This window comes from Eschrichtius robustus, chromosome 1 (genome assembly GCF_028021215.1).
Source record: "Eschrichtius robustus isolate mEscRob2 chromosome 1, mEscRob2.pri, whole genome shotgun sequence".
In the NCBI taxonomy this organism is placed as follows: Eukaryota; Metazoa; Chordata; class Mammalia; order Artiodactyla; family Eschrichtiidae; genus Eschrichtius; species Eschrichtius robustus.
In genome coordinates this window covers 43693063-43837241 of record NC_090824.1, presented here as the reverse complement: position 1 = coordinate 43837241, position 144179 = coordinate 43693063, and the positions used below count along the sequence as shown (strand labels likewise).

Below are 144179 nucleotides of genomic sequence, written 5' to 3'. Positions count from 1 at the left end.
TAAAGAGAGGGATCCACGGTATTGGGTCCATGCACAGCCTCAATCCCTTCTATCGAATACTATGATCACTATATTCATGGGTTATTAAGCAAGCATCAGGATGGCTAAGGAGAGAGTCTGGCCTACATCCACAAGATGGGTCAAACTCTTCACCTGTTTGTTAACAGCCTCTTCAGGAGGTCATTCACATGAGACTCAAACGTACACGTAATTTGTGCCACTCCCACTGGGTCTCTACATACCCCTTTCCCTGACTTCCTTGTCATCAGTCTTTCAGTTCTGTTCCTTCTAGAGCCCCTCGTTAACCAGTCAAATTATTTACCATTGACCAGGGGCCCATGTACCATACCATATACATCCATCAAGCCACTTCTCCCTCCACACAGAGTGGACAATTCATGTGTAATTAGGAGACCATAACTAATACGCCTCCTCCTTCTCCTCTACCACCCATTTTCAATTTCTGCTGGTCTAGGTGGCTTGCCTTGTGGGGTGATTCAGACTCTCATCTCTAAGGGACTTGAGTCCCTGGTTACCATGCCCTTCTCAGTCCATGGTTACTGTACTTATCCATTTATTGTTAAAATTGGACATGGAAGCACCAAGAGACACACCAGTGGGTATACTGGACACCAACCATATTCTTCCCTGTCCCCACTGTGTAGCAGCAGCCTTACCTGCTCCTGGTAATTAACCACCTCATAGCTCCCTGAGAATCAGATCTCTCCTGGTACCACTCCAACCTTGCCATTAATTGTGGTAATTGCACCTACCTTGCTTCTGATGTTTAAAGACTGATGACTACAATCCCCTTTGTTCTCAGAGAGCCCAATTCTGTAACAGCATCTCCACCACCATTCCTGACCTGAGCTCAGGAAGAAGACAGCTACCACCGAGCTTCTCAATAATGTTGGTGCCACTTACCTTCCTGCAGAAGGCTGAATACTTGGTTAGTAAGAGTTTGTAGACTTATTTAGTATATCCATTTTATCATGCCCACTTTTTTGTGCCTTTCGATCCTTTCCTGTACCATCTGCCATAGCAGTTCTGGTACTTTCTCTTCACTTAGTGTGGCCATCGTTTTTTCTAAGCTACTAGGAGCATTCCTAGCACTATATTAGCACAATCTCTGGGGTCTTTTATAGTCTATTAAATCCCATTTCATAAACTCTCCTTTATTCAATTTCATGTTCTACCCTCTTTACTCAGTATCAGTCCCAAGCATACTCCCCTGGCCATAGCTCCTTCTGTATTTAGTCTCCCCTACTTCCCCAGCCTAGCATATCCCTAGCCAGACTATGCTGAGATTTGATCTTTGTTATTGGTCTGGTTATTTGGAAGGGAGATGGAGCTCAGGGAGGGTGGCAAGAGACAGCATAGTTTTTTAAAGTACTTGCATGATTTGAGTCTTCGGCATGCTGTTCAAGGGGTTCCATTATATTCTGACAAGGAGAAGGGCCCCCTTCTGCAGGCCCAGTGGCTTCAGGAAATTTAGGAGTTCAAAGTTTTCAAGTACATATACCTAGATAGCCCCATCTCAAATCACAGGGTCCACCCTGAAGTTGGCGTGAATCTCCACTACTTTTACAATTAAGTTCTGAGTCTGGTCCTTCATCTGTCTGCACTTTGGCTGCAAGACATCAGGGAATACTTAAATGCTATGAAGCAGGTCCTCTAGCTTTCACATTTTGCCTTGAATTGGTTATTAATCACAGGAACCTAACTTTTTCTCTCTTCAAGTAATCAGTGGCACTCAACAGTGGCCACACAGTTCCATTGTCCTCATAGAATAATTCCTCTCACACCTCTTATACAATGGAGATATTGCACCAGACAGTGCATCCCCTTCCACTGGTCTCCCATCCCAGTTTACCACTGGTGAAAGTTTCAACAACCGCACTGTGACAGAATGCTAGGGGCTAACCATATTCCACCTACTCTCAGTGATAGAGTTATTGGTAGCTGGTTGGTGAGTGATCCAGCAGCAAAGTCCAATTTTAGAGTCAATCTGGTTCCTAGGACACTTGTGGGACCAACTGTGTTAGACTGGGTTCCCTGGAAACACACTCTGAGTGAAAAGTTGCCGAAGGTTTATTGGGGAGTACTATTAGAAGATACATCTGAGAGAAACAAAAAGGAAAGGATTGGGCAAAGGATGAAGCTGATCCACAATGCAATTGTCACTGAGGCCTCAGTTGATTCAACAGAGAGCTCTAGAACCAGGATGGCTCATGAGACTAGTCAAAAATTAAGGCAATGGGGCCAGACCTTTGTACCTGCACATGTTCAGTTATTATCCAGAGGCCAATGGGGAAGGGTCATATCCTTGGGTGAGGCATTTCCTGGGGATAGACACATCTGTGACCTGTTAACCACCAATATTCCCAGCAGCAGCGTGCACTGGCCTTGGAAAAGGGATCTGAGCAGAGAACCACTGTATCCACTACAGACAGTTAAGAGTTTCTACCTGATCTCTGCTATTCCCCAATCCCATTATCCCCAAAGATAGTAGGGAACTCAATTCCAAGCCTGAATCCTCCTCTCTGAATCTCAGAATACAATAGCCATACAATACAGCCACTAACAAGTTTATCAAAAATGAGAGTGCCTCCCTCACCTGTGAATCCGTTACTAAAACACAGTGTCCTCTAGACTCTCCCAGGGAATATAGTCAGCTGACAGGCAAGTACTTGGCATAATATTGAGTCCTGAGTAACAGGATGAAAATCCCCATGTCAATAACTTTAGCCTTATATTCCACCCCCTATTCTAAAACCCTCAAGATCTTTTCTACTTGTATTCTCCCCTTTTCTGCCAATACATAGTAGCGAGAACTTACTATTCCTCTGCAAAGCTTATAGAAGCTAAGCTAATGGGAAATTTATCAAGACCAGGAATCAGTCATGAGAAACTGAGGCAAGAGCATAGTCACTGGAATTGCAAACAATGTAGAGATTTGGTCACAAGAAAAAGGTAGAAGCAGAAGCTGAAGAGTGGTCAAATTTTCACCATTCAGGGGAGGGAACAACTAAAATATGTCATCACCCCAAAATAACCTTCTTTCAGTGTTTGCAAAGGCTCACTTTTACTGAATTTTAGCCCTAGTCCCCCTGACATCTTTTCAGCTCTATCACCAAGCAGAAGTTCATTCAGTGTGAATCAAGTACAAGGTAAGAGCTGGCATAGCAGCAAGAGTGACTTCAGATGCTGGGCTAAAGTTCCTTAATTTTCCTCGACTCAGAATTGGATTGGTTCAAGAATGAAAGGATGGACTGAGCCGAGAGGTGAGGGGACTTAGAGGCATTATACAGAATGGTTAAAAACCTGGAATGGGAAATAAGATACAGCCTCCATTCAAATCTCAGCTACTCTACTCAGCACTTGAGTGTCCTTGAGGAAGTTACTGAGCTTGCTAAATTTCAACTAACTACTCATGTGTAAATTGGTGATGATAACACCAACCTCAGTGGGTTGCAGTGAGGACTAAATGAAGTGTTACATTTGGAGTGCTTAGACTCATGCCCAGTGCATAACTAGTGCTCAGTAACAGCAATAGTAACAGCAGAGTAGTTGTTGTTCTTACTATTAGGGGTTAGAATGGAGGAGGTTGGGAGCAGAGAACCAAGCTGTTAATTATAAATATTGCCAAGAGAACTGTAGTCTCTGGCCGATGCAACAGGGGAATTCACAGGCCAATGCCTAGGGAACTTGGGTGAAGCTATAAATACCCCAGAGGCCTGGGCAATCTTGACAGCCCCCTAGCAGAAGACAGAGCATGGCGGCAGAGCAATGAGCACACCATACCACAAAGCAGATACCAGGAATCCTAGAAAAGCAACTTAAATGCTATGAACAGTAGTCCCTATAAATTTTAAAATATATGCAAAATTGGCAGGGGGTAGGTGAAATAGTATTTGGGAGTGTAAATTGATATAATCCATTGGAAAGCAGTTGGGTAATCTTAAATGTCTTAAATGTCGTAAAATGCTCATGACCCAACAATCAATCCACTTCTGAAAACCTAAGGAAATAATCCCAAATATGGCAAGATCTGTACATGTAAAAATTAATTCTGTCATATTCATATCAATTATTTATAAGAGCAAAGCACCAGAGGGAAACTAATGTCCAACATAAGGAAATAGTTATGAAAATAATAATACAGATTATATGAAATATTACACATTCATTTAACATATGTATCGAGTGTTTATAATAAAATTAAAATATACTTTTCATAATAAAAAATAGAACACAAAAACTGGTGCATATGTTATGATGATGACTATATAAAAAAGAAACAAAACTTTATTTTTTTAATTTTTATTTTATATTGGAGTATAGTTGATTAGCAATGTTGTGTTAATTTCAGGTGTACAGCAAAGTGATTCAGTTACACATATGCATGTATTTATTCTTTCTCAAATTCTTTTCCCGTTTAGGTTATTACAGAATATTGAGCAGAGTTCCCTGTGCTATATGGTAAGTCCTTGTTGGTTATCTATTTTAAATATAGCAGTGTGTACATGCCAATCCCAAACTCCCGATCTATCCCTCCCATCCCCCCATCCCTCCCCCCGGTAATCATAAGTTTGTTCTCTACTCTGAAAAACAAAACTTTAGTCAAAAAAATCCTGAAAGGGAAATCCACATCCTGTGAACCTTCTCTCTAGGCCCACTAGATGCATGGCGGAAAAACAGATGCAGGTGAAGGATTCATTCTGAAACCAGAATGGAAAATACGTCTCTTCTTTTCCCCCAACACCAAAGGATGGATGGTGGTTGCATAGAGAATTCTAAAGACCTGGGTCTGGTTCAGCTGGAAAGAGGATCAAGATTGATTGATAATGTCTGCCATGGGCAAATTCAGGGACAGTAGCAACAATTGCTCTAAATATTTGGCAACGTTGGATATGAAATTTGGGTAACTGAGTGAAGTTGTTGTAGAGGAGATCCCTTCATTGAGATTCCTCAGTGTCAGTTCATCACCTTCTACCTACCTACCTCTCAGGGTAGAAGATTCCTTCACAGAATTAGCGAGGGATATGTTCGGGAGGAACTGGGAGCATAAAGGAAGTTTCAGAGCCCCTCAAAAGTCACAACACAACTGCTTACTTCATAGACTTGGTCCACAGGCTACCCAAACAGAACACCATGATTACTGATTTCTCACTCAGCCCAGCATCCCAAAAGAAAAGTAGATAAAAGCCATTTCACACAACAGTTCTGAAGAAGCAATTTGCTTGTAAAGATTATACCTGGAGTCTATCAAATTGCAGGTGTATTTGTATATCAGGTTTCACTGCCTCCTGACCAGGAAGTAGTCAGCCTGTACACCTGACCCAACCTGAGAGTTTCTGAAAGTAAAACATAGAGCCCTCTAGCATCACTCAAATTATTCACATGTCAACGATATTTTCACCACTCTAGTCAGCAACAAGTTACTCAACTGAGTATAAATTTTTCCCTCTAAGTTCAGTTAAAGGTTAATTTCTTCAAAGGAAACTGTCAAACCTCATGAGAGACCTTAAGTCAGAGTCACTTAGCCTCACCCAAATTCCTGACCTACAGATACTGTGTGATAATAAATGTTCATTGTTCTAAGCGACTAAATTTTGGGGTGATATGCAGCAACAGACATCTATATTTTTAGGAAAGTTTTAATAGAGAATTAGATATTTTTAAAAGATTGATTTTGAGTTTTTAAGGGAGCATCTTTCAGTTTTAGATATCTAAATAAATCATCTCTTAAGAATTCTGTCTAGCTTATCTAACCTTTATATCAAAATTGGTCAACAGTACTATTTCAATCAAAAATATTTATTGAGGGACTTCCCTGGTGGTCCAGTAGTTAAGAATCTGCCTTCCAATGCAGGGGATTCAGGTTCGATCCCTGGTCAGGGAACTAAGATCCCACATGCCGTGGGGCAACTAAGCCCATGCGCCACGACTACTGAGCCCTCACACTCTAGAGCCCACGTGCCACAACTAGAGAACCCACATGCTGCAACTACTGAGCCCGCTCACACTAGAGCCGCGTGCCACAACTAGAGAGCTCACGTGCTGCAACTACTGAGCCTGCGTGCCCTGGAGCCCATGCTCCGTAACTAGAGAGAAGCCCGCGTGCCGCAATGAAGAGCCTGTGCACCGCAAAAAAGATCCCACGTGCCGCAACGAAGATTCTGCGTGCCGCAACTAAGACCCAACGCAGCCAAATAAATAAATAAATAAATAAAACATTTTTTTTTAAAAAAGGAAACTGTCAAAACCTGACATCATGTGTGGTTTGCAATGTGGTGGTAACATTGAACGTGGAAACGTGCTCCCCTCACTAAGTTCTCAGGTTATGGTGGTTTGAGTTCCAAGCGAAAGCTGGCCTGTGGCAACTTGCTTGGGAAGCGAGGCTCACCCCAGCAGGCAAAACACAACAAACAAATGTGGTTTAAAATAATTAGTTCCCATGCAGAGCGATCCCTGCAGTGTTTTGTTAGACGAGATGTTTGAAGCTTTCTTCTGCATAAAGAAATGGGCTGAAGGGCAGGGAGAGGAGGCTTGAGATACAGGTTGAGAAAAGAGGCTGGAATTTTTCCGACATATTATAAAGCAGAGCTAAGAAAACAAAAGTTGGTCTCAAGGTCCCAAACACACTGAAAGGCCATATGAAGCCAAAATTTCCTGTGAATAATTAAAAGTTTTCCTCCATCCAAGTGTCTTTTAGTGATCCAACCATCTTCCATTTCAGTTGAAAATTATGTTTTATTTGCTAGTGCTCTCCAATTGGGAAAGCTTGCGGTGATCTTTCTTACTAAAGTCAGTGCTTATTTTGATACTAAGGACAAATAAAGTTTTGGCAGAAGTTTCCACAGGCCAGGAGATTTGGGGGGATGTTAGCTTTTGCCCATTGAGCTTATTTGCCAGAACCACTTGGATGGGTGGAACAGCCAAAGCAGCCAAGAGTATTTTGGCCTCACAATAGATTTTAACCAAGAGCTGTCAGTCCTAAACACATTCAAAATTAGAATATGAAGTGAGGGTGTATCTAGAGAATTGTAATAATCCAAATATGTTTCAGGTTTGTAGGAGATACTTATTTTAAAGGCAATGATGTAAGTTTAATTTCAGATTCCCTAAGAAAACAAGGTCTCAAGGCATTTTTTGCTTTTACTATTTACAAAATAGGCAGCTCTGAAGGGAGGAGTGCCATTCTTTGATGCATCCCAACCTGGATCTATTTGATGATCGTGTTGAAAATTGTTAGCATTCAAACATACTTATTGTATAGAAACCAAATTAATCTAGGTCTTGCCTCATTTAATAGAGCTTGGGAGCCCTGATGCCCATTCAATTAATTAATAATGGAAGAGGAGTCTAAATATCAGCCATTCCTAAAAGCTCTTCAGCATGATGAGCTCAGGAAGATAAGCATTTCATCAGTGCAATGACCACTTGCATCTAATTCTTTGATGTGCCCTAGATAAGCAACTCTAAATGTAATTACAAGGGCATTCTTGGGAGATGGTTGCCAGCTGTCATAAAGAGAAATGATTCTCATGATTTTTTTAATTCTAATAACTTAATTCAAATAGGTCCCTATAGAACTGACTGCATTTTCACATATAAAAATATTTAGAAACCAATTAGCAGCAATTGTGCATCTGATAAATTTCTTGAACTACTCTACTGCCCAGAGGTTAAAGTATTTAGGACTTCATGTACCATCAAAACTGCTCTTGGGGGCTTCCCTGCTGGCGCAGTGGTTGAGAGTCTGCCTGCCAATGCAGGGGACACGGGCTCGAGCCCTGGTCTGGGAAGATCCCACATGCCGCGGAGCAGCTGGGCCCGTGAGCCACAATTGCTGAGCCTGCACGTCTGGAGCCTGTGCTCTGCAACAAGAGAGGCCACGATAGTGAGAGGCCCGCGCACCGCGATGAAGAGTGGCCCCCACTTGCCACAACTAGAGAAAGCCCTCTCATAGAAACGAAGTAACAACACAGCCTAAATAAATAAATAAATAAATAAATAAATAAATAAATAAATAAATAAAAACCTGCTCTTGGGGAATTCCTTCTATGATAATAGAACATTTCACCAAACTTGGAATAATGGAGAACATAAAAGCCCATTCTCCATTCCAATCCATCTGCCTCCCACAAGAGTTTCTAGCTTTAGAACACCTCCAATAGTGAGCAGCTCCTAAGATAACCTATTCTATTGTGGAGAGTTTTAGTCTTAAAAAAATTTTTTTACATATATTAAATCCAAACCTTCTTCCTTATAATTGCCACCAATTTATTTATGCACTGTCTTCTGGAATCACTTTGAAGGAGCCTATTAAAATTTGCTTTTCCCAGGATAATCATCCACAATATCTTCAACATTTTCTCATAGTTTCTCTTTTCAAGACCCCCTATTCCCATAACTCTCTTTTAGGTTCAAACCCCAGCTTCCCCACTCCCTTAGCTGGCTGACCTTTGTACCATAATGAGTGTCATTTTAAGTAACAGATTGTTCATCAATTTTTTCAAGTGGCAACCATAATAGCAACAACTTAAAAGGTTGTCCTAAGGACTAAATAAAGTATCAAATGTAGTATATGCTTAATAAATGTTTGTTTTCCCTTTCTATCTTTAAGCGAGGTTCGCATACCAAATGAGATGAAATAGATCGTTTGGGGGCACTTCTTCTATTAACGTAATATATAGGTTGGTGTTTCCTGTAGCTATGTCACCCTGATGACTAATGTTGCATGCTATGGACTGAACTGTGTCCCTCCAAAAATCATATATTGAAGGCTTCACCCCCCAGTGTGACTATATTTGAAGAGATAATGAATGTTAAATGAGGTTACAGGGGTTGGGCCCTAATGTGATAGGATTGGTGTCTTTATGAGAAGAGGAAGTCAGACCACCTCTCTCTCTCTCTTGCTCCTTCTCCATGCCACAGAGGAAAGGCAATGTGAGGATGCAATGAGAAGGTGGCCACATGCAAGCCAGGAAGAAAGGCCTCACCAGAAACTGAGTTTGCTGGCACCGTGATTATGGACTTCCAACCTTCAGAACTGTGAGAAAATAAATGTCATTTAAGCCACCCCGTCTGTGGTATTTTGATATGGCAGCCTGAACAGACTAATATATGATGCCTACCGTCAATCAAAATCTCTACATTTCTCCCTTCATATGCTGCTGTCAAGCTATGTCTAACATACCTAATGGTATGTGAGAAAGAGCAAAGTGCTCAACACTACCTTTTCAATGATTCATGAATAATTTTTTCAGCCAAAAGTAACAGATTCTTACCCAGTACCTATGCCAGCTCATCAGGTTACAGTGGTAGAATCATACAGTTATGAAAATTTGGAGCCACATTGGCTCATCTCCAGACCTCTGTAACTGCTCCATTTCTCCCACTCTTTTTTCTCAATAATCATCATAGCAGCCATTGCTAGGCACCACACTAAGTGTTTTACATTGATTAACTAACAATCTTTTTGTGCCTCAGTTTTCTCACCTATAAAATGTGGATGATAATAATAATCCCTACCTTATAAGGTTGTTGTAAAGATTAAGTAAGGTGGCCAAGGTCACCTAACTTCTAAGTGGCAGAGTCCAGATTCAAGCTAGCTATGGGACCCTGAGCAAGTGACTGGACCTCTTGTGCCTCGGTCTTCTTACCTGTAAAATGAGGACAATAACGGTACTTACCACATAGGGCTAGTTCAAGGATTAGATTACTTAATACATGTGAAATGTTTGGAGCTCGCATACTGTCCCATAAATCACCAAATTCAGGTCTGGTCCCAAGGCCTAGGATAGAGGTGTCAGCTACATGAGGTCAGGAAACCAACTGTGTCTTATTCACTGGTCTATTCCCTGCTGCTAGTGCAATACCTGACACGCAAGAGTCATTCAATGGATATTTGTGGAATGAGCCAGAGGCAGGTACCAAGTAGTTAAAAGTGACGCAAGAAAGGTCAAGAATAGGAAAACAGAAACCAGGAAGAGTCCTGGAGATGTTCCTTTTATCTCCACCCACTATGTCTCCAGTTTTTCTGATTTCTTATTTTCTGTATACAGGCAAAGGGTATTTGAGAAAACCCTCCCTTGCCTGGGAGGAGCAGCAAGTGTCCCAGCCACGTACTCCCACGCCTTCCCAAACCTTTCAAAGCACACTGCCTAGCACTTGGTCTTCCCTGTTGAACGGGTAAGTGTCTTACTCATCTTGCTCACTCACCATTGGTCTCCAGTGCCCTGCACATGGAAGTGGCTCAATAAATATCTGTGAAAGAAAGAAATGAAGGAAGGAGGGAGAGGGTTGGAGGAGAAAGGGAGCTAGAGTGAGAAGAAGAGAAGGAGGGAAACAACAAAAGGTCTCTGGGAAATTTTGTCCAGGAGGTGGGGTGCTCTGGTGGAAAAAGCAAGAAAGAGAATGACCCAGAGAGCAGAGCTATTGGTACATAATTAATCTAGGCTGGGAGACCTTCTTTACCGCAAACAGTGACCTGTTCTTTAGAGTCATCTCAATATCATAGGTTTCAGCTTATCACGGCCAATGTTTGATCTCCCTTCCAATCTGACAATGATCATGTTCCTCGATCCAGGAGAGAACAAAAAATGCACAGGACTAATGACAGAACACAGGAGATCAACTCTGGAATCCAGGAGGAAAGTCCTATCGGAGTGCAGAGGTGGGGAAGAGGTCTGTATGCTGGGGAAGTCAAGGGAGTCTCCACAAAGGAGGGTGGAAAAGCTAGCCCAAGAAGAGGTGACGACAAAGGGCAAGAAAAGATGAGGGAACAGGGACCTCGTCAGCCTCACAGAGGATGACACCTAAGGACAACTTGATAATTGTGAAAGTGAAACAATGACATTGATAATGGCTAACATGGGGCACTTACTTTGAGCCAGGAATTGTGCTAAGTGTCTGACAATATATTAACATCCATAAGTATATACTGTAACTATAAGTATGTGTACATATGTATATATACCTGTATAGAATACAACTATTATTGTCACCATTTTACAAGAAGGAGCTCTGTCAGAGGGGTGAGCTAATTTGCCTACAATGACTGTATAAATGGTAGAACCAGGATGAGGCTGTGGACCCAGGACCCAAGCAGTCTGGGAGACAAAGATTGTCCTGGAAGAGCACAGACTCTGAAGACAGCTATGTTGCAAAATACAAAACTTCAAGGCCTGAGGGATTACACTGGGAAGCCAGGAGGAGCAGGCGAAGTTGCTTCCAGAAAATAGAGATAAGAGGGGGTGGATGAAAAGGATGAGGTCAGATTTACTGAGCATCCACCTGACCTCACACCCCATGTTCCTTCCACTACATTGTGACACAGAGACAGAACTTATTAGAATCCCCCTCCTTCTCCCCAGGTTGAGGACGTTTCTCAATCATATGCCCATTTATCTAGAGAGAGAGAGTCACACAAAGAAAGTAGTGTACAACTGTGGAGCTGCCCAGAGGCACTGTCCCATCTGCTCACACAGCAGAGCCACCACTGCCTCACACGTGTGCAATGAGAAGTCTGAGGCCAAGCTTCTTTTTCCCTTGAATCCCTTTGGCTGGTCATAGCTCTGTTCTACAGCACTGGTCCTGCTCTCTTCTCCAATAACAAACTTATGAATGTAACCAGACAGAAGAATTTATGTGGATAGCACCAACCTTTCGGGTAAGATTTATCTTCAAAAAATTGTAAAGCTTGTGGGATAGCGTCATGGAGTTTGGGGATGGTGAGGCCTGAGCAAGGATCTGTAGTGGACTCCATGATGTGCCAGCCCACATCCTCCTTCTGGACTGAAGAACTGAGTCCCCCAGTTGCTGGGACACAGCGTCCTCTGGGAATATCCTGGCTGAAGAGAGCTCTACCTGGGCAGCACATACCCAGTGACTGACCGATGTGCGGTTCAAAGGCCCTGCCCCATCGAGGGGAAACTCTGAAGGACCATCCTCACTCCAGAGCTCCCTGAAGGCCAACTGAGACCTCGACTGAGTCTGTATCACAGCTCAGCTTCACCCTCTGCACAACCCTCGCCCTTCCCTTCCTCAGTTGTTAATCCCAAGAGCTCTCCTAATAAACATCCTGCATGCTAATCTCCATTTCAGATTCCGCTTCCCAGGGAACTCCACTGTGACAGGATCTGATCAGGTCACCTTTAGAGGAGAGAAGATATGCTCTAGTTGCCTCTCTACTCACTCACCACCCGTGAAAAGCAGTGCATTTCCAAAGTGTGTTTCAGAAGAAATATTTGAGCACTGGAGGAAAACCTAATTGCTAGCCTATCTCATTAGGAACTATATCTCACTTTTCTTTTTCTCCATGTCCCTGGTTCTCTTGCTTTTTCATTCTATTACACTGTGAGTTGCTCAAGGGTAGGGCTATCTCTGTACACCTTTGTGGCACCCCTGGTGCCTTGCAGAGATCATGAAGTGCTCAGTACCAGACTTAATGCCTGTCCTCTCCTCTCATGCTGATTAAGTCCTAAATGCATTCATGTCTTATTCCTGCTACTTTCCAGCAGTTCCTCATTAATAAATCACGGGCTAAGGTGATTTGGGGGTGAATCATATGTTAATCATTTATGTATATGTTTCATCGTTAAACCCAGACTTTCTACACCACTGCTTTAGAAATCTTGGGACAGGGATTAACGTGTAGTAGGTTGAATTGTGGCCCTAAACAGGTATGCCCACTTCCAAATCCCCAGAACCTATAAATGTTACCTTATTTGGAAAAAGGATCCGTGCAGATGTACTTAAGTTAAAGATGTTGAGATGAGATGATCCTGGATTACCAGGGTGGACCCTAAATCGAATGACAAGTGTCCCATAAGAGACAAAAAAAGAGAAGTCACAGAGAGACAGAAGAGGAGGCGGCAATGTAATGGGGAGGGGGAGGCAGAGACTGGAATGATACAGCTGTAAGCCAAGATGCTTGGGGCAAGCAGAAGCTGGAAAAGGCTAGGGACAGAATCTCCCTAGAGCCCTCGATTTCAGACCTCTTGCCTTCGGAACTGTGAGAGAATAAATTTCTGTGGTTTTATGCCACCAGCTTGTGGTGACTTGTTATAGCACTCCTGGAAAACTAATACTTCTGGGAACTGGAAAATCCAGAGACGGTTCTACCTCTACAGTAAGATCTATGTGTTGGGACTTGGATTTCTACTCCAGCCATTCCCAGACACCACCTTGTGTCTTCCCCTTTGCAGACGACCTCAGCAGCGTGCTCATAGGGAGGGCATTGAGGTCACCCAGTAAATTTGCAGCTGCTTCTGATGCCTGTGGCACAGTGTTGGCCAAGCCAGGGCCTAAAGAAAGGCCAGAGCACTAGACACCCCAGAGGAGGGAGACAGAGCCTCATTTGGGTGAATTTTCCAACACTTAAAGATTTTATTGAATTAATAATCCAACTGCTCAAAAAAACCAAAACAAACCTCAAGAAAAGGCAGTACTGGGACTTCTCTGGTGGTGCAGTGGTTAAGAATCCACCTGCCAATGCAGGGGACACGGGTTCAACCCCTGGTCCAGGAAGATCCCTCATGTCATGAAGCAACTAAGCCCATGTGCCACAACGACTGAGCCTGCTCTCTAGAGGCCGCGAGCCACAACTACTGAGCCCCTGCGTGCCACTACTACTGAACCCACGTGCCTAGAGCCTGTGCTCCGCAACAAAGACAAGCCACCGCTATGAGAAGCCCGCACACTGCAATGAAGAGTAGCCCCCGCTCACCGCCAACTAGAGAAAGCCAGCGAGCAGTAATGAAGACGCAACGCAACGCAACCAAAAATAAATAAATAAATAAATTTATAAATAAATAATAATGCTTTAAAAAGAAAGAAAAAGGCAGTACTATCAGATAATGAATCATAGGCCTTGCTGGAGTGGAAAGGAATTTTTAACAATCATAAACCAACCTTTATTTTTGATGAGAAAATTGAGGTGGCAATGTCTTGATGGCCTATGGCCATATACCTAGTTGGAGCAGAGCCTGAAGCAGAACCCAGAAGCAGGAATTCTAGCCCAACATTCTTCACCATACTAATGTATAATCCTGGAACCTCTTTTTTTGGTCATCTTAACGTTTCTAAATTACCACAGAGGATTACTTATCTATGTATTTCAAATGAGCTATATAAAAGTAAAATATTAGTCTTGATTTTGAAAATAGCTGTGTTTCGGATAGATATTAAGAATTCCACACCAGTTTGCATCCTGGTGACATTCAGCTAGATGGAAACAGAAGCAACAGACAAAAGGAAGGCTTAAGAACTGACCTCCCAGCTGCATGGGAAAATGGCTTTGAGACGGTTAACCCCAGCTAGGAAGAGCCCAGGGAAGCAGCATGTCTACACCCTACCCATACATATTCAGATGCTTTGTCAAAAAAGCCCAGTGCTGGAGGATTTCAATTAACAAAGTGGCATGGTTTACCTGATAAAATGCTCCCTGTGTGAGTGTAATTACATATTTATACCCCACAGAGATTTTTTAATTTCTGTTTGGTTTGTTTGCCTTGAAAGTGTTTGTCACTGGGAGTGTTCTTGATGTGCAATTTAAAAGCAGTGTTGGCCAACTGTGTGGCTTGTTTTCATTTTAGATTCATTACAGTTTGAAGATGATGCTTTTCCCCTTGTCTACACACAACAGTGATACTTCCACAAGAAGACAATGCATCAAGGAACAGGAAAAGCATTAAAGGAACACTGTCAAGTACCTGTCTTCTGGTTCTCCCCTAGTAGTTTTCTCTTTTTTTAACCCACCAGCGGCTATTAATTGAATCTAAAATGCATGACAATAGGTTTTCTTTCTTTGAAACAAGTTTGCTTGTTTCCCGTCATCTGTTCTTAAAGCTTTTCCTTCACTCCTACCCCATCAATATAGCAAATAAAGCTGAAAGAACCGCAGTCCTTTCCGTAGTTCTCCAGCCCTCCATTCCCTGATGAATACACAAACACGCAGATACAGATTGCTGATTAATTGGAGTTGCTTTCATTCCATCACTAAGCAGCAGAGCCCCTGCTATGTGCCGGGGACCACTGTTCAGCTTTGGATATTCAGAGATAAGTCTTGGTCCCTGACCTCACGGGGCTATATGCTAGCAGAGAAGCCAGGCATGGAGAGAAGCAACTATAGCCTAGCATAGCAAGTGCTGTCAACAAGGTGTGTGTGAGGCACCGTGGAGACAGAAATCAGTTCTGCCCAAGGCAGGCTTCATGGAGGAGGAGGTGGCTCTTAAAGAGATCTCCTCGCAGACATGCAAGTTCACCAATTGCTCAGACCAGAGGTAAAGCCCTGAATAAGACCAATATGGTCCCCGAATTCGTTCTGCTAGGAGGGAGCAAACACTAAGGAAGAGAACAAAAAGGATTTTTCATTGCAAATAATCGTGATCAGTGCTGTGAAGGGACTAATGATAGAGATGACATAAGGAAGGGAACTCCTTTATATGGCTGGTCAGAGAAGGCCTCTCTAAGGAGGTGACATTTGAGTTGACACATGAAGGATGACAAGGAGCTCATCATGTGCAAAGCTAAGGGGAGGGCAAGTGCCAGGCCCAGAGAAGGGCTGGAACAGGCAAGGAGCAGAGAGACAGTGTTGCCAGTACAGCAAGGCAGAGAAAATGGGGAGTTCAGCTGGACTCAGGTCCCAGAGGGCTTTCGAGGACGTAGCAAATGTTTGGATTTTACTCCCAGAAATGCAAATCAAAACCACAATGAGGTATCACATCACACCTGTTAGGAAGGCTATCACCAAAGAGATAAGAGGTAACAAAATTTGGTGAGGATGTGAAGAAAAAGGAACCCTTGTGTACTGTTGTTGGGAAGGTAAATCGGTGCAGCCACTGTGGATAATTCATGGATAATTTTTTGATATTTCTCAAACAATTAAAAATAGAACTGTCATATGATCCAGCAATTCCACTTCTGGACATATATTCAAAGGAAATGAAAATAGGATCTTGACAATACATCTGCCCTCCATTGCTCATAGCAGTACTATTTATAATAGCCAAGATATGGAAACCACCAAAGTGTTCATTAACAGATGAATGGATAAAGAAGATGTGGTGTGTGTGTGTGTGTGTGTGTGTGTGTGTAATGGAATATTACTCAGCCATGAGAAAGAAGGAAATCCTGCCATTTGCAACAACATGGGCATTATTCTAAGTGAAATAAGTCAGACAGAAGAAGATAAATACTGTGTGATTTTATACGTGGAATCTAAAAAAGCTGAACCCATAGAAACAGAAAGTAGAATGGTGGTTACCAGGGGCTGGAGGGTGAGAGATATGGGGAGATGTTGGTCAAAGGGTATACATTTCCAGGTGCAAGATGAATAAATTCTGGGGATCTTACAGCATGGTGATTGTTGCTAATAACACTGTATTATATACTTGAAAGAGAGTAGGTCTTAAATGTTCTCACCACAAAAAAGAACTGGTGATTATGTGGTGTGATGGAGGTGTTAACTACCATTATAGTGGTAATCAATTTACAATATATATGTATCAAGTCAATACCTTGTACACCTTAAACTTATACAATGTTATATGCCAATTATATGTCTAAAGTTGGAAAAAATTATTACAATAAAAAAGAAAGATTTTATTCGCAGAGAAATAAAAAGTCATTGAAGGATTTTAAGCAGGGAAATTATGTAATTTGATATAGTCTGTTAAAAAACATCAGTTTGGCTACATTTGGAGTATGGGTAAGGCAGGAAGAGTTGAAACGATGACAAAACTGAGAAGGTAACTGGGTAATTCTTTGGTTAGTGTCTATACTCTCTAATAGACTGTAATCTCCATTGGGCAAGAGCAATGTAACAACTCATATCAACAGCCAGACACATGGTAGGAATTCAAGAAATAATTACTGAATGAATGAATGAATAAATGGCATCCTGAGTCAAAACCAGCCTATGCAAAGGCAAGGGAGCTTGCTGACTTTACAGCTTATCACAGACCAGAATACTTTCCATTCTGAGAGACAGAATTTGTGCCATGGCCAGCCAAAGGCATTCCCATACATGCCCACAAGGAAGCCAACCTGCCCTATGTTTCTCTCATGCAGTTCACACCTCACTTACTCAAACATTCATCAGTAGGCTCACGGAAAGGGGTATGCATGGGGAGAAGAAGCAATCAACAGACTGAGTTGTGCTGGGCTAGAAAAGACAGTAGTTTAGTGCCATTGAATGCCTACAACTAGATGCAATATGGATCACTGAATCAAAGATGCACAGACCTTGGCATCCCACCCCACCGCTAAGCTGCCGAGTTTTATTCCAAAACACTCTGAGTGGCTCTTGGAACGCCTGTTTTGATCTGCTCGGTATTTTTTTCTGTTCCCCTTCCTTCCTCGGAAAAGCACTCCTATTTCCTTGGTGATTTCAAATGATTTTTAGTAGAGTTCTTGATCACAGTAAATCACTCTGCTTTTGGCCACAGAGCTGAACGTGTGACTCAGACTTGGCCAATTATGGTATCCTTTGGCCCTGACCAGACAGACTGGTCCAAGAGATAGTACTTGGTTGCTAATAGACTGCTTTCCCTCCACATGGTGAGAATTTCTCTGCAGCAGGAAAGAATAAGATGAATATATAATACAAAGAGAAGAAGAAATAAATGCACAAAGTCAAGAGACAGAGAGAGACAGAACAGACCTCATCCCTGAGGTCCTGGATCCAGCAATGCCTGACCTCCAGGTAACATGAGTTAATGGATTTGCATTTGTGTTTAATCTAACTGAAATTGGAGTTCTGTTGATTGCAACCAAAGAGTCCCTTTCAGTCCTCTCCCTGGCTCCATCCAGTTCTCCTGTTTTAGGAACCTAGAACAGAAGCAGTTTGCCGGAAGGCAGAGATTCTCAGTTGGAAACTACAAATCAGGTTGTCAATTCTAGCTGAGAGCCAGAGAAACAAGCTCCACATAAAATTATGCTAATTCCATTTGTAATAGGTCTCTGAATTTCCAGCATTCTATATTCATAGGATAGCCTCTTTTATCACACCCAGAAGAGTCCCATCAACAGGGCATCCAACAGAAGTCCTTAACTGGCTACTATGAATATCTGGGCCCTGAGTTGCTCACTTCTTAGGGAATTACCTTTAAGAACAAGAGTACTGACTATTTTCTAATAGTTGTGCCAGCCCATGGTGAAGGCTCACTCTCTGGGAGCCAGTATATCTAGATTATGCCACTGACTGTCATTGTGATCTTAAAGAAATTACCCTTTGCCGTGTGACCCCTGCTCCCCTAATCTTCCTAAACTGTTTTTTTTTTAACTTTTAATTTCCCTTCAAATAGAGTGAACATGGCATTGGATGTTCCAATAAGCTCATGCTGGCTACTATGGAGTCAAACTGAGGGTTTCATTACTATTCACTGTTCACTGACGTAAAACCAATCAGCAAAATAAAAACATATGTCAAAGAGTAGAGAACTTTGAGTTGGGATGTGCTGTGAACTAGACAAAGGACTCCCCTCATAATCAGATCTTTATAGGGTGGCCTCAACGTTTAGTCTGAATTTTGTGGCTGAGGACACCTGTAGCCTAAGGCATACTCATATATAAAGAACACACAGACACAATCTGATACTAACGAAAAACGATTTTGGAGCCACTTAGCCTCCTTCTAGGCATTCCTCACTGTTCTTTACCTTTAAAATTACTCTCAAAATTTCACCTAATGCTAATTTTGCCTTAATTTTTCTTAATCATAGTTTACCAGCCAACCAGTCAGTAAGTATGGACTGGGAAGGTCTTGTGTATCCATGTTCTGGTAGATGCTCAGCTAAGGGAATAAGGAACAATAGAAGTAGAAAAGGCATGGGCAGGAAGGGTGATATTTGTGGGAGTACAGATACTTCCACAGAGTGGCAGCTTTCATGCCACCCCAAGAGGCTGACATACAGATGGAATAAAAGAACCACACGGGATCAACCTTGAGGACCACCATATGGCAAGCCCAAGGCTGTGCAAGTTCTTACCCTGGAGATATGGAGTGCTACCTGGAGAATGTCTCTGGGGAGTAAGAATGGTGGGTGGGAATAATATAACTGGGCAGGCCAACCAGAATAATATAATTGGGCATGGTTACATATTAGTGGTCTCTTGAAAATGTGTCATAAAGCTAGGTTATATAATAGCAATTAATCACTAGGGTTTATTGAGCATTTACAATGTGTTCTGCACTATTCTAAACACTGTACACACGTTATTTTATCCTCACATACTATCCCTATTTTTAGATGGGGAAAATGAGGCACAGAGTTGTTAAGTGACTTGTCCAAAGACACACAGCCAGTTGATAATAGAACTGAGATTTGAAGTCCATATTGAACCATACTGATGCTCACCAACATGTTGGGATGATATAATTGTTCACATTGTCACTCATAATCCATTCCTCTCCTTCGCATTTTGCTCATTTGGGGCCTTCATTTCAGGTATGTGACTGATATTTCCCAAGGAGAAATTAAATATCTACATTTATTCTCTTTAGAGATTCTATTTCCCTTTTAAAAAGTGTGAAATTTAGAAATCCACAGACCTCCAAAAAATAAACATCCATATTCTATGCATGTGCACTTCTTTAAAATTTTCACTGACTCTAGCTGTAGGATTTGCCCCACTGACTCCAAATTGAGAACGGGTTCAGTGATCCAGTGACTATAGTGAAGGGACAGCTCAGGGTCTCTCCTGTTGGTATGCAGGTATGACACATTTTAAATGGTGGTGTGTGAAGTTCAAATGCTTGGTACATTTGCTGCATAAGTCAATAAAAATTTTAAAAAATAATAATAATTACATATTTATTCACTAGACCACCTGGAACACAGTCATGTTACTTTAGTCAGCATTCAGGGAAATGCAAGGTTTTCATTTTTCTCTTTTTTAGAAGAAAGCATACTGCTGAGACTATTAAAGAAAACACAAATCTCCTAGCTGTTTGGGAAGGCTCCGAAAGAGTGAAAGTGAGCAGTTGTTACCAGCAATGTTTGGATGAAAATGTAAAATCTTTGTCTTTAAAAATGTTTGTTTAACTGAGGAAAGTTTACACAACTTGTGGAGAATTACAGTGGAAGAAATTCCATTTTGCTTCATCCGTTTTCTCCGCCTGACAACTGTCCCCATTTCAGTCTGCTGGGGCATTAGAGATGCTTAAAATGATCAGAAAGAAATAACAACATTTCTTATTAAGAGGAGTAAGAATGCAATTAGCTCAAAATGAGAAATTTGCATCCCTCACGGTCCACACACATTTGGAATAATTTCTTCTAAAATAAGTTTGTCAATCAGATTTTTATTCTGATTTCTCCTTGTCCATTGCTAATGAACAGGGTAGAGAATATTTGGAAAGTTCCTAAAACCACTGACCCTTTGGCAAGCACAGAACTCTATACCCTATAAATGTTCAGTAAATATTTGTTGACTAAATTTTAAAAAGTGCCTATATAAATTAGTGATCAATTAGTGATTAATGATCAATGAATGTATTTATTTAAGTGCTTTTGGGGAAAAACTCCACTTGAGGCAGAGGTAAGGTAATGAATGTTTAGGTTTCTTTGTAACATTCTCTTGTCTCCTCCTCCCTAAACTCCTTCCTTACTTTCAGCCAACCCTAGATATGGGCACCACAAGTAGATGACAATTAATAATGGATGAGCCAAAGTGTGCCAGAATGGCCCCTTTGTTCCAAGTTTCTAGAGCTTAAGTCATAGTATCCCCATTAACACTTTCTTCTTCTCATATTAATATAGAAACTATAAATCCCAGGAAACCATATCTATTCCTCATCATACTGAGATGATAATGTGGCAAAAGGAAAGATATGAAAATACCACATTGGGCTGTCAAATTACAGTTCAGGAGGCCTCTGGTGTTTCCTAATCATGGGATTCATATAGGGAAGCTTTTTTAAAAAGCTCTTGATTCTTGGGGCCACCTTCCCCCCAAAATCTAATTAAGTCATCGTGACAGCTGGGGATCTAAAATTTTTTAACTTCCTTTCTTGGTGTCAGCCATGTCTACAAACAATTTCTTCACATCACAACAGTACAGTCCCTAAGATGTATTCAAGCACATGTAGTATTTAGATGACAAACATGAATACAGGAGATATGGGTGTACTAGAAAGCATATATTTGGTTTCCTGTGAAGTAGATACTTAGCTGACTAAGATATTAATGATTAGATTCTAGATTACATTCACTTTATGTTGATTGCTCCACAATGGCCTGGAAAACAACTGAGTTTTTTTGAAGTAAGCACCTTTCTACTCTATCAAGGTCAAACATTTTACTCGATGTACTTAACTAACCATGTAAAATATTATATCAGCAAGCCTACGAGATATATTCACATTTGCATAATGTCCTCTGTAAGTTAGTCTTTGGTCCTTAAGGGTGTTTAGAATAACTGCATGTAAGAATATACTTAATCCAATCTCATTTTAGCTTTTGCTCTTTTAAGATTTCAAAATTAATAAATCCTCCTGATACTCCAAATTACCATGAGCTTTTATAAGCATAACTTTGTAACTTTAACCCATTTATGAACATACCCCATAGGCAAATGTACTAATGAATAAGAAATAACATTACAAGTTTAAAAGATGGTCTCTTTATGAAATAATGTAAGAAAATCCTGTTAGCTGGATCAACTACAAAAGTGGCGATTTCTTAAAAAATAGAAAATCCGTCACAAAATTACATGTAATTACAATAACCAAAGGATAGGAAGTAAGAATAGTTGAAGTACCATGCATTATTTAACTTAGTACATGTTATCACTTGCTTGCATATGGATGAAAGCAGGAAGAAAGGAGCCGACAAACTCTATGCCTGTGGCTAAAGAAATTGTGGTATTTTGTACCTGACTTCCTGGTATATGAATTCTTGACCAAAGCTATCAACACACCTGACAGGCAGACTGTGTTTCAAGCTCCTTGTCATTATCTGCTGGTCCCCTCTCTTCTTTCACACCCTTCTCATTGCCTACCTCATTACATGGTTAACCCATAGAGTAAAGGCAGTGCCAGATATCTCCTTCAGAGCCCATAGAAATGTTAAAATCAGCTTGATCAACACACTGGACCTCGCCATTGGAAGGACAATAAAATTACGAGCTGTATGTTGTCATTATAGGCAAGTGTGCATGTGAATTTCTACCTTTCTTTGATTTTATTCACTACAAAAATGCCATAAATACCATATTACACACACCTCTAGTTTACTGATGAGGACACTGAGACACAGAGGGGATAAATCACTTCCCAATGTCACACAGCTAGTCCCTGCAGGAGCAGATAATAGAATTTAGTTTTGCTGAGATTCTAATCTTCTACGGTTCACGGAAGGGACATCCAAAAAGAGGATGAAGTGTTGCCATAAAGAATTTGAAAGAAAGATTATGAAGAGCAAGAAATGATATTAGAAAGGCCCTGAATATAGAGCAAGAGTCCAGCATATGGACCATCAGAGTCTTAATGACAGAATAGAATATCTAACATGTTATCTGTGGCTGAGATTGCCAGGCTCCATCTGGCCCTGGGAAAGGTGAAGAAGCAGTGATCCAGTGGATGCTTCCAGATTGGAAAAGTGGAGGCTGACTTCTGAAGGCCATTCCTGGAACAGGCACTCTCTTATGTTGCTGAGAACCTTCCTGGAAAGCACCTTGGCAATCAAAAGTCTATATCCTTCATGTTTTAAGTAAAACGGAAATGTGGGCAAAAACTTATGCTCAAAAGCTAACTGTAGACTTATTTATATGGTGAAAAATTAGGAATAACTTAAATATCCAACAAATAGAGAACAGTTAAGTAAATGATGGTGTATTCATGTGACAAAATATTATATATCATGGGCAAGTGCTTTCTCTATAATGTGTATTGAGTGAAAAAAACTACATACACTTATCCAATAAAAATAAAATGATTCCCAAGAAATACATTAAAATGTTAATAGTGATTTTATCTCTGAATGGTAGGGCTTTGACATTTTTGATATTTTCCAAATTCTCTGCAATGAGCATGTATTACATTTATAATCAGAAATACAACAAAAGTAAAACATACTGGGCTTCCCTGGTGGCGCAGTGGTTGAGAATCTGCCTGCCAATGCAGGGGACACGGGTTCGAGCCCTGGTTTGGGAAGATCCCACATGCCGCAGAGCAACTAGGCCCGTGAGCCACAACTACTGAGCCTGCGCGTCTGGAGCTTGTGCTCCGCAACAAAAGAGGCCGCGACAGTGAGAGGCCCACACACCGCGATGAAGAGTGGCCCCGCTCGCCACAACTAGAGAAAGCCCTCGCACAGAAATGAAGACCCAACACAGCCCAAAATAAATAAATAAATAAATAATTTAAAAAAAAAGTAAAACGTACTATTTTACCCACATTGAACTTTTATGTTGTGTGACTTTTACAATAATCAAAAAAAAAAAAAAAATTCAAGAAAAAAAACAAGAAACATTAAAAAATTGCCATACTGGATTCTTATACTCTATTGATAGAAAGATGAATTAGTATTGTTTAGTGTGCAAGGGTATATGTAAGGATGGTCATTGAAGAATTATTTGTAAAAGTAAAAAATTAGAGAAAACAAAAGTCTATTAGCAAGCTATCTTCTAGTTTGAGGAGGGGCAAGGCTGCAGATGGCTTCTTTCCTTTCCTGGGGTAGCCTTTTCTGACCTTCTGTGAGAATGAAGCCTAGGTGACCTCATTTTAAGAAGACCTATGTGAGGAGGATTGACTTCACTGCCTATGCATTGTTAAAGAGTTTTTGTTTTATTTTATTTTGTTTTCTGTGCCTCGTGGAAATTTGGGGACTACATTAAGCCATGTGGATGAAAGGCTCTTGGTGCTGCAGCCAGGCATCAGGGCTCTGAGGTGGGAGAGCCAAGTTCAGGACACTTGTCCACAAGAGACCTCCCAGTTCCACGTAATATCAAACGGCAAAAATCTCCCAGAGATCTCCATCTCAACGTCAAGACCCAGCTTCACTCAACGACCAGCAAGCTACAGTGCTGGACACCCTATGCCAAACAACTAGCAAGACAGGAACACAACCCCATCCATTAGCAGAGAGGCTGCCTAAAATCATAAGGCCACAGACACCCTAAAACACACTATCAGACATGGACCTGCCCACCAGAAAGACAAGATCCAGCCTCATCCACCAGAACACATGCACTAGTCCCCTCCACCAGGAAGCCTACACAACCCACTGAACCAACCTTAGCCACTGGGGACAGACACCAAAAACAACGGGAACTACGAACCTGCAGCCTGTGAAAAAGAGATCCCAAACACAGTAAGTTAAGCAAAATGAGAAGACAGAAAAACACACAGCAGATGAAGGAGCAAGGCAAAAACCCACCAGACCTAACAAATGAAGAAGAAATACGCAGTCTACCTGAAAAATAATTAAAAACAATGATAGTAAAGATGAACCAAAATCTTGGAAATAGAATAGAGAAAATACAAGAAACGTTTAACAAGGACCTAGAAGAACTAAAGAGCAAACAAACAGTGATGAACAAAACAATAAATGAAATTAAAAATTCTCTAGAAGGGATCAATAGCACAATAACTGAGGCAGAAGAATGGATAAGTGACCTGGAAGATAAAATAGTGGAAATAATTACTGCAGACCAGAATAAAGAAAAAAGAATGAAAAGAATTGAGGACAGTCTCAGAGACCTCTGGGACAACATTAAACACACGAACATTCAAATTATAGGGGTCCCAGAAGAAGATGAGAGAAAGAAAGGGACTGAGAAAATATTTGAAGAGATTATAGTTGAAAACTTCCCTAATATGGGGAAGGAAATAGTTAATCAAGTCCAGGAAGCACAGAGAGTCCCATACAGGATAAATCCAAGGAGAAACACGCCAAGAGACATATTAATCAAACTATCAAAAATTAAATACAAAGAAAAAATATTAAAAGCAGCAAGGGAAAAACAACAAATAACACACAAGGTAATCCCCATAAGGTTAACAGCTGATCTTTCAGCAGAAACTCTGCAAGCCAGAAGGGAGTGGCAGGACATATTTAAAGTGATGAAGGAAAAAAACCTACAACCAAGATTACTCTACCCAGCAAGGATCTCATTCAGATTTGACGGAGAAATTAAAACCTTTACAGACAAGCAAAACCTAAGAGAATTCAGCACCACCAAACCAGCTTTACAACAAATGCTAAAGGAACTTCTCTAGGCAGGAAACACAAGAGAAGGAAAAGACCTACAATAACAAACCCAAAACAATTGAGAAAATGGTCATAGGAACATACATATCGATAATTACCTTAAATGTAAATGGATTAAATGCTCCAACCAAAAGACATAGACTGGCTGAATGGATACAAAAACAATACCCGTATATATGCTGTCTACAAGAGACCCACTTCAGACCTAGGGACACATACAGACTGAAAGTGAGGGGATGGAAAAAGATATTCCATGCAAATGGAAATCAAAAGAAAGCTGGAGTAGCAATTCTCATATCAGACAAAATAGACTTTAAAATAAAATCTATTACAAGAGACAAAGAAGGACCACTACATAATGATCAAGGGATCGATCCAAGAAGATATAACAATTGTAAATATTTATGCACCCAACATAGGAGCACCTCAATACATAAGGCAAACACTAACAGCCAGAAAAGGGGAAATCGACAGTAACACAATCATAGTAGGGGACTTTAACACCCCACTTTCACCAATGGACAGATCATCCGAAATGAAAATAAATAAGGAAACACAAGCTTTAAATGATACATTAAACAAGATGGACTTAATTGATATTTATAGGACACTCCATCCAAAAACAACAGAATACACATTCTTCTCAAGTGCCCATGGAACATTCTCCAGGATAGATCATATCTTGGGTCACAAATCAAGCCATGGTAAATATAAGAAAATTGAAATCATATCAAGTATCTTTTCTGACCACAACGCTATGAAACTAGATATCAATTACAGGAAAAAATCTGGAAAAACTACAAACACGTGGAGGCTAAACAATGCACTACATAATAACCAAGAGATCACTGAAGAAATCAAAGAGGAAATCAAAAATACCTAGAAACAAATGACAATGAAAACACGACGACCCAAAACCTATGGGATGCAGCCAAAGCAGTTCTAAGAGGGAAGTTTATAGCAATACAATCCTACCTTAAGAAACAAGAAACATCTCAAACAACCTAACCTCGCACCTAAAGCAATTAGAGAAAGAAGAACGAAAAAACCCTAAAGTTAGCAGAAGGAAATAAATCATAAAGATCAGATCAGAAATAAAAAAAAAAGAAATGAAGGAAATGATAGCAAAGATCAATAAAACTAAAAGCTGGTTCTTTGAGAAGATAAACAAAATTGATAAACCATTAGCCAGACTCATCAAGAAAAAAAGGGAGAAGACTCAAATCAATAAAATTAGAAATGAAAAAGGAGAAGTAACAACTGACCCTGCAGAAATACAAAGGATCATGAGAGATTACTACAAGCAACTCTGTGCCAATAAAATGGACAACCTGCAAGAAATGGACAAATTCTTAGAAATGCACAACCTTCCGAGACTGAACCAGGAAGAAATAGAAAATATGAACAGACCAATCACAGGCACTGAAATTGAAACTGTGATTAAAAATCTTCCAACAAACAAAAGCCCAGGACCAGATGGCTTCACAGGCGAATTCTATCAAACATTTAGAGAAGAGCTAACATCTACGCTTCTCAAACTCTTCCAAAATATAGCAGAGGGAGGAACACTCCCAAACTCTTTCTACGAGGCCACCATCACCCTGATAACAAAACCAGACAAAGATGTCACAAAGAAAGAAAACTACAGGCCAATATCACTGATGAACATAGATGCAAAAATCCTCAACAAAATACTAGCAAACAGAATCCAACGGCACATTAAAAGGATCATACACCATGATCAAGTGGGGTTTATCCCAGGAATGCAAGGATTCCTCTATATACGCAAATCAATCAATGTGATACACCATATTAACAAACTGAAGGAGAAAAACCATATGATCATCTCAATAGATGCAGAAAAGCTTCTGACAAAATTCAACACCCATTTATGATAAAGACCCTCCAGAAAGTAGGCATAGAGGGAACTTTCCTCAACATAATAAAGGCCATATATGACAAACCCACAGCCAACATCGTCCTCAATGGTGAAAAACTGAAACCATTTCCACTAAGATCAGGAACAAGATAAGGTTGCCGACTTTCACCACTATTATTCAACATAGTTTTGGATACATCATAATTTAGCCACAGCAATCAGAGAAGAAAAAGAAATAAAGGGAATCCAAATCGGAAAAGAAGAAGTAAAGCTGTCACTGTTTGCAGATGACAAGATACTATACGTAGAGAATCCTAAAGACGCTACCAGAAAACTACTAGAGCTAATCAATGAATTTGGTAAAGTAGCAGGATACAAAATTAATGCACAGAAATCTCTAGTATTCCTATACACTAATGATGAAAAATCTGATAGTGAAATTAAGAAAACACTCCCATTTACCATTGCAACAAAAAGAATAAAATACCTAGGAATAAACCTACCTAAGGAGACAAAGGACCTGTATGCAGAAAATTATAAGACACTGATGAAAGAAATTAAAGATGATACAAATAGATGGAGCGATATACCATGTTCTTGGATTGGAAGAATCAACATTGTGAAAATGACTCTACTACCCAAAGCAATCTACAGATTCAATGCAATTCCTATCAAACTACCACTGGCATTTTTCACAGAACTAGAACCAAAAATTTCACAATTTGTATGGAAACACAAAAGACCCCGAATAGCCAAAGTAATCTTGAGAAAGAAAAACGGAGCTGGAGGAATCAGGCTCCCTGACTTCAGACTATACTACAAAGCTAGAGTAATCAAGACAGTATGGTACTGGCACAAAAACAGAAATGTAGATCAATGGAACAGGACAGAAAGCCCAGAGATAAACCCACTCACATATGCTCACCTTATCTTTGATAAAGGAGGCAAGAATATACAGTGGAGAAAAGACAGCCTCTTCAATAAGTGGTGCTGGGAAAACTGGACAGGTACATGTAAAAGTATGAAATTAGAACACTCCCTAACACCATACACAAAAATAAACTCAAAATGGATTAAAGACCTAAATGTAAGGCCAGACACTATCAAACTCTTAGAGGAAAACATAGGCAGAACACTCTATGACATAAATCACAGCAAGATCCTTTTTGACCCACCTCCTAGAGAAATGGAAATAAAAGCAAAAATAAACAAATGGGACCTAATGAAACTTCAAAGCTTTTGCACAGCAAAGGAAACCATAAACAAGACCAAAAGACAACCCTCAGAACGGGAGAAAATATTTGCAAATGAAGCAACTGACAAAGGATTAATCTCCAAAATTTACAAGCAGCTCATGCAGCTCAATATCAAAAAAACAAACAACACAATCCAAAAATGGGCAGAAGACCTACATAGACATTTCTCCAAAGAAGATATACAGATTGCCAACAAACACATGAAAGAATGCTCAACATCATTAATCATTAGAGAAATGCAAATCAAAACTACAATGAGATATCATCTCACACCGGTCAGAATGGCCATCATCAAAAAATCTACAAACAATAAATGCTGGAGAGGGTGTGGAGAAAAGGGAACCCTCTTGCACTGTTGGTGGGAATGTAAATTGATACAGCCACTATGGAGAACAGTATGGAGGTTCCTTAAAAAACTAAAAATAGAACTACCATACCAGCAATCCCACTACTGGGCATATACCCTTTGAAAACCATAATTCAAAAAGAGTCATGTACCAAAATGTTCATTGCAGGTCTATTTACAATAGCCAGGACATGGAAACAACCTAAGTGTCCAACAACAGATGAATGGATAAAGAAGATGTGGCACATATATACAATGGAATATTACTCAGCCCTAAAAAGAAAGGAAATTGAGTTATTTGTAGTGAGGTGGATGGACCTAGAGTCTGTCATACAGAGTGAAGTAAGTCAGAAAGAGAAAAACAAATACCGTATGCTAACACATATATATGGAATCTAAGAAAAAAAAAAAAAGGTCATGAAGAACCTAGGGGCAAGATGGGAATAAAGATACAGACCTACTAGAGAATGGACTTGAGGATATGGGGAGGGGGAAGGGTAAGCTGTGACAAAGCAAGAGAGTGGCATGGACATGTATACACTACCAAATGTAAAACAGATAGCTAGTGGGAAGCAGCCACATAGCACAGGGAGATCAGCTCGGTGCTTTGTGACAACCTGGAGGAGTGGGATAGGGAGGGTGGGAGGGCGGGAGACGCAACAGGGAAGAGATATGGGGATATATGTATATGTATAGCTGATTCACTTTGTTGTACAGCAGAAACTAACAGACCACTGTAAAGCAATTATACTCCAATAAAGATGTTAAAAAATAAAAAAAAATTTAAAAAAAATAGTATGGGTTAAAAAAAGAAAAAGAGTCTATTAGCAGAAAATAGGCAAATAAATTAATAATAACTGTATTAAATTGTTGTTTTTATTATTAAACAGGTTACATGTTATTTATCCTTACCATGTGCTAGACACAGTTCTGAGCACTTCAAATGTCTTAACATTTTTAGCCCCACCATAACTCTTTGAAATACATACTATTCTTATTCTCATTTACAGTTGGGATTTAATATTCATATAATATTCATTATATGCAGCTTTTAAAGAATGAGATAGTCTGATGGGCTGACATGGAAAGTCATCTGTGATATAGTGTTATGCAAATAAAGAAAATCATAAAAGAGAATATTTAAGATGATTACTACCTTCTTTGCTTTTACAAAAGGTGTATACAAAAATGTTTGTAAACATTTGTATACATGAAAAAGTCTGAAACAACAAACTAAATTATTGGTAGGGCTTTCTCCAGGGGAATGAGAGTGGAAGTGATGAAGAGAGTGACATTTTCCTTAATATACTTCTAAATTTTTATTTAAAACATAAATATTTATTCTCGTAATTGAAATATGATTATAGCCTTAAAAGAACAAAGAAGAATAAAATTACCCTACTTTTATACAACTAATACTTAGGAAGACAAAATATAATCCAGCTGGAAAAAATCCACAAGCCACCTAACAGAAGCTGATGTATATAAGCCAAAAGATATTTGTTATTACCTTAGTCAAGGTTATATGGATAAAAAAAGTGGGGATGCTTGTGAGCAAGGTTACTCAACAAAGAATGAGAACTACAAGTTTAGGGGGTATAAGAGAACAAAGGGTATTTATCAGTAAAGAAAGGAAATTAATTTGATTAGGTGAGATAGTCTTAATATTTAGGATTTGATTCAGTAGGCATCAGGTAACTACTGTAAGTTCTAAGGCAAGAAATGACACGGTAGGTCACAGAATTTAAGAAAAATTCATCTTACAGATGATGTAGATGATGTGGCAGGAGAAAAATGCATAGGTGTTTAGAGCTACTTCAATATCAAGATACAAGATAACTAGAACCAGGTCTAAGAAATGGAGGGGAAGAGACATATCAGGACAGTTCCATCCTTAGACCCAGGCAAGACAGCTGGGATTCCAAGCTTTAGAGGGTTCTACGTATCACAAAATTCAAAAAAATTAAATTTAGTGAAAAGCACATGGACATGTCTTTCTGGATCCAATGCTCTGCACCAGCATGGCACAACCCATAGCTCTAAACATTCATGCTGCCAACTAACACTGCTTAGGCCCCAGGGAAATACTTTTCCACCTTTCTTGCCCCATACCCTTAAAACAGAATGCAGTGGTGTTCAGGCACCTGTGTCCAGCACCATGAGGGTGGTCGGCTGTGCAGCTGAGGCCGCCCTCCTAGAGACAGACACTGCTTTGGAGCACAGGAGGGCTTCAGCAGCAGGACTGCTTAGATTCAAGAGAAGACAATAACTTACAAAGCCTTCCTCCCAGCATGAATGCCACAGATTCTTGCACAGAGAAATATCTTTTCCTAGTAGAGTTGAGCATCCATTTTCTTGCTTCTCTTTGTGTCCCAGTTTGTGGTTTCAGAGTCCTCATAAATTAGTGTATATTGAAAACAATTGCACATGGAAGCTGACGAACATTTTACTATATTCAACAATTCACTTACTCTTAAATTTGAGGATCTAAATACAACACGTTCGTAAAAAAGATCTTTCACTGCTGCTAATAGTTTCATTTTGACAAGCATAGTTAATGAAATTGAATTCATTTTTAAAAATTAAATTTAAAAGGTTAGCTTTATCTAAATAATTTTGCTTTAAAATATGGAAATTCATTACTATTTGTATTTTATCTTTTAAACTTTAATATGTAAATTTAAATATTTTAGAAGAAAATAACTTTTTGGAAGACCTATTAAAACAATTTTAATTTTTCAAACTAACTTAAATGTTTCAATGCTTATTTTTACTTTAAGTTATATTTTTGCTGAAAACGTATTCAAAATTTGTACACTTGAATGCATTTTATTTTTCAGTCCTTTAGATCATCCCTGTTAATAAAAAACCAATTATGTGAAAATCTTCATTATAACAACATAATTGGTGATTTTGCTGAAAAGAAGACAAAAATTTTAATAAATATATACATAATAATTTATGAAATATGTGTATCTTTATTTTATTACTCACCTAAACACTGCCAGCCCGTCAACAATACACCCAGATATGTGCAATTATAATTAACGCACAAAAGCAATGTCAGTTGCTTTTGACATTTTGCCAACTTTCAGTCACACATAAACCATAGCTTCACTCACACTTTTCTATTGTGTCATTAGGAAGGTATTATTTGTCCAGGCAAAAGAGAACATTTTGTTCAATAGTTTGTGAGCTCAATTTTGTATAACTTTCAAGTATTTAGACACAGGGTGTATGGGCCACTATTATTTTACTCTTGCTCTGGGTCCCTCAAATGATAGAGCCAGTCCTGGATTCCAAAGACATTGAAAAGAAAGATATGGGGGCGCATACAGGATATAGGGTACGGGGAGCAAAGGAAATAAAGACAATAAGAATAAAAAAGTTTATGAGGGGGGTGGGGGGTGGTGGCGTGATGAATTGGGAAATTGGGATTGACATGTATACACTAATATGTATAAAATAGATAACTAATAAGAACCTGCTGTATATCACAGGGAACTCCACTTCGCTGTACAGTAGAAACTAACACAACATTGTAAAACAACTATACCCCAACTAAAAAAAAAAAAAAAAATCGGAAACTTCTTTAGAGAGAGTAGCATTTTGAATATATGTATAGTGCCTTTGAATAGTATTATATAGATTTCATGTAGTTTTCTCCATATCTGTAGGTTAAGAAAATGATTAGTGGGACTTCCCTGGTGGTGCAGTGGTTAAGAATCTGCCTGCCAATGCGGGGGACACGGGTTTGATCCCTGGTCCGGGAAGATCCCACATGCCGCGGAGCAGCTAAGCCCGTGCGCCACAACTACTGAGCCTGCGCTCTAGAGCCCGTGAGCCACAGCTACTGAGCCCGCATGCCACAACTACTGAAGCCCACGTGCCTAGAGCCCATGCTCCACAACAAGAGAAGCCACCACAATGAGAAGCCTGCACACCACAACAAAGAGTAGCCCCAGCTCGCCACAATTAGAGAAAGCCCGTGCACAGCAACGAAGACCCAGCACAGCCAAAAATAATATAAATAAATTATTTTTTAAAATGATTAGTATATTTGCCATGCCTTGCTACTGTTCAATAATATTAAAAAATAAACTAATCATGTTGACCTTAAAAAAAAAAAAAAGGAAGATTATGAATCTGGTGGTCCCACTGACAAGAAGAGGGAAGTTGAAGAGAATAACCTGAATCTTATCTGTCCTGTCATAAAGCCTGGTGAGTTTGGGTAGTTGCAATCAGTCATCAACTTGAAGTCATAAACTGAGGAGCTACAAAATCAGAATCAGTACCATTAGTCAGGAATAGCAGAAGGATATCCTCGGGCATCAGCCCCATCAGGACACCACTAGTATAGCAGTCCCTGATGGGCAATGACTAGATGAACACATGCTCTGTTGGGTGGAATTAGATTTAGGTATTTCTACTATGGATAATTCCAGAGTGGTTCTTTAATAGAAATTTCAGAAACATGGGCATTATCTCAGAATTTCTGAATCACACCAGGGGGTTTTTAGAAGCAAATTTTACTACATAAAACATCTAGATCTTTCTTGTTACTGTACTCTGAAAATCATTTCTTTTTCTCTTAAGTAGCCTATGCATCTGTGCATTGTCTTACACTATGTGGGCTCTGTTGCCCTCATCTTCATGTTTCTACATTTTATATTGAAGATACATTTTTCTCTAAGGTTATCGAACCCTTTAGAAAAAGGAACTAAGCACCATCTACTTGGCCGCAGGTCTAGGACTTGACTGGTCACTTTTTGTTTCTCATCACATTGGCCCACCACCCAGGTGGTCACAGCCAATGGCTGGGTGGCCGCACACTGACCATTTTACTTTCATGGCCTCAGTCCTGCTGGTCTAATTGATCTCAGTCTCCTCCAGCTTTGCCCTACATGAGGCAGCTCTGGATATGGTCCCTGCAGATTTCAGTGGGGGAAAAAAGAAGATCTCAGCAAAGAACCATGAGGAAGACTACCCCCACCCAAGCATGTAAGTTAGCCTTTTCCTTCCTTTCACATCCATCTCTTCCCATTCCACCCCTAACTACCACCACCCAAGTCTTCAGGAATCTCCCAGGGTCAAAGCAGTGCTTTTGGCAACTCTGACCCACATCGGGCAGTCTTTCAATACTTTTAACCCTTTAATAGACTGTCCTACTCATTTTTTGAGGTTAAGATGTAGCATCCCTAACCCCTACCCACGTTCAATTTATGTTGTTTTTTAAAAAATTCAGCTCAATTAATCATTTCTGGGATAAGCCTTGTTAACATGAGTATTCCCAGTCTCCACCCACACTCTCCCACCCATGCACACACACACACACACATCACCCCTACCAGCTGAAAGAATGTAGTCCACTTCTCCCCACTCTCTCATCCTCTAAGCATATTCTGGCATTTGCCAAACCAGTTTGGGCTCTTTGAGAGACAGAATTTGAGGAATGAGTAGACAGAAAAAGGACCCAAAAGAAAGAGGAAAATGGGGAAGAATCTTGCTAGTAGGGCCACCTCCATTGCTCTCCTTTGTTGTAAAAAATCTAGGGGATGGGAAAAGCAGAAAGGAATTTTTTTGAAAAAAGAAGCATGAACAGTTTAACTGGTCTACATGATAAAGAACAGAGGAAAGGAGGAGGTACAGAGAGAGAAAATACCACAGTATGTGGGATCTAGAGATTATTTCCGGGGTAGGGTTGGTAAGTGAGAGTCTTTAGAACTGCTGTGGGGTATGGAAGAAGAGAGAAGGGGAGAAGGGATTTTTGTCACTGTGGGGATATGAAATATACCCCCTAAAATGCTCTTCAAGTGATTTAGTTAAGAATTAGAATTCTTTTAATTTCTTGTGGTTGCTGGGCTTCCCAGAATATAACGCCTCACAGAGACTAGGTTAATTGGGCCTTAGTTAATATTTAAGTTACATAATTATAAGCCTCTGGTTAGAAAGGTATTATCAACTCCTTTTTACAGTCCACAGGGTGAAGGCTCTCCACACAGAAGGAAGAGCAGGAACAAAGGCACAGAAATATGTTCAGGCAACAAGGAAAGTTCTAGTCGGCACAGCGATGAACTCAACGTTTCCCACTGACATGCTTTCCTTTTTTTTCCCCGTTAGGAATCTTTCAAAAACCAGCTTCAAATGTTTCTTACTTTTCCAGGAAGAAAGATAGAATTTCAAAATGATGACCTTTCCCTACCTGAGAAAATTTACTATAGGAAGGCTTGCCACACTCTATTCCTTGGCCTGGTGGTGGATCATTGGGCTAAACATTATTTATTTTTGCAGTTTTCTGATGTGTGTGTGTGTGTGTGTGTGTATTTCACAACAAAAAGGCTAAAAAATATTAAAAGCATTTCTTACCACTGTGTTGGTCACTAATAATTGAAACAACTCAAAATGCTGGGGAAAATGAAAGGGCACTTTTATTCTCTTTGATAATCTGAGAGTTGGGGGAACCACTCTTAAATTTGGAAACACCTAGATTTTCACTTTCACTGTTCCTCTCTCACTCAGTTGAGAACACCGGAAAAAGACTGACTCATTTTAAAACCACTCGTTACACATTTAAAATTGAAGAGGACTTCCCTGGCAGTCCGTGGTTAAGACTCTGCGCTTCCACTGCAGGGGGAACGGGTTTGATCCCTGGTCACCCTGGTTGGGGAATTAAGATCCTGCATGCCGCATGACCAAAAAAAAATTAAAAATTAAAATATAATAAAATTAAATTGAAGAAGATCCTGGAAATCCTTACCAAATGCTACCCAGCCCCATTATTGTCACTTCACTATTGAAATGCATGTATTTTTTTACCTTAATAAGGTGATCTAGATATTTGCTTATAACTCGCCCATGTTTATTATTTCAAGCAGTGTGGATTTCCATCTGTCAGAATTTGAAGTCAGATTCCAAAACAGGCCTAACTGAACAAGAACCCATGGAAATTGTTAAGACCCATTTTTCCAGAAGGATATAATCCAGCCCTAGAAGCAGCCACAGTCTAAGTATGCCAGATTTGGGGATAAAATCCCTTTTGGTCTGTGAAGGGGGTTGAAATTTTAATCAACTATTTTCTAGTTCATAGAATCCCATATGGTGTTGGGTCATTTTGACCTTGGGAATACTTTGATGCTGCATGTCACTTTTGTTTCTCCCCCTACAGGAAAGCCACAACACCCTCCTTTATGTGAAGAGCTGCACTGGATGGAAGCTACTCCCAAGAGCCCGTTGTTATCTGCTGGCAAAGCCACCTGAGCAAGTCAGGCGTGAGTAGTTTCCTTGCTAATGGTTTGGCTTGTCATGGTTATGCACTGCTAAGTCTTTGTCAGGAACGGACCTGTTGCCAGTGTTTGTTGTTCATGGCTGTTGTTATTAATTTTCTTTCTTCCCCTCCCCTACAGCAATCACACTCTGTTGTAAATGGAAAGAACTAACAAGGACGCTGAAGGTTGCTCTCCTTCCACTGGCTTGCAAGAGCAAAGGGAGATGAGATGCAGGAGAGAGGAGAGAGAAGAGTATATCAAACAACCTCAAGAAAGGAAGTTTCACTGGTATGAATTCCTAAGTCTAAAGCAGTTGTATTCTACCTTCGCTGCACATTGTAATCACTGGGGGAGATTTGAAAAGACTGATGCCTGGACCCCTTCCCCATGATTTCATGTGTCTGGGGATAGACCTAAGTATTAGAAGTTTTTTTTAAGTTCACGAGATGCTGCTGATGTGAAGTCAAGATTGAGAATCACTCTTCTAGACTCGGTGAGTCATCACAATGATGATCACTCTTGAATCATTTCTATCTTCCACTCAGACTCATTGAATTGTACCCTCTCCATCATCATGGGACCATGTTACATTACAGCCATACAGGACCTGCAAGATCAGCTAGTCTTGCCTGCTTTTGAGGCAGCTGTGATGTGACAGAAAGAGCACTGGATCTAGGTCCAGGGATTAGACCCTCCTGTTCATAGTTAAATGAACTAGACAAATCTTGAACAAGACACTGCATCTCTCTGTGTTTCCTTTTTCTAAGAAACTGGACTTCGGGTAATTCAGTGACCATTATGAATATACCTAACTCAGTTTCAGGCATATGGTAATGTACAGTTGCTCAGTAAATATTTTTGTCTTTGTTTCTGTTTTTATAGAGGAGGGCACTGCACCCCACAAGGATAAAGTAATTGCCCAGAGCTCTTTCTATTATATCTAAGGCCATCAGCAGTTTTCTTGTTTGGATGTATTTTTTATTTAATTGGACCAGTTGAAAACGTATCATTTAACTCTTCCCATTGGTCACCCCTCACCCCCTCCCCCTATCAACATACAAACACATATACTCACAAATGTGGTTCAAGAGGATCTACAGTCCAGGGGCAAACAGATAATTTAAAGCTGCCTCCGGATTTCTAGGGCTTGGACTGCTCACCAAATCCCAGCTCTGAAAACATTCCACTTTGAAGTCCCAGACAATCTATCTCTATCTCCTCCATCTACAAAATGGAAAAATTCCACCAGAGATTAATTCTTGCCTGCATAGCACTTTAAAGATTAAAATGCACTTCATAAAAAAAGCAAAGCATTAACCATAGGGCAGGATAGGAAAATTACCAAGGGAAGAGGTAATGGCAAGTGAATCAACCAGAAGGTAAGCCTTTGCTAAGAATGAGCTACACAATTGATATAAACTTAAATTTCCTGTCTTGATCCCTGCAGTATCTGTAGTTTGCCTGATTGAGACTTAACTAAAATCAAATTTCCAGGCAAGGCTGTTGTGCTTATATAAAGGGCAAACCCATTTTTTAAATTAGAAAAATGCAGGGTAACTTAATTCTTAATTCTTAGGTGAACATTGGAGCACTTTTTCTCTTTCTCTCCATCTCTCTCTCTCTCTCTTTCTCTCATGTGTTGATCTTTACATTCAAACATGTCACGGCTGATGGTGTTTTAAGTAATGCATTAGTACAGCTAAATATCTATCTGTGAAAAAGGCCCTTTTCTCTAGTGCCAAAAGTGCTTAGGGGCGGGAATTCCCTGGCAGTCCAGTGGTTAGGACTCCGTGCTTCCACTGCAGCGGGCACGGGTTCAATCCCTGGTGGGGAACTAAGATCCCACAGGCTGTGCGTGTGGCCAAAAAAAAAAAAAAAAAAAAAAGTGCTTAGGGGCCATCAAATATTTTGAAAACAGCAAGCACCATCAGGTACCAATACAGACTCTCGTCCCTTACTATCACCCAAAAGATCCCAAAGTTCCCAAAATGTATCTTATTTGGTCAAATACATTCTAAATCAGGTACATGTTTCCCAGAAAACTGCAAAATCAGCTAGGAGAATATTTTTTACTTGATATTGTAAAGTTTGTCTTTCCCGACTAACTATATTTCACATTTCCACAAAAGGTGCAAGCCTAACTTCTTTCAAGGAACCTTTGCTGCTACAACATACATTGGAATAACTACTCTCTAAGTTTGTGAAATAAAAACATAACAAAAAATTTTAAAGAACAGTAAAAGGTCAATTTGAATATGACAAAAGTAATGATTGGCTGCCGTTGCCTGCCTAGCCCTGTTCTCAAAGATGTTGGAGGGTGGGAAGACAGGCTGCTTGGAAGGAAAAGAGGAACTATGCAGGTAACCCCATCAGGAAGCAGGGAAGCCAAGGTGGTCACCACGTCCCCAATTTTCCTGGATTGAGCTAATGAAACGGATGCCAACTTTCTGGGAGATTCCTGGAATTGCTGCCTCTTTCCTGGAAGTCCCATCAACCACAGGGCCCAGAATCATTCCAGGTATATTTAAGCTGGAGTGGACAACTGCCACCAGGTGGCACCAAACTGCGGCCAGGACTAGGGCGGATTTAGATGGCAAAGACCCCTGTTAACTCCCAGATGGCTAGTTGGGCAACCTCACTCTGGTCATTTCATTAATCTTGCAATATGACACCAGGTTTTAAGCAAATGAATTTGTTGGAACATGCTTCTCTCATCACGAAGAGAGTTTTACTCTACTTATTATTGTACTCAATTTTATTATCCAGTTATCTTTGAGTTTGTGTATTTGAACCCCCAGCCAAATTGCAAGCTCACTAAGAAGAGGAATCATGTTTTCTATCACTCTTATATACGCCACAAGTTCTAGTGTGGTACAGATGAGGGTTAGATATTGAACAACTGCCAGTTTTACTGCATTGCTGAAGCTTTAGTATAGTATGAACTGTCTCAATATAGATTTCTTACTTGTCTACCATAGATACTCTTCCTGCAAATACATCCCTACACACATAGGAGGCCCTGGAACTTGACTCTATCATTGGCCAGACTTTCAGGATACAAGCAGCTCATTCCTTTATCAGAGAAGTAAACAAAGGAATGAAGTATCTTTATTCAAAATATCTTTGGATTCCAGTGTTCAGTTATAAACACAACTTTCTACTTTTTCTGGTTTTGCACATAGCTACTTTTCAAATGGCTATTTATTTTTTCCTATTTTTGCTTAGTGATCAAGGAAAATAGAAAACACACAAACACAGACACACATAGTGTCCTTCTCGGAAGGAGTCACCAGCACAAAAGTCTGGAATGTGCTTGGCTTTGCACCCATCACAGCAAGGCATTAGAAATATTGGATTTAGTGTTGTGTATCCACAGATATAAAATTAGGCCGACAGAAGTCTGGATCTGGGCCTCACTCCATACTGCTAACTTGTAGAGCACTGGTAGCCAAAAGGGTTTGGAACGGTTGTCTCTCTACAGATGCTGCCATTCATTTCTGTGGGAACAGGACCACTTACATCTAATTACAGTTTCTGCTTAAATTAACAGGACAGATATGACAGCAAAAACTTCTTCAGACTAACTGGTAGGGAGACCTTTAGCTGACACAGCTTATGAAGTAGTTGGCTTGCAGCAAAATAATGTCAATTTTAAAAAGTAATTTAGAATTCATATGATTCCATCCAACAATTTGCAGCAGCCCGAGAAAAATATGGGGGGTGGGCAGCTGAGGAAGCAGGCAGGAGCTCCCACCATTTCAGAAAGAAAAGTAGATTATCTTACAGAGTCAACAATTTTAGACAGATTAGGTTATTTTACACAGCACCATTATCAGCTAATAAGCGGTGAAGCTGATGTTGAAACCTGACAGTTGAACTTCAGAGCCCTTGTTTTTAACCTTGACTGCCTCCAAGGATATCTAAAGCCCTAACTCATGTTGAAAATGCCACTAACAATGAAAGGGGATTCTGTGTCTAATACTGGTTTGATGACAGTTTTACTGGTCTTCTTTCTGACTAGTCAACTTTATGCTGTGGGATCCAAGATGAATTGACCCTTCAGAACTCCACAAATCCCTAGAATGGGTCACTAAGTAGCCTACAGAGTTCATTCACTGTTAAAATTGGCCTCCAGCCAACAAAAGGTGCCAGGCTGCCCTTGAGAGAAGGGACATCCCAGCAGATGCCCAGGGTTCATAGAATTTGCCTCCAAAGTGCCTTCTTGCCTGTTTTACACCATCTCTTTCAGTGCTCTAAACCTATCCTATCTACCTAACCTGCCAATTCCAACTTTTGTCTTTGCAACCTGGGCTCTGATTATCATCTCTCTTTACCTTGATCAAACAACCTGGCAAACAGCGACTTTGGCACAGGGCAGCCCGAAGCCATACACTGCCCCATGGACGGCTCTCACCTGGAACAGACCAACCCTGCAATTACTAACAGACATATGGTGGATTGGGAAGCTTGTTTCACTTGGAGTCTAGAGAATGACAAGGAGGGACCCAGTCTTGTTCTTTGTGAAAGTAGCTACTAAAAATAAAGTTTGAAAAAGGTGTTGTAGGGTTTCACAGCATGCTAGATATAAGTATAGATATATCAGATACGTAGATGCAATATATGGATATATATGCAAACATGCACATATATATTTCCATGAGAAATATACCTCATTTAAAAGTTGTATTTTAAAATGAAGCAATTAAATTAAGTTCTCTTAATTGCTCAGCCTAATTCCTGATGTGAGGACAGGAAGTCCCTCATTTAAAGGTATAATTCTGGAGCCTAAATCATAGGAGTCAGAATCATAAAGCTTCTTGTCTACAAGTAACTGACCTTTTTATTTTTTATCTGATATAATCTTCTACAGTTCAGAATAACAAATTTATTCCAAGAAGCCTCTAGATCAGAGGTCAGCAAACCACAGCCCATGGGCCAAATTCTGGCCCACTGCCTGTCTTTGTAAATAAAGTTTTATTGGAACACAGCCACACTTATTTGTTTACATACTGTCTACAGCTACTTTCACTCTACAATGGCTGAGTTAAGTACTTGTGATAGAAATTACACGACCCGCTAAGGGAAAAACTCTGTTTCCCTTTTCTACTCATAACACTTCTGACACCACTTCCCCACACCAACCAGTTCTCCAACTCTCCAAACACCAACTGGGTGTACCACAATTCAGTTCTATCACTAACTACCCAGAGTTAGTGCAGACCCCCGGGTTAAGGGTTCAGTCTCAGGAGACTTCCATCACTTCAGATGCCAATCACAAGTCTCAGGTTGTTACCTATGCTTCTGACCGACAGGTTGTAAATTGGGGGTTCCTGCAAACCCTTCCTCAGGTTCAACAACTTGCTATAACGGCTCATAGAACTCAGAGAAACACTTAGATCTACTAGTTTATTATATAATAAAGGATACAGATGAACAGCTAGATAAAGAGGTACATAGGGTGAGGTCTGAAAGGTCTCAGGTGCAGGAGCTTCTGTCCTCACGAAGTTGAGGTGTACCACCCTCCCGGCTTGTGGGTGTGTTCACCAACACGGAAACTCTCCAAACCCTGTAGTTCAGAGATTTTTATGGAGTTTTCATGTTTAGGCGTGATAGAGTATTAACTCCATTTCCAGCCCCAGAGGATGGAGGGTGGGGCTGAAAGTTCCAAGCTTCTAATCATGGCTTGGTCTTTCTGGTGATCAGTCCCCATCCTGAAGCTATCTAGAGGCCCCCAGCCACCGGCCATCTCATTAGCATACAAAAAGACACTCATACCACTCCAGGGATTCCAAGGATCTTAGAAGCTCTTGTATCAGGAACTTGAGTCAAAGACCAAATATTAGAACAAAGGATGCTCCTAGCACCCCTATCATTCAGGCAATTACAAAGGTTGTAGGAGCTCTCTGCCAGGAACTGGTACAAAGACCAAATATATTTCTTATCACACCACACCCGCAAGACCTGAGATATATGCTTTATGACCCTTCTGACCCTTTACAGAAAGAGTTTGATGACCCCCTGGCCTAGATGAATAACACAGGACAGCTTATGTGAATAGCTCTGCAACAACAAAAATGTAGCCTCTTGATAGGTCCACTCTAAGACTAACAATAACACCATATCTGATGTCTGAATTCAGGACAGACGGTTCCAAAGAGCTAATTTTTTAATTCATACACTTCACACTCAAATCATTAAAAACTCAACCTTGAACTTAAATACCAAGACATTTTTGCCAGTTACTTTCTCCAGGGGGTACTCAAGTTATAAAATAAAATCATCATTCTTTAGTCACACAATCTCAGACTAGAATGAGTACATATTTGCCTGGTTGACTTAAACAATGAAGAATAACTGAAAAAAGCGCAACTCATAGGGTTAATATAAGATCTCCATTTCTTTGGAGGTAAAGAAAAAAGAGTTGGGGAAACAGTGACAAAGTTTTATTTCTCGTTAGAGGGAAAAATATACTGCTTCCATCTAATTTAAATAATTATTTAAATAGCATTTGACTGTGTAATAATGAGATAGGTCTGTAAGTTAGTGGTTTCTAACCTTCTAAAATCTCTTCTAAACACAAAAAATAATTATAAAACATGCACAATGAACCAAATAAACACACTTTTACCTGTGAACTTAAGGAGGACGTAAAGGGAGCTTCCCAAGCTCACACTGTACCAGAGGTGAAGAAGCAGAGCATAGGAAGTGAATAAACTATGTGCTGGATTCATGACTATATATAAAACCATCTCTAAAACCTTGGGCACATGTATTAAAACTGTTCTCTTTTGAGGAAAAAAACCCCAAAAAACAGTTGTCCTTTTTGAGTCCGGTTCTCATTTTGTTCATTTTAGTCACGTTTCAAAAGGTGTTTGTTTTATTGATGCTAGACTATTGTTTGGATTACTCTTTTGGTTGAGGGGAAGGAGAACAAAGTTTGTAGCATCTCAGGTATATAACTGCCACACTAACACTCATTGCTTCAAGGGAGGAAGAAAAGGGTTTGGGCTGGACATCGCAAGAACTGATTTGAGTCTCATCCCCATTTCTGTCAAAGCTGTGTGATTTTAGACCTGCCTACTCTGTGCCTCAGGTTCCTCATCTGAAAAACGTAGATCATGAAAGAAGTCCCAACCTATCAGAATGCAAAACTGCAGGAATAAAATGAGGTAGAAGATAAAGAATAGCTCTTAAAACATTGAAGATTTAATAAAGATTAACTTTTTCTCCCAGGGGTATACTACCTGTATATTCAATTCAAGTCATCAAACATAAATTGAACATCTTCTTACCTCAAGTGTGCCGACAATCTTAATACAGAAAGCCCCAATTAGTTTGGATGTATCAAGATTTGCAATTGACTCCTGTTTTTCTCCCAGTCCTCGTTCTCAGACGGGGCTGGTTAAAGTTCTAACCTTTTGTGGGGAGAGGCTGAGGCTTCAGGGGAAAACACTGGGAAGCTGGGAAGCAGAGAGTGGGACCTCATAACCGTATATCCTCCCAGCCCAATCTCCCACCATTGGGTCAATGCAAGGAAAGGTAATTATCTGGAAAATTTTTGGAATTGTTATCATAGTCTTGTTAGTCCCAGAGAGCTACAAGACCCAGAATTATCCCCATTGATATATAAGCCAGAGTGAAATATCGCCACAGGTGGTGCCAACCAAAGTTGGGAAAGGGATGGATTTGGATGGTTCATTTTTACCCAGAACCCAGCAGCTAGTTGAACAAGCTTGCCCTGGCCATTTCCTTGGAACACTGTGACTCACAACTCAGCCAGTTTATTTTTTCAGCCATCATTTGTCACCTTATGATGAGTAATGATGACAAAAATTAGGTTAATAAAATGGGAGTGAAAGTCAAAGATCACTGGCTCTCCCCTGAAGTATTTGGTGGTGAGAAAATGAAAGAATCTAGCATATTGGCTTTAATGGTAAAGCTTTGGTGAAGGGCTCATTGTTACACAGTAGAATCTTGAATTTGTGACCAAATGAAGAGGGGATCTTATTTAATATGGACCTATCTCAGTGAATCCTAGAGTTGAATAACAGAAAACACTATTAAATTTGTAGGTCCTGAATGGGCCTTTTCAATTAGAACCTTCTGAGAAACAAACTTTTAGGGCTCAAGACCAAAAACAAGATAAGGAAAATATTTTCCCCAGGTCTCCCTAATGTTACTACTCGGATATTAAAACCATAGTGGTGATCATATGCAAAACAAGAAAATATACGATACTGGACAGTGGTAAAAAATTTACTCACATCTCCAGCACATTTTGAAAGCAGAAACTGACACAAAACCCTACGTAGAGAGTGAGTATGACCAACAGTCCCTCAGATAGCCACTCCGGTAGGTAAAGAAAAAACGATAGGAATGGCAATTTCAGCCTTCAGCGCACTGGTACTATCCTCCTGCAGGCCACCAATATGTGTTATGATCAAAGGAAAGGCAATTTAAATTTGTTGGGCAGAATTTTTTTCCCCAGCCTATGGGCAAGGCTGTTTTATTTGCTTGACCCTCTCTAGTCCTAAAACTATTTATGGTCAGATATCACCAAACGTGTGAAGAGCCACAGAACAAAATTACATTTCTTTTAACCAAGGGTAGGGGAAATAAGTTAATTTCATGCTATTTCTTGAGGTCAGATAACAAAATGCACATTTACCCAGGAAGAGAAATCATACACTTTTCTTCCCAAAATTGTTCGGCCTGAAAGTAAAGGCAGCTGAATCCAGGAAGTTGATGAAGCAAAGCACTGAGAGAGCAGTTAGCTGGATGGAGAACCCAATGCCAGCCAGTCAGGCTGCTTTCAGAGCACAGGGCCATTGATAATGGCTCCTTCACTGGGTGACTACAATAAGGTACCTAAGAGAAGCGCCTGAAGATGGTCATTTCTACTTCCAGTGAAGTAGAACCCAGGAGAGAACACAGGTGGTCACAGCTTCCTAGGTAGCTGCCTTCTACATCAGTGGTTCTCAAACTTTAGTGAATCAGAATCACCTGGAGGGCTTCTTATAACACCGATTGCTGGGTCTCACCCCCAGAGTTTCTAATTCAGAAGATCTGGGGTGGAGCTGATGATTTATCTGCATTTTTAACAAGTTCCCCTGGTGATGCTGCTGCTGGTGGTCTGGGGATCACACGTTGAGAACCACTGTCCTAGATCAAGACAAGGACAGCCTAGAACAGGAAAGGATAAACAAGCCCCAATATTTCCTATTGAATTGTATCTGCATAGCAGATTCCATCATACGACACTGATGAACAGCCACAAGTCCTATCAATAAAGTTCTTAGAGAGTGTCTTGGATTGATGTTATAGGAGATTCTCACAACCCCAAGGAATTACAGACCACAAAGGGGCCCTCTAAGGGCTTAGAGATTGGTGGACCCAAAGCTAAAATGATAATCTTGAGAGGAAACTCTGGTCTTGTACGTTCAAAGCCACGCGGCTCACTCTGATTATCACAAACTGAAGAGCCCTACCCAAGGTCAAATCCACCAACCCAACAGTCCATACAAATCTCTCTGATGTCAGATTCTGGGGCAGAGCACCCAATGAGTGATGTGCCCAGAGGCTGGTGATGATGACTCCTGAGCCGTGGCTTCAGGAAGGCCAGAGGATGATCTCAGCACATTTGTTCTGAAATGATCCATAGACCAAGAGCAGATGTCTGAAAAATAACCCCGGGCTCCCCTGGTGGCGCAGTGGTTGAGAATCTGCCTGCCAATGCAGGGGACACAGGTTCGAGCCCTGGTCTGGGAAGATCCCACATGCCGCGGAGCGACTAGGCCCGTGAGCCACAACTACTGAGCCTGCACGTCTGGAGCCTGTGCTCCGCAACAGGAGAGGCCGCGACAGTGAGAGGCCTGCGCACCGCGATGAAAAGTGGCCCCCCACTTGCCACAACTAGAGACAGCCCTCGCACAGAAACGAAGACCCAACACAGCCAAAGATAAATAAATAAATAAATAAATAAATTTAAAAAAAATATCCCCCAATAATCCATCCCCTTTCATCCTCTCCTGAAGAGCTTTAACAGGCCCTCCCTGTGAGAGGGCCATGGAAGGGGAAAAAAATCCTTTACACAGCATGTTATATAGTTTATAAAGCAATTTTCACATATATTGTCACTCAATGCTCATAATTCTGCCAGTGTATTAGCATCGTCCCCATTTTACAGATGAGGAAAAGGAAATCAACAAGATTTGCCCAAGGTCAAAGACTTGAGATTCAAACCCAGGATGCACAAGTTCAGTGCATGATGCCACACTGCCTCTCAGAGGCTGTGGATTAGAGGTAACGTAGCAGCCCTGGAAAATGTTCTAAACAAAAGTCAGGAGGACAACCAACAAAACTAATTAAAATTCTTCATGCCAAGTAAAGTGACAAGTGAACGGGTCAAGGGGCAAGCTATTTGGCTAGCAAATGATGGAGAAGCAAACTAAAGCAAGATAAAATTGGATTGGTGTTTTATAAAAGGATATTTACACAGTGATTTTACAATAACAAAATATGACTTATTTCTCTGAGGGCACACTTCAAGGTTCTTATATAAACTGTCTTGAGGGATCCTTAAGCAAACACCTCACTTACCACTACTCCCATAGATATTTTAATACTCAATTTTGTGCTAGTTTTTATTTTAGGATTTTCCAGGTAGAATCAGTACTACAGGAATTAAAAGTGCTTTGTTAGAGGTGGTCAATTTCCGAAACCCAGTGATGTTGAGAATGCTTGTTAAGACAGTTTTTAAATATGTATTCATGAAGATGCACTTTTCTCATAAACTCACTCTCCTCCTCGCTTCTTACCTCTGTGTCCTGGGTCAGAGCCAGCCCTAGGCAAAATTGACAAATAGAAGTTTATTTTCAGCACCACCTCCTCATTCCTAATCTCCATTCTCCCCATCTTCCTGTAAAAACCCCAGGTACTTCTTCCTACTTCCCTTTGCCCAAGGATTCAGTTTTCTTTCCTTCCCAATCAAAATCTGCCCTCCAGAAAGGATATGATCAAATTTTTCACACTCTAGACCAGTGATTGCCAACTTTGGCTGCACATTAAAATTACCTTTCATTTTTAAAAAACATATACTAATGCCTAGGCCCTACCTTAGACCAACTGAATCAGAATCTCTGACAATGAAGCCCTGGCTTCAGTATTGAAAAAACAAAACTAACAAACCCTCCAAGTGATTCTAACATGTAGCAAGGGTTGAGAATCACTGTATAGACATTAATGGGGAGGCTTATTGCACTTTCTGGAGATAGTTGTATTTTATACCAAATAACAAAGCCTAAACGGTGAGATTTTCAGGCAGGCCACAAGACTGATGCAGAATAGAGGGAGAATTGGAAACAGAGAAGAGCCCTGTGTTGAAATTGCCCCCAGCCTCCTATGGTTCTCATCTCCACTAGTGAGTTTCATGGAACTGGACATTGGAGGGTCCTTCGAACATGTGTATTTGGCTTAGGATTGTTCTATCTCATGGTCTACTTCTCAGAGACACTGCCCTTTGACTGGTGTTCATGCCTGCACTTAGACCCTTCAGTTATCTCTGTTTTGTCTCCAAGCTGTCAGATTATTTTTCTTCTTAGACCCAAGTCAAATACCTGCCCATGATTTCCAGCACTCAGCTAAGGGAGTAAGAGGCCCCAATTTATTCAACATGGTAAATGCTGTGGGATGGTTCCTGGGTCTTCCTGTAAAGAGACGGACTTAAAATGAAAGAGACGTCTCTTTCTGCACAAGTCTCATGGGGTGGCAATTTGGTAGGATCATCAAGAAAGCTGGGTCTGGTTCTCAGCTTGGTGGGCTCTGCACCACAGTTTTATCATTGCACCTGAGAGTGATCAGGCCTTCATGAGGTGGCTCATACACAAATCGTAACGCCAACATATTCATTTTTATTGAGATCTTTGATTGCCAGATGGACTACTCCTGTTGGCTAGCTTATACCTTAGCTTAGGAAATTTAATTAAAGTCAAGAACTTTCTTACTGAGAATAAAGGTAGAGCAAAGGTACATAACAAAAAAGTGCCTCCACAATATGTTTCCTGAGACCCTACCTAGAAACTCTAGAAAACCAGAGATTCCTATGTTTTAGCCATACTCACTGCCTCTCCTCCTCCTTTCCTTTGAAACAGAGACCTGCTTTCTGCGCATTAGATTTGGGGAGTGGCAGAAGGATCAATCCAGGAGAATACCCTTGTTGAGGAGATACTGCAAAGAGTCAATCACCTGACATCTGATGTAGTTTCCTCAACTAGACCAGTGGTTCTCAAACACTTCTGCACATTAGAATCACCTGCTAGCTTTAAAAAATCCTGAGACCTAGGTCAAACCTAGATCAGTGCCCCTAGGGGTGGGAGCCCACGGCATCAATATATTAGCTCTAAAAATACCACAGAAATGTGTTGCCAGCGAACTCAGGTTATTTTTTAAAACTGCCCCGGGGTGAGTGCAAAGAAAAGTCAACTTTGTGAACCACTGAACTGTATCTGTTAATCCAATTAGCACATCCACGTCAGAGTCCCTTCCTCCTCAGACCTGGCTGGAAATAAATCCTTATTTCCTTTTTGTCTGCCATCCTGCTTAGGAGGGTTCAGGGTAAGTAAAGTTTATATTTATATGTCAAAGTCTTTACGTACTTTGTTTCATCAGTTCTGGACAGAGGCTGCACATCCCAATCCACAGTGCTGAGCTTCCTAAAACTACATATGTCAACTACAACTCTCCTTGGGTCTCCTTTTCAGAAACTCTGAGATTGGGTGCTAGGAATCTGAAGACTTTAAAAACTCTTCAAATGCGTTGATTCAAAACTAACTAGGGTTGAGAATCGCTGAGCCATGGAGATCAACCTGGAACTTGTGACATCTTTTGGCACTTTTCATAATAATATCCCTCTTTATACAGAGTCAGATTATGGAGTGGACCAACCAGACCAATGTCTGTGGTACCAATATAATAGGAGTGCTAAAAATACCACAAAATGTGTTGCCAGTGAACTGGGGTCTCTATACATGCCTCCTAACGTAAAGGGCGAAATGTAACATGGTCCCATTTCTACTGAATACATAAGCTTTTAGAGGAAATTGAAAGGGGGAAAAGGAAGCATTCTTGCCAGTGTTGACCCCTCCCCACTAAACAAATCTTGAACAGGTATATTCGACATCCACGGTGCTCACATAAATCAACCCAGCCCTGATTTCAAGTCAGATTTTCACTGATGCTATTTGGGTGGTTCGCTTCCACATAGAACATATGACAAAATAAAGTCAATGGCACTGCCATTTCTTGAGCACTTACTACACACCTGATGCTAAGTCTCACTTCAACTTCTTACTTGCTTCTCACCAAAACTTCTCACTTGTAAGGAGAGTACCCGTTCATTTATTCATTGATTCATTCGACAAGTATTGACTGCCTGCTGCAGAAAAAGGTAGTATTTGATATTGGTAAGTACACAGGCTTTGGAATGAGACAGCGTGAATTTGAGTCCCCTCCCCATGAGATATTGGCTGTATGCCTTTGGATAAGTGATTTATTCCTTCTAAGCCTGAGAGTTTCTTCCTCTGTAGAATAAGGATAATAATATCACCATAGAAGAGTAGTTCATTAAAGGACTGAACACAGAATCTGGTCACTATTCAGTAAGAGTCATAGCATCAGAAACTACTATCACTACTATGCACGCTAACTGTGCTGCTAGGCTGGGTGCTAGATACCTTTATCTTATGAGTCAACTCACCCATCCATTTGTTTATTCATCTCTTTAGTAAGTCAATGCATCAACAAATCATTTTTTAATGCTGTGCTAGGCTGTGGGAGCTCACAGGTAAGGAGGAGACAGATAGTAAATAAACGGCGGAAACCGGAGGTGATGAGAGCTGCAGTGGGGGTTTGTGTGTGTGTGAAGGGCCCTCTCAGTGTGGAGGGAGGTGCCAGGAACCTTGCCAGGGGCAGGAGACGAAGGTTTCATGGCACAGGAGACATCAGAGCAGCATCTCCAAGGAAGGGTGCAGCCAGTAATGTGAGGGTGTGAGGGGGGTGGGCGGGGAATAGCATGCCGGGGAGAGGGAAAACCATGGGACAGGATAGGTTGCTGGGATGATGGCCATCGCTGACTGGAGAGGAAGGTCCTTGACTTTTCCCCAGATTTGGCATTCTGAGGGGTTGGGATTTAATTTTTGAGCCTGTAGACTTAGGTCTACCTATTACACTTCTCAGAAAATCCTCATTAAGATTTGATGAGTTAACCTATGCACTTCTTATGAATAAATTGAGCAAAGGCAAGTAGTGTTTTCATTTTCGCAATCACTCAATCATTTACTGGCAAGAAACTGAAGGTCCAAAGGCAAAAAGGAAATTTGGGTGTAATAACTGTTTGCAATGGATACTCTAATAGGATTTTCATACTATTTTTCTATTACTTGGATTTACTTTATTAGCCTTTAAATATCAAACACATGATTCTGCAGCAAAAATGGGCTTTTGAAATGTTAACAGAAAGAAGTATTATCAACATTCACTTATTAGGTTAGAATATATATATTCTAAACACAAAGGTTCCCATCACTGGGGTTTCTATAGGAAGAAAGCACTGCTAGCGCAGCTACAAAACACAGACCAAACCTGTAGCCCTTTGTGTCACTTACCCCGGATCCAGAAGCTGCAAGGGACCCTTTCTGAACACTTCTGCACGCTCCCAGCAGCCACAATGTCTCCTGGGAGGTATATTTTATACTTAAATCTGGATTAAACCAAGATAAGGGGAAAAAACTGACTTTACAAGACAGTGATTGTCTCTGAAAATTGGAGTTGAGGGTAATATTTATTTTCTTTTTATACTTTTCTGTATTTTCCAATTTTCTGTAATGAGCGTGTTTTACTTCTTAAAAATTTCCCCCAAATTACATAATTAAAAACATCATAATGAGAACACAGGTCAAACACTAAATCACTTGGGCTTCACATATAGCTCTCTCTCTCTTCCCTTAAGCCCATTTTGCTTTGTTTAATTCAGTTGTGACGGAGACATTAACATTAGTGATTAAGTGCCTCAATAAAAACCACATTTATTGTTACTGTTGTCAAATTCATCTGTTAAATTTCATTTCTGTTCATTTCCTTTTCTTAGCTGTATCATGTTTTGGAATTTATAACTTAATTATATTTTAGTAATGTGTGTTTTTAAATCAATTTATTGTCACAAATGATAAAACAATAGGAATACAATGGCTGAACACTGATCTTTTGCTTACGAAAGCTTCCCTAGAAACCTTGTAATAGGCGCAGTAGACTTGGAGGTAATTCACTAAAATTTCTCCCAAGAACTTAAAACAAACCACACAAAGCTAGTAATGACAACATTTTAATCATCTGGAAATACCAATGGCTAATATTATACTTTAAGAATCAAATCAGGATTATAATATAATCTTATAGACTGCTTCTTTTCTCAAGAAATTAAATTATAGGGAAAAAACGTCATCTCCTGGTCATAGCCTTACACAGCAAGAAACATTTTAATTGTAAATGTCTCTTTTAGAGCCTTTAAATTTCAAAAAGATGAGGAGGAGGATGGATCCTGTGTACTTACTAATCTGTAAATAGAGTACCAGGCCAGGAATCAATTCTGAAATGCAGCATCAATTGCATAGGCTTCCACTTAGTTTTAGTTGAATAAAAGCCCTACTAGATACGCAAATAACATCAAACTTGCCAGATTAAAGAGAGGCCCCTCATACTCTAAATCATGATTGTCAATCATCACCCAGGATTAAGGGATATATTTTAAAAACCTAAAAGCAAGCGCTTCCTTTTAACTTCTGCCTACTGCGCATTTTGGATTATCGCCCAGAAATAGTATTACTTGAAACAAGACTGCCTCCCTCCTACCATCTATGAGAAGTGCATTGTTACCATCTGCTGTTGTCTACTTGGAATAAAACTCAGCGAGGCATGCAGCTTAATGTTCAGAGCCCTTCAGCAGACTCTGCTTGTGTTTAGAACGCAGCTTCACATTTAAATGGAGCTGATTTTCGGTTTAGTCAGTGTTTTCTCCACATTGCTATCCTCCCCACCAGAAAGAAGCAAATTAGTCTAAGGACTAAGACGACCACAACATATTCACATTGTAAAGTGGAAACTTCCTTTAAACCCTGCAGTGACCAGTGAAGCCTTACTTGTAAACTCTCCAGGTTTATTCAGGTGAATAAGTTTTCCCATTTTGTATTTTCTCATTAGCATTACCCTCTCCAGACATATTACTTTCATTATTAGAAAATATTTTCTTTTAAAAGGCATGTGTTCTTAGAAAATAATACCCCAAAGATGTGATCATCAAAGGACCTTGAATATAAATATAATAGGGAACTTTTAAAAAGAGTTATAATAGGTCTAACAAACAACAGATTTTGTGAATTTGTATGAAAGAGATGTGCAAATAATATCTCTAAAGTATACACAAGAAACTAATAACAGGTTTCTTTAGTTAGAGGTAGCAGGGAGACAGAGTCTGAAGTGGGAAAGACATTTACTTGTCTATACTATTTTGTGCTTTTTATTTTTAACATAGAAATGTATTAAATATTTTTATAAATAACCAATAATGCGGTTATTTAAATTGTGAAAAAGAAAAAATATATACTGGTTCTTTAAATTTAAAACAAAATCACATTCCAGGACTAACCTTATCAAGAAACAACCTTTTAATAAGATTATTAAAACAAAGTGTTAATTTATGAAAAGTTCAACATTCTATTAAATTGCTAACAAAACACTGAATTACAACCCAACAGGTTGCTTCATTGAATTCATTCATCTACTCCTGGCAAAGACATTCCAAATTTGAACTTAATTAATATTCCCTCTTCTGGTTTCCATAGTTTCTTTTTAAACATGAGTACCAGTAGAAACTGGCAGTAACTTCACCCATGTTCTCAATAATAACCCCCTCTGGCTGTCAATATGTATGAAAAGGGAATTTTTTTCCATACCGAGAAGAGCCGGCATTTTCATGTCTATTGTTTAAAAATATGCTGGTAACATTTCTTTCTCCCTCTTTTTTATTTTGTGTATGCAGTGTGACATACTTAACTCTTTCCCTGCCCGTGGTTCTCACAATGCTCAGCTGAAAAATGAATGTTCAAGAGTAGTGTTGCCATACTGGATCCTAATAATAGCCTCCCATTCTGCCTTCCAGGAACCTCAAAAGAGCAGTGGTCGATGAAACTGGGGCCTGACAATTAACTGTTCTGGCAGAAACCAATATCATGGCTTATTGGTTTCTAAATGTAGCTGGGTGCAAAAGGCTCTTGTTTCTGTTCTAACACTTAAATGAAGATCTCTCTTGGCCACTGTAAATGGCCTTTATCCTAAGGCCAGGTATTTTCCTACAGCCCAAAGCAAACAGAAGCTGTCTCAGACGTAGTCTGGTACCTCTTCTCTCTGCCTCATTTCCTCTTGGGTCCATGCTTGTCCTTGCTGGGCTGATTGCCCTCTATGAGTCACAATGTCTCCAGCAGTATGCTGCTGGGTTCTGGCTGCATACCAAAACATCTCTGTGTCCACTTAATTTTAGTCTAGAATGTTCACCTCTTTCTGCCATGGTGCTGTTGCTACTTTTAAGATTTTGCTCTTATTTTTCATCTAGCTGCTCCATCTCTGTGCATTTGCACATCCTACACTGCTGGTGAAAATATTTCTGCTGACTAAATGGGTCCGTTGAGGTTTACAATAACATTTACAGTCTTCTTGATCCGGGATGAGCTTCATTTTCCTTGGTTTGCACAGATCAGGCCTGGCCACACATCACATCAGCCCCTGTGGTCCCTGCTTGTGCTGCTCTTTGCATTTAGTCCTCAGTGGCCGGGGTGTCAAAGGTACATATGTAGACCCCACCCAAGAGGCCATGGGGTCACTGACCTCTCTGGCTACTTCTCTTTGGTCTTGCTGACAGCCATGGTTATCCCAACAAGTAACCACACAGAGCAGTCTGTTCTCATGGCCAGTACAGGCATTGTCTTATCCACTACTACTCTAACTTTGAGACTCACTGATCCCTGTATTTTCCCCCAAAAAGGATTATTTATCCAATTTCAATGGGTCTGAAGGAGAAGAATAAACTTGCAAGCAAAGGATGGCCAGAAATACAACATGCCAGGAAACAAAAAGACTATTTTGTTCCTAGTTTTGTGTTTCTCCGGAACTTTCTCCCTTCTATGATTTTAAGTCAAAAGACAAAATGCTGATTTTTAATATTAAAAAAATGTGCCTTGCATCGAAACTGCTGTCCCCCCAGGAAAGGTCTAGGAATAAATTAAAATAGAATTTAAATAAAAAAGAAATGTGCTGACCCTAAATGGGAAATATCTATATAATATCACCAGAGGACATAAAAACAGATGGAAAAGCATACCATCTTCTTGAATGGAAAGAACTTAATAACCTAAAAATGCCAAATTAATACACCAATGTAATGCAGTTTTCAATTAGAATCTCAACACACATGGCAGACATGCAAATTGTGCATACCTCCTCTGCTTATACACATACTCCATTGTCCCATCAGACTTCACTTAAAAAACATAAGTTCAGGGGCTTTCCTGGTGACGCAGTGGTTAGGAATCCGCCTGCCAATGCAGGGGACACGGGTTCGAGCCCTGGACAGGCAAGATCCCACATGCTGTGAAGAAACTAAGCCCGTGCACCACAACTACTGAGCCTGTGCTCTAGAGCCTGTGAGCCACAACTACTGAGCCCGTGTGCCACAACTACTGAAGCCCATGCGCCTAGAGCCCGTGCTCTGCAACAAAGAGAAGCCACCACAACGAGAAGCCTGCATACCTCAACAAAGAGTAGCCCCCTCTCACCGCACTAGAGAAAGCCCAAGCGCAGCAAGGAAGATCCAATGTAGCCAAAAGTAAATAAATTTATTTAAAAAAACCCAACACATAAGTTCAAGGACAAAATTATTAAGAATTTCAAGATGATGTCAGCAGAGCATTAAACCAAGTGCAATCCCTTCTGAGTATGGGCCTTGTGTAACTGCACAGACTGCACACATATAAAGCTGATCCTACCATATTGAAAAGAGAAGCTCTTCCCTGCCAACTCTTTTTCTTTATAACCTGTTTTTTTTTCCCCCAAAGCACTTATCGCTTTCTAATGTACTGCAGAATTTACTTATTAATTGTATTGATTCACTTCTGCTGCTAAAAGGTAAGCTCAACAACGTCTGGGACTTTGTTCACTGATGTATCCCATGTGCCTAGACCAATGCCTAGCACATAGGTGTTCAGTAACTATTGAATTGAGTGAATGATAAACCCTTGAGTGCTGATAGGGCCTTTATCCTAGGCTAATAAGACTCTGTGAGGTAGAGTTGGGCAGTGATTCATTACTGAAAACATGCCACGTTGACTTCTGAACTTTGGGCACCCTTCCGTAAGAGCAAAGGAGACACTGAGGCCTCTCCACTCACACACTTGTATTGCTGCTCTTTTGCAGGTTTGTAAATTGGGTCAGAGTAATCTTAAAATGAGTTCAAGTCGTTTTTATTGCCCATCTTTGAACGTGGATCAGGCTTTGGGTCTGGCCTAGCCCAACACTTAGGCAACATTACTACTAACTGGCCTATGAATTCTCACCCACTGGCTCTAAATAACAAAGGAAAGGCTTACTCCCTAAACTCTTCATGTTGGTTCAGGTATTTTCATCCTCTGCTCGTGCTATGAAGGGTCACATCAATGTTCAACTTGCTGCATATTTAAATGTGAAAGGTATGGATTTCTTTAAGAGTAAGAACAAGTTTGAGAAGCTACCCAAATCAAAATTCACAACATGTCTACTAACAGAGTTGAGCACTGAGCAGGATTACTGCGATTTTCCACTTTTTAAATGTACTGGTTTGTTTTGTGAAATGATCTGGCTTTGGGGAGTTGCTGGATAGTTTGGGTTCCTGGTAGTAGATAAATCCATTATATTCTGAGATGTACCCTTTGTTTGGGGAAAATTATTCAGGATAGTCTCTTGTTACATGAAAGTAATAGTTCATCAGTTAATCTTGGAGAAACATGTGAAGTCGTCAGAAGTCCAAAGCCAGATGTTATCATCTGAGCAGCTTATTTTCCAAGAAATGTAACATGGTGGTGGTTAGGAGTACAGGTACCAATTGCTGACTGCCCATGTTCAATCCTGGTTCTAACTTCCCCTACCTGGGTGAACTTGCTTTAGGTTACTCCACGCCTCCACTCTTTTAACCATAAAATAATGACAATATTAGTATCTACCTCATAGAGTTTTTGTGTAGATTGACTATAAAGTCATTAAAATAACATCTGACATAAACGTTCCATTGAGTGTTAGCTATCATCATGAGGAGTTCTGTTTAGCAACCAGATGTGGTGTTGGCTGTGCTGGGCTCTTGAAGCACTGGAGAAATGCTTTCCTATATGTATATTTAGATAGGACTCTCAGTGTTCCTCTGTGGTGTTATTAAAATGAACTTGGGCTTTGAGAAATCCACTCTACTGTGACTTACCATCTAGTCCCTCTCTCAATCATTTTAAAGCAGAAAAATGAACAGGCCTTGGAATCAGGAGTGTGGGCACGGGGCAGACAGAGCCTCTTTGAGTCTGGATTTGGCACATGAAAGTTCTTGGAGAGTTTTGTTGATGGGCGTTAAATTAGCCTCAACATCTGGGAGCCTGATAGAAAGTCCATGGGGTCCCTGATATTGAATTCAGGGCACATGAACCTGAGAAAAATCACTGCCAATGGCAGAGTAAATCACTTTTGCTGCTGTTCCTTGGTTATCCCCCAAGCATGCAGTAAAGCTTTATTATCCTCTACAACCTTAGGTTTGGGGGAATTCAAGGTGTTGGATTGGAATTCTTAGAATTTTAGTATTTTTAAAAAACTGACCTTTTGTAGACCAAGCCAATAAAGCAGGGGTACACTACGTACATATTTCTGGTTATACTGCATTGTATATTTCTGTAATGTCTGGAGTATTTAGAGCATGTATATATTACTTTAGAATGAGAAAAGAGAAAAAATATTATATATACACACATGGGTTTTAATCCACCTACACAGGAATTACTCTAGTAGGTCTTATCCTCTGCGGTCATATGATATAAATTATTCAACAAACAGCACAAGCCAGGAGGCATATTATATCCAGAAAGTTCTAGAAAATGTGCCTCTAGATTTTACATTATTTTTAATAGCATCATTAATGGCTATGAATGCAAAATCAAAGTAGTTCTGTTTCAATTACTTTAACCTCTTAATTAGAATATAACAAATTCAGACAAGTGCACAAACTGTAAATGTACTTTTCTATGAATTATTACAAAGTGAACACACTCATGTAACTGTCCCCTGATCAAGAAATAAAACAATACCCCAGGACCTAAGCTCTTGAGCTACCTCCTCAGACACTACCTTTCCTTCCCTTCAAAAGAGAGTGGAATTGCTGGGTATGCATATGCAGTAGAAAATAGCAAATAGTTATCCAAATAGCAATATATCTGTTCCTACCAGAAATGTATACAAATCCCACTTGCTTCACATTTGCCAATACATGGAATTGTCAAGGCTTCTTAATTTTTGCCATTCTGTGGAATGTGTAATAGTATCTCATTGTGGTTTTAATTTGCAATTCCCTGATAACCAATGAGGTTGAGCATCTTTATATCTATTGCGTGCTGAATATCCTCTTTTGTGTACTGTGATTCAAATCTTTTGCCAATTTTTCTATTGAAATGTCCTTTTCTTAATGATTTATAGAAGTTATTCATACGTTTTGGACACTAATCTTTTGTCAATTATGCATATTGTAAATATTTTCCCTACTCTCTTTGGTCTTTTCAACTTAACTCCCACCAACAAATTTCTTCAAGAATCTTCATGCTTTTAAATCCAGTTCCCCAATCTCTAGCCTCCAGAGATTCAGAGGCTCTTTCTGTCCTGACCCTCTCACTCTTGATTGCAAAGTCTATTCATTTTCTGCCTTAGCATGACTGGGAGTTCCTAATTTATATGTAATTCAAGTTAGAGTTAATTCTTTGTCACTTGCAAAGATAGTTTTTCCTATTCTATTACAAATATATTTGCCTGTTATTTTTCAGAAGCTTTATTGTTTTATCTTTCACACTTGGGTGCATAAACCACTAAGAATTTGTGTATGGTATAAAGCAGGGAGGAGGGATCGAGATTCATAAATATACTACTCCTCAGCACCAATTTTATCATAAATCAAGTATCCATGTATGTGTCAGTCTATTTCTGGACCCTTTATTCTGCTCTATTGGTCTATTTTTCTATCCTTTTGTCAATATCACAGTCTTAATTACTGTAACTTTTTAATAAGTGTTGGTATCTAGTGGTGAAAGTTCTCCAAATTTTTCTTCTCTAAGAATATCTTGGCTATTGTTGGACCTTTGCATTTCCATATGAATTTCAGTCAGTCTGTCAATTTCCACAACAAATGAGCTGGGATTTTGATTAGGATTTTATTAAGTCTATAGATCAGTTTGTGGAGAACTGATTTATAATGTTGAGTTCTGATCAATAAACATGGCCTTTCACTCCCTTTAATTTCTCTCTATAATGTTTTAGAGTCTTATGCATAGAGGTCTTACATGTCTTTCACTAGTTTCATTCTTAGGTATTTGATGTTTTTGTAACAGATAACATTTCAAAATTATCTTCAAATTGTTTATTGGCATAAAGAATAATTTCTATAGTTAATCTGTAGTATACAGATTTTGTAACCTTGTTAAATTCACTTATGATAACTTATCTGTACACTTTGACGTTCTATGTACATAATCACAATATCGGCCAATAATGAGTTTTATTTCTTCCCTTCTGCCTTATACATATATATATATATATAAAATTATTTTTTTGCATTACTGTATTGGCTAGGATCTCCATTATGATGTTAAACAGAAGTGGTGATAGCAAGCATTTACTGATCTCAGGAAGATAGCTTTCAAAACTATGTTACCATTACTAATCAAGGAAGTCATCTAAGCCTGCTTTCTTCACAGGAAAGTCTTTAATTACAGAATAACCATTTTTAATACATATAGAATTGTTAATATTTTCTATTTTATCTTGCATCAGTGCTAAGTTTTTAAATTTTTTTGAAGGATAACCTTAATCTATTTTTTAAAGTTTATTAGCAAAGAGTTGGTATTATTTTTTTTTTAAGTTTTTTTGGCTGCGTTGGGTTTTCGTTGCTGCACGCGGGATCTTTGTTGCGGTACGTGGGCTTCTTTCTAGTTGCGGTGTGAAGGTTTTCTCTCTCTAGTTGTGGAGTGTGGGCTCCAGGGCGTGTGGGCTCTCTAGTTGTGGCACGCAAGCTCAGTAGCTGTGGCACACAGGCTTAGTTGCCCCGCGGCATGTGGGATCTTAGTTCCCGGACCAGGGATCGAACCCGCATCCCCTGCATTGGAAGGCGGATTCTTTACCACAGGACCACTGGGGAAGTCCCGCTTTAGTTTTCTTTTTAATGTCTGTAGAATATGTACAGAAGTTTCCCTCTTATTTCCTGAGATAATATTCGTGCTCTTTTTTTACTTGATCAGTCTTGCAGAGGTTTATCTTTCATTAGTCTTTACAATAAAGCCAATTTTTGTTTTTATTTATCCTCTGTTTTATATTTTATTTTCTGTTATTTTCCTTCCTTCTTTCCTATGTGTTTAATTTGATGCTTTATTCTAACTTTTTCAAATAGATTTAAATAGTTGTTTTCTGCTTTTCTTCTTTTAAATACATTCACATTTAAGGCTTTAAATGTTTCTCTATGCACTGCTTTGGCTGCATCTCACAAGTTTTGATAAGTTGTATTTTTACCAGTCAGTTCAAATATTTTCTAATTTCCAGTGTAATTTTTTTTGACTCCTGAGTTATTTAGAAATTGTTTATTTTCCAAGTGTATGAAAATTTAGTAAACTTTTATTTCTAACTTTATTCCACTACAGTCACAAAACATACTCTGAATAATTTCAAATTTTTGAAAATTGTTAGGACATTATAGACCTAGCATATAGTCCATTTTGTAAATTTCCATGTGTACTTGAAATGAATATGTATTCTGTGGTTATGTACGACTATCATTTACTTTTTTATAATCTCCTTTATAGAAAAATCAAAATATTACAATCTATTTTAAAAACACATTTCTCTGTACTGATGAAAGTTAAATGTGTACTAAAATTAAAATATTTACTAAACATAATCACAAAATTTTAATGAAATTTGTATCCACTATTTTCTTAGTTAACAAAAATATTCAATATTCTGTAAATGATCTCTTTTGATCAAAGCCATTAGTAATCACAATGAAAATAATTTTATTTCATTGTGTTAAAAAATTGCTAAAGCAGAGTAAAAGGCATCTGATAAAAGGATGACAATGTGTGAGCTTTGGGTTTTTTAAAAATCAGATTCAGAAATAAATTACCTCTAAAGGATTTTGCTAATACTTTGGTTAACTATTAGCCTGCTTAAGACAACTCAGTTATGTCAAACTTCCAAAAGATCCAAAAATATGCCTTCAAAACATGTCTGAAATCCATCAAATACAATTAATTTGTGGTATATCCATAATTTGTAATTATACTTTCCACATACTATTGCCAAGGAGTCATTTGTTAACCTTAATGAGGTAAACATGCTTTCTTTGGGATTACAGTTAAATATGATGGCTGAGAACTGTGTTATAGATCTGCAGTGTCTTCCCATAAGAAGATACTTGACATCCTCAAGGTTAAAGGTTAAAATTCTGGTTCAGAATCGGGAAGCATTCCTAGCATATAAACAGTCCAACTATAGGAAGTCATACTTCCCAGCTTAAATTTTCTAGAGGACTGGTGTCATTCCATTTGAGCCTCCCCATTATATCCATACATTAAAATGCTAGAAAGCTTTCTTTTTTGCTTTAAGTAAAAAAGAAAAACTCAACAACTATACATTATCAAAGTATTATTCAAATTTCAAAATCATTCCTCTGTTTCAAAGCCATAGAGAAAGAAGGGATGTTTTTCTTCTCCTACCATTTCTAGTATTTCTGAAAAAATGATGATTAAAAAGTTTAAAAAAGTTTTACATGACCTTAACCAAGTTCTCTTGGTGAGAAAATAGATGTTCTTCCAGCACTCATTGACATTCCCCCTAAACCTACTTTTGCTAATGTATATAATGTAAGTAAGTAATGTTGGTATTCAACAAGGTATGTAAGCTAAGAATCTTGGAATCATTTTTGATTCCCTCTCTTCCTTGCCCTCCACATCCAATAATCAACAATAGATAAGTCTCATTGTTTTAATCTTCCAAGTGTTTCCTGAGTCCATCACTTCCTCTTCATTCCTGTGCTACTCCCCCAGTTCAGGCCCTCAGCATCCAGATTAACGCAGTAGCCTAGCTTCTGCTCTCTTCTGCCCTCTCACCCACGGCACACATTCCTATCAGCCGCCTTTTTAAAGAGTTGTTCATGTCATTCACCTACTTAATCATTAATGGTTGGTTCTCTATTATTTTTATGATAAAGCCTAAACAATTAGCATAGCATTTAAAACTCTTAATAAACTAACCCTGACCCAAATATTCCAAGCTTTACTTGCCATTCTGACAGACCACATACCCTAAGCTCTACTCACATTCAGTGAATACACCAGTGACTCATGCACCACACCTTTGCAAGTGTGAGTCACATCTACCTGGAATGCCCCTCTACCTGTTCCATTTCCTGAAATGCTCCTTGACTTTTAAAAGTCTAGTGTGAAATCTTCTTGGAGGTAACAGAACAAAGTGGTTAAAGCACTGGCTCTGGAAGCCTGTGGTTATAGTTTGAATTCTGACTCTACTATTTCTTAGATATTTAACCTCTGTCAAGTTATCTAACTTCCCTGTGCCTCAGTTCCCTCATTTGTAAAATGAGGATAAAAACAGTACCTACCTCCCACTGTATTAAGCACAATAACAAATGTATTATTAGCAAGGTGTCTGACACATAATAGGTGTTTAATAAAAGGTAACTTTAATAGTTTTAATTACCTACCCTCCCCAGCAGCCCACAAATTTAGTAACAGCTCCCTGTGGACTCTCACAGTACTTGGTTCCATGCTACTGTTATAGCACTTATTATAGAATACTATCATTGGCTGCATACATTAACTTTCTCACTAGGCTACACTCTTGAGGGCAGGATCTTATTACTTAATCTTAATATCCCTAACTTCTAATACAGTACCAGACAAAGGACAACATTTCAATAAATGTTGGTCAGATGAAAAATGAGCCAATGAGGTGATCCCACATGGGACTGGAAATACCTTCAAAAAGCTGACAGAAGTGGTGAGGATGAAAACCACAAATGTCTTTTCTCCCCACTTTACAACACTCGCACAAGGTCACATAATTAGCAAGTAACAAAGCCAAGATGCACATCTGCCTTTTGTCTGATTCAAGAGCCTTAGCTCTTAACCAAAGTGGTGTACGGTCACTGCAAGCTGGCAGCACTGGAGGAGGATCTAGCTCTCAGATACTCTCAGTTGGGCTCAGACATGACTTCTTAAGCTAATCTATTTCTGACATCACTATACACTCTCAACAGAATGCCTGCATTTGGAATTACAGAATTTTAGCCTTAGCAGTGATCATAGAGCACTAACAAGGAAACTGAGGATTAAGTACTTTGCCCATATATAGACTATTTCAAACGAAGTTTATTTTAAGATGTATTAAATCCAGTCTAGATACAGACTCCTTTCTCATATAAAGTTGATCTTACTTAAATATATTCTTATTTGCTGGCCTACAAAACAATTTTATGATCATTTTTCCTTTGAATTTTATTAGTAATAAAATACCAATATCCTATTGGTATTTAGTCCTTAATAGTCAGATTTCCTTTCTCAGAATCAGTTTCTCTGATGTACTTTATCATTAATTAACAACTACTCCTAGTAGCAAGGACACGTATTATAGAAAAACATATGATATGATTTCAAATTTAATTCCTTAAAATATAAGCCTCGTGTTTTTGGCATAAACACTTTACCCTTCTCAATTCAGCTTTATTAATTTGATCACTACAATAAAAGAAAATACACCAAAAAAAATAGTTGTTTCTGAGTGATGAAATTATGAGTAATTTTTATTTAGAATTTTTAAATCTTTACATGTTTTCTGTAATGACTGTTTTCATTCCCCCAACCTGTCCTAAAGCCAAAGCCTCAGAGGCTGAGTGGAGTGAGGAAGTCCCCCTCCTGCATGGGGGAAGAGAGAAATACAATATGGGGTACTGGAGCTCAAGTGAGGTGAAAAGGGTGCCACACAGTAAAGTGTATGTGTATGTAAATTTAAAACATATACATATATATACATACATAAAGCCCTAGAGCACCATCCACTGAGAAGGAGTGTGGCACCGATATCTCAATTACAAGCACATCTCATGCACAAATTGTAGTTTTTAAATACCAATTTCCACTAAAAGGCAGAGAAACAGCTGATTCTAAAGATGGGGCAGGTAAGTACAAGGTAAGTTTGGACAAACCTGTGTGCCCAAATGTAAGAAAGTACTTAAAAAATGATGGCAGCTTGTCAAAGGACACAGGAGCCAACTTGAAAGGGCTCCCATTGACCAAATGTGGGATGATTTGAGATTCAAAATAAATAACAGATTATAATCCATTGACTAGAAAACCGTGAATTCATACTGATATTAATAACCTGAAATTTTGATTAGGAGCAGGATATATAAATAGCTTCAAACTACCTCCTCACAAAATACTTACAAAGGGAGGAAGTAACTTTACAGTGAAGAACCCTGATAGATAGTACCTTAAGCTAGTGATCAAAATGAGTATCATCAGAAACAGTGCACTGAAATTGTGCACTACCTCATAGGATGCAATGAGAACACAGAATTGCTTTTATAATACCCCTGCCAAAAAAGCACAACTGGAATCTATTCACAAGGAAACAGATAAATCCAAATTTAGGGACATTTTACGTAATAACTGGCTTATAATCTACAAACGTGCCAAGGGTAGTAAAAGTCAAGGAAAGACTGAGGAACCACTCCAGAGTGAAAGAAACTAGAGACACTACAATCTAAGATAACACATGATTTTGAAGTGGATCCTTATAAAACATTATTGGGACAACTGGTGAAACCTGAATGGGGTCTTAGGATTAGATGGGAGTAATATATCAATGTTAATTTCCTGATTTTGATGGTTGTATTGTGGCTATATAGGAGAATTTCTTCTCTTTGGAAATACAAAAGTATTGCAGGGTGATGGGGCATCACGACAGCAACTTACTCTCAAAGTGGAAAAATTTTATTTGTACAATATTTACAACCTTTCTGTAAGTTAGAGATTGTTTCCAAAATTTTTCTTTAAAAAGGAGAAAGCAAAAAAATGAATCAATAGATTCTTATTATTCTTAAAGAGCTGATAAAAGAATTCAATGATTAAAAAAACAATTTCAATGACGAAGTCTGTCCAGTTCCTGGGTCCACTTTGCACATATATGTTCTTCAAAACTGTTTTAGTTTTGTGCCATTAATTCACCCAGAGATTCTTCTCACACGTGACTTTCAGAATCTTAAACACACACACATACTCACACACTCTTCCTGTTAGTTAGGACAGCGACATGTTCATAGGTGCTGTTCAGTAGAGAGAAGCTATGTGAGTTCTATTTTTATCAAACAAAAATGTTTCTAAGTATTACTATAAAAATAACTTCTCCCCCTTGTGGCAAAAATTGAAAATACATTCTACTGAAGAATCCTAATATAGAGGCACTTAGTAGTATTCCTTATAAAGTATTTTCACATAATTTTATGTGAATCCTCTAGCACACAGCATTTGCAAACTATATACTTAAGACGTAGTTTCACAGTTTTCTTTAGTTCAGCATTGTCCAGATTCTATTTGGATAATATTCTCTATAGCAAAAAGCTGCAGGTTTGATAGACTGCCACAACAAAATGCCAGAGTTCAAAGAAACCAAATTTACCCACAGTATAAAGATTAAAATGACAGGCAGGTAAAAAGGGATGGCCCCATTCCAAGGCACCTGCCTATTTAAGATTACAGGGGCATCAAGAAGGCTTCCTACCTCTCAAAGTTTAATCTAAAAAATCTGAAAGTCCACCACTGGAGATTAATTCCTTGGAGTTGGTTCCATCCAATCTTCAAACTTAGTTTATTAATATGAAGATACTCTGGAAGAAAGACATTTTCCTTCATTTAAGATTGCCAATGGTGAAAACAAAAGGAAGTCACTCATCTGAGTATAAATGAAACTTAATTTAACTCATTCCAGATTCTAATCCCTATTCTTAACCCTCCATACTTCTTCCTATTAAGTGACCAGTCACTGATAATTCTATGTTTTATTGACCTTCCAGTGATTATAAAGTAATTTAAGTGGTTTTTGAAAGTAAACTTAATTCCAGTTTCAGATTTTTAAATTAAAAGTGGCTCACAGTTGGATACCGTCTCTTCAACACAGTAATATAAATATTAGTATCTCGGCTAAAATGAATTATTGACAATTTTAATACATGTTGCACAGTACATATTAATATAGGAAAATACATGTTAGCAGCAGCATAATGTTGACCATGTTCTAATCCATTCCACCTGCTCAAATATTAGTGAAAATAATTATATATTTGTAATGCATCACTGCTGTCTAGCGCAAATCTATGCCTTCTGAATAAATGACTTTCCTCTGAGCTTGTTTGCTGTTTGAAGTATGATTGTTATATATTCATATTTAAATTAGCTTTGTATGGTGAGGCAGACTGCAACCTTCTAAACCACTTAGAAAATGAGCAAGTATGGTTAATTACTTGTCTCTCCCCCACAAAAGTGTTATTAATCACAAGAACTGAAGTTTAGTGTTACCTCCCAGATAACTATGTTAAAGTATACAGGGCCTAGTTTAAAAATATCAATCTTGTTAAGCCCAGGGTTATCAACCCAGCTGCTTCAAAACACCAATTAAAATTCTTACTCTCTAATGTGTCAGGTTTCTCTCCTATATACACTTGAGGGTTGTTTCTCCCCTAAATTTGGAAAGAGAAAGATTGATCAGTGGTAAGAATAAAAGTTAAGAGTTAAGGCAATTTTAAAAATATTAAATATGCAATATTTGATTACATAAAAATGACTGCCTATTGCTAATACACTGAGTACATTTTTCTCCATGTTTTCACTCCAGCATTAGCCATTTAAAAACTACCAATGCACTAAATAAACAACAGAATTGGCAAACTTGTGACACTAAAATCGTCTGTTTTTGAAGGTAGAAATACTGATTTCTTCATATCTTTCAAGGCAGAGTTGTCATTCACTCCCATGTTACAAAATATTGTACAAAATACCTGAAGTCTTTCTGTTGCAAAAATTATTACTCAAACAGTATTATGATTATACAAAATAACTCACTGAAGAACTTTTTGATGGAAAGATTTCTAGTAGGTACACACTTAATATTCAATTAAAATTTCATGACCACTTATAAAATTTTAAAAACCAAATTTTATAAAAGTATGACCACACACCGGAGACACTACGAAAAAGTCTAACAGTAAATTAGATATTAGCCCTGTATCTCAACTTCATAATCTAAACACTACAACGAGAACCAAATATTGGGTGAAAAGAAAATTAGACTCAGCAAAACTAATGAGCCTATCAAACAATATTTTATGTTGCATAAGGAGAATAGTGTATAGAAGATAAAGTGTGAGAAACATTCAGGTTTCTATCTGAGTCTTTTACTTAGCTGTAGAACTTGAGCAGATCTACTTAAAACTTTCTGTGCACGGGGTCTGTCAAATGGAGGTAACAGTACCCTACTCCTAGGGCTCCTTTGAAACCAAATGAGATAATGTATGTAAAGGGCTTAGCACAGTGCATGGGACTAAAGTCAATAAATATAGCTATACTTTATTATGCATCAAAAATTTTTAAATGCTATTTTTACTTTACGTAGAATTATTTACAGTAACAATATGGACTGGTCTTTTCCTCCAAAGTACACGACGTATTTCAGGACAGACTTCTTCAAGCAGAGAGAAGTACTACAGGGACTGAATATAGTTAAACTAATTGGATGAAAGCTCAGAATGTTTCATATGTCAAATTCTCCACTAGAAATCACTATGCTTCTAGAAAATATGTCATACTTCTGAGTCAATGGGCAATAAACGGTAATACATAGAATATTTTTGTATTAAAAAAAAAAAGTTAAACTCCCAGATCAATTCCTCATAAGAAGTATTCAGCTACTTTGGTTAGCTGTCATTTTTAATATCATAACTTATAGAAGCTAGACTTCCTTCTTAAACCTGTGTTCTGTATTTCACTTTCTGTGTTATGAAAACATAATACACTCAAGCTTTTTATCGAGTGTTTCTGCATTTCCTAAAAACGCAGTGTTTAAGAGTCTATTATCGATTTCAAAACATCTAAACATTGCGTGTTAGCTCATGTGAAACTACGGAAAATTATAAAGATTCTCCTTGTTCAAATGTTGACTAAAGTTACTGATATACAAAGTTCCATTATCGCTACCTAAAATTTTACCATGTGCATATGAAAAACATTTTACTTATTGACCATCTCTTTTGAGCCATATATTTTGAGCAGAATTTTGTAGTGCCCATTAATATGAAAAATACTTTCAAAATGAAATACAACGAATGCAAAGAATGCATACTGCTTTATACAACAAATTATTTTTTCTTAGAGAAAGACGATCTGTTTCTAATTTTGATTATATAATCAAGTATTTTTCTGCTTAAAAAGGAAGACCTATGCTATGAAAAATAAGAAACATCTTAAAAATTTAAATAAAAAATAATTTATAAAATTCAGTATGAATGTCCTCAAAATGTAAAAATGGAGTGAAATAAAAAAAAAAAACAATTGCAGGGAATTTGTTTATTGAGCATTAATGTTAACACTTCTAAATTAAGTAGTCACTTATGAGTTTTCTTTGTTACTGTCCTGTCAATGGACATAATGGAAAATATTGCACAGAATTCAAACATGGAAATAATAATTAACAAAATATCTAAGCAACAAATATATGTTTTACATTAAAAAAAATAATCCAAACAAAATAATTTGAAGCACTTTTCTGATCTGGAAGTCTTAAAGTGTTCTCTCATGTTTTATTTGATATTTTTTTCCCTTTTTTATTTTTTTACAAATTGACACTGTGTACAAAGAGTTCAGGTGGCCAGTAAAACTACTGCTTTAAAATTGTTGGCTTTAAGTAACAGAGGTATAAGTTGAATTCACATCAGAGCTTTCTAAAACGGCAATAGTACAAGCATATGACTTTCTCTAGTATCCAAAACCTGTTCTGGCTTTCCTTTGGCTAAGGAATAGAAAACTAGACAGCCTTCTAAAGCTGCCACAATTTCCTAAAATGCTTTGATAAAAGTTGGCATACTTCATTTCTCTTGCTTACCCTGATAACACTGGGCTAAACAGAAAATGAAGAAAATTCAGTCAATAGTAACTTAAACAGTAGCTAGCTCGCTCTGGACCTGGAAGTTTTGGTAAAGTTGATGAACATTCAGAAACATATTCTTAAAATTAGTTTTCCAAAATTAGGCCAAAAAGCCTACATTAAAAGAAAAAGAAAAGTCAAGAATGAGTTGAACATTAAAGTTTATCTGTTCCTGAAGACTATGAAAAACACAATGAAAGCTGAAACACTACATATAGCTAAGAATGCATTCTCACAGAGCAAGTTTATAGTTTTTAGAGTAAAGATCTTTCTAAATTTCTGCTTGATGTTTAAAATTTTATAAGTGATTTATTATGCCACCATATTAAGCCAATTCAATTAACTACATTCAGTAGGAATCGCTTCAGAAATGCCTTGAAAAAGGTAATGACAGAAACTATAGATTTAAAAAGCAACTAGTCCTTGCAAAGTTTATCTCGAGACTTAGAATATAATGCTAACTATCAATTCCCAATTCCTCTTAAAATAGAAGACTACCTGCATGTTTAGCCATTCCATCTTATTCCAGTTTTGCATAAAGGTAGAAATCTTAAAGGACTGTATTGTTGCTAAACACTGTCAATACTTCTCATATGTACCATTTAGACTATACCTCATTTTTTTACTTCCCTTATAATATTAAAATAATGAATAAATATGGTCCTTTAGTTAAGATCCTCCACCTTATCTTAAGCGAAATATAAAATAATTTTATTAATTTCTTGCTAGCATTGGCTTAAAAATCTGTTTACCAAATAAGAAATTGTAAACTTTTAAGGTTTTTTTTTTTTTACCCAGAAAGCAGATGTATTCTGATCCACTGCTAATACCTACATAAAACATTTCATCATTTTAGTTTTGTTTATAACATTTTTCTTGGAATAGTATTATTGTTGTACCTCAGAAAAATCCAATCAACCAACTACAAAAATTATGCCCAATTGTTAATTAACCTTCTGAAAGAAGCAAAAAGTTCTCTAGAAAAACCTAAAATAACCTGATTCACAATTACCAGTGCTGAAAATTGATAAATAATAATGTAGTTTTGCTGGATTTTACCCATCTTTAGTGCAAAATAGGATGGTGAAATTTCCCAGTGGACTATGTTAAAGAACATGAACCAGAACACTGGTAACATCTCATTTGCCTTCTGACACCAACATTTTCCAGGATGAAAACAATGACATATAGCTTTACAGAGTTTGAAATTTATAAGTTCAAAAACGGAATTAAAATTCAACTTAAGGGAAAAGAGCAAAATATGCTTAGTAGTGTCCAAATTTCAAAAAAATCTCAAGGGTAAGTATGGCTGCTGTTTTTCTAAACAGTCATCATTTTTCAATAAAATGTTGGCTGTATCATAAGAAACCGCCTGTGCTTTCTATCAACCAAGGCCTGCTGAAGTACAACACACTGCCCTTGTAAATTCAACCTCAGCTGAAATGTCGAGCAAGGCGGGCAGATCTATAGTCAGCACGAAGTTGTACGAAGGAGTGAAGAATGTTCTTGTCCAGATTAGCAAGTTGTTCTCCTGAGCAGACTTGCTTTAAATTATCTGGGTTTACTACCAGAAGATTGCAAAGTGCATGCAGAGTATCAAAAAGCTGTAATACCAGAGGAATCTGAATTGAGATAAGAGAAGGAAAAAAATAACATTGAAACAAAATAATGTTTAGTTTTACAATCAGTTTGTAAATTCTTCTCACTTACGTACTGTTATTCAGGACTTAACTAATGTTGGAGAGTTCAACGTTAGAATTTTTTAAAGTTCCTTAAGTGTTAAAACTCAAATATTTCACACATTATAAAACTCACTATAATCTTTTTGAAAAGATTCATATTATGCCAATTTTCTTAAATAGTAATAATCATTTATACTTTTGTAAACTAGAATTAGTTATCATTGATTTAGCAGGTTTCTTAAATAATTTAAACATTAAGGGAAACTGATTTCAGAGAGATGTACATGAAGAAAGAACATATTTTCCTGATATCTGATATATGCAGCATTAGTCATGCGCGTTATTTAATAAGGTCATTCGGACTATGGAACTGAAATACGGCCTTGTCTAAAATAAAGCTCAAAGCAAAAATATGTTAATATTGAGAATATGACTGCAACAATACTTTTTCAGTTAGGAAATGTTAGATCTGTCTCACTACAATGTCAACAAAAGTTATAAACTTTTCACTAATGATTATAAGTCAGTACACATTTTTTATGATCTGACTTATGTTCTTGAACCTATTTACAAGTTTGATATTTGTGAATACATACCTTGAAGTCTTTGGCACACTTCCTATATTCAGCAACATCACAAATTGCTAACATGCCACCCATACAACTATAGGAATATTGTTGAAGATGCTCATAAATAAGTCGATGAAAACGTACTCCAAGTTCCATCAAAACTGTATCCACATTCTTCCCATCCATGGAATTTTTAATCTTCTCCACTTGTTTTCTTACATAAGCACAGACTTTAACACAGGCCTGTAAAAATTTTTTCTATACTTATTACATAGAAATGTGTATCAGCTTAGCTAAGGAGAAAATACATATAGTTTCTCATTAATCTCTAAGTATAAAAGAAAAAAACTTGGAGCATAATAACATACATCAATGAAATGTTAACAAAAGTACAAACAAAGCAGATATTCTTACTAGCATACTGAATCATTTTACTCACATTAGTATACTGAATCAAAACACTGTTTTCATCTTCTGGCTTAAAATCTGTTTTCTTTTGTTCTGCAGCCAAGATATGCTTCATTTGTCCAATCATACAATTTAATGTCCTAGAGAATTGAGAACACCATGTATTTGATCCATTTAATTTACTTTATATTTACTTTTATTTATATTATTTATAACAAATTAAATTTAAATTATTTAATTTCATGTCACCATGAGACTATTTTACTATGGGTATACTTTAGATTTTAAAAAAGTAAATTCTAGGTCTTGACATCAAAGACCTCTTAGTTTTATTAGCTTCCTGCTCAAAACACAGGGCAAAGATTCATTCGCCCATTACTCTATTTAAGGAAATCTTAAAGATCTTAGAAGACTGTCACTAATTTGTTTCCTTAACAACTATATCTGGAGAATGCTTAGGAAGGCAGTAAGATAGAGGGGCTTATGAGGAATGGCCAAAGTTTAGAAGAACAGGTGAGAAGAACCCGAGTTTCGCAGTCTAAGGACAAGCAGGAGGCTGAACAAGTGGTACTGAAGACCCAGTTGAGAAATGAGAGCATGTGTTTGTAATGGCACGAATAATGTTTGAGTTACGTGGTATTCTCCAACAGCAATCAGCCATACGGTTATGGGAATAAAAGAGTCTGCATTAATCCAGATTTTAGGATCTGTAAGATAATTATGGTTAAAGGAAATAAAGTTTAGGGTAATTACGAGGGAGTAACTAAAGAGATGGACCAAGCAATCTAAGCACAACAATGAATAAAATAAAGCTGGGGAAGGATAATAGATTGGCAAAAGACAAAGATATTAAGGGCTAGAGTTCCTGTAACTAACTTATATTCAAATATGTTTTCTTGAACAGAAGAGAAAGGAGTAGAATTACAGTAAATAAAAATATGCCCAAACCTAGTAGCATGGGCTTTAGAATTTGAGTCCCAAATATCCAGCATTAGATCTTGAGCAAACTACCTCATTTCTTTAAGCTTTCATTTCCTCACCTGTAAAATGGGAATAGTATTTCCTACTTAAATAAACAAAATTATACAGGTAAAGATCCTTGTACTGTGCCCGGCACATAGCAAATTCTTGATAAATATTGAGTTGGCCAAAAAGTTCGTTCGGGTTTGTCATGTTACAAAAACCCGAACGAACTTTCTGGCCAAACCAAATAGTAGCTATTGTCATCATCAATAAATAAATGCCCACCATCATCTCAAAAGACAGAGATCCACTGCTCCATATTATGAACAGGTAATTAACTACAATACACATTACAAAAATTTTTTGAATGTAGAGTCTGCATTCACTTAATGGAAGTTACTTTTAGAAAATCAGTATATTTATTTAAAGCATTTCAGATATTAGCCTGACAGTTTTAACTGAAAATAAAATCCTCTATGTTACATACCATTTTTAAGGAGTTTGGAGAGAGAGAGAGAGGGAGAGCGAGAGGGTGTGTGCACACACGTATGTGTGTGTGTGTGTGTAGGGGGGGCATTTACAAAAAAAGATTTTAAATAGAATCTGCTTTAAAAGTAAGTCTAAACATACTGGCTTCCATAAATAATAAACCTGGAAGCCAATAAAAACAACATTCTAATAAAGATGAAAGCAATATGTAAAAATAAAATCAAACGTTATAGCAGGATGGTGGAATTAAAATAGACTTTTTTCTTCTCTGAAAATCATTTTCATGTTGTTACAATGGTGTTTTTACAATTTTAAAAAAATGCAAGAGATAGCACAGGGAGATCAGCTCGGTGCTTTGTGACCACCTAGAGGGGTGGGATAGGGAGGGTGGGAGGAAGATGCAAGAGGGAGAGGATATGGGGATATAAGTATACATATAACTGATTTACTCTGTTATACAGTAGAAACTAACACAACACTGTAAAGCAATTATACTCCAATAAAGATGTTAAAAAAAATTTAAAAATAAAAAGATAAACACAACAAAAAAAATGCAAGAGAAATAGTAAAACTAACAACTTGCCTGTCAATGCCAGTATCTAATTTCATCTCCATCTGTTCAATTATTTCTTTTTTCTTCTGAAGGCATTCAGATAACTTAGGAGAAGAGCTATTGAATGTTTAAAGGGGGAAAAAGATCACATTAGTAGCCTTACAATTCTAACAGTTTTTCATAGGCATATGTGTATTGCTATATACCTACACACACACACACATTATTTTAATTTGCTCACCAATCCAAGAAGCATATAAATAGTAAAGTAATTATTTAGTATTCACTATGCCCAATTCATTACAATACTCACGCTAGGAAAAATTAACCAGTTAAAAGAGAAGGAAGAGGAGGATTTAGATTTATTACTTTCATCTGTGAGGAGACATTCCTTTAGAATATAAACATGTGATTTAGAAATTCTGAAATTATTTGGTTTCCTTTTTAATTAAATTTCTGGTATATCAGTAAGAAAAATCACAAAGTCTTGAGAATACAGCAAATTATAATAATTAAAATTTGGAGACTAACACCCAATTCAATTGTATTTAGCTTTCCTATATTAAAAAAAACGAAAAACAAAACCAACTTGGTAGCCATATTTACCTTCTGAATATTACCTAAATGTCAAAAAACACCCAAAATATTAAAGAATATGCAACCCTAATAATTACGTGAATTATTTGTTATGTGACATTAGAGCTCTTTAAAAAGTAAATTTCCTTTCAAAATGTGATTCAGGGATCACAAGTAATCTTTATCTTTGAGATCGTTTCTAGACTAATTATTTCTTGGCATATCAACGTTTATACAAAATATCTAGAATTGTATCTTCTATATGAATATTCTTCCTCTTTAATTATAGTACTACACATACAATTTTAAAAAGCATGTTCACATATACACTACCTTATTTAATCCTCACATGCTTTAAAAGTTCACATAAATTGACAGGAAGATATAAACTAAACCTTATTTAATGCCTCATCAAAACCTGTCCTATTGATCTCACAAAATTGTTATTGTACATCTTTTTATTATAAGTGGGAACAAGCTAGAAGTTGTCTTTCATACCAGATTTAGGTTTCTGACACATTCAGTAAACTAAAATTAATACCACAGAAGGAAAACAGGAAGGCAAGGAAGAGGAAAAGCGCTTTTACTTATTTCACACCCTCCTGTTCCTGTTTGATGTTTTAACGAACATCTATTACTTTTAAATTTTAACAAGAAGTAGAATATTATAATATTCATTGAAACACCAATGAAAATCAGACAATTTGACTAACCTTATTAGTGGCATAAGGTGATCATTAAACTGCTTGTCAAAAAGATGAAAAACAGTATTGGCCTGGTGCACAACATCCAAAAAATAGAGATTTGCATTCCTAGAATCCGAAGAAGGAATTCCTAAAGTTGGAAGGCATGTATATGTTAGAATCATATTAAAGAAATTCATGTAAGCAACAGAAAAAAGAATGTGGTTTTATATATACAACATGCATAAAAGTAACTGCTGTTTCATTAAATCAGCAATAATTTTTGTGGACAGAAGAGTAAAATTAAACTTGTTAATAATTTAATAAAATTCATCCAACGTTTTTACATCCAAATTTTCACTATCTACTCAAGTCTTCATTATTTGCGGAGATAAATAAAAAATAAATAAATCAATAAATGAATCATCTTGGACTATACCTTCTCCTTCCCTTTCCTGCCCTCCTATGCCCAATGATTCACATGAGCCATGAATACACTTCTACCATTTTTCTTATAACCAGGCCTCATTACCTCTGATAACAGTTAAAATAATTTTCTTATTAGTATCCTGGTTCAAATCTCCTTATCTTTGATGCTATATATTGTTGCCATAATAATGTATTTAACATATTTCACTCACCATGTTCTCTACTATTTCCTCAAAAATAATTCAAAGTCTCCTCACTGTCAACATAATAAATTCCAGATTTTCAGCACTGTATTCAAGCCACTTCACATTCTGACCCCAAAACAGACAGCTGATCTCTCCAGATTTCAGTTTCCTCTTTTGTTAAGAGAGTAATAGTTAAACTCTAAAAGTCCCTACTAACCACAGACATTTATGTTTCTAGCTAAAGTTCAAAGACAAAAGGGGCTAGGAAAAATACTCACAGAAATGAGAAAACAGAAGTTTAATACCTAGAGTTCTTTACAGGAGGAGGATTTTTTTTCAAAGTTTTAAAAATGGAAAATAAAGGTGTTTTATTTTCCCATAAACGACAAAATCACCAATTGATAAGAAAATTAAAGGCTCCAATACAAATTTACAAGAGAAAAAAATAAAGTCAATACACATGTAGAAAATACTAATCCTTGCTATTAATGAAAGACATGAAAAGGCAATAGTGATGTGTGTTTTTAACCACTAAATTATTAAAGTTTTTAAAGAATATTCAGTGGTGCACAGAAAAGCTGGTATAATCATACATGCCAATAGCAGTAAAGATTAGTGGGAAAAAACCACTTAGGAAAATAGTTTATACGTATAAAAATTTTTTAATTTGCAATATGCTTTGATCTGGTAATTTCACTTCCAGAATTTTATCCAAAGAAAATAATTCAAAATAAGGAAAACACTTTAAGCTCTACAATGTTCACTGTAGCATTATTTATACTACTAAATTGCTGAAAAGATCCAAGATGTCTAATAATAGGGAGTGGTTAACTTTATAATATATATGCATGACAGAATTTTATAAAATCATTAGAAATAATAGCAGTATGTACTAACTAAATAGCTGCATGGAAAATGTTTATGAGTATAAGGGACATTCTCATCCTACCAGGAAATTTTCTAAGCCCTTCCAAATTATGAATACTGCTATTAAAATGAAGAAGCTAGGCTTCCATACTAGCTAAAGAACAACTCTTTCATACCATATAGAATCAAATTCATGTTACTTTTTTATTATCTTCCTTAATCTTCACATCTTTGAGGTGGATACTGTTATCCCAATACAAATTACCACATTAGCTTATTTGTAAATGGCAAATGTTAAATACTTGATGTCAAGTTTCTGCTGTATGGGGTGGAGGAGCGGGGGGAAGCAGGCTACAAATGCTTATCTACGTCCTGCAGGTTAAAAAAAAAAAAAAGAAAGGGTAAGAATAAACCACAAGGTTACTGAATTATGGGTAATTTTGCTTCAACCTTAGAAAATTTATGGAATGATGTTATATACAGTCAAACATTTTTGAGCATGTGCTATGTGCTTTCTAGGTGCTAGCCTATAATGGCAATTAGGACAGATAAGATTCCTAAGACAGGTAAGATTCCCGTGAAGTTCATTATTCAAGAGAACTTGCATGCTGTTCTCTCTACTTAAAATACTCTTTCTCCAAATACTCAATTTACTCCTTCACTTCATTCAGCTCTCTGGTTCATGTCTCCTCAGAGAGGCCTTTTCTGACCAGCCTTTCTAAAAAAGCCCTCTGCCCCTGAATTCCCTATCCTACCTCCCATTACTATTCTCTATTCCTTACTCAATTTTATTTTTATTCATTGCACTTACTAGTCATTTGTCTATCTTTTCCACAAGAATGTAAGCTGCATGAGTACAAGGGTAAGGACTTAAGCATGTGTCCAATGAATGAATTCTGGTGAGTGAGGCAGATATTAACAAATGAAAATTTCATTGTAACAAGTGCTATGAAAAAAGTTAATTCAATGATGAAATAATGCATAACTAGGCTGGGAAAGGGGTGTCACTTTTTAGCTAAGTCGATCAGCAAAGGCCTAAGAAGGTAGCACTTTAGCTAAGATCAGACGGGTGAAAAGCCAGACATGAGAAGAGCTGAAGGAAAAGGATTGGGGGGTAGGGAGATACCAAGTGCAAAGAACCTGAGTGAGGAAAATGAATGAAGGCCAAAGGGGCTGGGGTAGTAAGGGGAAATGCAACATGAGATGAAGATGAATATATAAGAGGAGGCCAGATCAAAAGCTATACTTTCATGAAGAGTTTCTTGTTGTTTTTCCCCTAAGAGTAACAGGAAACCACTAAAGGGTCTTAAGCAAGAAATTTTAAGACCCTTGAATTTATAACATAACTGTTACATGGAGTCAGTTATTTGGAAAGGTAAGAATGTACACAAAGAGACCAGTTAGGAATGGATAGAGATGATGATCTTTAAATCAGGGTGGCATCAGTGGAAATGGAGAAAAGGAGACGAATTTGAGTTATGTTTGGCAGTATACAGACAGGATTTGCTGATAGACTGGCTATCAGGTTTGATGAAAAGGAGAATTATGATAACTCCGGGGTTTGGGCCTTGAGCAAACAGTAAATAGTAATGCCTTTTAAAGACATGGAAAAGAAGGGGAAAGGAAGAAGTTTAGGTGGAAGATAAAGAGTTTCATTTGGCATATATTAAATTTGAGATGCACACAGAACAGGTGAGAGAGGTCAAGGAGGCAACTGAATTAATGGGACTGTAATTTAGGGAAGAAGTCATTATTATCCTATTAATACCAGTAAACCCAGAAGACCAAAAATAAAAGAAAAAATTTTATATGAATCTACTCCTCTCCAGGCTTATTTTGAAAAGGCTTACTTTCCTTTCTAAATCTTACTTTACTCAACTGTCTCAACCAGAATTGCTGTCACTTCCATTTCTGCTCCTTTGGCATTTCATAGCTTACAGCACTGTGTTACATTCTTCCATACACTGTAGTGACTTATGTAGCCCTGGTCAATGTAAGCAATATGAGAACTGTGTCTTTCTATAGCTTCTAGTATCTGACAAATCCTTGTTACAGAAGCTCAAAAAGCATTTCATTGCACTGAACTGCTTTTGACAGATAAGAGTTGAATATATATAAAACAACATTATGCATACAGTTTAACCGAATAGGATCAAAGGAATTTAACACGAAGTATAACACAAATAAATATACTTACCAGCAAGTCCTGTTTCCAAGGCATAATCAATATGTTCAATACATAAAAATTCCACAAGAATGGTAAAAATTCTAAAGGCATTCCTTGGTAAATCAGAAGGATCAGAGAGCTTTAAAAACAAAAACCAAATATATCACTCCTCAAGTTTACCTTTTAAAAAAGGCAATACTTTCTTTTTTTTTTTTTAGCAATCAACTTTGTATAAGACATAGTCAGTATTCAGGTATCAAAATGATAACTTAAAACTCTTCCTGCCCACCCAAAATGCCTTTCTCATGTACATACAGTTACAATGCTCCGTGTTTGTCTACAACTCTCCTGGCTTAGACTAGATCAATGTTTTTCTGACCTGGATTGTAACCTATTAGTGGATTGTGACAAGAAAGAAAGAGAGAAAAGAAGAGAGAACCAATAGAAAATAATGTCTAAAGTACACATTAAAACCAAATATGTTTTAATGAAATAAACACTTACAAACATAACATACACACACACATAAATACATATAAAAAATGTACACTCAACTGCCATGTAAAGTGCCTTTCTTATTGTGAGTCACAGTAAAAGAATTCTGAGAGCCACCAAATGAACAAATGCTATTCTAGTAAAACTCAGAACAAAAAGGATTCTTTATTTTATTGGAGGGTAGGGATGGGAAGTCAATAACAGACACACTATAAAATACGACAGGCTCAAATCCCACCTTCATCACTTCTTGGTTGAGTGAACCCTTGAGATGTTATTTAACCCCACCAAGCCTCAATTTCTTCATCTGTAAGGTAGGAATAATATTAATAGTACTTATATCCTAGCCTTGAGGTGAAAATAAAGTATGAAAATGCATGTAAGGTACTTTTAGCTCAGTGTTTGGCATATAATAAGTTCACAATAATAAATTTTCATTTTGATGTTGATGTTGCTGCTGCTGATTAACTACTTAGTAAAGGAATTATTAGTAATTATGCTGAGAAAATTAAATCCCTCTTTAAAAGTTAGAAAATTACCTCTCAACTTCTTATAACTGCTTCCTATATTATTTATCAATTGATTGTTGCCTATTTGTAGTCTCCATCTGTGATCCACTCTCAGAGTAATGGGCACTGAAGTGCATAACCCACTTTAAATTCCCTAAATCTCTACTGATTATAAATACTAATTTGGTATTACTCAATTCCCTTCCTGGTCTTCTTAATACAACCCTAACCTTTACCCTTCTCATCAGTCTCTCTACCACAACCCTCACCTCCCTTCTTTGCTCACTGATGCTTAACAAATGTCCTTAGTAAGCCACAAAGAATAAATTTCATTTTTCACATTCCTCCTCTCTACATCCGTACATTCATGCATAACTCATTGAAGAGGTAGACTGAAAATGTGTAAGGATATGGAAGACATAAACAACACTGTTAATCAACTGGACCTGACATTCATAGAATACGCTATCCAACAACATCAGGATATACATTTTCTTTAAGTATTCATAAAACACTTACCAAGATGGATCATATTCTGGGCTAAAAAACAAGTCTCGATAAATTAAAATGGATTCATATCACACAAAGTATGTCCTCTAACCACAACGAAATCAAATTTAAATCAATAACAGAAAGACATCTAAAAAATCCCCTAATATCTGGAAATGAAATAACATACTTCTAAGCCACTCTTGGGCCAAAAGAAATCAAAAGGGAAATTTAAAAGTATTTTGAACTGAATGAAAATAAATACAACAAATTAAAATTTGTGGTATGCAGCTAAAGCAGTACCTTAAAGGGAAAATTATAAGACTAAATGTCTATATTAGAAAATAAGAAAGGTCTCTAATCAATGTCTCACCTCCACCTTAAAAAACTAGAAAAAGAAGGGCAAATGAAACCCAAGTAAGCAGAAGGAAAAGAAGTAATAAAGAGTGGAAATCAATGAAATACAAAACAGAAAACAGAAAAATCAATGATACCAAAAGCTGATTCTCTGGGGAAACCAATAAAACTGATAAACCTCCAGCCAGAATGATCACACACAAAAAAATACCAATCATCAAAAATGAATAGGAGACATCACTATAGATACTACAAACGTTAAAAAGATAATAAGCTACTATATATAAACAACAAGGTCCTACTGTAAAGCAGAGGGAACTATATTCAATATCTTGTAATAACCTATATTGAAAAAGAATATATATATTATATATATTATGTATATATAACTGAATCACTTTGCTATACACCAGAAACTAACACAACATTGTAAACAAATTATACTTCAATTAAAAATCACACACACAGACACACACACAAAATCAATTGACCATAAAAAAAAGGATAATAAGGCAACACCATGAACATCTTAATCCCAATAAATTCAACAATTTGTGTGAAATATACAAATCTTAAAAGACACAAACCACCAAAGCTCACTTAAAAAGAAACAAGTAACTAAAATAGCTCCATATCTACTAGAGAAGTTAATTTGTAGTTTAAAACCCTCACAAAGTTAAAAACTGCAGGCCCAAATGACTTCACTGGTGAGTTCTACCAAATATTTAAGGAAAATATAACACCAATTTTCATAAACTCTTCCAGAATATTGAAGAGGAAGGAACACTTTCCAACTTATTCTATGAGGCAAACATTACCCTGATACCAAAACTACACAAAGACATTACGAGAAAAAAATACGTATACGTCAATATCCCTCTTGAAGGCAAACACAAAAATTCTTAACAAAAGTTTAGCAAACCTAATCCAACCATACATAAATAGGATAATACATTATGACCAATGGGGTTTTATCAAAGGAATGCAAGGTTAACATTTGGAAATCAATCAATGTAATCCACCACATTAACAGAACAACAACAAAAAAAGCATTTGACAAAGTCTAACATCTAATCCTTATAAAAACACCCAGAAAACTAGGAATAAAAGAATTTCATCAATCTGATAAACAGCACCTATGAAAAACAAATGGGACCTAATTAAACTTAAAAGATTTTGCACAGCAAAGGAAACCATAAACAAAACTAAAAGACAACCTACAGAATGGGAGAAAATATTTACAAATGATTCGACTGCCAAGGGATTAATTTCCAAAATATACAAACAGCTCATAAAGCTCAATATCAAAAAAACAAACAACCTAATCAAAACATGGGCAGATGACCTAAATAGACATTTCTCCAAAGAAGACATACAGATGGCCAAGAGGCACATGAAAAGATCCTCGACATCGCTAATTATTAGAGAAAGGCAAATCAAAACTACAATGAGGTATCACCTCACACCAGTCAGAATGGCCATCATCAGTCTATACATAATGCTGGAGAGGGTGTGGAGAAAAGGAAACCCTCCTACACTGTTGGTGGGAATGTAAATTGGTAAATGTAAATTGCAGCCACTATGGAGAACAGTATGGAGGTTCCTTAAAAAACTAAAAATAGAATTACCATATGATCCAGCAATCCCACTACTGGGCATATATCCAGATAAAACTATAATTCAAAAAGTTACATGCACCCCTATGTACATAGCAGCACTATTTACAATAGCAAGACATGGAAACAACCTAAATGTCCATTGACAGATAAATGGATAAAGATGTGGGGTGTGGGTGTGTGTGTGTGTGTGTGTGTGTGTGTGTGTGTATAAATTTATATATACAGGGGCTTCCCTGGTGGCACAGTGGTTGAGAATCTGCCTGCTAATTCAGGGGACACGGGTTTGAGCCCTGGTCTGGGAAGATCCCACATGCCGCGGAACAACTAGGCCTGTGAGCCACAACTACTGAGCCTGTGCGTCTGGAGCCTGTGCTCCGCAACAAAAGAGGCCACGACAGTGAGAGGCCTGCGCACCACGATGAAGACTGGCCCCTGCTTGCCGCAACTAGAGAAAGCCCTTGCACAGAAACGAAGACCCAACATAGCCAAAAATAAATAAATAAATAAATAAATAATTTAAAAAATTATATATACATATATATAATGGAATATTACTTAGCCATAAAAAAGAAGGAAATAATGCCATTTGCAACATGTATGGACCTAGAGACTATCATAGTAAGTGAAGTAAGCCAGACAGAGAAAGACAAATCTCATATGATATACCTTATATATGGAATCTAAAAGAAAAAGAAATGACACAAATGAACTTATGTCCAAAACAGAAAGAGACTCACAGACACAGAAAACAAACTTATGGTTACGCAAAGGGGAAAACGGGATGCGAGAGGGATAAATTAGGAGGCCGGGATTAACATATACACACTACTATGTATAAAACAGATAACCAACAAGGACCTGCTGTATAGCACAGGGAACTATACTCAATATTATGTGATAACCTATAAGGTTACATATTTATATGTATACATATATATGTATACATATTGCTTTGCTGTACACCTGAAAGTTACATGATATTGTAAATCAACTATATGTCAATAGGGGCTTCCGTGCTGGTGTACCTGCCAGTGCAAGGGACACGGGTTCAAGCCCTGGTCTGGGAAGATCCCACATGCCACAGAGCAACTAAGCCCATGCGCCACAACTACTGAGCCTGAGCTCTAGAGCCCTCGAGCCACAACTACTGAAGCCCGCGCACCTAGAGCTCATGCTCCACAACAAGAGAAGCCACCACAATGAGAAACCTGTGCACCTCAACGAAGAGTAGCCCCCACTTGCCACAACTAGAGAAAGCTCATGCACAGCAACGAAGACCCAACACAGCCATAAATAAATAAATAAATAAATAAATAAATAAATAAATAAATAAAACCTATACGTCAATAAAAAAAATTAAAAAAAAAAGAAAAACCTACAGTTAGCATCATATTAATGATAAAGACAAGAGTAATGCAGGGTATAGGGAGGGTGGGAGGGAGATGCAAGAGGGAGGGGATATGCAGATATATGTATACGTATAGCTGATTCACTTTATTATACAGCTGAAACTAACACAACAGTGTAAAGCAATTATACTCCAATAAAGATGTTTAAAAAAAATTTTAAAAACAAACAAACAAAAAGAATAATGCAAGGTGTATGCTCTCGCCACTTATAGTCAGCATTGTATTGGAGGTTCTCACCAGGGCAATAAGGCAAGAGACAAAACAACAGGCATCTATATTGAAAGGAATAAGTAAAACTGACTTTATTGGCAGAAAACATGATATTCTATACAGAAAATCCTGTGGAATCTACAAAAAATGCTATTAGAATAAGTGAGTTTAGTCAGGTTGCAGGTACAAAATCAACATATAAAAATCAACTGTATTTGAGAACTCAATATTGCTAAGATGTCAATTCTCCACAAACAGAACTATAGATTCAAAGCAATTCCAGTCAAAATCCCAAACTTTGTTTTTCCCCAGAAACTGACAAATTATTAGACTTATATGAAAACGCTTTCTATGGTAATGTTAGAGGACTCACACTACCTGATTCAAGATTTATAGTTACAGTGATCAAAACAGTGTAGTATTAAACTTCCAGAAGAAAACATAGGCAGTACGCTCTTTTCCAGAAGAAAACATAGGCAGTACGTAGGTCTTAGCAATATTTTTTTGGATCCGTCTCCTCAGGAAAGGGAAACAAAAGCAAAAATAAACAAACGGCACACAATCCAACTTAAAAGCTTTTGCACAACGAAGGAAACCATCAACAAAACAAAAAGGCAACATACTGAATGGGAAAAGATATTTGCAAATGATATGCAAGATAATGGGTTAATATCCAAGATATATAAAAAACTCATACAACTCAATATCAAAAACAAAAAACCTGATTAAAAAATGGGCAGAGAATCTGAACAGACATTTTTCCAAAGGAGACAAACAGATGGCCAACAGGCAGATGAAAAGATGCTCAACATCACTGATCATCAGAGAAATGCAAATCAAAACCACAATGAGATACCACATCACACCTCATACAGAAAGGCTATCAAGTCTACAAACAACAAATGTTGGCAAGGATGGGGAGAAAAAGAACCCTGTACAATGTTAGTAGGAATGTAAACATTCCTAGTGGCACAGCCACTATGAAAAACAGTATGGAGGTTCCTCAAAAAACTGAAAATATAACTACCATATTACCCAGCAATTCCATACCTGGGTATATATCCGAAAAAAAACAAAAACACTAATTCCAAAAGATACATGCACCCCAATATTCAGAGCAGCATTATTTACAATTGCCAAGATACAGAAGCAACCTAAGTGTCCATCAGCAGATGAAGGGATAAAGAAGATGTGGTACATATATACAATGGAATACTATTCAGCCATAAAAACAAAAAGAGGGCTTCCCTGGTGGCGCAGTGGTTGAGAATCTGCCTGCCAATGCAGGGGACACGGGTTCGAGCCCTGGTCTGGGAAGATCCCACATGCCGCGGAGCAACTGGGCCCGTGAGCCACAACTACTGAGCCTGTGCGTCTGGAGCTTGTGCTCTGCAACAAGAGAGGCCGCGATCGTGAGAGGCCCGCGCACCGCGATGAAGAGTGGCCCCTGCTCGCCGCAACTAGAGAAAGCCCTCGCATAGAAACGAAGACCCAACACAGCCAAAAAATTTAAAAAATAAATTAATTAATTAACTAAAGAGGTTCTCATTAAAAAAAAAAAAAAAAAAAAAACAAAAAGAAATTTTGCCATTTGCAGCAACATGGATGGACTTGGAGGGCATTATGCTAAGTGAAATAAGTCATACAGAAAAAGACAAATACTGTATGATATCACTTATATGTGGAATCTAAAAAAATGCAACAAACTAGTGAATACAACAAAAAATAAGCAGACTCACAGATGCAGAGAACAAACTAGTGGCAATGTAAGGGTTGGGGAGTGGCAGGTAGAAACCACTGGGTGTAAGATAGGCTCAAGGTATTGTACAATGTGGGGAATATAGCCAATATTTTGTAATAACTGTAAATGGAAAGTAAACTTTCAAAACTGTTGAAAAATTTAAAAAAAAATTTTTTTTAAAAAGAAAGAAAACTTAAAGGAAACAAAAGAAAGAAAATATAAGAGGAAATCTTTGTGACCTTAGGTTAGGCAAAGATTCCTTAAATATGATACCAAAAATACCTTCAATAACAGAAAAGTGTTAAATTGGATATCATCAAAATTAATAACTTCTATTCTTTGAAATACTCTTTAGATATGAAAAAGACAAGCCACAGACTGAAAGAAAACATTTGTAAATCATATATCGAATAAATGAATTTTAACCAGATATACAACTGTCAAAAAATAAAACAGACAACCCAATTTTAAAAAACGCACACAAAATACACCAAATAATATACATGAATGGCAAATAAATGCAAGAAAAGATGCTCATCTTTAGTCATTAGGAAAATGCAAACTAAAACCATAATAAGGTTATCATTACATACCTTATTAGACTCTAAAATAAAGACTGATCATACCAAATGTTGGAAATCATGTGGAACAAATGCAACTCTCTCATATACTGCTGGTAAGAATGTCACATGAAACAACTTTGAAAAACAGTTTGGCAGTTTCGTAAAAAGAATTACCATATCACACCATATAGCTACTCAGGAGAAATGAAAGCACATGTCTGCATAAAGACATATGCATGAATATTCATAGCAACTTCATTTGTAATAGTCAAACAATGGAGCCAATCTAAACTGCCATCAATAGGTAAACGGATAAACAAATTGTGGCGTATTCATTAAATAAAATACTACTCAGCAATAAAAGAACATACTAATTATACACACAACAACATGAATGAATTTCAAAACATTTATGCTGAGTTAAAGAATCCAGAAACACATGTATACAGTATAATACACTATAATCCCATTTATTAAAAATTCTAGAAAATTAATCAACTTCTTGAAAATTCCTATTTAGCTTTCAAGACTCAGTCCTGAAGCATCCCCTTCTTTTTGAAAACTAATCTACAGTGAAGCAGATCAGCAGTTGCCCAAGGACAGAAATGGAGGCGAAAGGGAGATTTTAAAAGGGCAGAAGGAAACTTTTGGAGGTGATGGATCTGTTCATTATCTTGACTGCGTTATAGTTTCACAAATGTACACATAATTTACCAAAGTTATCAAATTGTACAGTTCAAATACATGCAGTTTATTGAAGGTCAATTATATCTCAAAGTTACTAAGTTTTTTAAAAAGAAAGGAAAAAAACACCGATCTGCTCATTACACTGCCCTTTTTAATATCCTTTAAAGTTTCCATCATCACTTAACACGGTCAAGTCCAAATTTCTAAGTATGGTATACAAAGAGTTTTTGTCTACATTTTCAACCTCCTGACTTATTACTCTCCCCACATCCTTTTTTAGTTCAAGCATTTCATACTGCATGATTGATATTTGTATATGTCTTTGTGCACGTAATTTTCTCTATTCCTGAAACAGCTTGCCAGAATCATCCTCTTGAAGATATCCTATTTAGCTTTCAAGATCCAGACCTCAAATGTCTCCTCCTTTTTGAAATCTTTCCTGATACTCTTTCTCAATTCCTTAACCAGGCAGAGCTGGTTGTTTCCTTTTTGGTCCCAGCAGTGTTTACCTACCTTGCACTAATTCTTTTTATGTCTACCTCTTTTCTCCACACTAATCAAAAGTAATGTAAATGTCTTGTATTTATAACCTCAATGCCTAACATGGCAGATGGTACAAAGTAAACACAAAATAATGTTTGTTGGATCAGACTGCAATGAATTAAACTGATTTTCAATCTCATGACTCTCCAGACAGAAGGTCATGATTTAGACCTAGTTGCTGTGATTCAAATAAATATGTTGACAGCTTCATGTTTGATGATCCGATGCTTTAGAAACATTTTAATATATTTCCAGTATTCAGAAAAGTACAGATATTACTGTACCAAATATACCCATCACCTACCCAGATGTGTCATATCTTAACATTTCTCCAAATGTACTTCAGATTTTCTTCCTTTTGGGGGGCAGGAGTTGTCCAACATTATACATATAGATAACGTCCCTTGGGTATTCCTCCCAAGGCAACCACTACTCTGAAGTTGTTTATCACACCCATGCTTGTGTATGCTCCTTAATAATATAAAGTATTGTTTTACTTTTTAAAATTTTATGTTGTGGTATACTGAATATATCTTTTCCCCATTTTGCTCTTTTCACTAAACATTGCACTTTTGAGATTTATTCATGCTGATGATACATGTAACTCTAGTTTAGTCATTTAAATTGGTGTATAGTTTTCTAGCATATGAACAATGTCAGTTTATCAATTCTCTTTATGGCACACTTTGTTTGTTTCTAATTTTTCACCATGACAAACAACATAGCTTATGATGTTAGACATGTCATGTGCACCTACAAATTTCTCTAAGGAAATAACAAACTACTCTCCAAAGTATACCAATTTTTACTCCCATTGGCAGTGTATGAGAACTTCTATTGCTCCACACCCTTACCAATACTTAGTATCAACAGACTTCTTAATTTTTGCCAACCTATTGAGAATGACATAGTATTTTCCGTTTTAAGTTTCATTTCCCCGCTAGTGAGACTGAATATCTTATTGATAATTTATATTTTCTGTATTTATGTGTAGCCTTTGACTTGTTTTCTATTGATTTATATGTATAATTTATATTGATTTACTATCTATCAATATAAGTATATAGATGATATACATCAATACAAATAAAAAATTAAGACTGCTTCAACTCTCAACTTCGTACTTAAGAAGTATATACCTCAGCTTCTTCCTCTGTAAAACAGGAATAATAACCACACAGAAATGTTACAATGATTAAGTGAGTTAATAACATACCCTAAAGTGCTTGGAATAGTGCCTGGAACATAGTATGTGGTATACAATTATTAACCACTACTATTTGTTTTATAAATCTTCTGTTAGTAATATTGGTTACAAATACCCTCTCAGAGGCTGTGACTTATCTGTTACTTTGTTAAAGTATGTTTGTGGAAGAAATTCTAAATTTTAATGGAGTCAACTTTTCCTTTCCTTTGATATCTGTGTTCTTAAACATCCTTCTCTCCCTAATACTCTATTTCTTTATAAGATAGGTCTAACTTTCCCTTTCATATCTTGCTTTAATATCTCACTAAAGAAAATTTGATACGCTCAACTTTAAAATTATGTTAAAATATACTTCTAAATAATTTAAAAATAATTCTGTTCCCCAAGCAAAAATCCTATTTTTTATTACAATAAACAATTGTTCCTAACCAGAGAAAAATTAAAATACACAACTATATACAAATAAAATAAATCTACAATTACTCTTACCCTATGACATCTTTCAAAGGCTTGCTTGGTTTCTTGTAAAAGATTAACCACCACTTCTTGGGATAGGAAAGTCTCTCCATGAGTATCGATACTTGGCCCCAGTGGTAAGTTGGTACGCTGTCTAATTCTCTCTTTCAAATCTTGAATACTAGTGCATAATACCAACAAATGAAAAAAGAACACCACTATACATAGATTTCAATTTCAAATACTCTCAAACTTAGTATACATGAACTAAGAAAAAGAAAGAAGAAGAAACAAGGACCAACAGCCAGGAGACCTAAAACTTCTAATTTCAGTAAGTAGTTCTGTAAAGTGAAGCAAGCATTAATCTCTAAACAGAAGACGTTCGTCTGAAAAATGAGTAGATTTGGAGTTATTATCTCTAAAGTCTCTTTCAACTCTACAATTCTGACTCAGTAGCCCAAAACTCCTTGTCTGGTTTCCTTAGGAAGTGGGCTTTTCCAAATAAGTTAATATTCCAGATAACTAAATGGTCCTGCTTAAAACAAACTTTAAAATTTTAAAGATTTTTAAACACATTAACCATTTAAACATATTGTACATTTCATTATTATTAAACATAATTTAGCTTTTCTCAATGACTGAGGGTCATTAAGAACATTTATTACATGAGAGTATCTTTAGAAAATTACATTTTTTTTGGTCCTAGAATATACAGCTCCAGACTGTGAACTAATTTTTCAAAAAATTCTTATGATTGTTTTTTAGTTTTTCTCTTTTACTTGCTACTGCCTTTCAGATGTCACTTCTTATTGCTAATTATAATCTCTCCATGATCATTATTTAATATATGACAAACTGGGAAACAAGAAAATGATTTGGGTGTGCATTATGTGAACTGTCAACTCTGATTATATGGCTCCACAGAGGTCATTCTGATTCATCCTAAAATCAACTCAATTCCAGATAGTTGAGATCTAGATAACTGAGTTGCCACCAATTCTTACAGCAAATAATTTAATTTTATTCTAGTAGGTAAGTACATTCACGTTTTAATGTATTACTTAAATAATTTTATGCCCAAGTCATGAAAAAGCTCAGGGTACAAAACTGTGAACTATCTGCATTTTTCTTTTTAACCACACCTGCAATAGCAGCAATAAAACAATGTGCTTCCTAGTTAATAACCTGGAATAATTTACTCAGTCTAAAAAAAGGAAGGAAGGAAGGCAGGCAGGAAGGGAGCGAGGGAGGGAGGGAGGGAGGGAGGGAGGAACTCTTTATGGTACTAGTATTCTGCTTTACATTTTAATAATGTTATGTAGGAACATTTCAACATGTGGCTCGAGAGAAAGGATTTGATGAATGGTGTAAACAAACTGTATTAAAAAAATTCTTCACAGAAAATTCTAATGACTATCAATATTTCACAAGTTTGTCCAAATATAATAGCTTTTAGTATCTTTAGTTTTAACTATAACATTTAACAAAAACACTTACCCTCCTGTGCCAATGGATCTCTTTTGATGGTTTTTTGAATCATAATAGCGCTGTAGGATCATAGCACTTCTGCTTTTCAAATATCCAGTCTCCACTTCAATATAGTTCTCCAAATAGGAAATGAAAATGGACTTGATAAGCTTAGACAAGAAAGTCTGTTTATCAGTACCTAAGTTAAACTCCATCAACTTGCTGGAAAGATTTGTGGTTCTTTTCATGCAAAAGGGAGAGAAAAGATTAATGTATGTTTTAGGTGTAGTAACAATATTTAAGAAATACATATTTTTATAACGTGACTTTTTAATAACTTATGTTACACCACCATTTCTTAAACCCTGGGAAGTTACTTAGGATGCAGACAGCAACTGTATAGGGTTATATATATTAAGTAGAATGAATATTACAAACAACATCGTGGTTTTGAAAACTACCATAAACTCCTAGAGATGACTCAGGAGAGGAAACTGAGGCAACCAACCAGACTAGAAATGGCAACAGTGGCAGAATGGCTTCAAGTATGCCATTCATGACATGGTACACAAGTCAAAATACTGAGAAGTCTATGCTCTGTTCATTCTCTTCAGTCTTTGTCCCTGGACTTTCCTCTAATTTTCTGTTTCTCACTGTTCAAGATAGGCTCACAATAGTGCTGTTGTTGAGATGGACTTCCTGATTATAGTTACTTTTGGAAACCCTCTTCTCAAAGTGATGACAATAAAGGAAAGCAATATAGCGTTGGAAAAAAACTCCACATGAAGCTTCTACAAAGTATAACACTGCCATTTACAAAAGCACAAGACAAATTTTCACATCAGACTTAAGTCTGAAATTGTCATATAACAGTTTGTCACTCTGGGGGCTTCCCTGGTGGCGCAGTGGTTAAGAATCTGCCTGCCAACGCAGGGGACACGCGTTTGAGCCCTGGTCCGGAAAGATCCCACATGCTGCAAAGCAACTAAGCCCATGCACCACAACTACTGAGCCTGCGCTCTAGAGCCCATGCTCCACAAGAGAAGCCACTGCAACGAGAAGCCCGGGCACCACAACAAAGAATAGCCCCCGTTCGCCGCAACTAGAGAAAGCCCGCACGCAGCAACAAAGACCCAACAAAGCCAAAAATAAATAAAAATAAAATAAATTTAAAAAAGAGTTTGTCACTCCCTTTCTCAACTTTTAAAGTTTTAACTGCAGATAAATGTAATTACACTAGTTCTTAAAGAAAAAAGTTAAAGAATAATGAACTAGCTTACAATTAAAATCAGAAACAAAATTCTCAAGTCTTAAGGTTTTTATATTTCATTAAAGTACATTAATATAAAGCATAATATCCGATTCCTTAAGTTAACATGTTAAGAATGCTGCTCTTGTACAATACTAGTCTATACAGTCAAGTATTTAATGCTAAAAGGTATATTGTTATCTGACAAACTGTTATTCAAAAATACCTGAATACTTCCCCATTTTCTATTTGAAAAAAAGAAAATGTGAGATATTACCATTTTCTAATAATTAAAAATATACCTTGTATATAAATCGTAGAGACTTTTGAGATACTGCTCTGCATCAGACTTCCTACATTCTTCTAACTGGTCTTTCACAAAGCTCTAAAAAAAAAAGTCAACATTCTGTCAATTAAGTAAATATTAAATTATATAGCCAATTTTTTTTTTCTCTAGAATTACTCCACATTCTTGAACTGTTCTGAATTAAAATCCAGTGGAAAAGGCAATGCATAGAAAAGAGACCAATATAAAAAAAAATAGGTTTTTAATTTTTACTGCTTCTCATATTTACTCATACATCTTATCAGTGTTGGGAATAAGCATTAAGAATCTCAAATACCTTGTCTTTTGAAATCTGCCTATCCTGCCTCATGAAGTACATTGGGAGAAAAAATTAAAAATCCCAAAAAACAAAACCTGAAGCTATATCAATATGGTCAATTCCTTAAAGCAGCTTTTCCAAAACTGCAGTCAAAGTAACACTAGTGCCCTTTGAGACATTACTATAAAATTGGGAAATGCTGTACATTACATCTCCACTTCTAGAGAATCACAATACATATTAGTATCTTTAAAGGCTATTAAAAGTCCTGAATTGTGTTTTAAAGACAACACTTATTTAATGTTGCTCAATCCATTGGTAAACATAGTTTAGGAAATGTTGCCTTAAAGTATAGAGCTATGGAAGCCAAGGTTGTAAATGAAATTCCTGTGTGTTTTCTTTTAATCTTAGTACCATATTATAAAAAATTCTACAGATTGAGCTTGTAATTCTTGTTCAATTTCAAAAATGCCATCTATTGGTCGAGGTAAGAAACCAATAAAAATTAAAACTGAGGCTAACCTACCACAACCTGATACACATGTAATTTCAAACAAATGCTCTGATGACACTGAGTGATGAGCACCTTTTTTCTTGGTGAAGAATAAAACATTTTTTTTTTTAAAAGCATGACACTGTCACTCCTTTCTCCTACACTTAATAAGTAGATTACTATGCCTAAGGATATTACACAAATAAACTAAATTTAAAAAACTTTTAAAACACAGAGGAAAAAAATCACATATTGCCTTAAGTACTTAATCATCGTTTAAAATTACCTGTAGTTTGATTTCAAATACATTTTGAATAAGTTTAGCCAGTACTGTTTCTGGATTACTAAAGATATCTCCAACTTGTTTGTTCACCCGTTGACAGAGTATTGCTGCATCTTCAAATATATCATTTCTCAAGTAAGCACCCTAAACAGCAGAGGAAATTTCATTGAATATATAATTTTAAAATGCTTTTTTAAAACACTAATTAGCATAAAATGAAATAAAATCCAATAAAGTGTACTGTTATGTTACCTCCTGGCACTGCTTTATATAAACATCAACACAATGGGAATAACCCTAGGAAGAAGAAAGAAATACACATCACTGTTGTGGTTCAATTATAACAATAATAACAACAATGTCAATAAAAGAGGTATTATATGTAATAAAGCTATGTCTATGCCTCAATAAATGGCCAACGGTAATAGCTACTCTCTGGTTCCTATATTCCAAACTTAAGGTCAAGCTTTCTGGCTTTTGAATTATTTCATCAAATGTTAGACTGGAAAAAAAAAAATACATTAAACACCCCGAAGGCAGACAATATGATTTTCTATATCAAACTATATAAAAATTCAGTGAAAAAATATTAATATTATTGAATATAAGATCCTTATTTAAATAATATTAACTACCTAAAATTTAATATCATTTCTGGAGAAAGATACAAATGTACATTCAAATTATTCCAAATAATGAAAATTATCACTGACTCATACAACCAGGGAAAAACAGAGACTATAATACATAGAATTCATATAATCTCCGCACTCTTTAAGACTAATCTGCATTTTAAATTTTTACTATTTACCTTAAAATGGAGTAAAACAGCTGCTACTTCCCTCATTCTGGTGATTTCACCTCTTCTTTGAGCACTGGTAAACTCCTGAATCAGTTGGCATTCTAAATCATGGTATTTACCTAAAAATAGAATGTCATTCAGCTACAATGAGACAAAGTATCCAAGTTATTTATGAGTATATGGTTTCTTTATAAATATAATGACTAGGAATCTAGCTTTCTTTTAAAAGAATTGCAAAAACTATATGAAATTATAGGTAGTGGATCAAAACCTTATAATATACTGTGGTATATAAACCTATATTTTCAAGACCAAAAAATCTTCCCAACTGGTAAAACAGGTGAGCTCCTACAGTGTGACTGCCATTTACCACTGCTATGTAAAAAAGCAGCTGGCTGGCAAAATCGTTCTCAATGGTGAAAAACTGAAACCATTTCCTCTAAGATCAGGAACAAGACAAGGTTGTCCACTCTCACCACTATTATTCAACATAGTTTTGGAAGTTTTAGCCACAGCAATCAGAGAAGAAAAAGAAATAAAAGGAATACAAATCAGAAAAGAAGAAGTAAAGCTGTCACTGTTTGCAGATGACATGATACTATACAGAGAATCCTAAAGATGTTACCAGAAAACTACTAGAGCTAATCAATGAATGTGGTAAAGTAGCAGGATACAAAATTAATGCACAGAAATCTCTTGCATTCCTATACACTAATGATGAAAAATCTGAAAGAGAAATTAAGGAAACATCCCCATTTACCAATGCAACAAAAAGAATAAAATACCTAGGAATAAACCTACCTAGGGAGACAAAAGACCTGTATGCAGAAAACTATAAGACACTGATGAAAGAAATTAAAGCTGATACAAACAGCTGGAGAGATATACCATGTTCTAGGACTGGAAGAATGAACATTGTGAAAATGACTATACTACCCAAAGCAATCTACAGATTCAATGCAATCCCTATCAAACTACCAATGGCCTTTTTCACAGAACTAGAACAAAAAAATTCACAATTTGTATGGAAACACAAAAGACCCCAAATAGCAAAAGCAATCTTGAGAAAGAAAAATGGAGCTGGAGGAATCAGGCTCCCAGGTTTCAGACTATGCTACAAAGCTACAGTAATCAAGGCAGTATGGTACTGGCACAAAAACAGAAATATAGATCAATGGAACAGGATAGAAAGCCCAGAGATAAACCCACACACATATGGTCACCTTATTTTTGATAAAGGAGACAAGAATATACAGTGGAGAAAAGACAGCCTCTTCAATAAGTGGTGATGGGAAAACTGGACAGCTACATGTAAAAGAATGAAATTAGAACACTCCCTAACATCATACACAAAAATAAACTCAAAATGTATTAAAGACCTAAATGTAAGGCCAGACACTATCAAACTCTTAGAGGAAAACATAGGCAGAACACTCAATGACATAAATCACAGCGAGATCCTTTTTGACCCACCTCCTAGAGAAATGGAAAAAAAACACAAATAAAGAAATGGGACCTAATGAAACTTAAAAGCTTTTGCACAGCCAAGGAAACCAGAAGCAAGACAAAAAGACAACCCTCAGAATGGGAGAAAATATTTGCAAATGAAGCAACTGACAAAGGATTAATCTCCTAAATTTACAAGCAGCTCATGCAGCTCAATATCAAGAAAACAAACAACCCAATCCAAAAATGGGCAGAAGACCTAAATCGACATTTCTCCAAAGAAGATATACAGATTGCCAACAAACACATGAAAAGATGCTCAACATCACTAATCATTAGAGAAATACAAATCAAAACTACAATGAGATATCACCTCACACCAGTCAGAATGGCCATCATCAAAATATCTACAAACAATAAATGCTAGAGAGGGTGTGGAGTAAAGGGAACCCTCTTGCACTGTTGGTGGGAATGTAAATTGATACAGCCACTATGGAGAACAGTATGGAGGTTCCTTAAAAAACTACAAATAGAACTACCATACGACCCAGCAATCCCACTACTGGGCATATACCCTGAGAAAACCATAATTCAAAAAGAGTCATGAACCACAATGTTCACTGCAGCTCTATTTACAATAGCCAGGACATGGAAGCAACCTAAGTGTCCATCGACAGGTGAATGGATAAAGAAGATGTGGCACATATATACAATGGAATATTACTCAGCCACAAAAAGAAAAGAAATTGAGTTATTTGTAGTGAGGTGGATGGACCTAGAGTCGGTCATACAGAGTGAAGTAAGTCTGAAAGAGAAAAACAAATACTGTAAGCTAACACATATCTATGGAATCTAAAAACAACAAAATGGTTCTGATGAACCTAGGGGCAGGACAGGAATAAAGACACACGCATAGAGAATGGACTTGAGGACATGGGGAGGGGCAAGGGTAAGCTGGGATGAAGTGAGAGAGTAACACTGACATATATACAGTACCAAATGTAAAATAGATAGCTAGTGGGAAGCAGCTGCATAGCACAGGGAGATCAGCTCAGTGCTCTGTTACCAGCTAGAGGGGTGGGGTAGGGAGGGTGGGAAGGAGACGCAAGAGGGAGGAGATATGGGGATATGTGTATATGTATAGCTGATTCACTTTGTTATAAAGCAGAAACTTAACACACCATTGTAAAGCAATTATACTCCAATAAAGATGTTAAAAAAAGAAAGCAGCTGCCTGGGAAAAACCTTCTGGATGTCATTTGTGATAGCAAGAGACAGGAAAAATCTTAAACCTGAATTTATGGAAAGGGTGAGCAGAGTTATAAAACTCTTTACTAGTGTTCAGATGCCTTTACTACAAACAATGGCAGATTCAATACCAAGGTACACCTTAAGACAACATGTGGTATTTGATCCACTACATTCTTGAGGCTATTACGGTACACTTTTGGGAAAACAGGTGGTCTCTGAACTTCAATGACTTCCCAAAACAGTGACTTAGACTACCACGGGAGCCTGCAAATATAGCAGCCTTTCAAGAAATCCAGAATGATCTGCTTAAAATACAATCCAAAGATCAAGAATCAAGCTATCATGTAAGGAGTTAAATAGGTACTGAAATGGTCATTATGAGCTAGCTTTAAAAAAAGAGAACCTACATTAGAACTGTATGTATGAATACAAAAACAATCCCCAAGATACACTGTTAAATTAAAAACACAAGGTATGGAAGCTATTTGTATAGCATGCCACCAATTATTTTAAAATAAACGTGGACAGCAGAACTAAATTCTACACATTATATACACGATTTATGTCTTATGCTTGTATATCCATAGAATATTCTGGAAGAATACCCAAGAAATTGATCACACTTGTTTCAAGGAAGAGGAATCAAACTCAGGGATGGGGTGGGAGGATGACATTGTTCTCACTCTCTTCTTTTACTATTTTCTTTCTTTTATACAAGTAGTTTGATTACCTATCCAAAACAGTTAAATAAATAGAACCCCACTTACTTGCAATTTTGGATTTAACTTCGGAAAATCTGAAAGATAAAAACCAATGATGAGGTTCATTATTTGTGACAAATGTACCATAGTAATGTAAGATGTTAATAAAAGGGGAAACTGGTTTTGGGGGTACATAGGAATCCTCTATACTAAATGTCGTCAGAAAAAAAGGAAGGAAGCGGGGGAGGGAGGGAGGGGAGGGAAAGACAAAGCCAGAGGGGAGAGAGTACTGATAGTAGGAAGCATGCCATGTAACAAAACTGAATTTGGGCAATCCAGATGGGGTATCTGGTTCTCACTGAGGAAATTCACATTGAATAACCAATTCCCCCACCCCTTTTTTTTTGATGTGGACCATTTTTTTTTAAAGTCTTTATTGAACTTGCTATAATATTGCTTCTGTTTTATGTTTTGGTTTTTTGGCCCAGAGGCATGTGGGATCTTAGCTCCCCGACCAGGGATCAAACCTGCACCCCCTGCATTAGAAGGCGAAGTCTTAACCACTGGACTACCAGGGAAGTCCCACCAATCCCGTTTTAAAGGGAGGAATTCTGTATGAGGTATTAACAACCCAGAAGGCCCCAACAACTGGGTTATTGTCCCTACTCATATTCACCGGCATTTTAAATTCACTTGATATTTGTCTATTTTCCCCTCAGTTGGGATTTCCTCATATGACGTTCCACTATTGTTACTTAAAGAAAAACAACTATAAAATAAGCATATACAAATGAGTTATTTTAAAACTAGAAAAATAAAATAGAAGCCATAAAAAGGACCCAGTAATGTGCCTAGCATTCAACCTCTGCAAATTCAAAAACTAAAATATCACACACTACCATACACTAGAATTTTTTTCAAATCATAAGTATCAAGGGGGAATGCACAACATGGAAAATTAATGCTGAGAGATCTTATGTAATTAGTTTGAAGAGACAGGAGAGTGGGTGGCAAAAGAATGCCAAAGACAGATGAAGAAGGTAATAATTTAAAGATCTATACAAAATTGATATCAAAGTCACAGTGGATCACAGAGTATGTTAGGCCATATTGATCTTTGTGAAAAAATTAAACTTGATTAGGCTATATATTCAATTCTAAGGCTTGATACGCTAAAACAAAACTGTAAGAGAAGCATGTAATTGAGAAGCAGGAGAAGATGAGTATATGCCTGTGTGTTTGTAGGAGTGGGAGACAGATGAAGCCAACAATTATGATGCACTTATTGTGAGCCATACATTTTACCCATTTAAGTAAATGGTTTAACTCTGAAATAAAGTTAAAGAGAGGTTTTTTGTGGGTGACATTAAAAATCATTGCTCATAATGCTGGACAAGTATGAGATTATTAATGATAGCTAAATGATAGATGCTTATTACTGCTAATCCTTTATGATGATACAAAGTTCAGAGTAAAATAAGATATATTTGGGGGTAGGGAATTCACTTTCACTCTATGTTTGGGACATAATGGACAAGCTTTAAGTATAGCAATACATTTACATTCTACCTGTACCTCAGGATTTTCAAGTATTACCAAAAGAATAAAATGATTCACTTTGTTATAAAGCAGAAACTAACACACCATTGTGAAGCAATTATACTTCAATAAAGATGTTTTAAAAAAAAAAAAAAGAATAAAATACGTATATTATCTGTTAAAAGGGAAGACATTTTTTCCAGATATTTAAATGGGAGAACCACTGTTAACAAGATTTTATTATAGAGTCTGACATTCCATGAACTAAAGGAAATCATGAAAGAATTTCCTTCTCAGTGAAGTTTCTTTTAGGATGAAACCATTAATACCTAACTTAGCAATGGCCCTAGGGTCTTGCAACTAAAACAGGATTTCTTAACCTGAAGTCCCTAGGAAGGAGCCTACAGATAGGCTAAAGGGTCTAAAACTCCATGAAATTGTATACAACAGTCTGTGTATCTGAATTTTTTAAGGAAATTTCATAGCTTTCACCAGCTTTTCAAAGGTGTCCAAGACCCCTAAAAGCTTAAGAATTCTCATGTAGACAGAAGAAGAAGGAACTCAAGAGCCCCATGTTTAAACTTTCTCTGTCCCCTTCTAGTCTGTTTATCAAAGTCCAGAAAAAAAGAAAATTCAAAATCTTACTCCAATTTCAAAATTCTCCATCAATTTTTTTCAAAAGAAAAACATGAGATTGAAATTATTTCAAGATATATCATTAAATTTAGTTGTTAAGATACCACATTTTTTTCAATCAGCTATTACATACTGTACCTGTACAAAGGCTGTCCTCAATAAGTTTTTGTTGAATTAATGAGCAAAATCATACTGGAAAAAGTACAATTTTATTCTATACACTATACCATATACTCAAATTAGCTCTTGAGAAATAAACTTGCCTATCAAAAGGTAACTCCTGGGCAATTAGGTGCAACTTCTGAATGATGTCTGCTGCCTCCTTTATCTATTAAAAAACAAAAGCAATAATTTAAAAAAACCTTTATACATATCAAAAAATAATTTTATATTTAAAAATAGTAATATTCTTCTATGTATGCCCACAGACACTCACCCAAACAATTTTCTTTAAAACACACAACAAATAAAATCTTATGAGCAACAGGAATACATCTGGGGTATCACCAATAATGAGTCAACAAAACATAAACATTTGTCATTATTGTACTGAAATCTTGTGATTTTATAACGCCACAATCCCTTCCCAATGAAACCTGCAGTTCAAGTTTACTCAGAAAAAATTCAAATCACTGATTGCTGAAAGCAAGTTTAAGTATCTTCTGAGTTTGTGAAACGATAAACAAGATTTATGAAAATAATTCAGATCATACTGCTGTATATATCCCATTTTAAGTGAAGAAAAAAACAACAAAATGCCTGTCATTTAATGAACATATCAAGTTATAAAACTTGTTATAAAAGCAAAGATTAAGTTTAATATGAAGTTTCTAGAATGGAAAATGGTACAGAAATGTTTGTACTTATTCAAGTTGTGGAACTAAAGGATTTAGGCAAGGGGTCCAAAATTCTTAAAATGCAGACATTTGTGCTTATTCACACTAATGTATAGGGGAGTTATATAATGTTTACTTTTTAAAACAAATTTCAAATAAGTATTGAGTTTTATTTTGGCACACCTTTAACTAAATGATTTTATGATCATTCACTTTCTCTTACACGAAAAAAAAAAAAAAGAGAGAGAGAGACTCATACAAACGTGAAGGAAGAGCTGAGAACATTAACACAGATCTTTCTAACCGAGTACTCATGTGAAGTCTGGCAAGCAACTGTGGCAAACAAAAGCAGGACCAAATGATATTGTTGTTTTGCCCAACAATAGTGAATATAGATAGCATTTCTGCTTCAGTTATCTCTTCTCTCCTAGTCAGCATGTCACTGTCATTTTCAGTTACCAGATGCTCACTCTATTCTACTGAACATGGGCACAGATACCACTGCATTATCTCTTTTCACCATGCCATTTAGTTGCACTAGCAATGTCCACCCTTTTCTCCTCACCGATACTCCCTTCAGAAAGGACCTACATACATGTTTTATGTTCCTATCAGGAGTTTGTTCTTGTTGTCTTAAGAGATGCAAGTCCCCATTACGTAGTGTTTGAAAACTTCACTTAATATAGGAAGAAGTATAGCAGAGTAAATAACACTTGATTTTATGGAATTCCCACAGGTAATTATTTTATAAAAATTGTTTCAAGCACAAGTAGCTCTTAAGGTCATCCATCAGTTGAAATATACTATAAAAGTACAGAAGCTTTCAAAACCACAATCTAATAACTTGCTTACATCTACTACTGATGTTAGGGTAAGGTGAGAGACCACCACTACTGATGTTAGGGTAAAGTGAGAGACCACCACAGGTTAAAGATAATCAGGGCCATCAGGCATTATCTACATGAAGAACATTAAGTTGTGATGCTAAGAGAAACAACTAACATACTTTGTAATGACAGAGGTAAGAGGGAATATATACTATGGCCATAAAATGGGGTTTTTTTTCCCAGAGAAGAAAATTAGAAGATTCTGAGAAGCAAAGATTAAAAAAAAGCAAAAATGACTATGGAGCAACAAGAAAAAGGAAAAAGATGTGTTGTTATCTTTTCGCATTCTAATTCCTTCCACAATCACACACCTCCCTAACTACATGGGTGATTTTCCTTTTCTTTCCATTGGGAAGGTGGCTGGCACACAGTGCAGAAATTGAGATAGTTAGAAGTTTATCTAATAATTAGCAATCTAATACCATATATGATGTTCCTAAGTGTAGTTAACTGTGATAGTACCAGGTCAGAAGTAATGATTCAACAGTAACCCAAAACTTATGGGAGATATGAGAGAAAAACAAGACAATTGGGAAAAGAGGACTAGAGTATAAGAAAAAAGGAACAAGATGAAAGAAAATGGGATATGGTAGGGAGTGAAGCAAAGGAGAGAAAATAAGAGGAAGTAGCATAAGCACTGTTAGCTCTACTTGCTCTTCAAAAATTACAGACAGCTAGTGACCAAGTGAATGAAGTAGCAAGAATATGAAGATTTTTTCTTCTTCTTTCAATCAAAATCTTAAAAACTAAGAGACAATAGTAATACCATGAACTACACAATTACTTGAGGATAATTAAAATGTTTAAAGAAAAGTGTAAAAAACATAATTTCATTATGCAAAACATTACAAGCAATACAAATCAGGGTAAAAATATGTGTAATCAGTCAATTTTAAAATATTTATTTTTCTCTAGATTCTAAATGGCTGCCTTGAGCTGCATCAAATAAACAGACCAACTCACACTGGGTAAAATATCTGCATTTTGTTTATAACAAAACATAAATATACTCTACAATCCAACAGGTATAATCCAAGGTAACCCAAGGTATAAGACTTGAATTATATACAATTTTATATATATACAAAAAAACATTTTTATATGTATAAATATGTACTTTTATAATACATTAGAAATATGTTTATATTTAGGAAACATAAAATAAAAGCATTCCATAAACTATCCTGAAAAACAGTTCAGTGTTCAAGCCGTGTGTGTGTGTGTGTGTGTGTGTGTATATTATTATATATAAAAATCATGTGAATATATAAAAACTAGATATTGCCAGTATTTTACAAGTGTTTAAGCATGATAATGTTCTTGATGTTAATCTTATCAGTTCTACTTTATATTACAAATATAATTCCTGAAACTCATTATTTAAAATACTGCCTTTTCTTTAGAGGAGTTATTTCTACATATGTAACCATTCCTTTCAAAGATCTCTAAAAATTATAAATTCTATACCCCTATATAGTTCCTACTCACAAAAAAATGTGTTGCTTAATTCAAAGTGAACTTCAGTACTACTTAGTTTTTAAAATTCCGCTATCTGAGATATCCCATGGAGTACACTCGGAAAAATTCTGGAAGACTGTATTCAACATATTAGTGGACAATGTCACTATGTACATATACCATCCATAAGAATGTCTATTTTTTCATGCATTTTGATTTTTCCCCCGAGGGGAAGAAAGTGAGCTAAATAACCTCTTCCAAGATTGTACAGCAGCCAACACCATGCAACCTTAGACCAGGATTAAGTGACTAGCGCTATGAAAAAGATTAACATGAACAATTAATTCAGATTTTTCTATTCTCTTTGATCTAAACTATGCTTTAATTCTTTGTAAAAGATCTTTATTCAAGTAACAAAAACTAGAAGCTCTGAATTCCTTGCATAGAAAGATACTTCAGCTTGTCAATGATTTAGGTCAGACCACCCCTCACCCAACGGAATGTGACTATCAAATTCTGTTAATATTAAAAGTCAATTATGAAAAAGAAATATTTATTAAAATAGTTGCCTCAACATATCTAAACCATACAAATTTCATAAACAAAAATGCCAGGCAATCCAACTAAAAATTTGAATATATATATACTTGATCAGCAATCTGTAGACAAGTGCACATTTCAGAACAAAGACTTTTAATAAGTCAGCTACTCAGTGATTTGAAGTCTGACTCTGGAAAGTAATAACTGTAGTTCATAATTAGGGCATTGTTATTAATGCTATAATTTGCTTTTATCCTTCTGACAGTGCTCACCTTTTCAGAATTTGTAAAAACATCAGATTTCAATTCTCCATCTAGAAACTCATTAAAGTATTTCATCAATTTCTGAGCCTCTACTGCCCGTTGTCTGGGTGTGTTTACCCCCTCCAACTGGTCTCCAAGGTGACAGACCTTGGTTGCTACATAGCTGATGTGCTCATCTAGTTCTTGGAAATGTTGGAAGGCAACCTAGAAAAAATGTGAACAAGCATAAAATACAATCAGAGAACCCAGATTAACTACTAATACTATCATTATTATCAAGGGGAATCTGCATTAGAAGTATTTGGAATCTATCACCTTAACTACTTAAAAACACATTCTCTATCTTATGTAAATTACTCACTTTATTATTTTCTAACAGTTATACATGCTTAAGTGAAGGAATCTAAACATATGAAATCTGAGCAGAAATCAGCTTGCTAACCCCTAACACTAAAGAACAAACAGCCCCTGGCAGGCAGCGATGCTAAACATGCTCTTCTAGCTACATTTACAAAGGGCAATCAAGTTCCACATCAGGTCCAGGCTGTGAAAGAGGTTCAGAGGTTCCAGATTAAGTTTAGGGCCTAAGAATGGCTAAGATGCTTGGCCTACTTACCCCAGAGTCAGTCTAGAGATCTAGTTTTACTCCCAAATGGACTGAGGAAGAGTTCTGCACATGCTTTTCCCAGTTACGCCAGCATTCTCATTAGGGTATATACCTCATGACTTTTGTGAAACTTCCCAGACCAGGTTTCCTCTAGGAAAAAACTCCATCCAGGCAATAGCTGGTCTGGTATTATTATTTTGCTTTATGATTAAATGAGAATGCAAATAAATACGTAAATATCCAAGCTAATCACGACCCCCTAAAAATACAGGTCTACTGAATTATCATTCTTAAAAGTTTGCACTGTTAAAGAGGAAGCAAGGACCACACTGTAATGGATACCACACCATCCTAAGGGAGTACTGTGATCCCAAACCAACACTCAGTAGGCAAGCAAGTGCACCAAGAGTGCCTGATAACAATTCATTAACATTTTATCCCATGAGATGGGAGCAGTATAAAGAAACCTCAACAATTACTATTGCACTAGATTTTTTTAAAAAACTGAAAACTGAAAGGAAATAAAGACATTAAAGCCTGTATAAACTATTCATTATTTAACTAAATGTTTACCTGATTGCTTTTCTGGAGCTCTTGTACCTTCTTGGCAAATTCCTTAGCTTCTTTCTGACACTGTTGCTCTAGTTTCTCTACTTTCCTTTGAATCCTTTCATCCATTATCTGGAGTTCTTGAATATGATTTACAAATTCTTCTAATAATCTAACAAAGGAAAATTAGAATATGTATCAATCCATCTATAACTGATCACTAGGAAGTGACCAGTTCACTTATAATTGTAAATAAAGTATTAGTGAGCATTCCTTGAGGTAAGGATGAACATGTTAATTTTCTCTTCAGCATCCTGTTAGGGATTATCTCTGACATAAATGAAAACCTCACAGGGAATCTCCATTAACCCCCAGAATTGAAACCAATTTTATAGAAATAGTTAAAAAGGTAAATCGTACTATATAAAAATAATACTGTGCATTCCAGGGTATGGTGAATTTTTGTTCCCCCAATTTACACCGATACTTAAAACAACATATTCAACATGTTTTATTTTAGAGGTATAGCCAGCCATTTCTAATTTATTACTAATTGGAGAAAATATTAAATTCTCATAATGCAATAAAATCCCTTCCCCCATATCACTTAAAGTCCTTCTCTAAAATAAAAGAAACATAAAAGGAAAAAAATAAATCTCAAACTTCTAATGCTTCTTCCTTTTATTGGCCAGTTGTTAACTCCCTTTACATGAACGTTGAAAGGAATTCCGACAGTCACCTCTATTCCAGACACAAATTTGTACTAGATTGGGTCTATGAAAAAGAAATTTTTACTTCACCTTTTAGGATCAAAAGCTTCAGGTCCCCCTCTAGAGCCTCCTCCTGGGGTTCTCCATACAAGACGTTCAACATACTCATCTGCCACAAAAGGCTCCTAGTTTACAAAATAAATGTTCTTTTACAAAGTTTCACAGGCCATGACTTAATACTACTTACAAAAATGAAACAGTTTATACCATGTGAGAACTTAAAATTAAATTACTAATTAAACACATCTGTATTATTAAAATGTACAGGCTTTTTCAATTTAAAAAAATCTTCAATAAACAAATTACTTAATGAAAATTAGTATATTAAAATATTAAAGAGTATTATGAGCAGGAACATACCAAAGGAAAAATGAGCAAGGGACACAAACAATTTATAGAAGAAATACAAATGGCCAAGAAACATGAAATATATACAGCTTCACTAGTAATCAAATAATCAAATAAGGTCTAGTTATCACTTTTTTTTTCTTCTTTTTGCCTCACAAACTGACAAAGTTTTTCTTTTTCCTTAATTATAATATGCATACACTCTCATTATTGTTAGAAATGTTAAAAGGTACAGTATTTTTGGAGGACAGCAGGTAACATTTTGGTAACATCGAAGTACTACAAATGCTCATACCCTTTAACCCAGTAATTCTACTTACAAAATTCTAAGGGAAAAAGCAGATATGAACACAAAATTTTTGTATTATATATAACACTGAAAAATTATTACACAAATATTCAACAAAATCATTATTGAAAAATTATAGTAAACTTACAGGATAAAACAATTATGTTCCTATTAAAATCATGTTGTAAAAAAATTTAATGAAATGAGAAAAAAATGCTCATGTATAATATCTGATATTAAAAAAGCAGGACAGGACTTCCCTGGTGGCACCGTGGTTAAGAATCCGCCTGCCAATGCAGGGGACACAGGTTTGAGCCCTGGTCCGGGAAGATCCCACATGCCGCAGAACAACTAAGCCCGTGCACCACAACTACTGAGCCTGCGCTCTAGAGCCCGCATGCCTAGAGCCCGTGATCCGCAACAAGAGAAGCCACCACAATGAGAAGCCTGCGCACCACAACGAAGAGTAGCCCCCGCTCGCCACAACTAGAGAAAGCCCACACGCACCAACAAAGACCCAACACAGCCAAAAATTAAAAATAAATAAATAAATAAATATTTTAAAAATGAAAAAAATGAAAAGGCAGGGTTAAATTTTCTAAACTTTCCCAGAAAAAAAAGAATTATAAAAAAAGAATATCAGGGCTTCCCTGCTGGCACAGTGGTTGAGAATCTGCCTGCCAATGCGGGGGACACGGGTTCGAGCCCTGGTCTGGGAAAATCCGAAATGCCGCGGAGCGACTAGGCCCGTGAGCCACAATTGCTGAGCCTGCGCGTCTGGAGCCTGTGCTCCGCAACAAAAGAGGCCGCGATAGTGAGAGGCCTGCGCACCACGATGAAGAGTGGCCCCCACTTGCCGCAACTAGAGAAAGCCCTCGCACAGAAACGAAGACCCAACACAGCCATAAATAAAATAAAATTTAAAAAAACCAAAAAAACAAAAACTTAAAAAAAAAAAAAAAAAAAAGAATATCAGAGTAGAAGGCCCAATCAAGAAAATAAACATTCAAATGTTCACCATCGGCTGATAATGCATTTTTTAGACTAATACACACTAATGTACATAGTTTCCATATTACCCTCTTTCGTACAAATAGATATCATATATTGCCTCCCACTTAGCATGTAACTTAAACTGATAGCATTTACTGGCGATTCCAGTTTGAATTCTTCTTATCCTCGCCATCTAAACCTTAGGCACAAGGAGCTATTCGTAGTTTCCCAAAGTTACTATTAAGTTTTATACAGCAGTGAAAACAGAGTGATTTAAATCTCAGCTCTGCTCAACACTGCTAGTCATCAGGGAAATGAAAATCAAAACCACAATGAGCTATCATCTCACACCTGTCAGAATGGCTATCATCAAAAAGAACACAAATAACAAATGTTGGCCAGGATGCGGAGAAAAGGGAACCCTCCTACACTGTTGGTGGGAATGTAGATTGGTGCAGCCACTGTGGAAAACAGTATGGAGGTCTCTCAAAAAACTAAAATTAGAACTACCATATGTGGAGCAATTCCACACCTGGGTATATATCTGAAAAAAAAACAAAAACACTAATTTGTAAAGATACATGCACCCCAGACTTCCCTGGTGGCGCAGTGGTTAAGAATCCACCTGCCAATGCAGGGGACACGGGTTCAAGCCCTGGTTCAGGAAGATCCCACATGCTGCGGAGCAACTAAGCCCATGCGCCACAACTACTGAAACCTGCGCACCTAGAGCCCGTGCTCCGCAACAAGAGAAGCCACCGCAATGAGAAGTCCGCACACCGCAACAAAGAGTAGCCCCCGCTTGCCACAGCTAGAGAAAACCCGCGTGTAGCAATGAAGACCCAACGCAGCCATAAATAAATAGATAGATAGATAGATAGACAAATATGTAAATTAAAAAAAAAGATACATGTACCCCAATGTTCACAGCAGCATTATTTATAATTGCCAAGATATGGAAGCAACCTAAGTGTCCATCAACCGATGAATGGATATATATATAAATACAATGGAACACTACTCAGCCATAAAAAAGAATGAAATTTTGCCATTTGCAGCAACATGGATGGACTTGGAGGGCATTATGCTAAGTGAAATAAGTCAGACAGAGAAAGACACATACTGTATGAAATCACTTATATGTGGAATCTAAAAAATACAAGCTAATGACTATTACAAAAAAGAAGCAGACTCAGAGATATAGAGAACAAACTAGTGGTTACCAGTGGGGTGCAAGGGGGGCAATATAAGGGTGGGGGAGTGGGAGGCAGAAACTACTGGGTGTAAGATAGGCTACAAGGATGTATTGTACAATGCAGGAAATATATCCAATATTTTGTAATAACTGTAAAAAAATTAAAAATTCAGATTTATCCAGGTGCTGACATGTTTGAAGATTAAATCCTAAGGATGAGTTAGCTATCCTGCAAAGTAAAAATTCTGGCCCTCTAATATACAATTAACTCATTTAGCGAACATACCATTTATATAATCATACCTGTAGTCTACCTCACTTCTCTTGAGACAAAGAGTTGACATGTCTAACAATTCTTAATTTACATATATAAATTGAGAAGCAATGACTCAAAGAAATTTGTTTAGAGCTACTTAAAACTTTAGAAAGTCTGATAAGCACATGAAATACTTCTACATTATGATAAGATGGTGATGACAGCTGATTTTTTAAAGTGTCTACTATGTGCCAGATATGTGCCTAGCATTTTACAAACTTAATCTCATTTAATATGTACTTAAGAAGTCCATGAGGTAGGTTCTATTAATGTTGATTCATTTCATACCTGGGAAATTATGTGATACAAAAAGGCTATTTAATCCAAGATCACATATGCTTATCTGATTTCAAAAGTTCAAGCCTTCACTTCTGGTAAAATAAAGAGTTTTTTTCTTTAAAAGAGGTTAAATTTATTCAGGAAGTAGCAGCTCTTCAAAAGTCCACAGTACTAAGGGTAAGCTGGGACAAAGTGAGAGAGTGGCATCGACATATATACACTACCAAATGTAAAACAGATAGCTAGGGGGAAGCAGCCGCATAGCACAGGGAGATTAGCTTGGTGCTTTGTGACCACTAGAGGGGTGGGATAGGGAGGGTGGGAGGGAGGGAGGGAAACGTAAGAGGGAAGAGATATGGGGATATATGAATATGTATAGCTGATTTACTCTGTTATAAAGCAGAAACTAACACACCATTGTAAAGCAATTATACTCCAAAAAAGATGTTAAAAAAAAAAAAGTCCACAGTACTTTCATTAAATTATATAGTAATCGTGCTCCTTTTCCCTGTCATTTTTTACGCATAGATACTTGTGTAAATACAGTACTTAATAATCTTAGTCCTCATGTGTGGTTTTTTGTTGTTTTTTTTTTTTGGCCACACCATGTGGCATGCGGGATCTTAGTTCCCGACCAGGGATGGAACCCATGCCCCCTGAGGTGAAGCACAGAGTCTTACCCACTGGACCGCCAGGGAAGTCCCAGTTCTCATGTGTTATTAATTTCACTTATTAGTTATTGAGAGTAGTTTCAGTTTTCAATTCAACATGTTACACTGTTCATTAATCTCAACAAACCAGTTTTATTAAATTATATGTCAAAAAACTACAAATCAACAAGTATTATTGACAGTGAAAAAGAAGCAAGCATTTTTTCATATGAAACATTTTCAATTTTCTCAAAATACAGTATTCCCTCATTCAACAAATATTAATTGAGAGCCTACTACATGCTACTCACTATTCTAAATATTCTGAAGGGCAGGAAAAAAATCTCTCCTCCACTGGATTTCAGGGAGGAGAGTAACAGACAAATGAGCAGATATATGAAAACGTAATAAGAACTATGAAGAAAGCTAAACAGGATACAGACGGATGGATAAGAGTGGAATTATTTTTGGTAGAAGTGATCAGGCAATGCCTCTCTAAGAAAGTAAATTTTGGGCTTCCCTGGTGGCACAGTGGTTAAGAATCCGCCTGCCAGTGCAAGGGACATGGGTTCCAGCCCTGGTCCGGGAAGACCCCACATGCCGCGGAGCAACTAAGCCCGTGCGCCACAACTACTGAAGCCTGTGTGCCACAACTACTGAAGCGCACGCGCCTAGAGCCCGTGCTCCACAAGAGAAGCCACTGCAATGAGAAGCCCACACACCACAACAAAGAGTAGCCCCCGCTCGCCGCAACTAGAGAAAGCTCGCATGTAGCAACGAAGACCCAAAGCAGCCACAAATAAATAAATATTAAAAAAAAAAGTAAATTCTGAACAAAGAACTAAATGCAGCTAAGGAATAAGTCATCTGGGGAAGGAATGCTCCAAGTACAGGGAACAAACTTAGTATGCAAGTAATGACAAGAGGCCAGTGTGACTAGAGCACAGTGAGTGAAGCGGAGAATAGTTGTAGATGAGACCAAGAGAGGTAGTGAGAATCCACAGCTTGTACTAAGGTCTTGAAGGAGGTACTATAACATATTCCCCATTATCGACTGAAGAAAAGGCCAGGTTCCCAGGAGGAAGGACTCTGCAATATGCTGGCAAATATATGCAGTAATGAATCTACTATTCCTTCCCCCAAAAGCAGTTACAACAATTTACTTGAGTAACTATATACTAGGGAAAGGGAATACTCAAGCTTTTTGAGGTCTGTTGTATACAGGGTCCTAGCTGACATTCTTGATTGACTCAAAGCACCATGGACTCAAGAGACATATGGGAGGAGGACATATGGGAGCCAAGTAATAAACACATTCCTAGCCAAAGTCAAGCTCACCATCGGTCCAATGGGCCATTAGCCCAACTAGTGGCCATTTCCCCAGTTTGCAAACCTTTAATAGGAACAGACACACCTGATGGCCAATGCAACTTCCACATTGAGTCCTTGGTTTATAGAATAGGAACTATTATGGTGGGGAAGTCCAAGTAAAAGTCTCTGAAATTACCCCTCCCTACTCAATGTAGTAACCAAGTGGAATGGCAAAAATTAGTGCCACTCTTAAAGCTCTAAAGCAAGGATCAGCAAATTTTTTCATAAAGGACTAGATAGTATTTTAGGCTTGAGAGCCAGAGTCTTTGTTACAACCATTCAACTCTGCCTATGTAATACAAATGTAACCATAGGCAACACATAAACAAATGGTCTAGCTATGTATCAATAAAACTTTAAAAACAGGCAGGTATCCCATGGGCTGTAAATTTGCCAACCCCCATCTAAAGGATGCAGGGGTAATGTTACCTATCATTTTCTCATTTAATTCATCAGTCTGGGTTTTGCAGAAACCACACAAATCCTGGAGGACGACTACCTCAATAATCAACCAAAAAGTAGCCCCAGTTACATCTGCCGTGCCACATGCAGTGGCAACCTCCCAGCCTCGTGCTATATGGTCAATGATTTAGCTGATACATTCTTTTCTATCCCTACTAGCAAAGAGGATCAGACAGTTCATGGTCACATAGAACTGACAACAGTGTACATTTACAGTTTTGCTTCAAGGCTGTGTGAACTCTCGTACCCTCTATTATAACATGATCTGTACTGTATGGACATTCTGCAGAACATCTTACTGATTCCTCATATGAACTGATATCATGCTAATTGGGCCAAACGAGCAAGAACTGGTTAGCACACTGGAGAAGCTTGGTAAGACACACATGCTCCGGAGACTGAGACGTACACTCTATAAAGATTCACGGGCACAGTGTATCAATAAAAGTTTTAAGGTAGACAGGGGAGGCTGGGACGTCGCATCCAAAGTAAAGGACAAACTATGGTACCTTGCACCTCCACCACAAGGAAGGACACATAACACCTGGTAGGCCTTTTCAGCTTCTGCAGCCAAGATATTCCACACCCACTCTGGCACATATTTCAGGTAACACAAAAACAGAAAGGGGATCTGTGGAAGAGGGGGCCATACAACCTAGCAGACCCAATAGTATTAAAGAAATCAGCATTTACTAAAGTATTAAAGTAATCAGTGCCAAGAAACAATGTCATGTGAAGTTATAGCAAGCTCCAGTGGGATAATCACAACACAGATCCCTGGATTGTGAAGCAAGATCATGCCATTTGCAGCAGAATTACACATCTTTTGAGGAACAACTCCTAGTACGCTTCTGGACCCTAGCAGAGAAGGTACACCTGACCACAGGACACGAAGTGACCGTGCATCCAGAATTATAACATGAGGTGTGTTCTAACAGACTCCCCAAGTGGACCTAGGAACTATCCATCATAAGACGGAAGCAGTAAATCCAGGATCAAACATGAACAGAACCACAAAGCAAACTGCATAAGCAGGTAGTCCAAACTCCCATGTCTTCCGCTACTATTGCACTAGCATCCTTTCCTCAGTTCACATGTATGGCCTTATGGGAATCTCTTACAAGCAGATGATAGAGAAGGAAATAGCATGAGCTTGGTTTATGAAGAGTTGGCTAAGCATGTGGCTGCCAAATGAAAATGGACAGTAGCTGCAATTACAACCTCCCTCAACCGTGGCCTTGAAACTCAGCGGCAAGAAAAAAAATTCCTCCCAAAAGGCACAGCTTTGGGAAATACACCTGGTCATCCTCTTGGATGGACAGAAAACTGACCTGCAGTTAGAATATATATGGACTCACAGACAATGGCAAAGGGCCTGGCTATCAGAGGAAAAAGACTGGAAGAAAGAGAACAGGAAAGTCTGGGGTACAGGCATGTGAATGGATACATGAGACTGGGCATGAAGTATGAAGATCTTAGTACCGCATGTTAATATCCACAAGAAGACATCAACCAAGTAGACAAGATGACTCTGCCAGCTGACACCAGCCAGCCTCTGCCCAGCATTAGCATATTGCGCACATGAACAGAGAGAACACAGTACAGAGATATGGCCCCAACAGCACGAGGTCCTACTTAGCAAGGCTGATCCATCTAGTGTCAAAGCCAAAGATCTAGCTTAAGAGTGACAGAGACCAACTCTGAGCCCCTAAAACAGCCTCATCCTTCAAGCAGGCTAATCAGCCATGTGGTAGCAAGTTGACTACACTGGGCTCTTTCCACGCTGGAAGACTAATTCATTCTAACAGGAATAGAAACATTCCAAATTGAGTTTGCCTATCCTCAGAGGAAGTGTTTGTTCTCCTGGCACAGGATCTCATACAGCAGACCATGGGACCCATTTAACAGCAAAGGGGGTGACCATGGGATCAGCTGGTCATATCATAAACCATACCACCCAGAAGCTGCCAGTCTGATAGAGCACTGAAAGAGCCTGCTGAAGGTATAACTGAACTACCAGTTCAGAGACAATACTCTATGAAGATGGAGCACTATCCGCCAAGATGCAGTATACACTCTGAATTTAAAACCTTTATATGATGCTGTGTCCCCAGCAGGAAAAACACATGAGCCTGGGAACAAGGAGTAAAATCAGAAGTGGCCCTGCTCATCATGACTCCCAATTTGTTCTTGCTATTCCTGCAATTCTAAGGTCTACAGGGTTAGAGGTCTTAATCTCCAAAGGGGGAATACTTTTGTATGGGAACATAATAAGAGTCCCAGCAAACTATAACTGCAAGTGCTGCCTGGGCATTTGGCTGCTTTTATCCAGGGAATAAAAAACAAGAAGAGGAGTGACCATCTTTGGCAGGGCAACTGACATCATCAGAGGGAGGCAGGGTGGCTACTATACAGAAGGGGCAGGGAACAATATGTTTGACACACAGATCTCCTTGTAAGGATCTTGTGATACTCCCTTGACCAATTCTGAAAGTACACGGACAAGTGTGCAACCCAGCCTAAGAAGAGTATGGTAACCAGTTAAGCCACCAAAAGCAGCAGACATACTAGCTGAAGGTGAGGGGGAGTGAGAACGGAGAGTAAAAAATGGAAAGTGATATCAGTTGCAACCTGAGACCACATGCAACAGCAGGGGCCATAGTTCATCCCACTAACCACCTTCTAATTTTCCGCCAGGATAAGAACCCCAACTGGAGTCTAGAGGAGCTACCCCCCAAATGTATGTGAAGACACGGAGTCTAGTGGCACAGGGGTGGTCTGCGGTGGACACGTGTCATCCAGATCTCCCTTCAAGAAGGGTCTTGCTCTAGCTGCTAGCAGTGCTGTCAGCACAGAACCTTCACCTGGCAGTATTTTCAGGGATCCTCTCAGCTGCAGAGAGCCACTTCACTCAATGTCATACTTTTCTCAATGTGGTCTATATCCAATGACTAAATAAGACAGGGATATAAAGGCCTGACCACTTTGGTAAAAAGCAGGACAACTCTGATAGGTAATTTTAGTTCCAGATCTTCCCATAGGGATCATCACCACTGTCACTGGGCCAGCATTGTACTGCTACTTCTCCTAAGGCCCAATCTTGCTTCTTTACCCTGTCCTTTCACATGTATTTATCCCAAGGGTACTTTCTAATAAATATTCTGCACACTAAACTCTGTCTCAAAGTCTGCTTCTCTGAGAAAACCTGCAACACTGTACTAGTCTAGTCAAGAGATGCTAATGACTCAGATGAAAGTGGCAGTAGAGGAGGTACTGTGATGTGGCCCGGTTCATGACATTTTTAAAGACTGTACTCATACAAAGTGCTGATGAATTGGATGTGGGGAGAAATTTTAAAAGGGAATCATGATTACTCATAGAGGTCTGCAGCCTGAACAACTGTATGAATGGTAAGTGGTGCCATTTAGTGAGACTGGGGAAAGAGATGGAAAAGGGAGTAGGGATGTAAGAGTTCTATTCTGCATATGATATGTTGAAGATGCCAATTAGACATACAAGTGAATATGCAGAGCACAGAGTCAGAAAAATAAGTTTGTATTACAGGGAAGAAACTGGCGCTAGACATAATCTTAGAGTTATTTAAAACCTCAGAACAGGATGAGATCATCTAGGAAGAAGAAGGGCATGGCAACATGTGGAGATAGAAGGAGGAAAGGGATCCAACAAAAGACAAAGTAAGGGGGACCAGTAAAGGAGGAGGAAAACTTAGGAGACAACAGCATCCTGGAAGCAAAGTTCAGGTTTCATCTTCAGAAGCAATCAAATTATCAACAAGAGTTTAAGATAAATCAGCTACTCATTCCAATGGAATGGAAGTTCCAAAAAAGCAAAAAACAAAACAAAACCTTTGCTGCTTATAAAACCAAATAAATCCCAATAATTTACTTTCTAATACTTAGCATTGCTGCAAAGGCATTTACAATGAGAAAAAGATAGTCAAATTAACAAATTCTCCAAGACCTCCAAATGACCAAGTCCTCCTAAGAGGATTCTCAAAGATACCTGTAAACAATTACCCGAAAAATCTTTTAGAATTTCGTGAACCTGACAAAGGTATATCTTAATCTCTATTTTTCTGTAGTAATTAAAAGCAAACGTCCAAAACAAAAACAAAAATCTAAGTATGTACTACAAAGATACTATCATATTAAATTCAACTTTACATAGTCGATTACGGTGTTGATCTATTAAACTGATTTCCTATTCTTTACAAATGCTACCAATTGTAATAAAAACCTGGGGTTTGTGGTCATTTCTATTAAAAATTAAGACCTCAAGCCCTTGGACAGGAACATAAATCCCTAATTTAACATTGTTTCCTTGAGAAAATCCAACCAAACGTTTATATTTTCTTATAGTAGCTTTCCCAAAAATAGATCCAATAAAATATGTTACAGCCACCCACAAACTCAAAGAACCTATAATATTTTCACTTGCTTGGATTAAAAAATAAGGCTCAGAGGATTTCAGAGAGAAGTATTTCTGTGTCCTATTAAACCAACTAACAGGTGGGTTCAAGTACTTCCTATATAAGGTGCTTTTCTTAAATTCATTGTGCAGACCACTGCCAAACTAATCTTTAAAACACTATTCCCTTTTAGTCAGAAACTTCCCTATGCAATTCCTAAACTATGAAGTTTACACTCTTAAGTCTGCCCTTTGAAGTTCTTATATTACACTACCTAACCAAATTTCTTTGCACCCCAAAATGAACAGGTACACTACCAGCAGCCTCCTCTTGTCTTCTTTTCAAACCCATGCTACTTCTGCTTCCTTACCCGTGACCAGGTAACTCAACCCACAAGGATACTTATGGGGAAAGGGTTCTTTCCCTAGATGATCTCCACTTATTTCTTCACTCTTAACCCCTATGAGGCTTAAAAATTCAAATGCCAGCACAAAACAATATATTACTGCCATTTTGTCATTTATTGTTTTATAGTAACATTTGTAAGTTTTTCTCTTCTCCACACTTAAATTGAAAGCAAAGGCAGGATTTGTCATACACTTCTCTTGCTTTCCAGCTGTGGTCAACAGAACAATATTGAGCACACCATAGATGCACAATAAATCAAACCACTTGTTATCGGGGCCATGGCCAAATCCCCTGCACAGGATCTTGAAAATCAAGACTTGCTTCATAGATCCAAAACCAAAAAGGCAGGACCACCACCCTCCACTCCAGAAATAAAAAATAGGCATTCTATGGTGTTATAAATCCAAGATTCTACCAGAAACCAAATATGAACTTTATGCGATTCTGGCACTGGAACTAAATGAATTTTATCACATTTGACTCTCCTTTTTAACCACATTTGATTTGATTTTCATGAGACTACGTGTTTCATGGTGGATTTAAATGAATTACATTTACTGAATATTGATTCTTTTGAAAAGCACTACAAACGTTTCGTTTCGTTTCAGACTAGCAAAATGGGATTCATCCTACCCATGGAAAGGTAGAAAGAAAGCACACACAAGACAACTAAGGGACTAAGTGATAAGCGTACTAGGAGCATCTTCTGTTCCAGTGGTCTTCAACCCTGGTTCCTGACACAGACCTCCTAAAACTCTTGTAATTTCCTGAGTGACAAAGGTGATAGGAGTGGTTTACACACAACTCCTAAATCCCTTGGAATCTCCTGGGTAATAGGAGCATCTTTTGTCCTACTGAAGCAACTCTTGGTGGGCTCCTGTATGGGGACTGGTCACCAGAAAGATAAGCATGATTAGAAGCCTGGAACTTTCAGCCTCACCCCTTATACTCTGGGAAGGGGAGAAGGGCTAGAGATGAGTTAATGATTATCCCTACATGATGAGACCTCCATAAAAATCCCTAAAGTGTGGGGTTCAGAGAGCTTCCAGGTTGCTGAACACATCAAGGTGCTGGAAGGGTGGCCGCACCCAAGAGAATGGAAGTGCTGCACTCCTGCCCCACATCTTGTCTTATGTACCTCTTCCATCTGGTTGTTCCTGAGTTTTATCTTTTTATAATAAACCAGTAATCTAGTTAGTAAACTGTTTTCCTGAGTTTTGTGAGCCATTCTAGCAAATTACTGAATCTCTAAGAGGGGGTCATGAGACCCTCCAATTTATAGCTGTCAGTCAGAAACACAGGTGACAACCTGAACTGCAACTGGTATCTGAAGCGGGGGCATTTTTGTGGGACTGAGTCCTTAACTTGTGGGATCTGATGCTAACTCCAGGTAGACAGTATCAGAATTACAGTGAATTGTAGGACAGTCAGTGTCTATTGGAAAACTGAATTGAATTCTTGTGGAAGAAAATCCCCACACATCTGGTGTCAGAAGTGAAGTAATATTGAGAGTAGTCGTAGAAAGAGTTCTTTTTTTTTTTCTTTGACTCTCCCAACTAGATTTTTAACTCAAACCATCTTTTAACTCCAGTACCTGGAAGGATTTCTGGCCTAGGGTAGGTAAGGTAAGGTAAGCTAAATGTTTACTGAATAAATACATTTTCTCATATACATGATACTGTAATTGGTGGCGAGGTTCCACAAACACTTGTTTAATAGCTAATATGTCTAAAACAAGTAGCATTTCAGCACCCTGAAGGTAAAGGAGTGGTCCTTACTTGTATATATCATGTTCATTAAACATATTTAACTAGTTAATTGAACAAGAGAATAAGTCTTTTTCAATAAGTCTGTTTAAATAGCTTTTGTTACTTAGTTTGTAAATCTAAGAGACATAAATATGTTTTTACACAAACGTGTTCTTAGCTATTCAAATTCTAATCTGGAAGTCAAATAGCCATTGTCACCACAGTCAAATTACATGACCTCAAACACTATTATCAAGGCATCTACGTTTACAAGAAAGAAAAAAAAAATCAAATCCTAATCCTGGCATTTAGGACCTCTACAATTAAACCCCAATTACCTTACATGGCACTCCTCTTCTTCATGCATGCTATCTTTCAGCTAAAATGAACTCTTCCCTTGTCTCTGGGGTCTACAGTTACCTCCCTTTATATCTTGACTTTTATCCTCTTGTCTGCTTTATATATATATATAGTTATATATCTATCTTCTCTCCCCTTATTTAACAGTAAGGGTGAGTTCTATATACAATTCAATATTTTCCAAAGTATGTTCCATAGAATTCACAAAATTAACAGTAGAAAGTAAAACAGTCTCATGGTTAAAAAGGTTTGGGAAATGAACTTCTTAGAATACTTAACATACTAAGGTATACTGTAAACCTCTAATGAAACAAAGCATGCCCATACCCAAAACTTCCTTGGGCTCTGAACCATTTGGGTTTTTTGCAGCACATCTCATAGGATTGATATGTATACAGCACACCCTTTGAGACATGCAGCCTCATTAACTTAGTAGGTACTCAACAAATATTTGTTGAATGAATGGGTAACGGACCCTACTTAACAAAGAACTTTTCATAAAGGTAGCTTGCCCAAGCAGAAGAATAGCCATTGTCTACAGAAGAATGACAGGAGAGAAAAATAGCAAGTGAGAAGGGAGTACAATGTTCTCAGTAGTGCAGTGAAAAGAGAGGAATACTTATGACAACAAAGAAAAAATTTACTATCCCCGCCACTTTTTATATGCAGAGGACATAATCCAAACCACATAGGAATTCCTGTTTAGAATGTCCAACCTGAGGTGATCATTTAGAAACACTGCAGACAGAACTTTTAAACCATTTCTGTCAACTGAGGAAATATCCTGTAGTTTGACTTTGTTGTATGAAGGTGTTTATGTTAAAAAGGAAGTCTCACAGGACCAATAAGAAGATTTTAAAAGAAATAGGATTAACACTTACGAAATTTCATGGATTCAAAACATAATTTTGTATTAACTTCTTTTTCAATGTGAAAAAATTAAAACACAATTCAGTTTATTGGTGCATTAAAGCCAGGATGCAAAAACTAAATATTCTTGACTACACCCTGACCTCTGTTTTCCACAGTTCTCCAGCTGTGACTAACAAAGGCAAGCAAGAGAAAAAGCACTCCCTGACTTGTCCTACAACCTAGGTCCTAAGGCAAAAGCACCAGGAAATGGCGGTGACAAACGAAGTTTGGTTTTTGTTTTCTTTTTTTCCTTCTCCCTCTAAAGCAAAGAGACCAACTTTTCACTTAGGGATGAAAACTTATTCAAGAGTAGAATCCACTGTAGGGATGAAAAGATAAATACACTTCTTAAAAAAAAAAATACACTTCTTAATCATGACTGTTAACCTTTAATTGTAACTATTAAGGTAATATGCTTTTTTAAAAAATTTATTTATTTAGTTAGTTAGTTTTGGCTGCCTTGGGTCTTCGTTGTTGCGCGCGGGCTTTCTCTAGCTGCGGCGAGCGGGGGCCACTCTTTGTTGCAGTGCACGGGCTTCTCATTGCGGTGGCTTCTCTTGTTGCGGAGCACGGGCTCTAGGCGCGCAGGCTTCAGTAGTTGCGGCGCGCAGGCTCAGCAGTTGTGGCTCGCGGGCTCTAGAGCGCAGGCTCAGTAGTTGTGGTGCATGGGCTTAGTTGCTCCGCTGCATGTGAGATCTTCCCGGACCAGGGATCGAACCCGTGTCTCCTGCATTGGCAGGCAGATTCTCAACCACTGCACTACCAGGGAAGTCCCTAAGGTAATATGCTTTTAATTTTGATGAAACAACAAACTACATATGGTCAGGAAAGAGAAAGTCACATGCGTTAAGATCCATAAGCATGTTCAAGGTCGTTCTATGAACACTGTAGACACAGGACTAGTCTGTCTCTATCATCACTGGTAAGTGAATATTACCTGCTATCATAACTGGAGTCACTGAGTTAACTTAAACCCTAATTTAGTTTAACTACTTTACTAAATGGCAAGACCCTAGAAAGCTAAATATACTACAGATATTTCTCTACCTCCTCTCCTTCCCCCATAGTGGGGGCGGGGGGAAGAAATCAAATATATTTTCAAGGAAGTATACGTGGACTCATGGGATCAAACATTTAAAGAAAAAAAAGACAACTGGGAATGTCAAGCAGGATTCATAAGCCCAAAGGTTAATGCCTTCTGAACTGTATGACAAAATAAGTTTTCTATTAATAGCTGGCTGGTTCCATATTTCATTATATTAAAGACTTCAAGTTCATAAATTGTTTTCTACCTTTATAAAAATGTGAAAATAAAACAAGGAACTACAGAACTATTTAGTATCTTGCTCAGGAACACACAGTAAAAGCTTGTAGCAAAAAGAATGTCTCCCTGCTCCTGTGTCAATCAATAAACAGATGGCACAATTTTGGAGTTAGAGTAATTAATGGAATAATATATCCCTACACTTAAATCTGAGGAAATGTAATTAATATTTCCCAATTCTTTCTTATAATTATATTCCTTCACTCATAAATTACTATTTTATTACAACTTATTATAAAAATGGCATATACTATTCCTCAATAAATGCATTATCTATCCAAAAGCTGACAGAAACCCAAAACAGAGTTAGCTAACAAATGAAAAGTTCCCAGTTGTTATAGAAACTGTGGCATTCAAATTTTAAGCCAAAAAAACAAACAAAAAACCCCACAAAACCTGCTGAATCTCACGCAGAAAAAAGGATCCAATTTTCACTTATGGAGAAATTATCTATTGTCAACTGCAGTCTTCTTAATTATTTCTTACACTTTTATTATTCAATATGAAACACAAGCACACATCAAAAAGGTTCTTCCTTCCCCTTCTTTCACATCTCAGTTTTCATTTCTGTCACAAAAGAAGATCCCCTACACGTTGTTAGGTGGTCTAATTAGAATTTTCCTATTCTATTATCTCAAGCATCACAGCTTCTCACACTGGATTTCCCTAAACTGAATTTTAAGTTTTAGAGACTGAAAACGGTCCAAGAAACACATTAGAATCTCACTGTCTCACGCGTTAAGGACTCTTTTTTTTTTTTTTTTTACATCTTTATTGGAGTATAATTGCTTTACAATGGTGTGTTCGTTTCTGCTTTATAACAAAGTGAATCAGCTATATGTATACATATATCCCCATATCCCCTCCCTCTTGCGTCTCCCTCCCACCCTCCCTATCCCACCCCTCTAGGTGGTCACAAAGCACTGAGTTGAGGGGGGCTTATAATACACTTCAATTCCTCAAGACCCGAACACAAATGTTAATTTTAGTTTTGACTTCCTTCAGTCGGAAGGGTTTAGTAGGCCTTTATCGTCGTAAAAAATACTACAGCCTTTTCAAATGGAAGAGTAAATGCTAGGCAAGTGAGCGCCGCTTCTAACACTGGCTAACGGAGTCATTACTCAACCACGAGAAGCGCCTAGTCGTCCCAATCTCAAGGGGTGGCCCTAGAATATCACGCGGGTATCCAGGCGACAAGACGGGGCTCGCCAGACCTGGGTCAGGCTCCTCTTTCCGCGCCCCAAGTCAGCCCTTCCCACTCTCATCCCGAGTTCATCTTCCAACGCCCAAACCCCGAGGCTCCCTTCCAGCCGTGCGGACAAAACCAACGCTCCTCCGCTGGGACTCCGGGCTTGCTCCCCTGCCCACCTCCCCACCCCGGTCCCCAAGCCACCCCTCCCCCTTTCACGCTCCGCCCGCGCCGACACGGGAGCCACCACCCCACCCCTTCCCACCTTCCTTCCCCAGGGCTGCTCCCGAAGCCGCGAACGCCCGCTCCTCTGCCCGCCCACCTCGCTGCTTGCACCCCGGGCCTGCCACTCCCTGAAGAGCTGCGGGGACCCACCTCGAAGAGCTCGGCCGTCGTGGCCATCCCGGCCGGCTGAGAGGCTCGCCTCGCACTGGATGCCGTCTCTCCTTCACATGCTGCGCCTCAGCGGCGCCGCGCACAGGTCTCCGCTCGGCTCGCCAGCTCCGGCTCCCGGCTGCCGCGGGCCGCCCCGCTGCCCACAGAGCCCAGGCGGGGCGGGAAAGCGGCCATGAAGCAAAGCCGAAGACGCCTGTCAGCTGCCTCCCGGCGCCGCCCGCGCCGCTCCCATTGTCACCGCCTCGTACGCCGGAAGTGGAGCTGCGCGCGCCCGGGTGGCTGTTGGGAGGGGCCGGCGAGGGGGAGAGTAGCAGGCGAACCGCGAAGAGGCTCCCCGCGCGGGCTAGTGAGGAACCGTGATCCTTGCGGGCTACCGTCCCGGAAGTGGACTCGAGAGGAAGAAAGTAGCAGGGTTGGTGGGGATAAATAGATTTCCGGAGGTTTTAAGTGCGGATTAACAGAAGTTTTTGTGGCGTGTGTTGTCCAGCGTGGACTCGGAGGTTTTAGTATAGGAGTACAGGAGTTAGCTTCTCTGCTGAGCCCGACCTGTCTGTGGTGGGGCAGAAGGTGGCTCTAGATGCGTGAGCCTCGGGGCTTCTGGTAAAAGAAAACGCCTGAGAAAGCCGGTCTGCGCTCTTCTTCAGTGGCCGCCTTAGAGAAGAGCTGATGCCTTAGTGGCTTATCATGGCCCAGCGGGCAGTGTGGCTCATAAGCCACGAACCGGGAACTCCACTTTGTGGCACCGTCAGATTCTCCAGGTAAACGCAAATCTAAATCCTCAGGCGTGATGGATCGGACAGATGGATGGTGTAGCGTAGTTTTGTGATGCTGTGTATCCCTGGTCCGACACCTGGGCAAGTTTCTTAACATTTGTTTCATCTGTTAAGTGGACATTGTAATAATACTACCTCATAGTGTTGTGAGAATTAAATGAGTTGATGCCTGGCACATTTTAAGTATTATGTATTTTCTCATATTAATGTTACTGTATCGTAACTCCACCTACGTAAGATTGATGTGGAGATGACGAAAAGAAAGGAAACTTCCTGAGCAGTAAACATGTTTCACATTTTTCTACTTTAATAAAAATCATTCAAGGACATTTTAACTCATTTTTATGGAAAGTCTTTGCTGAGCAGTATCAGGCTGTTACTTTCATCTTGTAATTATTTTTCATTCCCAGAAGTTCTCAGATAGTTTACTTTAAAGCTCCTAATTGTTGAAGAAAATTGAAAAAGTACAAAAAATTAAATTGAATTCACTTTTTAAAAATGGTGTGAGCTGATCTGTTTCCACTTTTAGAATTTGCCACGTTTTATCAAAGTAGCTCTGTGAAGGGAATATACAGTAACTCACTGTAAAATATGGGTGGCAATTGAGTAATCTGTTTCACCTTTTGTTCTCAGTGGTGGACAGTTCTTTCTTGCAAACATTCATTCTTCCCTGAGAAAAGCTCTGTAGTGAAGTAGCTAGCTCTGAATCCAGATTGAGGCTGACAAAGATGAGTGTAATTTTAAGTGAAAAGTGGTAGGCAACGTGGATATGAAAAATTCCCTCTTTCCTACCTTAACAATTTTTGTTACTGAAGGCATCGAGCCTTGGAGTTTACCATTTTCTCTGGGATACCTGGCTTACATTTGTTGTTCTTGTTGTTGTACCTCAGCAGGTTAATAATAATCTTCAATATGGTTCATCAGCCTTATTGGTCCATCCATCCTAGGTACTCCTGCTTTACTTATATATTCCCTTTGGTATCGTTATCCTTTTGTTTGTGTGTTTGTATATGTATTTTTCAAATTATACGATTAAGTGTGCTATAGATGTCATTCCCTTTTCTTACGTTTGTCAGATTTCTCAGCACTATTTTTCAGAAACATCCAGGTTACTTTGTGTTCATCTAGGGCAGCAGTGTCCAATAGAATTTTCTTCAGTGATGGAAATGGGAGATGTTCTAAATCTATGCTGTCTAATATTGCAGCTACTGGCCACATGTAGTTGTTGAGTTTTTGAAATGTGGTTATTGTAACTGAGGAACTCAGTTTTTAATTTTGTTTCATTTTAAGTTTAAATAGCCATGTATGGCTAGCAGCTACTGTACTGGATAGTGCAGATCTAGGCCATTGCATCTACTTGCTCTGTAGTACTCCATGGTTTACATCTGCCACGTTTTACATCTCCCCTTCCCCTGGTGATGATCTCCCAGATTGCCCCCAACTCAGCTATCAAAACGGTGCTGCAGTAGATAACCTCAGACAGTCACATGGGGGCATATCTATACTGATTTTGGCTAAATATTACCAAGTAATTAGCTCCTCAGAATACTTTGACCAGTCTACACTCTCAGCAGTATCTCTATTCTTTCCTAACACTTACTCCACTTTTTGCCAGTATTGGTGTAAAGAATATCTTATTTTCGTTTGCATTTCTCTGTGTAGCAAGGGCCTTTAGGTTTCCTCTTCTGTGAATTGCCTGTATATATCCTTTGTCTGTTTTTTTCTTCAAGAGTTGCTGGTTTTTTCCTGTTAACTTGCAAGAGTTCATTGCGTAATCTTGATATTAGTCCTAGGTCATTTTTAGGTATTATAGATATTTTATCTTAACTTATTGTCATTGTCAATTTCATTGACAATTGGTAATTTCATTACCCTTGGTTAAACAGAAATCCCTAGTTTTGTTGCAGTCAAAGTAGTTAGGCCTTTGAGGGAACTTGTTGAAGTCTTTCCCTACCCTTATTTCCCAAAGATATCTTCCTACATTATTTCCTCTTGACTTTATCATTTTCTCTATTATATTTAGGCCTTTAATCCATCTGTAGTCCATCTTTGGATGTGGCGTTAAGTAGGAATCTCATTTTGTTTTTCTCTATGCTGTGGCCCAGTTTTCCTAACATCATCTTCCAAACAGTGTGTATTTTCTTCACTGATTTCTGGGGCTGTTGATAGTAGTTTATTATGTCTCCCATATAAACATTGGTCTGTCTCAGTTCTATAACTTTGTTCTTTGCCAATACCATAGTGTATTTATATCTGTGGCTTTGTAGCTTATTTTAATATCTCATAGAGGTAAAATTTTTGTACTGTGTACAATAATAAGTTTCTTGAAGAAGTTGTGCTTGTTTTCAGAGTTCTTTCCCACTGTGCTCAGAATATTTCAAAAGAAAAATTCTTTTTGCTTGGGTGGACTTTTCAACATCTCTATGAAGGCAGCAAGTTGGGTTCAGATAATTCATCTGTCACTTATTTATCCTATATCATTGAATGAATTAGTTAGGTTTTATTTTTTTTTCTGTTTTCTGACCTCCTGGGGCCAGAGTTAGAGCTAAACAGATATGCACTGCCCTGTTATCCACATATTTGCCAAAGGATAATGGCCATCACTTAAGATTTAAGAATGCAGATGATCTTTCCTCTATCTAGCTACTTTTTCCCCACAACAGAACTTGATTTAGATTCTGGTTTAGAGATTTGCTGTCTGGATAGATAGTAACAGTACCAGCTTAAGTCTAGCTTAGGTTGGTATTGTTCCCTATAGTTGCGGGGCCATTTAAAGTTCAAGTCCTGTTTTAGAAAAGGCCTAGAATAACTCTGAAATGACAGGTTGAGTCATCTGACAAGGTATTTATTGAACATATATTGAGACATTCTATAAGGTCCCAGATAAACTTATTTTTACAATTTCAATCGTGAAATTCTTACACTTAAGAGAACTTTAGGGGGCTTCCCTGGTGGCGCAGTGGTTGAGAGTCTGCCTGCCAATGCAGGGGACACGGGTTCGAGCCCTGGTCTGGGAAGATCCCACATGCCGCGGAGCAACTAGGCCCGTGAGCCACAACTACTGAGCCTGCGCGTCTGGAGCCTGTGCTCCGCAACAAGAGAGGCCGCGATGGTGAGAGGCCCGCGCACCGCGATGAAGAGTGGCCCCCGCTTGCCGCAACTGGGGAAAGCCCTCGCACTGAAACGAAGACCCAACACAGCCATAAATAAATAAATAAATAATTTAAAAAAAAAAAAAAAGAGAGAACTTTAATTATCCTCTAGAGGATAATAGTCTGGACTAGAGTTCAGTCCAGAGTTTTTAACTATCCTTATCCAAAGACTAAGAGAAAGAAGTGGCATTCACCTGCTAGGCCATTACTGGAGGGCTAGCTAATTCTTCCCTTTCCTCAATCAAGAAAATGCATCAGAATGTAAATGAGTGAGGTTCACTAATACATGGATAACTTTGAATACATTCTTATTTTTCTTTTTTAAAATTATTAATAAACACCAATATTTTATTAGTAGTATTAGTGAATTAGTAGAAAAACATTATTTGGCTAGGTCTGTTCTTGATTCTTGATGAGAATTGCTTATATGTTCTTTAGCCACTCCTTTATTTTACAAATAAGAAAACAGACTTAGAGAAGTTAGGCAATTTACACAGAAGTTAATAGCAAATAAATGACTTTGTTGTGGACTTTGGAGTGTTGAGATAAGGAATCGGGAAAGTACTTTTTTTTTTTAAGAAGATGTGATTTAACATTTTTGTAAATTTCTGTTTCCCCCCCAAAAAGAATGAATTAGTAACTTAGTGTTCAGGATAGAGCATGCAAACCATGAAAGATTATTCATTTCATTCTTTTTGTTACCTCATAGTATCTTCCAGGGCCATAGAGATAAACCACTATTACTAAAATGCTCTTACATGTTTTTGTAAGGGTTGACAAGAAGACTCAGGGTACCAAGTGTACTCAGGGTACTAGTGAATCCACAATGTGGAGGATTAAATTGAACCACTTTTTTCCATCCTACTCTACTAAGATGGAATCAGAAAAAAAGTCCTGTGGTGGGGTGGGAGAAATTTATGAAGAGGGTCAAAAGATACACTCTTTCAGTTATAAAATAAATAAGTCATAGGGATGTAATGTACAGCATGGTGACTATAGTTGAATTATACTGTATTGCATATTTGGAAGTTGCTAAGACCGGAAGTCTTTTTTTTAATTTATTTAATTTATTTATTTTTGGCTGTGTTGGGTCTTCGTTGCTGCACGCACTTCATTGTGGCTACTCTTCATTGCGGTGTGCGGGCTTCTTGTTGTGGTGGCTTCTCTTGTTGTGGAGCACGGGCTCTAGGAGCGTGGGCTTCAGTAGTTGTGGCGTGTGGGCTCAGTAGTTCTGGCTCGCGGGCTCTAGAGCGCAGGCTCAGTAGTTGTGGCGCATGGGCTTAGTTGCTCCGCGGCATGTGAGATCTTCCCAGACCGGGGCTCAAATCTGTGTCCCCTGTATTGGCAGGCAGGTTCTTAACCACTGTGCCACCAAGGAAGCCCCGACAGGAAGTCTTAAAAGTTTTCATCACACAAAAAAAAAAATTTTGTAACTATGTAAGGTGACAGATGTTAACTAGACTTACTGTGGTGATCATTTTGCAATGTATACAAATATCAAATCATTATGTTACATACCTGAAACTATGGGTTGGCCAAAAAGTTCCTTCGGTTTTTAAGTAAAAATAAAAGACACATTTTTCATTTTCACCAAGGACTTTATTGAACAATTTATTCACTGTTTTGTTCCACTACCTTCTGCCATTTTTCAGGCAGCTTCATAATTCCATCTTCCCAAAACTTTTTATCTTTTTGAGCAAAGACCTGTTCCAGGTGCCTTTTACAGTCTTCCAGGGAATTTAAATTTTTTCCATTAAGAGAATTTTGTAAAGACCAAAATAAATGGAAATCCTGGAAATGTCTGGTGAATACAGCGGATGAATCGGAACTTCCCAGCCAAGCTGTATCAGTTTTTGCCTAGTCATCAAAGAAACACGCGGTCTTGCGTTATCCTGATGGAAGATTATGCGTTTTCTGTTGGCTAATTCTGGACGCTTTTTGTCGAGTGCTGCTTTCAGTTGGCCTAATTGGGAGCAGTACTTGTTGGAATTAATTGTTTGGTTTTCTGGAAGGAGCTCATAATAGAGGACTCCCTTCCAATCCCGCTATACACAACATCACCTTCTTTGCATGAAGACCGGCCTTTGGTGTGGTTGGTGGTGGTTCATTTCACTTGCCCCACGATCTCTTCCGTTCCACATTATTGTACAGTATCCACTTTTCATCACCCATCACAATTTGTTTTAAATACAGAACGTTTTCGATATGTTTCAGTAGAGAATCGCACGCGGAAATACGGTCAAGAAGATTTTTTTTGCTTAACTTACGTGGAACCCAAACACCAAAGCGATTAACATTATCAAGCTGGTACAAATGATTTTCAACACTTGATTTGGATATTTTGAGTATGTCTGCTGTCTCCAGTGTGCTCTAACGTTGATTGTTCTCAGTTAATGTCTCGATTTGATTGCTGTCCACTTCAACTGGTCTGCCCAATGGTGGAGCATCGTCCAGCAGGAAATCTCTAGCATGAAACTTCGCAAACCACTTTTGACGCGTTCTGTCAGTCACAGCACCTTCTCCATACACTGCACAAATCTTTTTTTTTTGCGTTTTAATTGTGTTTTTACCTTTCTTGAAATAATAAAGCATAGTATGCTGAAAATGTTGCTTTTTCTTTCTTTTTCAATATTAAAATGGCAACACAGAAATTCACCAATTTTGATTTTTTTTTAAATGAACACTGATATGACAGCTGTCACAATACAGTCTAACAAAGTTGTTTCCAATGAAGTTAAAGACAACTAAGCACTACTAGAGCCACCTTACGGAAAAAAATGAATGAACTTTTTGACCAACCTAATGATATAATGTTATGTCTAAATTATACCTCAATTAGAAAGTGGGGAGGGAGGGAGAGAGAGGAAGGGGAAAGGAAAGACAAGACAAGAAAATCTTTGCAGCCTTACCTGTAACAACAAAAGAAGTGATGTTTCTACCAATAGGGGTCCAGATAGATTGCAGGTCCTTAACCCAATGGAATACTGTGCAGCTGTAGCTTTATGTGACCTAACTTGGAAAGTGAAAAAAGTAAGTTTCACTGCAAAATGTATCATTCTGTTTTTTAAAAATGACAGTGTGTTTATGTTTATGCTTTAAAAGCGTTGAAAACCCTCTAGAAGGATGAAACACTAAACCCTTGGCAGGGGTTACTCCTGGAGGTAGGATTGAGTGGGGAGAAAGATGTTCCCTGTGATTAAAAAACAAAGGAAAGGAGGAAATAAAAAGTAAAATTTTTTTAAAAAGATAAGAAAGAAAAATAAGTCCTTATAGATGCCTAAAATGTATACAGGTATACACGCCTTGCTTAAGTGCGAATCTGAGCAGCCAAAGACTAGGATTTTGAATTAGAACCAGGTACTCTACCCATTTAAAAAATTAACTAAATTGAATTTTTTAAAATAATAGATAATGATACTTTATCATTTGAGATATATCAAGTACACAACAGGTAGTTGTTTTAGTAAGAATTTAACATGTAATATAATATTTTTTTGGTAGTGGTTTTTGTGTGTTGGTGTGTGTATTTGTTATTGTGTGTTTTGTTGTTATTAGTGTTTGCCTTATGTTTTGTGTTTGTTTTTAGGTTTTGAACTTCAGTTTTATTTTACTTGCAGGAATTAATTATGTTTTTGTTTCCATTAATACAGACGGTATCCAACTGTTGAAAAAAGAGCCAAAGTCTTCAATGGAGCAAGTTATGTGCCTGTTCCTGAAGATGGTCCCTTCCTTAAAGCACTGCTTTTCGAACTGAGATTATTGGATGATGATAAGGACTTTTCGGAGAGTCGTGATAGCTGTTCACACATCAATAAAACATCCATTTATGCACTCCCAGTAGGAGGTGAAGAACTCTGGCCAGTTGTTGCTTTCTTGAAGAATGGCATGATATACGCTTGTGTTCCACTGGTTGAACAAACTTTATCCCCTCGTCCACCATTAATTAGCATTAGTGGAATTTCACAAGGCTTTGAACTTCTTTTTGGGGTACAGGGTTTTCTTTACTCAAGTCAAAAAAATGACAGTGAGCTAAATACAAAATTGAGCCAGTTGCCTGACTTGCTTCTACAGGCTTGTCCCTTTGGCACTTTGTTAGATGCCAACTTACAAAATTCATTGGATAGTATTAATTTTGCTTCTGTTACTCATCCACAAAAACAGCCAACCTGGAAAGCTGGAACATACAAAGGAAAACCACAGGTTTCTATTTCTATCACTGAAAAGGTAAAATCCATGCAATATGATAAACAGGATATAGCAGATACATGGCAAGTCATTGGAGTTGTCACTTGCAAGGTGAGATTTTCCCTGGTACTTGTTTTATCATACCACTTAACATTTATGGAGAAAAGTAAAACTTGCTGACTTTATTTTACATCATAATGTGACATTCTTGATTCTTATAAACAGCAGTCATTAAATGTTATGTTCACGTGAAATTTTATAATGTTATCTTTTTGCATTTCTTACTAATTATACTGGCTATATGCATTTGACCCTTGAACAATACGGATTTGAACTGCGTGGGTCTACTTATACGTGGCTTTTTTTCACTAAATACGTACTGCATTCAGTACTATAGTATCTGCAGTTGGCTGAATCTACAGTTGGTTAAATCCACAGATGCAGAACCTTGGACACAGAGTGCTGACTGTAAAGTTATACATGGATTTTGACTGAACAGAGGGTCAGTGCCCCTAACCCTCGCATTGTTCAAGGGTCAACTGCATTGCTGTGTGATGAATTGACCTGTTACCACAACCAATAAACATTTATTATACTCGTAGTTTCTGTAGGTCAGGACTTCAAGAGCAACTTAGCTGGGAACTTCTAGTGTGGAAGTCTGTCACAGTCAAGATTTCAGCTGGGGCTATAGTCACCTGAAGGTATGACTGGAGCTGGAAGTTCTGCTTGCAAGGTGACTCAGTCACATGGCTGGCAAGTTGGTGCTGATTATTGGTAGGAGACCTCAGTTCCTTTCCATGTGGACTTCTCAACAGGCTGCTTAAGAACGTCCTCACAACTTGGTGACTGCCTTCCCTTTGATCAAATGATCATACAGACAGACAGCCACATGAGGCACAAGTGAAAGCTATTCTTTTTATTACCTAGGCTGAAAGGTCACATAGTATCACTTCTACCACTTTCTGTTCATCAGAAGCAGGTCACTTTGTCTGGTCCACGTTCAAGGGGAGTGGGATTAGGCTCCATCTTTTGAAAAGAGTAGTGTCAAAGAATTTGTGAAAATATTTTAAAGTCACCATAGCTATTTTCCATTTTTCCTAGAGGGGGGTGAAATTGACAAATCTCTGACTTAATATCTGAAGCCATTTTCAAGGGCTCATGTTTTATTTAAACAAGTCACTAGGTTAATATAGGGTTCTGTGGTTTAAGGTTAGGTAATAGGAAAAGGCAATGAAAATAACAATACAGTTAGCAGTGATCAGTGCCACATTCAATAATGATCAAAAATAGAGCCCCTCCAAGAGAATGTCTACAAGTGCATATTAATATTCTCAGGTGTCTTTGTTTTTCTGTTATCTTCCTTTATTCTCTGCACTTATTGATATAAACTTTTTATATATCATATTAAAGTTGAGTAGTTAAGTGCAAATCCAATATATAAAAGTAGATTTCAAGAACAGAGAATTAGAAGAGTCCTGGCAGACAAATTGGGTCTTTTTTTTCCTTTTTAACCTTAACATGACCTAAAAATTTATGTGCCTGCTTTAAACTCACTTCTATTTTGATCAAAAATACATTCCAGTTATTAATTTTAATAGAAATAATTATCATAAATGTTTCCAAAATTAAGGTGTTCACGGATTATGTCATTCATACCTCTTAAAGCTGTTGAATCTACGTTTCTTGTAAGTTCTGTAAAATATAAGTAGGAAAATTCACCGTCTCTGTTTTTCATTCTGTAGTAATGAACAGGGAATATGTTATATATAATTTAATACTAATTAATATTATGCTATTTAAATAGCTCATTGATAGGCTGACCCTAGTTTATTGCTTCTGGGAATTTTAGATTGGCTCCTATTCTTGATCTGATACAAATGATCATGATGGGAAACTTTCATCTTTAAAAAACTTTTTTCTAAAAATAAAAATAGTGAGGGTGTACTGAAACTCATGAACTAAATGTTTCTTTAGGGTTGTATGTAAATAGTATAACTGTTAGCCAAACCATTTTTTAAGTATTTAAAGGAGTTTTATTGTGAAGCCTATTGTAAATGGAAATACTTACCTTCATTTTATCTCAATCCTAGTAGGAAACCTGGTGAACCAAAAGCCAGTGGACTGAAGTTCTAGTCCTCATTCCACCACTAATTTCTGTCTCTTTGGAAGAGTTACACAATTTTTTCAATCTTTTCTCATTTTTAAAATTAGATAAGTACCTAGGTCCCTTCTGTTTTTATAATTCCTAATTAAAAGTCCAGATATATATATGCCAGATTGGTTTAAAGGGTAGTATACAGAGTTCTTCTAGAATGGATGTCCTCATCCCGTAGTGAATGGCTAGTGCTCTGGTAATTCAGCTGCCTAGATAGCAGATAATTTGTTGGTTATTTCCATAATGGTTGCTGTTTCCCTGATTCCTTTATTTATGTTAGAGTGTTAGAGAATAATTTAATAAGTATAAACAGAATATTTAAAAATTTTGATACTATTTGCTACTAATATTTGTTCATATATTATCTCCATAAATATCTGCCAAAAAGTAAAACTTTTTTCTTTAATTCTTGCTATCCACATATAGAGAGTGAAGTAGCAGATGATTTAAAGTTGAAAATACTAAAATGTTCTTAAGTTTCATAGTAATTTGGCATTTTTATTATCAAATGGGATTGATGTTATTCTAACTATCACTGAAAGACTTTTATAAGTCACTAATTATACATGGTACTGTTCATAATGCCTGCCTGCTCTCTAAATGCTTGCATTATACAGCAGATATATTCATGAATTCACACATATGTCAAGTGGTAGATAAAAAAATGAAACGTTTCCTATTAAAATTGCGAACCAAAGGTACGGTTCGTAATTATAAAAAGATATCCATTCAGCAAACATTATTGGAGTATCTCTGGCTGCGTTGGCTCTTTGTTGCTGCACATGGGCTTTCTCTTGTTGCAGAGGGCGGGGCCTACTCTTCGTTGCGGTGCGCGGGCTTCTTGTTGCGGTGCGCGGGCTTCTTGTTGCGGCGCGCGGGCTTCTCATCGCAGTGGCTTCTCTTGTTGTGGAGCCCGGGCCCTAGGCGTGCGGGCTTCAGTAGTTGTGGCATGTGGGCTTCAGTAGTTGTGTCTCACGAGCTCTAGAGCGCAGGCTCAGTAGTTGTGGCGCATGGGCTTAGTTGCTCCGCGGCATGTGGGTCCTTCCCGGACCAGGGCTCGAACTCGTGTCCCCTGCATTGGCAGGCGGATTCTTAACCACTGCGCCACCAGGGAAGTCCTTGGAGTATCTCTTATACTTAGCAATGTACTGGGCACTAGAGATACAAAGAAAAATATAATAATTCTTGCTTTCAAAAACTTAAAGCTTAAAGAAGGAAACAAACGGACACAGACGTTTGCTCTCACCTCTAGAGGGTGGGCAGTTAATGCATAATGCAGACTATGTATATGATAGTGGAACTAGCTGCTTGCATTTGGAGCTAAGCATTATACCTACTGAGTTCCACCAACTCTTAAAATATTGTACAAGTCTAGCCAAACAAAACTTGTCAGTAAGCCTTATATGCCTCAATTGGACAGTTGTAATTGGGTGCTTTAATAGAGGTAAATGTCAAGTTTGAGTTATAAAGGAAGAGCCTGACTGCCCACCGCCCCCCCAGCACACACACAAGTAAGGTGTATCAGTCTGGCTGGGTCAGAAAAAGAGCCACTACAGATTTATGGGAGTAAAGGTGTTTAGTATAGGAATGAGGGCTTACTCACGTATAGGAGGAGCTGGGAGAATAAGTCTCTGATCCTCTGACAGTCCCCAATGTGTCTCCAGCATTACTTGCAGGGTAGAAAACGATTAAAGAGGTAGATGGGACCCAAACAGCAAAAGGCTTTAAAAGTAATACAAAACTGAGGGGGAACTATTGAGAGGTTTTGACATGGATATGATATAATTAGAATTATGTTTTATTAAGATAGCTCTGGCATTGATGAAGGATGGATTGATTAGAGGAAAGCGAGTCTAGATACACTTAGAGGGCTATGACAGAAATTGTAAGGGGGGCTTCCCTGGTGGCTCAGTGGTTGAGAATCTGCCTGCCAATGCAGGGGACACGGGTTCGAGCCCTGGTCTGGGAAGATCCCACATGCCGCGGAGCAACTGGGCCCGTGAGCCACAACTACTGAGCCTGCGCGTCTGGAGCCTGTGCTCCGCAACAAGAGAGGCCGCGATAGTGAGAGGCCCGCGCGCCGCGATGAAGAGTGGCCCCCACTTGCCGCAACTGGAGAAAGCCCTCGCACAGAAACGAAGACCCAACACAGCCAAAAATAAAAATAATAAATAAATAATAAATTAAAAAAAAAAAAAAAGAAATTGTAAGGGCCTGTACCAGTGTAACAGGAATGAAGAAAAGTAGCTTTTTAAGGGTTTTAAATGTAAGCAGAGGGCTCTAGGAAGGCTCTCCTGGTCTCTGGCTTGGGTGTCTGAGAGCATGATAGAATCATTAACCAGAACACAGAAAGCAATGAGAATAATACCTTGAGAGAAAAGTGAATTAAGTTGTGGAAAGTGACTCAGATAAATTAAGAAAGGCCTCATTCAGAAGATGTATGCTTCAAGGATCTTGGTAATATCTGTTTGTTTGTGTTGCAGTGTGATTTAGAAGGAAGTATGCCAAATGTTACCATCAGCTTGAGTCTCCCCACCAATGGATCTCCACTTCAGGATATTCTGGTTCATCCTTGTGTGACATCTCTCGACTCTGCCGTTCTGACTTCTAGTAGCATTGATGCAGCGGATGATTCTGCATTTAGTGGGCCTTACAAATTTCCACTCACTCCACCTTTAGAGTCATTCAACTTATGCTACTACACTTCTCAGGTAAACAACCTTGGAGAAGTCGGGACTTTGCTAATCTTATATTTATGAATTCTGTTGTAAGCAAATCATCCATACTTTTGGTCCAAACAAGAACTTTTCATGAGTTATTTACCAGAAGATTCAGATTGTTTCCCTTCAATCAGTTATTGATGACCCATTAAGCTACTGCTGATCTGGGAGGGTTGGGGAGTCAAGATACAAGCAGGGCAGCAGAAACGGTGGGCGGGTGTCAGTGATCAGTATGCCTAGTGCATGTTCTATGTTGCAGGTCATAGAGAACCTGGAGGAAGGGAATCTGAACGAGCAGGAGTAGGAAAAAGAATGTATCACACACCTCTGTAAGGCACCTTTCTCATCTCTGGAAATAGAAAGAGATGCAAGAATCCCTGACCTTAGAAGGAATGTAGCTTCATTATCTATTATCAAAATAACTTGGAGTAACCCATTAGTCATTTAAGTCATATCTGTATGTAATGACTATATTACTGCAAGGCTTTTTTCTCCATCACCACTGATATTTTAGACCCATTAACCTGAGAATTATATAAAAATGTGTTTATGTTTGTTTCCAGGTCCCTGTGCCACCAATTTTGGGTTTTTATCAGGTAAAAGAGGAAGAAGTACAACTAAAAATAACAGTTAATTTAAAACTTCATGAAAGTGTGAAAAATAGTTTTGAATTCTGTGAAGCTCATATACCTTTTTACAACAGGTAGGAATAAAATAACATAATGCCATGATCTCTGCCTTCTTTAGTACAGTCCCACTGCCCTATAATAAATTGTCTTGGTTTTTACCTTATTTTTAAGATCTAAAAATTTTATGTTATTCAAACGTATGCTGATTCTGAACCAAAACATTGTCATAAAAATAATCTCTTTATTTTTAAATATCATCATTTTTCTGGTTAAACTACTTGCTAGTAAATTATAAACTTCAGCCAGTGTAGCTTCTTCAGGGTTTATTTTACTACTGGCTTTATTTCTAGCAATTTCTCTGTACTCAATGTACAGATCAAGCCCAACTAGAAAACCTGGTGAATTAATATCATAAGATTACTTCCTTATCAGTTCTACTTTTAAGTTTGTCCTACAGAATAGTTCTTTTCAAAGGATACATAAATATATAGTAAAATCACAGTTTTAATGTTACGTCAATCTATGTGCCTGTATTAATACATTCTGCATGACTTTGTAGTTATCTTTAGAATTAATAATGAAATGTATAGCATCACCAAAAAATGTTTATTGTGTTTCTGTGTTTTCTGAGATATAATATTCATTATTTATTCTACTGTATTCTGCAAACTTGAATACATATCTGCTTTTATGTTGTCCTTGTATTAAGTAACAGTAGCAAGATTTGACTTACATCTCTTAAAACTGTTATATCTATGATTATTTTTTTCTTTCCATTTTGTCCATTTCTTTTTTAAAGAGGTCCAGTCACACATGTGGAATACAAAGTTAGTTTTGGCCAGCTTGAAGTATTTCGAGAGAAAAGCTTATTGATCTGGATTATTGGTAAACTAGGTTTTGTTTATTTTTTTTTCATTCATTTGCTGTAGAATCTATTTAATTTATAATAGTTGATTGATGTATTTCTGTTTTTAGGACAGAAGTTCCCAAAATCAATGGAAATTAGTCTTTCTGGAACTGTAACTTTTGGAGCCAAGAGCCATGAAAAGCAGCCATTTGACCAGATTTGCATTGGAGGTACAGCATATTTAAAGGTAAATATATTTATATGGCTCACTACATTAGAAACCTTTCCTTTTGTTCCAAATTGCATATATCTAATTGATTTTTACTGTTTCCTAACTTTTTTTTTTTGGAGTTCTGTTCTTTTTGTCTAAGTCCTCTGTTAGATTTTAGTAAGATTCTTTTTGTTTAGTAATCACTTTCTATTTCACTTAAGACTTTAAAATTTTTAAGGTGAAAGAATTATGTAAAACCTAAATACCTCAACTTAACCTAGTTCTACCCAGCTCTTAGATATCACATTTGAGATTTGTATACAAAGAATGTAAGATGTAGTCTTTGCCCTCTAGGGATTTTTCAATGATGCGTGTCAGTAACTGATCAGGACTAACTGCTTTTGGTCTTTCAAAAAAAAGACTGAGCACTTCCAACCAAAGTGGTCAAGGAAAGCTTTGTAGTAGAGATGGAGTTCAGGCAAAACTCTGAGGCTCAGGTAAGCATCGATACGAAGCCTTGAAGATTGACTCTCGTTTTGTATGGGTGAAGAAATGACTTAATCACAGGAATGAAGGATAACAAGGCATGTTTAGGAACCAGTGCTAGAAACAGTAGTCACACAAAAGTCTGAATAAGTGATTTAGGTCTGGATTGTAGAGGATTTGAATCTGGCTTTCATTGCTTTGTTAGAAAATGTTATACTTTTTTTGAGTACGGGAGTGGTCCTTCAGAAAGCGATACTTTATGAGGATCAATCTGAAATGGATGTGAGGAAGGTGAGTGAAGAAAAAAACTAGAGACAAAGGAACTATTTTTTAGCTATATTAGTATTCCAGATGAAAGGTAATAAGTTAATAATGCTGAACTAGTGTAGTGTCACAGAAAGAGAAAGGAAGGGAGGAAAAGGAATAGAGCTGTGATAAAGGTATAGCCTTTAATCTCACTAATTAAGTAGAAAGATAAGAAATAGTTTTAAGTCAAAGATGATATCATTAAAAAATTGTGACTTAAACCAGACTTGAAGCTCCAGGAGGGCAAAGACTGTGTGAATCTCATTCATTCACTGTTTTATTCCCAACATCTAGTTCAGTACCTAGCACATAAATATTTGATGAATGGATGAACATACTTAGAAGAAAGTTCTGTATCTTAGAAGAAATGTGGAGAAAGTTGGGAGGGAGTGGGCTTCATATCACGTATGTTGCTGGTAATAGCAACTTACCCCAGTATAGGTGTCCAGTAGGTGGCTAAAAACCTAAAGCTTGATTCTCAAGAGAAAGCTCAACTGTTCTTAGGATCTAGGAGTTATCCATGGAGAAGAAATAGTTGAGGCAGTAGAAATGAATAAGGTCAGAAAAAGATAAGAGAAAATAGGAGGAAGGTTCAAAAGGATCAATGAGGGAAAGCGAAAATGTGATCAGAAAGGTAGCAGGAAAACCTAAATAGAGTAGTATCAAAGAAATCAAAGAGAGATTGAAATCTGTATGTAAAAGCAACTAGGGGAAATGGTAGTGAAGTCAGAAGTACACTAGTGATATTCATTTCTTCTGTATTGGCTTCAACTATGTCCATGAGCTTTGTTTCAATGATTATTATAGAAATTCCCTCTTCCAGATGTTTTTCAGAAAAAAATGTGAGATGTTACTATACTGTATGTTTTTCAAAGGTAGGGATTATGACTCTTCTATTCATTTTCATTACCTAACCAGTTATAGTCACATCAAAAACATGTAGTACGTATTTGTGTTCAATGAATACATTTATTTTCATAATATCTAGTTGTGTGGAAATCAACCTTGTCATAACTTCCAGCATCCAGAATTATACCAAACAAGCAAGCAAAAGCCCTTTACTATTAGATAATTTGAGTTGCAATAGGAAAAAAATTGCTCAGAAGATCTGAAAATTACATCTATGCCTATGATCAGTTAGTTTGGCAATCAAAAGGAGAAAGACAGGAAAAGAGAGAAATTTGCAGGGAAGGGAGAAGGAAGAAAAGTATAGAAGAGCTATCAGGATATTGCCAAATCAAAAGCTTTTAGCAGCAAAGATGAGAATCACAGCAAAAGGAGACAGGAGTTCTGTAAGAATAGACCTTTCATGGTTCATGTGAATATCACTGTGGCTCAGAGACAGCCGAGCACTATGCCTTCAGAGAAGGTACTAATGGCCCTCTCTATTATAGCCCAATATATTAATTGGCATTTATACTGATATCACCACATTATCCGTTAAATCCAGGAACTTACATTCATTCATTACATTCATTCATTACATTTTAGAAAGGTTAGTTATGTAAAAGTTAAATTTTAGTTTTCTGAAAAATTAAGTAGAGCGTTTCATTCCCTCCAAACACCAGATAAACTGGTGTTTCTGTTCCAGTAATTACTTTATTGTGTTCTGCTAAAAGGTGTATAAAAGAATTAACGATCTGAAATCTATCACAACCACATAGCCTTAGAGATAGGAGAGAACATACAGAACACCAAACACCATAGGGGAAGGAGCACCAGCTTTTGTAGTCAGTCAGGTCTGAGTTCAAATGCCAGCTCTACTGCTTACCTACTGGGATGCTAAGTGTTTCCATCTCTGAACCTCAGTTCCCTCATTTGTAAAATAGGGATAACTTGCAGTGCAGATAAGAGTTTATATTAGTGAAGGGCCTGGTACGTGTTAAGCACTTCATAATGGCAGCCTTACAAAGAAATGGCCCTAATGCAAAAGGGAAAGGTGAGTGTATATGTGTGAATATGTGCACTCTCACGCACACACACACAGTATTATTTGTGATTTTTATTTTGTGAACTCTGAAATAAATTCCTAAACTTGTGTCAAGGGAAAAAAATGTGAGCATCATTTTTACCAAATAATCACCTTAATTTGGTACATTTCTCTTCTTGTTCTAGCTTCATTTTAGGATCTTAGATTACACACTCACTGGGTGTTATGCGGATCAGCATTCAGTTCAAGTTTTTGCATCAGGAAAACCAAAAATAAGTACATGTAAGTTGTACAGATTCAAACTAACTTAAGGTAATTAAAGTGGTGTTATGTTATTATTAACTAAGATAAAATTAAAATGTGACAGAAAAAGATCAGAGAATAATACCGATTTATAAGAATTCTGGCCTAATCCATCCCGTGTAACAGTTTATGTACATTGCCCTCTGCCTTCTCCTATTTGTAAAGTGGTCTGGATGAGCAAGGATTGACATAGAGGTGGGCTCTAGTCTAAAGTTGGATTTGCTTTGCTCTGCTTATAATTTACCCTTTTACTCTTGGGCAAGTTAGTGAACTTCTTATTTAGTTTCCTCATATATAAAATGGAATTAGTAGTAGTATTTACCTCAGGGTTGTTAGGAGGTTTAAATAAAATCATATCAACCATGCACTTAGCATAATGCTTAGCATGTGGGATGGATTCAATAAATGTTAAGTATGATTATTACTTAAAATTTTAAATATTTTTAGCAAATGTTGTAGTCAATGAGCATTATTTAGTATCCTGTTTTACCAAAAGGAGGGCAAGAGAAATATGTGTGTGTGTGTGTGTGTGTGTGTACACATGCATACACACATAGTACAAATGGAAATATATGGAGGGGAAACAGAGCAATTTGTAGATGAATTCAAAATTATTAATTCAGATCAAATATAGATATGTGGCATAGAATAAAAAAGTAGCTAGAATGAGGTAGAGTTAGCTAAACATAAGCAGCAACATTTTTGCCTCATATATTAAGGGGAATAAAGCTATTTAGGTAAGTATTTCTTAAACTAAGGGTTAGGGTCCCTAGGAAGGATAAGACAAGACTTCGTACTTTAAAGTTTCTAAAGAATTACAGAACTCAGAACTACTGAATTCTAAGCAATTACCTGTGAATGGCAATAATAAATTCTATGTAGTATAACCAGAATAAGCCATATTCTTTACCTCCATACATCCCTGTGCTTTCTCCTACATCATTTTTTGGTTGCTTTTTAGAGAAATTGATGTATATGGAAGAGTCTTCATAATGCTTTTTTTTTTTTTTTTTTTTTTAATGAAGGCACAATACAGTTGTTAGTTTGGACAAACCAGCAGTTTTGTCTAAATGCAAACAGACCAGTATTTTAGGTTGTCTATGGGAAATATGTTGTCTCTTTAGATAATGTTTAAAATATTGTATCTTATTAATATTAACTAAACATATTGTAGTAATTTTCAGAGATTATAATACAGAATGGGATGTTTCAGTAATTCACCTGCTTCTTAATATATGAATGAAAGAGGTCACTTTAAATGTATAATTATGACCAATATTTTATTTCCTTCTTCTATTAGTTTCAGAGCATAACTATCACTTCGTGCAACTATGTAAAAACCTGTATTTTGCCATCATCTTGACAATAAAATCTATATTCATAATATACAACTTAGTTCTGAAAATAGTTTAATAATGCTAATAATATTAATTTAAATAATAATAGCTGATGTTTATTGCTTACTATGTGCCAGGCACAGTTCTGAGTATGTAAGGTGTGCTAACTCATTAATCCTTACAGCACCCTACGTAAGTGTTGTTATCTCCATTTTACAGATGAGGATGCTGACGGAACACACAGAATAAGGTCACATAGCTAGTAAATGGCAGAACTGCACTCAAATCCAGGCAGTCTGTCTTTGACCCTGACCACTTAACCAATATGCTGTGTTGCCTCTCAATGTTACTAGGTTCTCAAACTGAACAAACAACAAAAAAAAGGCAATGAGGTAATACATCCTACCTCTATCCTTTTCATTATGAGGAAGGTAGAAAAGGCAGAATTGGATAAATAGAGATGTATGGAATAAGAACTTACACGTGTCTAGCTCCAAATGAGCATTATCATCTCAGTTTTACATATCAGAAAACTTTAAAGAGGTTTTCATTTGTCCAAAGCTCTTAAAACAGAAACCTTAAATTTGATCAGAACTATAAGAAACCACTGAAGCAACCTTTTTAAAACGTTACTAGGAAGTTGGGTGTGTATTTCCATCTCTGAAACTTTGAATGCATAAAGAATAGCAAGATCAGAATCAGAACTGTGGTGAAGAGGTTACAGAAGGGAAACAATAAAACTATTTTTAATGTTTTTGTAGCTGAAGTAATGGTCTGTAAGAAAAAGAATTTAGGGAAGATGTGAGAAAAAAATTAGCAGATTTGGCCTGAGGGATTTTGGCATATATAAGCTAAAAGATGAATTATTCATGTCTTTAATGAAGCCATATTTTTAAAGTGGTGAAAGTTATAATAATGCCTTGATAAAAATTGAATTGAAATGGATATCTCAAAGTATTGCCTTCCTTGAAATAATTGTGTTCCACAATTTTAAATATCATGACTTTGCTTTCTCATTGAATTTTTAAGATAATATAATCTTATCATTTTTTTTTTTAGACCGGAAACTAATTTCTTCTGACTATTACATCTGGAATTCTAAAGCTCCTGCTCCAGTAACATATGGATCATTATTACTGTAATTGTCTCATGTTTAAATGGGATTTATACAATAGTAACATAAATTAAATCACAGTCTTTTATTTTTAATATGTATGCATATAACCTATGAGTGAAAATCATTGATTTAATTACAAAATGCTCTTGTTCAATGTTTTTAGTCTGATCTACTTTGAAAGAACATTTTAAAGACTAATGTATCCAATTTCATTACCCTTTGATTTTGCTCAAGTATGTTTTCAGAGCATAAAATGTAGTGATTCACTTTCAGCTTATTCTAGACTAGTCTTGGGTTATCCTGCCATACATGTTTCTTCCTGCCCCTGTGGCAGACATGGCTAATCAGTCACAGCCCTCTTTCTCCACTGAGCCTTCCTGGATATGGGCTCAGGCTCCTCAGTGCAGAGCTGCAGGCAGCTACTCCCAATGGATTGTAGATGGCATGCAAGATAAAAAACTATTTGCTCTTCCAAACCTAAGTGCTAAGTGCTAGTACAATGTGTTGTTACAGAATACCAGAGACCACATGAGAAACAACTTTGTAAATCTCTTGAGAAAACAGCTGATGAAAATGAAAGAAAATTGTTAAAATAGTAACCTGTTTTTAATCAGAACTATCCTCCGGACTAATAAAGAATCTGCATAATTCTATTTTGTTTATCTCTGTTCTGGAGTTACTTTTCAGGCAAGTTTATTAATCTGCCACAATAACATTTTGTTTAGTAAGCATATTAAGAGGGGTGGGATGCCTTCAGAAGATGAGCACCGTGTTTTGTGATTACTAAATATCTGCAGCCAAATTTTTAAAGATAAATTTAGATATAATATTGGTCTTTTACTGTTTTTTTATAATTCATTAATGAATGAATTCAGGTAAAAATTCAAAAGCTATTTTATGCGTAGAGAGTATCACTTAAATCTTATTTCAGTTCCATGTAGCACATTTTCTTTAAATTTGTCACCCTTGCTTCCTTATTGGCATGCTCTGGGTTTCTTCAGGAACCATCCAGTCATACTCTTTATTCTCTACCTGTCTTTACAATTATTTGTCACATTCTGTTTTCAAAGTAGTTCATTGTCAAGTTGGACTTTAAATGACCATTCAAGAAAAGATGAAATCTCAAGAACCTCAAAACTTATTCCATGTCAAGTTTCTTTTTACAGAACAGAATTAGAAGAGTTATAAAAAAAAAAAACGCATTACAGATTAATATTCAATTAAATTATATCTTGGTTTCTTTTTTTTATGAGTCTCTTAAGGAAAAGCTTAGAAAAAGCTGCTAACTTCTTGAAAGAGAGCTATGATAGTTTGAAAGGAGATTGCATAGAAATTTAGGATTTGAAATGTAATTTTTTTAAATTAAGGTCAATCCTACTCATTGTAAACTCATTTTCTGCAAAGCATTATCATGGCATAATGTTCTATGTTCAAAATTATCCCAAGTAATGAAGAAAATAGAGTAACTTCCAGACCAGGACTTTAGCTTGTTATTCTAGGTTAATCATAGATAATCAGTAGTAAAAACTTTCCTTTTGAAAGAAGAAAAAAATCATTCCCTTTAAGTTTTTTGATCTCTCTTAAACTCAAGGAAAGCTTAACATTTCACTTATATTAATGGAGCCATTTGTACATCTTGATTGTATAAGTGTTTAACAAAGTACACTAAAATAGGGAAGAGGCATTTATCTAGTGAGTAGGCTGAAATTCAGTATAATAATCCCCTAGGCAAAACTTTATAAGCATTCAGAAAAACCAATGAATCTTTGATCTGACATTTCTAGAAACCTGAGGAAAATCTAAGAAGTACTGGAAAAGTGTAGGGACAATGGGGAACCTGATGCCATCTGTTGCCATTCCATTCTAACATAGCACTACAGAACTAAAACTAACTCATGTTTTCATCCTGTTGATATCAGCTGGGCACACTATGATGCTTTGATTTTGTCTAGAAACCTGTCACTTCAGGATAATTTCTGAAGACAAAGTCTGTTTCCCGTTTGGTAGGTGACCTGTTTAATGTTTTCTCTGTGTCTGGGAACTCCTTAGTGTAATTAGCGACCTTTGAACTCCACAACTAATCCTGAGCTATTTTGTATTCCTTACTCATCTTTAAGGCTGGACCTTTCTTTTCTTCAGAGTCCGCTGCCACAATTAAAGAAGAAACAGCTGCATTTCAAAGGGATTCCGATTCCAGAAGCTTAATCGTGATTGACATGTTCTTATTCTAAGCTATAAGACACTCTAAGAGTCCTTTCTTGGGTTAAAACTTCAATCATTTTCTAAAATATTATCTCGCTATGGATTTTATTCATTTTCTTTGATAACTATTCTTTGCATTTTTTAACTTGAAAGATGCTGTGTGTTTGCACTGAATATGAGCACCTTCTTCCAGTTAAAGATTTGGATGGTGTCAGACCGCTAGATGCAAAGTTGCTAAATTCCCTTTAGTGCCAAAATATGATTATGAAATCTGATGTCTATCATATGGGTAATTATTCTTCAGTAGACCCAAAATGTACAAAAAGTGTTACATTTCTGAAAATGTACTCAAACTTTTTAAAGTCAGCAGTAC

The 144179-nt window shown here is 37.5% G+C and overlaps 2 protein-coding genes across 3 annotated transcripts; one reads left to right on the top strand and one right to left on the bottom strand.

The window, feature by feature from the left end:
* Nucleotides 1-68164: 68164 nt before the first annotated feature.
* EXOC5 (exocyst complex component 5) lies at nucleotides 68165-121717 on the bottom strand. The gene is made up of 18 exons (XM_068544894.1): nucleotides 121433-121717; nucleotides 104815-104909; nucleotides 104039-104186; nucleotides 102868-103062; nucleotides 99138-99202; nucleotides 96766-96794; nucleotides 93311-93420; nucleotides 92752-92796; nucleotides 92503-92643; nucleotides 91421-91503; nucleotides 89900-90109; nucleotides 88436-88583; nucleotides 78148-78256; nucleotides 74500-74620; nucleotides 73241-73327; nucleotides 71237-71345; nucleotides 70825-71040; nucleotides 68165-70168 (listed from the first exon to the last, which is right to left on the bottom strand). The coding sequence occupies exons 1-18, from the start codon at nucleotides 121457-121459 to the stop codon at nucleotides 69980-69982; spliced, it is 2127 nt and encodes a 708-aa protein (XP_068400995.1). The 5' UTR covers nucleotides 121460-121717; the 3' UTR covers nucleotides 68165-69979.
* AP5M1 (adaptor related protein complex 5 subunit mu 1) lies at nucleotides 121309-142767 on the top strand. Of its 2 annotated transcripts, none has more exons than XM_068544915.1 (8): nucleotides 121309-122211; nucleotides 129029-129674; nucleotides 134202-134429; nucleotides 135002-135141; nucleotides 135867-135952; nucleotides 136043-136161; nucleotides 139033-139159; nucleotides 141547-141623. In XM_068544915.1, the coding sequence occupies exons 1-7, from the start codon at nucleotides 122138-122140 to the stop codon at nucleotides 139156-139158; spliced, it is 1419 nt and encodes a 472-aa protein (XP_068401016.1). In that variant the 5' UTR covers nucleotides 121309-122137; the 3' UTR covers nucleotide 139159; nucleotides 141547-141623. The 2 variants fall into 2 exon arrangements, with proteins under 2 accessions (XP_068401016.1, XP_068401009.1); XM_068544908.1 differs by having other exon boundaries at nucleotides 121310-122211; nucleotides 139033-139129; nucleotides 141547-142767.
* The last annotated feature ends 1412 nt before the right edge of the window (nucleotides 142768-144179 follow it).

What these genes read in the sequence shown, in the direction of transcription:
- AP5M1 (XM_068544908.1), top strand. Translation starts at nt 122,138, where the DNA reads ATGGCCCAGCGGGCAGTGTGGCTCATAAGCCACGAACCGGGAACTCCA. An exon ending in GGCACCGTCAGATTCTCCAG is followed by an intron (nt 122,212 to 129,028) that starts GTAAACGCAAAT and finishes CCATTAATACAG; the next exon opens with ACGGTATCCAACTGTTGAAA. An exon ending in AAAACCAAAAATAAGTACAT is followed by an intron (nt 139,130 to 141,546) that starts GTAAGTTGTACA and finishes TTTTTTTTTTAG; the next exon opens with ACCGGAAACTAATTTCTTCT.
- EXOC5 (XM_068544894.1), bottom strand. Translation starts at nt 121,459, where the DNA reads ATGGCCACGACGGCCGAGCTCTTCGAG. An exon ending in ATATAAAGCAGTGCCAGGAG is followed by an intron (nt 92,644 to 92,751) that starts GTAACATAACAG and finishes TCTGCTGTTTAG; the next exon opens with GGTGCTTACTTGAGAAATGA. An exon ending in CACCTTATGCCACTAATAAG is followed by an intron (nt 73,328 to 74,499) that starts GTTAGTCAAATT and finishes AACATTCAATAG; the next exon opens with CTCTTCTCCTAAGTTATCTG.